At 38.6% G+C, this 144179-nt stretch overlaps 1 protein-coding gene across 6 annotated transcripts; it reads left to right on the top strand.

Annotated features, from left to right (window-relative positions):
• Positions 1-6817: 6817 nt before the first annotated feature.
• On the top strand, positions 6818-77004 carry Galc (galactosylceramidase). 6 transcript variants are annotated; one of them, XM_027931575.2, is made up of 17 exons: positions 6825-7033; positions 12774-12842; positions 13084-13147; positions 16145-16258; positions 27008-27147; positions 29170-29208; positions 33375-33505; positions 41951-42106; positions 44098-44222; positions 46404-46531; positions 63039-63128; positions 64005-64091; positions 66869-67019; positions 68040-68220; positions 72579-72742; positions 73925-74001; positions 76235-77004. In XM_027931575.2, the coding sequence occupies exons 1-17, from the start codon at positions 6839-6841 to the stop codon at positions 76382-76384; spliced, it is 2061 nt and encodes a 686-aa protein (XP_027787376.1). In that variant the 5' UTR covers positions 6825-6838; the 3' UTR covers positions 76385-77004. The 6 variants fall into 6 exon arrangements, 5 of the variants coding, with proteins under 5 accessions (XP_027787378.2, XP_027787376.1, XP_071463727.1 ...); XM_071607626.1 differs by having other exon boundaries at positions 6852-7044; XM_071607625.1 differs by lacking the exon at positions 6825-7033 and adding an exon at positions 10142-10525.
• The last annotated feature ends 67175 nt before the right edge of the window (positions 77005-144179 follow it).

Below are 144179 nucleotides of genomic sequence, written 5' to 3' on the forward strand. Positions count from 1 at the left end.
CTTATCTACGATCATGTTAGCCGTCGTCTGTCACCTGGTCTGTTGGTCAGGGTTCTGGTTTTTCATTGCAGAAAACAAATGAAGCAAAGGCTTCAGAAACAGGCTTATAAATAGGGTGAGAATCAAAGGCCAAAAGACAGCCAGGTTCCTGCCTAATCACTCAGGCTAAGATGGCACTACTGACTCCTCTGTGCTGGGCTCTTGCAGCCACCTCTGATGGAGCCTTTATGTCACTGCCCCCTCCAGACTCTGACATGACTCCAGGGTGATTTTCAACTGTGTTGTCAGGACCAGAGTCCAGTTGTGCTAGGGCAGTGGGACAGGTTGCTGAGATACCAAAGAAATACCCAGAGGAGGCACATGAGACACAAGGTTGATTGAAGAATGTTTATAGGGAAGGAACAGTGGTGACAGCCTGGACAGAGAGCACCTCTGTCCCTCATGGTGCTTCACCAAATAGCAGCTCCATCCCTTATAGTGCTATTCCCAAAAGTCCAGTGGTGACAGCCTGACAGATAGCGCTTCTGTACCTTATGGGACAAATATTGCTTCCATTTCTGATGACACCTTATCTAGTGGAGGTTGACTGCAAAACAGGTACTTCATCCCTAGTGCTCTCAATTCCATGTCATTTACCACAGGGAGAGGGGCTTTATGTTAGGCTATAGAAATGGTGACATCATGAGTTTACTTAGTTTGCTTTGTTCTTTGTATGAACAGCAATCTAAGGAGCAGCTGTCCTAGGGTGAGTACAAGAAAGCAGTTCCTACAGAGGACACTGGTTTACCCTATTTGCAGAATATGCAATAAAGAGAGTCAGAAAATGGAGTTTATCTGCACATTCTGTTCCTGGCCGGTTCTCTTAACTTGGCTAGGCTCTTGGAACCAGATAGGGGAGTTTCAGGAACATGGGGCTTTACTGTCCTCCCTTTTTTTAAGGATGACAATGTGTGCATATCTGGTCACCCTTCCAAGGTCAATGTTAAGGGTTCAAGGAACTCACTGAGGGAGCTTGGTCACTGTCAGAACCTGTGTTGCTGAGAGCAGCAAGAGGAAGGGTCTGGAGACTTTGCTCCTCAAAGAGGCAGAATTCTACCTCCTGCCAAGACCCTCATCATGGGGAATCAGTCTCATTGAATGTGGGTTTGGGTAATCATGGGCCAATAGAACAGAACAAAATAACACATAAAAATAACAAAACAAATACACCCAGACTCTCCCCCATAAATAAAATATGCAGACCCAATGCAAAAATAAAAATGATTCATTTTTCTGGGATTGTCTTAGTGTGGAAAGAGAAGTAAACATAAAAGTTATACTGTTGTTAAATTAGTATGTCATTTCAATAGCAGGTAATATGTGTTGGTCACTCTTCTAAGTGCTATATCACTGTAAAATTGGCTGAACTCCATATCAGTGCATTGCAATCATCATCTCTGCTTTATAGATGGGTAAATGAAAACTTAAAGAGGAAAACATCTTACCTATAAGCACTAGCTAGTAGGTGGTAGGAGAGTGATTTGAAGTCAAGCAGTCTAGAAATTCAGGACCAATGTTCTAAGCACTACACTTTGTCAAATTTTTTTTTTTTAATTTCTGTGCACTCTTAATATTCAGTAAGCAACATCTAATTTATTTCATTAGGAGGATTCTGTTCTCTAAAACACTTTTATTGCCATTATATAAAGTCCTGAGTTAACAGAACCCCTTCATATATTTTAGAGAGAAGCTGCTGAGCAGGGTGACCACATTAACAGTTGAGATCAAGAGACTTTTATTCAGAGTTGAAAAACCAGATCCACAGGAGATGCCACAGGATAGTTCATGAAAAGAAAATAATTCATATCATTTTATGGCCAGAGACTACTTTAAGAATTGTTTCCAATGACTTTACTGAGTATGCTACAGGTAGCACGTTGTTATCATACATTTTGTCCTCAGGAAGTACAAAGAGAAAAAAGCCTTGACCTCTGTCCTTGAATTTCTGACAGCCTACTTGAGATTTCTAGAAGTAAAGCCCTTTCCTTAAGTGATATGTCAATGAGTTTTTGTTAAAAGGCAAGATCTCTCCTCCTAAGAGATCATCTGATTTTTTTTTTCATATTTTTCCTTTAGAAAAACTAGATTTTTTTCAGTGACTGGTGTACCCTTGTGTACTCAGAAGAACTTCTGGTTTAAAAGAGAGGATGTCATTGTCACCAGGCCCATGTCTGTTTTGCTGTTTTGCTTGCCATTCAAGCTTCCTCAAGAACTAGTTGCTGGTGCAAGGAAAAAGGTGTCCTTGAAAGCCAATAAACCAAAGAAGATGGGAGCTTAACACCAACAAAGACAATTTTAGGGAATTGGGGTGTAAAGAATTTCATGAGGAGGAAAAGGAAGAGTGAGGATGGACATCCTGCTCACTGGGGTATTCATCATCTGTAGCCTGTTTTCTTCTTCTTCTTCTTGAGATAACAATTGACTTTCATCTCCTAGGCTGTTTCCTATAATTCTTTAGATAAACATATTATTTCCCTGCAAATTAATAATTCTTTTTCTTTTGACTCGGAATTGAATCCAGAGTTGCTTTACCACTGAGCCACATCCCCAATTCTTTTTATTTTTTGTTTTGAAACAGAGTCTCACTGAGTTGTGGAGGGTCTTGCTAAGCTGCTGAGGCTGGCCTTGAACTTCCGATTCTCTTGTCTCTGCCTCTTCCTGTGATTACAGGTGTCAGCTATTGTAACTGGCCACATTATTTCTCTTTAAATTAAAGAACAAGATAAGAAACCCTCTTCCCATGCTTTGAGGTTATCTGAAGGCTATCTGAAGATGATTAGATGCCTTGGGTTCTGTAAATCTAGATACTGATAGATAACTTTTACAACTTGTGTTTCTTCAGTCCGGTTTCCCAGAGATAGCTAAACTTGAAATTGATCACTGAGATACAAAAGGAATCTTTTATTGGAGAATGGGGGAAGACAGTGAAAGACAGTTGTTTTCTCTGGTAGGAGGCACTCAGTCAGAAGTATCAGCTACAGCCAAACTAGTGGGAAACTAATAATAAATGGCTCAGCTGTGGGACTTCAAAAAAGAGTGATTTTTAAAGTCTACTAAAGCAAGTGAAGCTAGAGTGTTTACTTAGGATTTGTTTCGATTATATCATTATTTTTAAACTCATTTGAGATGGAAGAAATGGGATTCTCCTCCCTTAAGTTTAACTCACTGATCCTGAACCCAGAGATGCAATGGGAACCAACCACATGCTATTCTCTTTATCTTTATTGAACATCCTAAGTGAAAAAAAAATTCAGCTTGTATTTATTTTTCAGCTTGTATTTATTGTTTCTTTGCTTAACGATCTTGCAACAGAAAAAGTTGCATTCTGCAGCCTCCTGATAAGGCTGATGACTCAAGAGATCCAGTGACAGAAGAAAGAGCTTTTAAAAAACAGATTTTCAACTCTAGGGGGCTGAGAGTTTGCAGATTGAGGATAGGAATAATGAAGGAGGGAGATAGGTCAGTAAAGGAAAGGAATATTCATGTCTTTTCTGGGAACAGGGGGAGATCTTCCAGGAACTCAGGGTCACCTCTTTTTGCTCCTTTTATGGTCTAGTGTTTCGGATCTTGGTGGATGGTAGGTGTCTTTAGTCCAAAAGTTAAGGCCACAAAGGAGACAGAAACAATATGAAAACAGAGATATCAAGCCTTTTTATCTTGTTCCAGATCCCTTATCAGACATCCTGCAGGCCCAAGTGAAGAGTGAGTGTTTTTAGCAAAAGTGGCCTTCAAGTCTTGAACAGCAACTGTTAAACCACACGGCAGAAGTGTTATCGGCAGACAACAAAGGTAGTGAGAGACAAATAATAAATTGCAAATACTGAATGGCTGTGTAACCTCCAAAATTAGTAATTTTTAAGTCAACTAAAATCAAGTAAAGCCAGAAAGTTTAGTCAGGGTTTTCCTCATAAATGGTCTCCTGGATATAGATTAGAAATTAGAAACAAACAATATTCTCTCTGGTAAGCAATTACTTCAGCATAGTAATTACTAGGAACCAGTGGTACTTCCTGTGGGGGGTAGGGGTACTTTTTCTGTTAGATGTTGCATCCTCTTCTGCAGATTTTAAATATTGCACAAATATTTGTGGCTTGTCCTCTAAGTACAAGGTGCAATGATGTGCTACAGGATGACATTTGCTGGGTACTGGTTTCAACTTTCTCATCTCATGTACATGGTATTTTCCTGTTTTCACCTTCAACTTACTCACTTTATCATGTGGTGCTTGTATGCTATATGCATATCACAGATATGAAACTTCTGGTTAGTAGGAAGTGTATCATTTACTTGATTTATCATCCATGACTTGCAACCATGGTTGTGAAGGATATGGAAAATAGGCCCCAAGGAACTTCCCCTACTGTATTTCCCTTCCTGCCCCACCCCGCCCTAGATGGGCTCATCACCAAAACTCCTCCTATGACCTGGACCTGCCTTCCAAAAGGGCCAACCAAAAGTAGCTAATTCCTTCCATGAGCTGGCTCTGCATAGGCCCTATAAAACCCAGACCCTTGTGGTGGCCTGCTGCCATCCCTCACCCCCCAAGATGTGCCCCTTCAGTGCTGAATAAAGCATCGCTGATCCATGAGGTCTCTTCCATTTTCTTATTCTTTTTGTATTCTCTTTCATGTGCTTTCAGGTTGCTCCAACTCATACTTAAAATTTTGGGGTAAAACACATGGGTCAGAGTGAGTTCTGCAAAGCTAAATCTATAAAAGTGGAGAATTACTGACTTTTATCAGAGAGTGGTGGTGGTGGTGGTGGTGGTGGTGAGGCAGAGTGTTCAGATATGTGTTGTGTGGGAAGAGGAAAAACTGAAGAAAATGAGCGGCTCATGAAGGACATGGGAAACAACATCCCCCAGGGAAAAAAGAGAAATAACCCCCAGGGAGAAAAGGAGGACAATGGGTCCCAGAAAGAAAAGGAAAACAATGGGCTCTGAACTTTCACAATTTGTTCTGCAACTATTTTCCTGACTGCCAAACCCACACATGCTGTTATAATTAAGTCTCTGATGATCAAGTCATATTAAACATTCTGCTATGATTAACTCTCACTAAACCCTATGAAAATCAGACTCCTGTTGTAAGCAGTTGCCATTTTCTCCCCTGAAAATGTGCCATTCCACTGCTTAACAAAGAAAGCTTGCTGATCCATTTTGGTTATTTCTGCTTTCAGTTCATACATGGGGGACCATATAACTTATTCAAACCAGGACACTTTTTTGAGGGTGAAAGGGTATTGCTGGTACTTATGCTGGGACTACAGAGAGAAACTGAAACTGTCTTTGGTAAATCAGACCTAGAATAATTTAAATAGAAAAAATGAACATAGCTATTGTTCAGTAAGAACCTAGGGATATCAGAGGGTCTGATGAAGTTGTATATGGGATTACCCAGATGGAGATTTGACTTCCTCATATAATTAATTGTGGTCCTGAAATTCAAATCTAGTTTGTGGGTAAATGGCAAAATAATTAGATTTCAAACAGGACTGTGCAAACAAAGTGTCCTTAAATCTTGTGTCTTCTTGAATTTGGTATCTTAGGGGCTTATTTGGGCACTAATAACCAATTTCATGCTTCTGCCAAGGGAGAGTCAGGGACAAGAAAACACTTCCTCTGCAGTCTTTCAGAGTATATTTAATTTGATCCAGTTGCAGGGTATCAGAGATACCAGGGCAACTTTGCACAATTGGCTTGGAGTCATTTCAACTAACAGTGGAAGATGGTTCACGATACTTTAAGTGAGACATTGGGTCCCGGGTGGGCCCAAGAATAAAATGGACAAAAGACAGATTTGCAGGGGAGAAGAATACGGTTTAAGTTTACATGGCACAGAAGACTTCAAAAGGAAATGCAGACTCAAAGAAGCAGGTTAGTCAATCACTTATATCCTGAATTGGACCCCAAACCAGTTAAGTTGTGAAATGTGATAAGGCAAAGGGGCATGGGCAATGGTGTTTAATTCAATAGAGAACTGATTAGGAAGATAAACGGTGTTTGCAAAGATTGCTGTTGGGTTTCAACTTCCTGTCCTTGTTATTATTTTTATAAAGATGACATCTTACACGAGAGAAGTTCATCTCCTGTTTGAAACAAACGAAGGTCAGAGTGATCTTGCACCTCCTGTTTTCTTTCAATTGCAAATAGTGAATATGCCAGAGCAGCATATTTTGGGATGACATATTCTTCAAGCCCAGGTTACTCCAGGGTAGTTACCAGAATGGAGAACCTTGTCAGCTAAAGTTTGCGAAAGTGTGGTGCATACTAGGAAGGTTTACTGAGTGTCTATTAACTGATCTCATTTGATCACACCCCCATGCCGTTGCTCTTCTCATCTCATCCAATATACAGAACAACTCGCGCTCCGAAAGCTAAGTGACTGGACCATGATGACAGCTGAACTGTGGCTTAGTTAGGGGTACAAACCCCTTGCAAACCTGGCCCTCTTGTTCTGCTACAGACTGGTACATGGTAGGTGCACCCCAAGTTGTTGGGGTATCCGTGGTAAGCCTACTCCTTGCCCTCTGCCTTTGGCAGGTTTTGGATATTATCCATCTTTCTTTCGCTAACATGCTCCATCAGGTGAGGCCCAAAGAGTAGTCGCGAAGTGATAGCACTTGAAGGCGGGTAAAGTTTAAAAAAAGACTCGCCCCGCCTTCCCTCAACACTATTGCGGCTGCGCGGGCGCGCCCTTACTCAAGATGTCCGGAGCCGCTTCAACAGCCTTTTGCCCTTTTCCATCATGGCGGCGGTCGGACCCGCCTCCCTGGGCACCCGTGTCATGTGACCCACACAATGGCTGAGACCCGGCACCGGGCTTCCCGGCAACGCCAAGCCAAAGTCATGACGGCCGCCGCGGGTTCGGCGGGCCGTGCCGCGGTGCCCCTGCTGCTGTGCGCGCTGCTGGCGCCCAGTGCCGCGTACGTGCTCGACGACTCCGCCGGGCTGGGCCGGGAGTTCGATGGCATCGGCGCCGTCAGCGGCGGCGGGGTGAGCGGCAGGTATCCGGGTGCGCGGGGAACGCCGGCGACCGCCGGGACTTGCCCCAGCCCACGAGCCTGGCGGCGCCGCCCTTCCATGGGAAGCCCCTCCGCGGGGGGCCCCGCTCCCCGCCGTTTGGCTGCGGCCGGGGGCGAACCGGTGCTCGGTTAAGATGAGCTCAGGGCCATTTAGGTTTCAGGAAGCGAGTCCCCGGAGGTCCAGCAGGTGTGACAGGTCTAGGCTCGAACCCTCAGCCTCCGCGCGGGCCAGGGCTGTCCTCGCCGCCAGAGCGACCGGGAGGGTCGCCCCGGGAAGGGCCACTTGGCGCCACCGGGAGTGCCCCCGCGGGAGGCGCCGGCGCCGGCTCTTCGTTTTGGGAGGCGGGGGAGGCGGAAGCCACGCGCCATTAGTGCAGGTTCTGGCGACCCCTTTCTGAGGGGCGAATGGGTTTTTATTTGGAGGCAGCACTGTTTACCCCAAAGCCTCGCGAGAAAGGTGCGCGGCCTCCAAGTGGCTGGGACCTTTTTCGTTTGCTCTGCTGGGAGGCTGCGCGGTCCACCGAGGTCTGGGGTTTGCTGTTGGCCCCGCCAGCCCCGCGGAGGGTCGCGGCCGAGTGCCCCAGCCCTCAAGGCCGGGCGCTCCCGCCTCGCTGAGGGGTATTTCTGGGTGTGAGCCGCAGGGAAATGTTGGCGCTTCGCGTTCAGGGTGCATAAGAATCACTGGGGGTGTGCTGTGAAAATGTGGATTCTGCCTTCCACATTCCAACTTTGTTGTTCTGGAACAAGGGGAGAATCCTGATTTTAACCAGTCCACCAGTTAATTTTCAGTAGAGGTGTTTGAGAGACAGTATTCCTAATTCAGAAATCTCAGGAGGAGATTTTAAGAAATTAATTTAAAATTTTAAATGCTGGTGAGGATGTGGGGTAAAAGGAATCCTTATACACTGTTGGTGGGGATGTAAATTAGTAAGCCACTATGGACATCAATGTAGAGGTTGGTCCTCAAAAAAATAAAAATAGAACTACCGTATGATCCATCCGTACTGCTCCTGGGTATAGACCCAGAGGGGTTGAAGCTAGCTTACTATTAGAGGTACCTGCACAATTCACAATAAACAAATCATGGAATCAGCCTCAGTGCCTGTCAACAGAATGGATAAAGAGGATGTGGTGTATATACACAATGGAGTATTATTTAGTCATAAAGAAGAACAAAAATCATGTTATTTGTAGGAAATGGATGGAACTGAAGATCATAATGATTAGCAAAATAAGCCCGACCCAGAAAGACAAGCCTCTCATGTTTCCAACCTCTTGTGAAATCTAGGAGGAAAAACAAACAACGCCCCCTACACAACAACAACAAAACGACATATGACATGAAAGTTGTAGGGAGCCTATTAGAGAAGAGGAAAGAGATTTGAAGAGTAAGTGAGGGTACTGGTGGGTGGTTTATAATCAAAATATGTTATTTTATGTGTGAATATGCCACAGTGAAACCCATCATTCTGTGTAACTTAAATACACCAATAAAGAATAATTTTAAATTTCACAGTAGTTTTAGAAAGACAACACCCTGTTCTCATATACCAGTAGCCAGTTTCCCCTGTTATTTTTATCCCATATTAGAACAGTTACCTTTGTCACCAACAATATTCATACATTTTTAAAGTCCATACTTCTAATAGATTTCCTTCATCTTCACCTAATACCCTTTTAGTTGGCTTGTTTTCTTAGTCTTCTCTTGGCTGCAGCAGTGGGATGAGTTATTTTTATGAGGGTATTCCATGAGATTTATTTCAAAGGAATCGGGAAAGCAATTGTAGGTTTGGGCATAATTGTGAATGGGCACAGCTGGTCATTTTTTAGTTCTCTGGACATGCCAGTAAGGTGACTTCTAAGCCTGGGAGCTTTCTTCAGTGAGATGATTTGTTCTTGGTGCCTAATAATATTTACTATACTATTTACTTACCCCATCACAAGCTCTTTGTAATCTTTGCCTCTTTTATTTGTAACTTGTGGACTCTTGGGACCCAGGCATTCAAGACTTTCCAATGCTGCCAAACCTTTGGATTATTTATTTATTTATTTTTGTGCTTTTATACCCTAGATCACATCTATGGCTCATTTTGTTTGAAAACGTTGAGGCTGAACTCTTAAACTTCTGATTTTGTTAGGTTGAGTCAGATGGGAATCACCATGTTTAAATTCAACTCAGAACAAGCTTGGATGCTTGCTTGCTGTGTGGGTGTCCCAGCCTGTAGAATGATCACAGATCTGACCTTCAGCTGGGGACAAATCATTTTCTTGAAATTCTACTTCTTCTTGGTTTTTGCACTTTTCAACGAGTCCTGATGCATATTTCAGAGAGAACCTGTGGGCTGATGAACTAATTGTTCTTCACTGTTAATCATTCTCCTTTTTTATTTTTCTCATCTTAACCTGAAATAGCCAATATTTCATAATGAGGCCCTGATTTCTCCTTCTGATACCTTCACTTATGATATTAAATTTAGTTTATAATCTTACTGAAAAATGGAAGTGTTTCGTTATATTATGTTTATTTAGCTCAGTTTAGAATTATTGAAATTGGAATCATTTCATAACCCAGAGTAAGAAACTCTGATAATCTATGAAATGTTCAAGTTATTAGTGTCCCTAAGTGTACAGTACATTACTCATCTTAGAAGGTCAATAAATAATGAATGTAAATGGTCGTACCACTGTATGTGCCTACCAGTTTAAGTATTTTTTTCCTGTGGAATCCTTGGTATCTGGCATGGTTTGAATGCTCTCATTTAATCTTAAGATCATATGGATGGCATTTTGGTGTAGTAGTTAAGAATGTGGGCTCAAGAAGGTTTTTGGGTCCATGCTGGAATCTGCCACTCTGTGGCCTTGGCAGGTTACTTCACTTCTCTTTGCTTCACTTTCTTTTCCTGGATTCCAGTGATACCTGCCTGATATGAGCATTGTGAGGATAGATAAAAAGTGCCTAGGATAACAGTCTGGCACATGGCTAATTTTGGTTAATATCAACTTTTAGGCATTAGGGTCGAGGAAGTTATTTCAAGCCTTGGAACCAAGGGATGTTTATCTCAAGGCTTCTTCCTGGTCTTGTGAACAGCTTCAAGCCTTATTCAGGCAGTGTGATCAGTGCTGCAATCTGGCTGGGCACAAATCATGAGCCACTCAAGCAGGAACAAACTTTATTTCCGAACTCACCCGAATGCTACCCACGCGGCCCTTCCAGGCACACCACACACCAACTGGAACTCCCTTCTCCGGAACTTCACCAACCAACTCCAGGAAATCCCACCAGAACTCCAAAGTAGCGGGCGCTCCAGGTGGACAGCAGGGGTTTATATACAATTGAATCAATCCAACATCATCTTAATGGCTCGCCTCTCAACCATTACTTCTGGCAAAATGCCAGGAGTCATCCCTGCTCCGCTGTGGCCCTCAACAGATCAGCCTTTTGGAAATATGTTATTGCTTGATGGTACATTTCATCATTTGGTTATCTTACCTTTGACTAATGCTTTTGCATTGCAATAGCATAATAATATGGTGTATTTGTCTAAGGCTGATACTTTCTGTTTAAGGGAAAGAGTGCATAGGGAGCAAAATAATCTCAAACAGCAAAATACACAGTTCTACTGGAATAATGCAAGGTATGAAAAATTGCTGACTAGAGTCAGGGATATGTTGGTGTGCCCTTTCGGTGTTCAATCATTTGAGAACCAATTTTGGCATTTGAGCCTTTGCTGTGTTGTGAGCTCTTTGAAAACAATATATTTAAAAATAAATTTGTGTATACAATGACTACCATTTATTGAGAGCTTCTGTGTGCTGGTAACTTTGCTAATTTTTTTAATGGACTATTTATTTTAGTCTTACAACAGTTGATGAATAATTACAATAATTTACTTACAGTCATATGGCTTGTAAATGATAGGACAAGGGTGCAAGCTCTGTTTGACTCAGAGCCTCCTACGTTCGGTTGACTGTACCAGTGCAGTAACAACACCAAAGCTATTAAGTAAATGTTAATTGAATAGCATAGGATGAGGATATCAACTTGGGTAACACAGACTGTGTCCTCAAGGAGTTTAGAGACAGCAAAGTAAAGCAGCGATTAGGTGCAGAGTTAGAAGAATTATGGTAGAGATATGGACCTTGTGCCAAGGGTGCCTGAGGAGAGGTACTTACACCAAATCTGTGGGGGAGAGACAGAATGTTAGCTGAAAGCAAAGGATGAATTGGAGTTTCCCCAATGAGGGTATACGGTGCATTTTGGGCAGTAAGAAAGGAAAAGATAGTTTGATGTGTCTGGATAGAAGATGTAAGATAGTGATTGGGGCAGAATGTTAGAATTAGGGTCCAAATAATGAAGAGATTTGAGTGTAAAACTGAATAGTTTTGAACTTGATCCTGAAAGCTGGTGGGAAGGGGGAGTTCTTAGCAAGTTTAAATAGAGTGGTTTCATGATTTAGGGAAGATGAATCTGATAATTGTATGAAGGGTAGAATACAGAGTTGCAGATGGGATGCTTGAGATCATTTATACTATTCTACTAAGTGAAGAGGGCTAGGTTAAGTGGTTATGGGAGTGTGGCAGGAAGAGTAGATTTAGGTGTCTGCAGATGGATGGGAAGTTTGATGAAATGCCGATCCCAGGTTTTTGTTATAGGAAGATGTTCTGCTGTAAGAAAGGAAATGTAGGAGAAGGGACAGATTTAGGACCAGTGCTATGTTTGGTCTGGATGTGTTGAGCTAATGAGATGGATCTTCAGTTCAGTGGCAGGGACTGGGGAGGTTCTGGGTGTGAAGAGAATAGATATGGGCCCTACTGAATGTCAGTGGTAGCACATATGTCAGTGGTAGCATATATGAAAAGATAGAATGTAAGTTTGAACCCCATAAAAGTTAGTTGTCTTGCCCCTGTTATATACCTGGAAGTTGTCAGCATTTTGAACCTAGATCTGTCCAGCTTCTAAGCCAGGTACATGCTCCTGTATCATGCAGAAAGTCCACCTCTTCTATTTCCTTTGCTTATATTGCCTCCTAAAGGATAGAGTTTGGGTCAGATACTGGTTTTGTGCTTTCTTTTTTTCAAGTGGTCTTCTGTCATGGTCTGGGTATGGCTGTATCTATCTATCTATCTATCTATATCTATATATATCTATATCCCTTGCACTTTCTGTATGTGTTCCATTCTTTCTTATGGCAAACTTGTGTGAGGTTTCTTTAATCTGTATGTCATGGGGAATCGTTGTGTGGTCATTTGTAATAGAGACAGATGAACTTCCGATGGATGAGGAAAGTAGTGCTTCCTTTCAACATTCTGCTTAAAATAGTTTGCTGCAAAATGTTGAAAGGCACAGCTATCTGAGGTTCATCCTACTCATTTAGCCCCAAGATATTGTTGACAAATGGTTTTAAGAGAGAAAGTCTGTTTCAAGATGTTTATGCTCATGGTTTTACCAGTAGCCTTAATAAGCTTACCTCCAGCCAACCCTTGTGTCTCAGCAGAAGAGAACCTTTTAGCTGTTGGGAAAATGACAGCCCTGCTTGTCCCATGACTGGCAAAGGCAGATCAAGCAAGTGACCTGGGAATGACTTTTCATAGTTCCATCTTGCCCACGAGCTAGCTAAGCAGGAGCATGCCAGGGGGCTTACGTGAGCATCATAGACAAGTGCATGGTTCAATTTATTTTATTTACATTTTTGGCTACATTTTTTTTTCAGGCAACCTCCCGACTTCTAATAAATTACTCAGAGCCCTATCGTTCTGAAATATTGGATTATCTATTTAAGGTAATGAAAAAATAATTATTTAATGGACTTGTGATGTTTTAAAAAGTGTTATGTTGAATTTCAGCCATAAAATTTATTAGTTTCACAATTCCAGGTTTTGAAAAAAATGGCAAATTACTTTTGGAATAAGCTGCTATTTGAAGTTGTGCTTTTCTCATCTGTAAACCGAAAGGTGTTACTAGTAATTGTCTTGAGGTTTCATATGATGAAGCAGTGTTAATACTGTTATTTCTTTCCACAGCCAAATTTTGGTGCCTCTTTGCATATTCTAAAAGTTGAAATAGGTGGTGATGGGCAAACAACAGGTAGGAGTATTTGGGAAATAGGATTCCCCCCCCCCCCCCCCGACATTTTAATTTTCTTTAACCTTATGGATTGAATTTGCCAACATTTTTGAGGTATTGTTGCTTAGTAGATTGTTTCTTATTTTTCCTTTTTTACTTGTAATTATTAAAAAATATAGAAATGTGAATTTTTCAAAATAGTACTTAGAGTTTAAATCGCTTATTTAGTTGAAATAATCAGTAGTAAACAAATCCATAATTTTCTAAAAGCTATATACACTAGAGGGAGCATAGGAACAGTTTACAATTTTATGGAGAAGTTCAAAAACAAAGATTTTAGATTTTGTATAGGATATGTAAGATGCAAGATGTTATTAACTTTAAAAATATATGGTAAAATATGCAATCTGTATTTTAGAGATACAGCTTTTTTTCCTTTTAAAAGCAAAACTCTTTTAAACCACTAGGTCTTCGATCTTCATGGTCACCATTTTTTTTGTATAGTACCTATTGTCAGTCAATAGCTTATAGGCCTCTGGTTTTCAGGAAGGAGGAAAAATTATTCTCTCAATGGTTAGGTATAGCTTTTTATTTAGGGGTCTGATTCCATTATATTTAACTTTTCCTGCTAATGATTTGAAAGTCATTTTTAAATCAGATGTCTCTGTGTGGTGGTGTTAGTGTTTATGCTGAAAGAAAAAACTTTAAGGTGAAACTAAAAGAAAAACCTCATAATGGAAACTTTTCCCAAGAATTTGTAAGAGGACCTCTATTTTATTGTCAAAACCTTTTAGGCAGAACTGATAGTGACTGGCCAACTTTATTTGCTGAAGCTAAATTAGAGGTTGAAATGTATAAGCAAGCAGTTCTTGTGAATTATGATGTTTGCCTTTAATGGGCCAGTGTCCTTCTTATAAGGCCCTACCTAACAAGGTACATCTTAAGCATGGGGACATATGAGGACTTTGATGTAAGTTACCTATCTCTGTGCTTGATGTTACCTCAACTAATGTGGACTCATTATTTTTTTTTGAAATTATTATTAATGATGTGAGGTATAAGAACTGGGGTTCAGGAGTATAGATGTTTATGTCCAAATTTGAGAGTCTGGAAGTTGAGGTAATGCAGATTTGAAGTTGGACATGGGGATTTGAAAATCTTAGATCAAAAACTTACCAGAATATAGTCCTAGGACTTTTTAGTTATGTGAAGTAATAATATTTGTCTTATGGCTGCATTCCTGTCTGAGAATCTCTTTTGTAGCCTCCAGTTTACTTATTTTTGGAAGTTACATCTAACTATTATTATTATTTAAAATGCCCAGGAATAGTTGTGTTTTGGCTTTGATTGTCTTTGCTAAGTGTTTAAGATGAAGCAAGTCATACTGACTTTTGTTTCTATCTATTGTTAACAGTCAGCTGAGTTTCCCTGGGAGTCCTCGGGGAACTTACAGCAGCTTCTCAGTTCTGCTAGTGCCATTTGCGCTAGGATGGGTCCAGGCCTTGCTTGACCATGTGGCTTCCCTTGGAAGCATCAGGGATGTCTCCCTTTTCTGATGACCCTCCTCTTCACAGCAAATGCACTGATTGGCTTTCTGTCCTCCACTGGTCTCATTAATCTCCCTGATCGGGAGGTTATGTGGCCCAGAGTTGCAAAGCTCTTTGGAGAAGTTCCCTATCCCCTGGATTCAGACTGACTCAGAGGGCAAGAGCCAAATATTGGTTTTCTTGGCCCTTTTAATTTAACTTTAATTTTAAAACTTAATCTTAAACATCCAGCAAATAAGTTTCAACAGCCTTATACTAAGAGTACTGGGCTTTAATGTCTATCTCTCTCTCCTGTAGGTGATAACTCCTTATCTTAAATTAACCCAGGTTGTGTGTTCTTAAATCAGTACCTCTGTAAAACATTAACAGGCAATCTTAAATCATTTATAAGAAAACTACAAAATAAAATTATCAAGAGTAAAAACATATTTAGTTCATGTAATAGCTACCTTTAATTTTGGCAGAGTTATACATTATAATCCCTTGTTTGAGATCCTAGTAATTGTGACAAAAACCAACTTTTGGACACAACTTTAAATGTACTGAAATCTGGCCTACTTCTTTCATAGTCACTTTCACATGTAGTGAGATGGGACAGAGCCTTATCTCAAGTAAGGCAGGGCTCTTCATAAATCTTAAGTACTGTAGTTCTGAAACTGATCTTTGCTTTTTAAACATCATTTTACAAAGCCTACATAAATTGTTGTCAAGTTCACATGAATATTAGCTAACAATATAATATCACACCTAAAACATGAATTAAAGAAAGGCTGAAAGCTGTGGTTTTATAATAATAACTTTACAGTGTTTAGGATAATGAAACAGGATGAAATAATATGCTTTGGTCATTGTGTTAGTGAGTTTTCCATTGCTGTGACAAAATATCTGAGGAAAAAAACTTAAAAGAGGAAAGATTAATTTTGGCCCATGGTTTCAGAGATCAGTCCTTGGTTGACTGACATTATTTTGGGCCTGGTGTGAGACAGATCATCATGGTTGAAGGGCTTGGCATAGGAAAGCTGCCCAGCTCACAACAGCCAGGAAGTAGAAAAAGAGGCAAGGAACAAGATATACCTATAAAGGGAGTGCCTTCAGTGACCTACTTTGTTCAACGAGGACCTGCTTTCTATAGTTTGTTTACATAACTTCTCAATAGTTCATTAAATGATGAACCATCAGCGGATTAATTCATTGACAAGGTCAGAGTTTTCATGTTCCAGTTCTTCCCCAAAGCCTACCTCTGAACATTGCTGCATTGGGGACCAAGCCCTTCATCATAGGAGGCTTTGGGGAACATTGCAGATCCAAACCTTAATAGCCATCCATCTTCAAGTTATTATATAAAATTATTCTTATTTGCCCAACTTCAGGATTAGAACTGGAGTACTACTTTTGTGAAGTATGTATGTGTAAATGACCCAGAAAGCACCATTTATAATGCATTTCCCCTTTCTTTTACTCTCCTATTCAGATGGTACTGAACCCTCCCATATGCATTATACACTAGATGAGAATTATTTCCGAGGATATGAGTGGTGGTTAATGAAGGAGGCTAAGAAGAGGAACCCTGATATTATACTTATAGGTAAGAAATGAAGTTTGCAGTGCTTCTGCTGTTTCTTCTCCTTTAACTATAGATCATGGTGGTACAGTCTGCTAATACTGAAACACTAATAATGTTAATATTACCAGTATGCTACTACCAGCAAAACGTGCCAGGAATGATCTTTCTCTGCCCTTGTGCATTACGTCAGATCTTTATAATGTCTCTGAAATAAGGTGTTACTCTTCTCATTTTATAGAAGAAGCAGTGGGGGTTTAAAGAGGTTGGGTCACTGACTCATGGTTGCAGATAGTAAATGGCAAAATCAGGTTTAGAACTTAATTCCATTTTTTTTCCTGTGATGATAAACTTACTTGACCAAATTTCTCATTAAAATTTGTAAAAGGGCAAATATTATTTACAAGATTATAAATTAAGCATAATACTAGATTCCATTTTTTAGAAGGGGTATATATAAGAGCATTTTAATTTGTTTTTAAACCTCAGAGATATGCAGATCATTCTTGAAGGGACCAAGGATACTGAGCAATCCAAACCTCAATTACTGCCCATTCTGGACACAGGTTCTTATTGTCAAGATCATTGGATAATTGCCCAAATGTTACTTCATAGTTCTGTTGCAATGCCTGCAGAACTTCTGAAGTATTTTAGGCTTCTAGAGTGGTGGAATATTTTCATTATTTGAAATGAATTTGGTATTTTGAAACAGGTTTACATTCAAATCAAGTTAAATGAAAAGATCTGTTTTAATATTAAATTTCAAATTATTTTAAAAAATAATTTTCTCCACAAATTAAAGGAAAAGAGCCTTATTTTCTAAATAAAATGAGCGAGGAATGAATGTGTTCTTTCAAATGGACTTTTGTGAGAGATCCCAGAGATGTTTTGAGCAATAAAAGCAACATTGAATTGAGCACATATCTCCCCACTGAGTTGTTTCCAAGGTCAAACCTCATTTGAATGTAGAAAATCTGGCATGCCAACAATGTCCCAACAAAAACTCACTCATGGTGGGACTTCAGTTTATATTTAGCATTTCACTGTTTTAAAATGTTCCAATATTTTAGTGTCATATTTTTAATGTAATGTACTTACTTTATAAAAGTAGCATTTTGTCATTTTGATTTTGTACCCCCATCTCCCCAAACTCCAGTGGTGAACTGTTAGGGTAGCTGGTGCAGATATCCCTGGGAGACACATCTCAGTGTCAAGCAAAGGTCTATTTACAGAGGCTTTCTGCCAGGCTGCCCTTCTGCAAGGCACTGCAGCCTGCTGAAAAAACTTATTAACTATATAGTCATGTACAATGAAGTAGTTAAAAAGTAACCCATCTGGTCCTGGGAATGTTACGTGGCGTCTTTGTTGTGGTTGGGTAGTTAGGAACTCTTTGAGGCAGGCTTAATGAGAAGGTCATTAAGAAGCCTTTGTGGGCTTCTTAAGATGGTGGATGCTGATTTTTAAAATGTTTCTTTGGCCTAAGGACCTAACCTGAACTAGATTGGTAATATATTTCATAGCTAAGGATCTTAACTGTTAAGCTTATTTTAAAATATTAGTAACCAAATTAGGATTTACACCTGTAATCAGTGCCTTTCTACCATTCTCAGTTTTTAACTTAATAATCAGGGTTACTGGAAGAATATGGACTTATTGATATACATCATTTAACAAAGATGTATTTTCCTATTGAGTCATTGGCATCTATATTGATATCAGGACAAACCAGTTTGCTAAATTTGGTTACCTGACGGGTTAATGTTTTAAATAGCCTTAAATTGTAAAAAGATGTACTTGTGAATGGGAAATTTGTTTTGTTTATCTGATGGGGTAGTTGAGTATATCTTTTTAGAACCCATGGATTTGACCTCAGAGAACAGAAATTTAACATTGAAATCCCAATGGAGAATGGAGATGTTAGGTTAAAATGTTGTACATGTCTCTTAGTGAGTGTCTTTGAGAGAGGTACATTTGTTGTTTGTTTTCATTTCATTTCTTGGAAAGAATATTTGGAATTATGGGATCTGACTCTAGAGGTCAATAAGAAATTACAGTGTCCATAGATTGGAAGGAATTTCAAGAATTTGTGGTATATAATGGTTCCTTTTGGTCAGCTCTGTAATGTCCTTTAGTCATGGAGGAAGAAATGTCTCTGGAGGAGGGTCCAAGGAGTTCCCAGAGAATGGGGGGGACTCAATCCAGGAGCAGCAGGGTTCTTGCCGTATGTGACGGAAAAGAATTTCAGCACGAGCCAGACATAGGCATAGACAGAGGATTATTTAGGAAGGTAGATACATACTCAAGAGAGAATGTGGACTATCTTGAGAGTGAGAAGCAGCCCAGACCTGGGGTAGGGATCCAGTATTTATAGAATGTCTGTATCAGAGACCAGACTGGAGGTGAGTCTAGGGGAGCTGCACAGTTTTGTACCAGTTTTCCTACACTTTTGAATTTCCCTCATTTTTCAAGGGCATGGGCCAAGTTTACAACTGTGTTTTCTGCATCTCAGTAGCTTGAGGGTGTTTCCATTAAGAGTCCATATTTCTCTCTCCTTATCCTAAATCCCTATCTCATTCTCCTGCTGAGACTTTGATCCCTAATCTTAAGGGTTGGTGAGGAATGAAAATCTGCCTCTTATGGCTGCTTCAGACTGGCAAGGGTTATGACCCTGCCTAGTCAGGGGTCAAAAATCTCACTCTGACTATTGTAAAGGAGATATATTGCTGGCTTTAATTGCAGGGATGGATTGATATTCTTGTGTTTCCATCCTATTAACATGGAATTGTAATCTGGAAGATACAAGCTTTATTAGTTTAAAAAGACCCAGACTTTTTGGTGCCTTTGATATCTATTTTGCCTCCACAGAGACACATAAATTTATCAACACAATCACAGGAAATCCTTTATTTTTACTTTTCTTTAAAACTCTCTTATAATCTTACATATCTTTTATAACTTACCCAGATCTTACTTAGTTTTGTATTATATCCCTTTGTTATTTGAGATCACAGTAATCTTTACAACAAAAATCTATCTTTTGAACACAACTTTAAATAAGCTTAAGTTTAGCCTACTTTGGAACCATCCTAATATAGAGGAAGGCGAGAGGTAGAGTCTTAACTCAGGTGAGGCTGGACTGTTGACAGATCTTAGGTGAATTGTTTTATTTCTGAAGCTGATCTTTGCCTCTTTCTTAAATATACTTTTACAGAGTTTTCATTGTTTCCTTAGTCTGTATGGAATATCAGCTGACACAATTCAACATTATATCTGAAACATGAATCAAATAAACTAAGAGAGCTTCTGAATCCTTTTTGTGGAAAAGTAGCAAACTATTTTCATGTTCCACATTGTCAGCCTTTAAACAAATCAAGATTTACTTATTACCTTCCAAAAACACATTTAAGTTCCCATCCCAGTGTAAAAGTAACACAAAATTTTATATGTCACTTATTGATAACAGGTTGTTTTTATCTAGTTATGAAACATAAAATGACATAAATAAATTCCCAGCCAAATTTATTTATTTTTTATATAAGTATGAAAGAAACTATTGCTACAGACAAAACTTTAGATTGGAGTAGATCAGCTTGATAAAGTGCTTGCCTAAGCTTTACATTTTAAAGGGCTTGTATACTTGGAGGACATGAATATATTTAGTACGCAAAGAAGCCAGTGTCAGTTACACAGATGTTCTTTTAAAGAAAAATTTAGAACTTATAATGTAGAGTAACTATAATCATAGGTCTGCATAGGCTAGCAACACAGACAAAAATCAAAGTACAACTTCAAAGCTCTCATGTGTTTAGGAAACAGTGTTGATGATCAGAAATAGACTTATTATCTGATGTATAAATGCACTTCATTTCTATAATACAAATGTTTACATAGCACTTAGATAAAGCTTGGACAAACATATTTAGTTCAATACCTAGAACTTTCTTATATCTCTTTCCTAGATGCTGACCCTTTCTTAAATTTACATTCTGAAACATTCTTTATGAAATTTGAAAATTTGATTTTTCCCCCAATTACCCCTTTTAATAAGATGAAAATTTGATTTTTTTCCTTCAATTACTCCTCTTATTATTTACAGCACTTTAATTGAAACAGCTGGAACTTTTTGTACTCTTTGCATATAGAATTATTCCTGTTAGAATTTTAACTCTTAGTATCCTTGCTTTCAATAAAGACCCAGAAACTAAATAATCTTAAACTCTTTTCATTTACCAATTTATAAACACATTTAATATAGTCAAATGTATATTACCTTTTAGAATTCAAGAAATCAAGAGTACTTGAATTTTTATTTAATGGTTGATGTCTCAGTATTTTAATTTTGCATATTAATCAGGTGTCTCCTCTTAACAGATACATTTATGAAGATTAATCCCATTGATGTTAGATCTGATTTACTCATTTTTTTTAACTGTAACTTTAAGCTACTCATGAAAACCAGGATATCAGTCAAGTGTAGTTAACAGTATAAGCCATCTTTTCCCTGCTGAAGAAAAATCTAGAAGCAATGGACATTACACTTCAAACATTTTATAGAAATCAAAATTCTATTGATTGCCTGACCACTTAGAAAAATGTATAAAGACATCTTTACTTTTATCTGTTTAACCAATTTGAATGGAACTTTTTCTTAAAGGTCTAAGTCATGTGGACTAAAAGGTATTTGGATCCATTACTTTAAAAAAAAATTTAATTTATGAGCAATAATGCCAATTCTGGTACCAAGTAAATGACACATAGACAAAGACACATGTATAGACACAGATACAATGCACAGGTGTGCATAAATATACGTGAAAACAGGAACAAAGATTTTTCAATTTTGAATAATTGACTTTTGAATAAAGACAGCAGGAAGAACATACAGAAGGCAACAAACAAACAAAACAACAAAAACCCTCTATAGTTAAAACAAAACAAGGCTAAACAGAACAATATATATTAATTTAGGCATGCAGGATCAAGTGTGAATTTACCACAAAAACTTATGAGCTCAAAAAAAAAAAAAGTACTGAAGAAAACAATGCATCGGTGATCACTCTAGTAAAGAGCACACAGAACATTTCTATCAGAACAGAGTGCACTTTTGGATCAGATTAGAGTCGGTCCGGATATCTGAAGAATGTAGGAGGCCATGTGTTCCTCAGGAAAAAGGTTCTTAAGGCAAAGAAGACTGGTACAGATGGGATCTTTTAATTTTTCTTCCCTGGAGAGAAGAGCAAACCCCATGGGAAGTAGGGAATCCCCTGACATTCGAGTCTTTCCTGTCAGGTTCCTGAAGCTGAGACTCTGATTTTGGGTAATATCTGCTCCATTATTCCCCAAACACAATGCAGAACTCTTAAGTGCCCCCAAAAGGTCCAGGACCTGGGGTAGCTGGCCTTTCCAGATCCCCTCCATCTTACTCTCCTGTCCTCTAGCATTTAGGAAGGAATTTACTGAGAGAGCAGAATACCAGAGTACAAGAAAAGAGAAAACAGTCTTTTATGTTCTGAATCTACAGCAGCTTAGATTTAAAAGTGAAACTTTCCTTCTCTGGTCTCCAACTGATTTGGGCATCTCTTATGTGGCTTACATATTAGATGGGTATCAGGTAGGCAGCGGAAGAGGAGGGAAAGCCGCTGTTTAGAGCATGGGAGGCAAAAAAAAAAAAAAAAAATCTCATACACAGGGCACTTTTGACCATTTTCCCCCTCTCCCTTTATAAAACCAGTCTCTTAAGGAGTGATGTTCATTTATGTTTCCCTTTGGAGACCATTTTTTTATTCCCCCAGATGGAAATCTCGCCAGGTTTGTTGTAGAAAATTATCAGGCATTTCCTTTTTCTCAACTGTGAATAGGTCATCCCCTGGTGTTACTTTTGAGGCTGAGGCTCCCGTCTGAACAAAACAAAACAAATCACGAATGAAAGTGAACAGAACATAGGCACCTATGCCTAGGAAACTGTCTTTAGCTAGGAGATGTCTCCCTGATCCTGGAGCATCTCGTGGTCACAGTTCCCTCCCTTCTTTTCATGACCTCTAGACTTAACTGCTGCCTTATCAGTATGGTCATAACTTCTGTTCTTCTTCAGGCCTGGCCAAGAAAAAGGTGCAAGCCTCTGGACTATCCACCCTTACCCTGTGACTTGTAACCTTGGGAGACCATGAAACCCTTAGATGCCTTTCTTGTAATAAATCCTGGTCTGTGTGTGTCCTAAACCTATCATTAGTTAATACTCTTTAGTGGTGGTGATGGGAAGAATTGGGCCTCATTCAGAATGGGGTATGCTAACTTCTCGATAACTATTTAATTTAAGGGAGGACATTTGCAGCTAACTGTGCCTTTACAATTTATCTTACATGTTCCCTTTGTCCTTTTGGGTCCTCATACTCACAGGACCACTTCTCAACTTGAAGTGGGAGGCAAGGCTGTTAGTCCTCTGGGTGATGTCCCTAATAGAGGAAGTAAATAGTTTGGCTCCTGAAGTAGGAGAGAAAAGGGAATAATTGACTCTAATTGAGTGAGGCAGAACTTCTGGCCTTTTTTCCTGCCAGATGAGGGGAATATAAAAGAAGAGGTGTCTTGTGAGAGTCTAGAAGGCAGCCTAATTTCAAAGTTAGAAGGGCTGTATCTTGGTAATCTCTCACAATGGATCCCTATCTAAGAGGTAGACACCAGGGACAGACGGACTTGGGGTAGAAGCATTTCTGAAGAGGGAGGAACTGCTCAGCTCATGCTCTGGGGATTAATGGGTCACCTCTTTCCCAAAGACCTCAGATTAGACTAACACTTTATCTTTGGACTCAAGATTCACTGAGTGAGGGTACCCTCCACCATCGGGCCAAGTCAGTCAGAAACAAAAGACAGACAGTAGTTAATATTTGGTACCCTTGAGAGCTATTGGTGTCAGACTTGGGACATGAGACCTTCGTGCACCTGAGTGTGGCCCCGTAAACTGCCTTTAATTGTCTCAAGCCTTCCTCTGTCCCATGCACCAACTTTCTCCCTCAGGAAACTGAAGCAAGTCAGGACCCCCATGCTCACATCTGGGTGAAGGGGGAGATCTGTATAGGAATGGCTGGGGCAAGGTCTGTCCTTCATGTTTGGACACTGAATCAGTGGTTCAAATGGCCACTTGTTCATCCATGAGGTGAATCCCTGTTAGCCGTCACTACTGTTGATTCTCCTTTTTAAAGAACCTGCTAAAGAGGAAGATCTTTCTCTTTTCTTTAGACTCAGTGAGTTGGAGAGTTAGCCCTTGAATACTTGCTTAAGATGAAAAACTTTGAATAATTAGCCAGTTTTTTAGACAGTTTGAGGGAAGTGGGAGACCTAGGTAATCAAATCTCAGTCCATTTTTCCCATTACAGAACAAGCCTCCATTCTCTAATTTATATTGGGACCCAATTATATTACAGAAAAAAAAAGGAAATTGATTTAAGTCCTCTGTCTTAAACTAACTTTAATTATTTAATATGCACCCAAGGGGTGAGTTCTCAGGGATGTATGCTAAATTACCCACAATCTCCAATGTGGCTTTCTGAAAAGAAAACAGCCTTGGGGTATTCTTTGAAAAGTCTCTAGCCAGAATCAGACATTTTTGTAGTATCTTTGGGATATACTCTATGTGTCCCCATTAGGATCAGACCTTCCAGTCTGTCCAACAATGTAGCCTCTGGGATACTCTTGAAGTCCCCAACCAGGATTGGACCTTTAAGTCTGTCCCAAATGATCAGTGGTACGAGCATGCTTGTTCCATTAGGCAGTGTTCAGGGTGATTGATAGCCCTTACCCAACCTCAAGAAAAGAAATAAGAAAAATCCTAAAAAAAAAAAATCTGTAAGATCTCGAGTAATCTAGGTACACTCAAGAATTTAAGATTTCTTCTTATTTTAAATAGTGAAGACACAAAAACCTTGTAGAGAGCTTAGAGGCACTTTGGGATAGGACAAAGTCAGGTAAGTTTTAATTAGAAATTTGTTCCTTAATTGGGATCCACTTTATGTTTTAAACCTAATCCTTATTGTCCTGCCAAATGCCGCTTACTTTAAAACTAACATTTTGTTTTTCTTTTTCTCCCCCTTCCTAATTAAGGAGGAAGTGTGATTAACTTTCCCATCCTAGGCTGAGTTATCCATGTAGTTCAATGACCATACAAATCAAGGAATGAAGAAATTTAGACTTTAGGGCTGGTTCCTGAGGGCCTAAGAAACTGTTGTCTCTCATGGCCACACACAAACCATGACTCTTTTCTTTTTTGGGTACCAGGGATTGAACTCAGGGGCACTTGACCACTGAGCCACATCCCCAGGCCGGTTTGTATTTAATTTAGAGACAGGGTCTCACTGAGTTGCTTAGTGTCTCGCCTTTGTTGAGGCCAGCTTTGAACTCTCAATCCTCCTTCCTCAGCCTCCTTAGCCTCTGGGATTACAGGTGTTTGCCTGGCAAACTGTGACTCTTGACAGGGTACAGCCTTGCATCTCCTTTTTACAAGCCCCCAGTTTCCCTGACGGTAAGAACTGTAGCCTCTAGGATAGGGACGTTTAGGTGGGGTGGGTAAGGGAGACTGTGAAGAGATGGTTTGGAAAGGGGATGAGGGAGGACTGACCACGAGGTGTGCCTTAGGATTTACAAGTTTTAGCTGAAATTTAGGGTTGGGAGATTATAGCAGAAGCTTAGAGTTAGATTGGCCACTGTGTGTATTGGGTCTGAACATGGTGATTAATAGATGCAGCTACCTTGACTGTCCTGTCAAGGCCAAGTCCCTCCAACATTGTGTCTTAGGTGAACCCTGCATTTGGCAAAACGAGGGGGTGCTCAAAATGCTGGGACACCAATCCTTCGTATGTGCCTTGAAGATGAGCACTTTATGTTCCCTCTGACCCAGGAATGGAGTATTTTGGCCTAAGGGACTCTCCTGTCTTCTGTGCTTTTATAGACAAGCATTTATCTTAAGGGAGAAAAGGGCTTTTGGCTTAGGAAAGGAGGAAGAGAAAGAATAAGAACATTACCTGTTCAGGTTTCTCAATGTCTGTGGGACTTATTTTTTTCCCCACTATACGGCATAAGAGAAAGAAAGAGCTTTAAAAAGGACCACTGAGCTCCTTCGTGGTTTTAGAGTTCAAAGACTCTTTTCAGATCCCTAGGATGGCGTCAGCTGCCACCTTATTGCTACCTTATTCCCACATGGCCTAGGGATTTTCCAGCCACCTAGGAAGGGGGACCCTTGGCAAATGAGGTGGATCAAGATTAGGCTCTCTGGTCTTTGAAAGTGGAAGAAGTAGAGAAAGAGAGAGAAAGGGAGAGGTGTTTATAGCTATAGGAACTAATGGAATAAGTCAGTCACGACAGAAAATATTTGATAATACTTAGCAATGTCAATGCTTCTGAAGCCCTACATCTGAGCACCAAGAGATATTATGGGAGAAGAGTTATCTCTGGAGAAGAGTGCAGGGAGTTCCTAATGGAGGGGGGGAACTCAGGACCAGAGAGGCTCTTGACATATGTGACAGAAAGAATTTCAGCACGAGCCACGCAAAGGCATAGACAGAGGTTTATTTAGGAGAGGAGAATGCGGGCTGTCTTGGGAGGATCCAATATTTATAGAAGGGCTGTATGGGGGGCCACACTGTAGGTGGATCCATGGTGGAGCTGTATAATTTCATGCCAGTTTTCTTATCCTTATATATTTCCCTCATTTCATAAGGACATGGGCCAAGGTCATAGACCAAGGGCATGGGCCAAAGTTTACAACTGTGATTTTTGTATCTCAATGTCCTGAGGGTGTTTCCCTTAACATTCCATATTTCTCTCTCCTTATCCTAAATCCCAGCCTCACTGTGGCTTAGCTGGGTGTTTTTATTGTTTTCAACAGTGCTGCCACTTGACCTCTCTGTTCTTCCTGGTGTGGCCACTCATCCCTAAAGCCAGTTGAAGACATGAGCAGTGGGAAGGCAGGAAAGGGGCTTCATTCAGCGTGGCCACACAGAGAGGAAGAACAGAGAGGTCAAGTGACCTAATATCCGTCTAAAGGAGATGACCAGAGCTTTGAGGCTTTAGAGAAAGGGGAATGAGGGCAAAGTATGGTGTTTGCTTAGCTGGCAAAGCAGTCAGTCTTGGTTAGCCAGGGTCTGGTTGGTCATGATCTCATGTCTGCAAGGTCCTGCTGGCTCTGGGCTTGAGGAGGTAATTTGGTTCCATGATGGGATGATTGCACCTGCTCCAGTGGGTAACCCTCATCATGGGGTAATTGGTCCTGCTTGGGGGGCAGTCTCATTATGGGATGGTCTGCCTGCGAGGCTTGCTGTTCTAAGATAGGTGCAGGAGAAAATGACTGGGGACAAAAGGACAAGTCAAAAAGGCAAGATGGAGTTAGTTCCTGCAGGTTTAAGGCAGTGACTGGAGACATATAGGTGTCATTCTTGGGGTTTAGATCAGGACAGTTGACAATCTCTTGATTATGAGGACGCTTAGTATTCTTGTCTTGGTACCTTCAGCCTTGACGGGGGAGGATCACTAGCTTTAAATGAACATTCTTTAAATGATTAACTTGTCTATGTGCAGAGCTGAGTGGGAATCTGACCCAGAGTGTAAGGCAGAAAGGAGACAGATACCAAATGAAGGCAGACATGCCAAGTTTTGTCGGCTTTAGTTACCACAGGACATTTGCAGGCTCAAGTGAAGCATCGGTGCTTTTAGCAAGAGAAGCCTGTAAGTCTCTGTTCCAGTGCCAGCGCTGTTCACCCTCGCCTTTAACCTCTCTTCTCTCTACAGGGTTGCCATGGTCCTTCCCTGGATGGCTGGGAAAAGGTTTCAACTGGCCTTATGTAAATCTGGAGCTGACTGCCTACTACATCGTGAGCTGGATTTTGGGTGCCAAGCGTTATCATGATTTGGACATTGATTATATTGGAGTTAGTAGTATATTTAAAATATTCATTTTTGAACATTTGTAATTTTTAAAAGTAATTTGATTCTGTAGCACTTTGTTGACTAACCATTTTGTGTCATGAGACTAATTTGTTCTTTTGGTGGTTGATAATAACACATTAACTACATGGATCTTTTATTACTCTTTTTTCCCCCCATTCAAATTCTTCCTACTTTTAAAAACTGTACTGAATGTATACCTTCTCTTAACTGTTTACAAAGTATTTTTTTTTTATGCCCACTAACTCAGCTTCTCCATCTTCCAAGCCTTTCGTAATTTTTCTAGTTCTTACCAATACTGTGTTTCCTGTATAGCTTCATAATTATTCTTTTTTAAAAAAAAAATTTTGTCAATGGACCTTTATTTTATCCCATAATTATTCTTATTTTATTGCATGAGTCTTTTGTTATTGTCCTTAACCAGGGATTGACAAACTTTCTTAAAGGGCCAGCACACAAGTGTTTCATGATTTGTAGGTCAAAATGCAGTATTAAAGATATTTTTATGGTAATTATGTATCTATTTAAAGTGTAACCACTTAAAAGTAGAAACCATTTTTAACTCTCAGACTCTACAAATACAGGTGGTAGCTAGATTTGGCAGGCAGGCTGAAATCTGCCTCTTCCTGTCCTAAACTTTACTTAACATCTTTTAATGATTAAAAAACTATAAAACACGATGTTGTAAAAAAAAAAAAAACCAAAACCACGATATTGTGTATCTCTAGAGCTAATCTGTTGGCAGACTGGAGGTGTGTCTCAGGTTGCATGGTACCCTGCATAGTTCATTCATATGCAGAGTAGATTTCCATAAGCATTTGCTTATTAATATGCCATCTACCAAAGGATGTTTTAAATTTTATGCAGTTATGACTTAGATTATCAGTAAGCATTTACCCAATTCCTGCTGTTGCAAAACTGTAAATATTCCAGGGATACCAAGATTAATAAATTCTTTAGTTCAGTGAGCAAGGGAGACACTGTAACACACAACTGCATGAGAATGAACAAAGGCTGTAGGAAGCCAGAAACACAGATGTACTTGTTTTTGCTAGCCTTTTCCAAATTACAACTGAAAGTTAGTCTGTATTTGAGAACTTAAATGTCAAGGCATTTTAACCCACAATGAGACAGAATGTAGGATTGGAACCAATAGCTTTCAATTATGTCACACTCATCTTTAGAAAATGTTTCTGGTAAATAGTGGGTGACTCACACTTGATAATCACATGCTATGGTGAGGAATTTCTTTGATAAGGAACTCTTTATAGTACCAGGACTGTAGGCTTTTCTCAGTTATTGTTCTGAACTGCAAAATAAAAGTCATAGAAGTTCTCTTTCATTGTTGAACCCCCATGCTTCATGATTCTAACCTAAGTGATTTGTGTGCGATTTTGTCCCTCCGTTTTCTTTTGGGATCTAGCACAACCTTGTGATTCTCTGTGTGCTTAAAATCTTTTCCTGTTATGATGTCCTAATTAATGAGTGACTTTCAGGTATGCCTGTAGGGATCTTGTCAGAATTATTACAGTACTCTTCACATCTGTTAGTTCTCCAGTGCCTGGTATAGTCCTGGCATACCTTGTACCATTAATATTTGGTGTGAACATACTTTTTATATACAGAGTTACGAAAAAATTGTGCTGTGAATGGATAATTATGATTGTAATGCCTTCCACTATTGTCATGTATGTAAGAAATTTTAAAAAATAAATAAATATTTATTTATTGAATATTGAATTAATGTATATTCCATCGTTGGGACCATCTGGAACAAATGGATTTTTGAAAAATAACCACCAAATATTTTGTTTTTAAGAATAATATGTGAGTTTAAAGGAGTTATATTGTCTTATAAATTTTTCTAAAATATATGGCAGCAGATTCTATAAGGTAGGAAAAAAGACTTATCAAATAAAATGAAAGTGTGAGAAGTAACATCTTAGCATCTACTTTCTGATACTTGAAAACTTTCAATTTAAACTTATTGGCTTTTTGTTTTATAGATTTGGAATGAAAGATCATTTGATAGCAATTATATTAAGGTATGTACAACTTTAATATCTTTTGATCTTTAAGTTATTTGTGAATTTCAGTGGTTCCATATACCTAGAAATTAGTAGGAAATTTATAGTAGAAACACATATTTATTTCAGCACGGTTTTTTATTTTGCTAATTGTGACATAAAATTAAAGTAAAATCTTAAGTATATAATCTTGATATTAAAGTATATGTAATTTTCTGTAATCTCTGAATTGTCTTTATCTGAAGAGTTGGGTGGGATTTTCCTATTTTAAATTTTATTAGTTTTGTGGGGTTGGGGGCATAGCTCAGACTAGAGTGCATATTTACATGCACAATCTTCAGGATCAACACAAAACAAAACACAACAAAAAAAATAGATAAGTTTTAGACCTATGACAAACATTATTAAAATAATTATGTCATTTTAGACCTTAAGGACTTAAGAAATTTAGCTTTTTCTTTTTATTATTGTTACATAATATGTAGCATATATTGTCATTCTTTTCTTTGAAATGCCTGTTATATTAGAGTGTATTATATATAGTATGTTTCCATTTGTGATTAGCAAAGAGGTAGCACCTAAAATTTGCAAACTGTTTTATTTTTGAGCAACTTTTTCTAATTATTTATTTCAGTTTAATTTTTATAAGCCCCCTGTGAGGCATACTATCATTTTTATTTTTCAGTAAAGAAAAAACTGAAAATAATAATTCTTGTCATAATAATAACTCCTGCCTTTTGCATAAAAGGTAGTTTCGCTTTTCAGGTTGAGCGAGTCTTAGGTTATTTTTCGGATTTATTTGTCTTGTCTATGTCACTTTTCCTTAAGAAATACAATTTTGTGGTAATACTTTATTTTAATTCTTAAAATTTTTATTTAATTTGGGTATTTAATATTTTTAAGCAGATAATTTCAATATGTTTATTTTGTTTATCATTCAATCCTTGAGTTAGCAAACATTTGTTTAATACCCAGTGTGTCAGGCATTGACCTGCCTGGAACACAGGGTAGGGAATATCCATTCTGCCCAAAGGAAGTCTGGGCAGTGGATAGACAGTCAGATAGAGACAACTAAAATATCAGTCTTAACTTCTTTAACAGAACAGTGCAATACAGGATTCTCAGGGGGCACCCAGAGATGACACCCTTCCCTGAGTTGATTAGGGAAGTCTAATAAGGAGGTGATATATAGTTAGAATCTTTTAAGATTTTAGGGACTGCTCAAGTTGAAGGTGGGGCACACATTTGCAAGGAGACAGAGTCTGAAACAAAAGAATGTGGGGAAGGAGCAAGTCTTGAAAGATGAATTAAATAAGAAAGGAGAAGCAGGGCACTGAGCCCAATCAGTACGCTAATGTGTTCACTAAATTGATGGCACATTTTAACTAATCTATAGATATAGGGTGGGAGAGAGGACTAGGTTTGATAATAACCATTGCAGCCAGAGCCAGGTAACTCAGTCAACTCCAGGCTACCAGCATTACCAGTAGGGTTGTGGGAGTGAGTAGGTTGGGTGTGGGAGATAGGGCAGTGGAGGTGCCATTGAAGTACAAGGCTTGTTAATTGAATGTCCTGACTGCTGAGTGCAGAGCTTGATGAAAGCAAGAGCACAGAGCAGAAGCCATTATCCCATGTGTAGCATAATGTCTCCCAAACAGGTGGACAGGATTGCTGTAGGATCATAACAGTGCAAAGTGCTGAGCTTTGCATCTAACCACATTTGACTTTTCAAAGCTTGCTTTCTTTTATTGTGATTATACATGTGTCTCTCTAGTTTTTATTTCATTTGTGAGAAGTATTAGAAGTATTAGAATCCGGTTTCCTTTTTCTTTTAAATCAATGATTTAGGACTGAAGTAGCTATTTTGTTGTTATTATTTTTTTACTTATTGCTATAATAATTATTATTTTAATTATTATTTTAATAATTATTATTAGTTTTTACACCACTGTATTCCAATTGAACTCACCTGATTTGGGAGACTAATTATTGGTCTCAGACTCATCATCAGTGTTATGAACAGTTTAGACTTCATTTCTTTTTCTTTTACTAGATTACCTGAAGGAAAATGTCTCAGAATATAGAAACTTTTAGCTTGTGCTTGTCAGTTTTTTTTTTTTTTCAGTAGGATTCTATTGGAATCTACATTTTTCTATTGGAATCTATTTCTATTGGAACTATTGCCTATAGTTCAATAAAGACAAATGAATATAGTGCTCAGGTTTGATAACCTTAATGAATTCCATATAGTATACATTAAGATGACTCCTGGAAAGAACGAGGATTTTTTTTTTTTTTTTTTGATGCTGGGGATTGAACTCAGGGTCTTGTACATGAGAGGCAAGCACTTTACTAACTGGGCTACATCCCCAGCCCGAGGATCTGGTTTTAAGAGTAGAAATAAATATAATAAAAGCAAGTTATATAAAGATGATAAGGGTACTACTTCTTTTAAATTTTATTTTTTGTTGTATAATTAAATTTATGATTTAGTCTGGTTTTCATGGTATTCTTAGGGTTTTAAAATTGTGTCTGGAAAATTTCATCAAGGATCTGGGGGTGGTAGAAAGAAATGAATTTGCAGTCTCTGGATCCTCCAGAACCTCATCCTTTTAATGTATCTTATAAATAAGCATTTTTTTTTAATGGAAAGTTTCTTCCCCCAAAACATTTGAAAATATGGTTGATGAAATTTTACAGAAAGAATACTGCTAATCATACTGACTTTGGGATGGAAATTTGTTTATAAATCATAGCTTATAGATTTGTATGTTTTGAAATGTTATTCAAATGTACTGTGTAAAAAAATAAGCAATCTGACTGATGATCATCTAGGAACAGGACTAGAAAAATGAGGTATATACATAGTGACAAATACAAATTCGACTAAGTTGCTCGCTCTCTTCTCTGTATGAATAAGAAAGGTTTTAGAGTGATGAAACTCAAGGCTGATCTCCTAATAGAGGCACAGGAATTCTCTGTCCTGCTGAATCTTGAGTTGGTCTCTTATCTACTACTAAGGATCTTGTGTTGCTTTCAGGGTTCCCTCAGATTCAACTGACCTTTGGATTGTCACTCCAGTTATCACCATATTTTCTAAAATAATTAGAGCTTTTATTATTTGCCTCCTAAAAGAGCATTATTAAATGGAAATTTCCTGAGTTCTGAAAAGTTAAAGGTGAAAAGAAAGCTTGCAAAATTATTTATGCTTGCTTATCGCAATTAATTCAACTGATACTATTGAGCTCCTGTATGCCAGACAGTTTGAAGTGTTTGGATGTATGGATAGCAGGGAGCTTGTTTGTATCCATCCATCAAGAGCTGCTTCTGCTGTTAAATCAGATTCTTCTGATCCTGGGTAAAATGGTGTCATCTCTGCTCCTGTCATACCTGTAGACAGTCCATATATTTTGTTATGTACCTACTTTTTGATGTTCTAGTTCACTGTGGTCGTTTTGGTGTCCTCTTGAGTGTGTCTGCACCTGCGGGTGAGGGCTCCATCTTGTGCTGCCTTGGGAGTCCTCATGGGCCCATGGATGGTTCCAAGCACCAGTGAAAGCACTCAATTTGTGCTTTGTGGGTTTATTTCCTGTTAAACTTTAGCTATTTTCTTTTAAATTTCGTATGTTTAAATTTATGTAGATTTTAAAATTTTCTGTCCTGTTTATAAATGTGAAAGACTTAATAGTAGGAATGGAATATTCCTTAGTTCCTCTAATATGGTACAAAATATTAGGAACTGTAATATTTCTAATAATGGCAGAATATTTAAAGACATTGAGAAAAGCTTAAAATAAGATGAGGTTAAAGCATTTTACTAAATGGTATGTATAATATGATCTCAATTTTATTATTAAGTCTGCACAGGAAAATTCCTGTAAGAAAGTATACCAAAATAATAATGGCTGTTTCTGGGTAGTATTATATTTTGGATTATTTTTGCTTTTATTCCCCACCTTCTACCCTCTAAGTTCTCTGATTAAACATAATTTTAAAGTCAGAGGGAAAACCCTGTAAAACATTTTGCCTCAGAAGGCACATTTCTTTTGAGAAATAATATATATTGAAATCATCATCCAGAATGCTGTTTTGAAGATATTTTAGCTATTTTGGTTATAATTCAATAGCAGAAAACTCATTTGTAACAATTAATTCCTGTGCTCTCTCTGTTTCTCTCTCAAAAGGTGTTGAGAAGGATGCTGAACGTTCAGGGTCTCCAGAAAGTCAAAATCATAGCAAGTGATAATCTCTGGGAGCCTATTTCTACTTCCATGCTGCTGGACTCTGCGCTCTGGAAGGTGATTGATGTGATAGGGTAAGGCACACTTTACTTTGAAAACTGGCATTTTCTTTCTTCTTGATCTGGGTATGGACTGTGTCTTTGTTTTTGTCTTCTCGTCCCTGTTTCATTTCTTTCTCAGAAGGTAACTCATAGTTCATAGCTTTCCCTTTGAAGTGTATGTACTCAGGGATCTTTCTATGACAAAGAAATGTTTGGTAATATTTAAATATGTGTTCTTATTTGGAGTAATGAAACAGGGCTTTATGTAGATAATGGCAGAGTAGTATTTAATTTTATAAATTTTAAAGGCAGTGTTGTGAAATTAGTTCCTAAGTCAGGTTTCTGTGGCTGGGAGTTTTTGCATGAACACTTGTAAATGATTTGGTGTGTTCACCAACTAACTTTTGTCACATGTCCTTAGTAGCATAGCTTTGATCCTATTCCTTAATCCATCTCTGCTTCAACTGTGGGCCCTGAGAGGTCAGGACTGGATTCTCCAGTGAATTTATATTTTATTCACCATTAGATTCTTATAAACATTTGAAAAAATTGAATATGTATATGTGTGGAACATGTTCTATTTTGAAATCTGTTTGATCTCTACATTTGCTTTTTTCCTTTCTCCTGTGGAGAATTTTGAAAGTACACAAAGAGCAGAATAATATAATGAATATTTATGCTCCTGTCACTGAGCCTGAAAAACTAAGAACCGCTGACTAGTTCTCCACTCATACTTACTCCTTTCTTCTTCCTCCTCACATTATTTTGAAACAAATCTCAGACATTTTATATTATTTTTTTCCATAAAAAATTTACCATGTATTTCTAAAGATATAAATTCTTTTATAAAAATATGATTATTACATAAAAATTTAAGCTTAATGATATTACCAGATGCCTGTTATCATTTCTTTACTGTTTTATTTGGTTGAAACTGGATTAATTTAAGATTCATACATTGTGATTTGTTGATATTTAAGCCTCTTTTAATCTTTAGGGATTTTTTTCTTTTAATTTATTTGTTGAAGAAACTATATTGTTAAGTTTCTCACTGTCTAGATTTTATTGATTATATCCTTGTAGTTTAATTTAACATGCTTATGTAACCCGTTTCTTATTGGAAATTGGTAGAGACATGATTACATTAGATTTAGGATTAATTTTGGGGGGTGACAAGAGAAGCAATGTATTTAAACATTTTATACATTGAAATTAGAATAAATGTAAATGGTTTAGTGTGCCTTTATTGTTATTACTTTCATAATAGCTCAAGTCTTAAGGGGAAACAAAGTTATACTGATCTGGAATATATTTGGTTAGGAAAAATATTTAAAATATAGGTTTCACTGTATAATGAAATTGGATGTCTGATTTATTTTGTTTTTATTGATACAGGCATTTTTAAAAAAAATTTATTCTAATTTGTTATATGTGATAGTGGAATGTATTACAATTCATATTACACATATACAGCACAATTTTTCATATCTCTGGTTGTATGCAAAGTATATTCACACCATTCATGTCTTCATACATGTACTTTGGCTAATGATGTCCATCTCATTCAACCATCATTTCTAACCCCATGCTCCCTCCCTTCCCCTCCCAACCCTTTGTCCTATCCAGAGTTCGTCTATTCCTCCCATCCTCCTCTCCCTACCCCACTATGAATCAGCCTTCATATATCGGAGAAAACATTTGGCATTTGTTTTTTGGGGGATTGATTAACTTCACTTAGCATTATATTCTCCAACTCCATCCATTTATCTGCAAATGCCATGATTTTATCTCTTTTATTGTAATATTCTATTGTATATATATACCACATTTTTTTTTATCCATTCATCTACTGAAGGGTATCTAGGTTGGTTCTACAATTTAGCTATTATGAATTGTGCTGCTATAAACATCTATGTGGCTGTGACCCTGTAGTATGCTGTTTTTAAGTCCTTTGGGTATAGGTCAAGGAGAGGGATACCTGGGTCAAATGGTGGTTCCATTCCCAGTTTTCCAAGGAATCTCCACAATGCTTTCCATATTGGCTGCACCAATTTGAAGTCCCACCAGCAGTGTATGAGTGTACCTCCCCCCCCCCGCCCGCATCCTCACCAACACTTATTGTTGTTTGTATGCATAATAGCTGCCATTCTGACGGGAGTGACATGAAATATTAGAGTAGTTTTGATTTGCATTTCTCTAATTGCTAGAGATGATGAACATTTTTTCATATATTTGTTGATTGATTGTATATCATCTTCTGAGAAGTGTCTGTTCAGATCCTTGGCCCATTTATTGATTGGGTTATTTGTTTTTCAGTGTTTAGCTTTTTGCTTTTTTTATATACCCTAGACATTAGTGCTCTATCTGAAGTGTGAGGGGTAAAAATTTGCTGCCAAGATGTAGGCTCTCTATTCACCTCACTGATAGTTTCTTTTGCTGAAAAGAAACTTTTTAGTTTGAATCCATACCATTTATTAATTCTTAATTTTAATTCTTGCACTATAGAAATCTTATTAAGGAGGGACTAACCTGATATGATGGAGATTTGGGCCTACTTTTTTTTCTATTAGACACAAGGTCTCTGGTTTAATTCCTCGGTCCTTGATCCATTTTGAGTTGAGTTTTTGTGCATGATGAGAGATGGGGGTTTAATTTCATTTTGTTGCATATGGATTTCCAGTTTTCCCAGCTTGTTGAAGAGGCTCTCTTTTCTCCAATGTATGTTTTTGGCACCTTTGTCTAATATAAGATAATTGTAATTTTGTGGGTTAGTCTCATTATCCTCTATTCTGTACCATTGGTCTGCCAGTCTATTTTGGTGCCAATACCATGCTGTTTTTGTTACTATTGCTCTGCAGTATAGTTTAAGGTCTGGTATAGTGATGCCACTTGTTTCACTCTTCTTGCTAAGGATTGCTTTAGCTATTCTGGGTCTCTTCTTTTTCCAGATGAATTTCATGATTACTTTTTCTATTTTCTTTTTTTTAATATTTATTTTTTAGTTGTACACAATACTTTTATTTTGTTTATTATTTTTATGTGATGCTGAGGATAGAACCTAGGGCCTCGCACATGCTAGGTGAGCGCTCTACCGCTGAGCCACAACCCCAGCCCTGCTTTTTCTATTTCTATGAGGAATGCCATTGGGATTTTGCTTGGAATTGCATTAAATCTGTATAGTGTTTTTGGTAGTGTGGTCATTTTGATAATGTTAATTCTTCCTATCCAAGAGCAAGGTAGATCTTTCCGTCTTCTAAGGTCTTTTTTGATTTCTCTCTTTAGGGTTCTGTAATTTTCATTGTATAGGTTTTTCACCTCCTTAGTTAAGTTGATTCCCAAGTATTTTTTTTTTTGAGGCTATTGTAAATTGTTTTCCTCACTTCCCTCTCAGGATTTGTCACTGATGTACAGAAATGCCTTTAGTTTATGGGTGTTGATTTTATATCCTGCTACTTTGATGAATTCATTTACTAGTTCTAGAAGTTTTCTGGTAGAACTTTTTGGGCGTTCTAGGTATAGAATCATATCATCAGCAAATAGTACTAATTTGAGTTCTTTTCCTATCCATGATATTGGCATTTTAATGCAGTAAATTTTCCTCTGAGCTTTAGCTTTATCATATTAATCTGTTTTGTTATCATTAAGCCCTAACTTTATTGCATTCTGGTCACATAATATCAAATAATTTACTTGACTGAAAAATATTTTTTCTCAAGAGATTCTTTTCGACTTAGTATACAGTTTGTATCAGGATACAGTGTTGAACATATAACCCACCCAGTTGATTATACTCTTTAGATGTTCTGTGTCTTAATTACATTGTACTCTTAAGCTATCCAGGGCTACCAGGAGAGAATCCTCTTGTTAGAGGAATTCTGTTTTTCCTTTTCATCCTATGCAGTTTGAACTTCATGAAGGTTGCTGCTTTGTTATTTGGTGTATAGATATTCACAAATGTTTTGTCTTTATGAATATCTTGCTTTTAAATTTTTTTTTTAGTTGTTGATGGACCTTTATTTAATTTATTTATTTACATGTGGCGCTGAGAATTGAACCTAGTGTCTCACACATGCCAGGCAAGCACTCTACTACTGAGCCCCAGCCCCAGCCCTGGGTATCTTCTTTATTAATACACCTGGTTGGTCTGTTTGGTTTCAGGAGGCGTGCTAGGGAGTTTCAGAAACTGGGCTAACACCAAGCTCTGCCTTGTCCAGAAGTTCTAATTTTCTTTCAATTCAGTGTAGGTACATTGCTCTGTCTTGGCAAACTATAAAGTCAGTTCATTGTGAGGGATCTTGTATTTATCATTCAAAGTTTGAAAAAATCATGCTGTGGAATGATTGGGAAATTTTACTTGATGGTGTTATATTTAAAAATTGTATTTTTAAAGAGCCTTCTAATTTTGTTGAACTAGCAATAGATCTGGACATTGGGAAAGGATCAAATTTTAGTATCAATTTTGTCCTTATTTATTTAGATCATTTAATAAATTGCTCAGGTTTTGACCGTAGTAACAATTTCATTATTTTATTAATGCAGTATGTGTCACTCATTCCTGTGCATGTTTTTTTTAATATTTATTTTTTAGTTGCAGTTGGATAAAATATCTTTAATTAATTAATTTATTTTTATGTGGTGCTGAGGAATGAACCCAGGGCCTTGCTCATGCTAGGCAAGTGCTCGTCCTCTGAGTGATAACCCCAGCCCCTCCTATGCATGTTTTTTTTTTTTTTTTAATAGCAAATTGTAAAATGTAGAAAACTGTAAATAGAATTAAAATTCACTCATGATCATTGGTCATAAGAAACATGATAGCTTATACTTTTAAGATTTAAAAAAATATATGCAAGTATATTTTGATCAGATTCATCAGGGATGTATTTTCTCAAATATAACTAAATTATATTAAATATAGTTAAAAATATTAAATAGAAAACTAGCTAAATATTTGGCTGAGGAGGCAAAGCTGAATATCACGATCATAGAATGAAGTTGTGGGATAAAAGAATAAGTCAGAATTGTGAAAATTTATTCAAGTTATATTTTTTAAAAAGTTGAAGAGCAGTTTATTATTTCATATTAATTATACAGAATAGTGGGTTTCATTGTCTCTTTATTGTACATATGTTATACATATTTTGATGATGTGCACCTGCCCATTACTCATCCTTTCCCTCTCACCCCTCCTCCTATCCCTTTCTTCTCTAATAGCGTCACAGTACACTCATGTTGTCCCTCCCACTCCAGATTATGAGAGAAAATATGATACTTTTTGAGTTTGGCTTGTTACATTTAACATGTTTCATCCTGTTTTATGCAAAGGACATGATTTTATTCTTTTTTATGATTGAATAATATTCCATTGTGTATGTATGCCACATTTTCTATTTATTCATCTATTGTTGGATACCTAGGGTGATTCTATGACTTAGCTATTGTGACTTGTACCACAATAAACTTGATATCTCTATAACATGCTTACTTTAATTCCTTTGGGTATATATCCAGGGGTAGTATACCTATATCTTATGGTAGTTCTAGTTTTAGTGTTTTGAGGAACTTCCATACTGATTTCCATAGTGGCTACACTAATTTACATTCCAGCCAGCAGTTTGTATAAGAGTTCCTTTTCCCCTGCATCCTCACCAGCATTTATTATTATTTGCATTTTTTGATGATTGCTCTTCTGACCAGGGTGAAGTGGAATCTCATTGTAATTTTGTTCTGCATTTTCCTTATGGCTAAAGATATTGAACATTTTTTCATCTAGTTATTGAATATTTGTACTTCTTTTGAAAAGTGTCTATTTAGTTCATTTGCCCATTTATTGACTGGATGTGTGTGTGTGTGTGTGTGTGTGTGTGTGTGTGTTTAGTTTTTGAGTTCATTATATATTCTGGGTATTTATTTTCTGTTGGAAGAATAGTTGGCCAAGATTTTTCTCCCATTCCATAAGTCGTTTGTACTCCTTTGTTTCCTTTACTGTGAAGACGATTTTTAATTTGATACCAGCCATTTGTCAGTTCTTGCTACTATTTCTGAGCTAATCGCACCTGGCTACCTCCTTATGCAACCACATATCTTTTGGTTTGAGTCAACCTCAGAAGCAGCTGGTACATGCCAAATGTCTCTAGTTTGCCTGTGACTTTATCTTAAAATGTTAACTCTTGTTTCCTTCTAGCAGTTTCAGATGTTATTCCTAGGTATTTGATCCATTTTGAGTTGGATTTTGTACAGGGTGGTAGGGATTAAGTTTCATTCTTTTACATAAGAATATTTGAGTTTCCCCAGCACTGTTTGTTAAAGAGATTGTCTTTCTCTAAGAAATGTTTTTGGCACCTTTATTAAGAATCAGGTGGCTGTAGCCATGTGGGTATATATCTGTGTCTTCTATTCCATTGAAATACTTGTCTGTTTTTAAAGCCTGTACCATGCTGTTTACAGTGGTTAGTGTATTTTGAAATTAGATATTGTGATACCCCCAACATTGTTCTTTTTGCTTAACATTGCTTTGGTTAATTTTTTTTTTTAATTTTTTAGTTGTAGTTGGATACAATACCGTTATTTTATTTATTTGTTTTTATGTGGTGCTTAGGATCAAACCCAGGGCCTCGAATGTGCTAGGCAAGCGCAACTGTGGTTATTTTTTTTTTCATAGAAATTTTAGGACTATTTTTTCTAGTTCTATGAAGAATACCCCTGGTGTTTTGAAAGGTATTGCATTGAATTTGAATATCACTTTCAGAAATAAGACCATTTGACAATATTAATTATACCCATCTATGAACATGGGAGGTATTTCCATCTTATAATGTCTTCTTCAATATCTTTCTGCAGTGTACTGTAACTTGAGTTGTAGTTGTCTTTCACTATCTTGGTTAGATTTATTCCTAGGGATTTTATTTTTTGGTGGGGGTACCAGGGATTGAACTCAGGGCCACTTGAACACTGAGCCACATCCCCAGCCCTGTTTTGTATTTTATTTAGAGACAGGGTCTCATTGAGTTGCTTAGTGGCTCGCTGTCGCTGAGTCTGGCTTTGAACTTGAGATCCTCCTGCCTCAGCCTCCCAAGCTGCCAGGATTACAGGCATGCATGACCGCACCTGGCTACCTCCTCATGCAACCACATACCTGTTGGTTTGAGTCAACCTCAGAAGCAGCTGGTACATGCCAAATGTCTCTAGTTTGCCATTTTATTGTCTCCTCAAAGATTAGTATTTTGATTTCTGAAATTTAACATAATTGTGCAAGGACATAATTTCTAAAACATGTCTTCACAATCATTCTTTTGATGTTATGAATACTGCTATGCCATACTATAAAGATTGGAATTCTGATATAATCTAATCTTTCTTATTCTGCTTATAATGGTGTTAATTTTTTTTTATAAATAATTGTTGACCTGAAAAGTATACACTCATATTTCCAGTTATTTAACTAACGTGCACTCTTATTGTATTGGCAATCGGTTTTCTGTTTTCTGTTACTGTTTCTTACTTATTTTTATTCATGTCATCAGTTGCTTCCACAGTCATCAGTATGGCAGTATTTTACTCCTGTAATAAGAAGTATGCATTTATGCTGCACCAGATTGACTCCCTTCAAATGCTGGAGTGAGGGAGGGATTCATTTCCTGGGCAGTTTCTCATTCTCTACACTATGGGTATTTTCACTCGACATTCCTTGTTGTGGAGGTCTGTCCTATGCATTTTATATGCTCTGTAGCATTTTTGGCCCAATTCATTGAGTGCTTGTATAGCAAATCTCCCCTGCCCAGGTGGGACAGTTGAAAAAATGTCTTAGATTTTGACAAATATCCACTTCAGGAACAAAATTACCCAGGTTGAGAACTGCAACAGCTCTGAGATAGTAACTTCTAACTTTGAAAATATAGTTTATTATTTTTATTTGAGAAAGAATTAACTATAGGGTTTTGTTTGTTTTTGTATTTTGCTTGGGAATAAATGGCATGCTGTCCTCCTTTCTAGACGCTAGGGGCAGCAGTAAGGAAGAGGGTGCTACTTTCTATAATGGACTCATTAGTCTTATTATTGGCCTCCTCCTTGCCTATTCCCTCCTACTGTCCCCAAGCTCTCTAGCTTCCTCTGGAAAGTTTGAATCCCATCTTTACCTCATTCTCCTCTTGGAGCACTCTAGGCCGTGTCCTCTTCCATCTCCATCTATCAACATATCCTGCTATTTTATGGTTTCCAGAATTTTCTCACCCATTAATGCGTTTTCTTTCTGTCATATGTGTGACTGTAGGTTTATCCCCACCCCTTTTTCTTTTTTGCTATCATTGTAAGAATATCTCGGGACAGAAATGTGGGAAGCAGATGCTTCTGTCATCTATCTGAAAGAAGCTGCCCAATTTTTAAAAATAGGGAGCCTTGGAGAAAACTTGTGTTTAATTCACTCAGAAATATTTTTAAATGCCAGATTCTGACCTTTACCCACTTTTGCCTTTTCTTTTCTAGGGCTCATTATCCTGGGACCCATACAGTTCGAGATGCACAGCTGACTCAGAAGAAGCTTTGGTCTTCTGAAGATTTTAGCACTTTAAACAGTGATGTGGGTGCTGGCTGTTGGGGTCGCATATTAAATCAAAATTATATCAACGGCTACATGACTTCGTAAGTTATTAAAAGCCTTTTAGGGTTTCTGTTACAGCAAATTTAGACAGTAAGTAGAAAAGAAGGATGATGGGCTTTCACAACGTAGATTCAGTGATTTTACCATTTGTGTTATTGGCTTCATCTATACCTGTACCTACAACTGATTTACATCTAATCTGTACCTGTTTTTCCATATTTGAATATAGTCTATATTAAGTAAAGTTGTGTTAATTGAGGTATAACATATATCGTAGGATTCATGCAGTTCTGTGATTTTTGATAAGCAACATATATTTTAAATTAACAGTTATGAAATAGATTATATATCATTATCATGACACCATACTCCTAAATACTTAATTGTCTTCAAAGCATAAGGATATTCTTTACGTGATTAGAATGTAATTTTCGTGCATATAAGCATTTGAAAATATTTCCAATACCCAGTCTACATTCAGATTTTCTTCACTATTATCTAAAATGTCATTTATCACTTTCTGTTTTCTTAAAGGAAGATCTAATTAAGCACCATGCTTTCCATGTAGAAGCTGTGGCCCTAAAGTCTCTCTTAATCTACAGTAGTTGTCTCTTTCACCATTTTTTTTTTTTAAATAGTCATCTTAAAAAAAAAAAAAAAACAGGCCATTTTTTTATAAGACTTTTATAAGACTAACTGCTTACAGTCTGCATGGTTGATTCCTCATGGGACATCTTAACTTGGGAACTGTTCATTTCTAATACACGCAAGAGGTTCTTAAGGGAGAACACAGCTTTACTTATTCCTAAAGGAAGCATTTCTTAATTGCTTTGATCATACTTTAATTATAATTAGATTCAAATTAGCCTTCTAAGACCATGAAAAATAGAACAAGGGCAAACCAACTTATATATTTTTGTTGACATACATTTGCATTTTTTGGATATCTTTTTGAAAAAAATAATGCTTATCATGGCCTGCTTGGTATTAAGATAAAACACATTTATGTCAGAGAATTTAGAAACTGAAGATATATACAAATCACCTATAATCTAACCATCCAGAAGTAACTGTACTTAAAAATATTGGTATATATCCTTTTATATTTTATTTACAGAAATATAATTTTAATACAAATTTGAGACCTTACTGTGTAATCTGTTAGGTGATATACTTTTCACTTAACATGCCACTATGAATTTCCTTTGATATTTAAGTATATTTCTATTTTATTTTGCATGCCTGTGTATATTCTGTTACAGAAAGCAGTATTTCCCAAACTTGCCTTGTCTTTATAAGCACCTGATAAGCACTCCTTTATGGAGTAAAGGAATTTTACTGACTGCTAGGCAGCTGCACATATTTAATCAAAGCAGATGCTAAAAGGAAGGCTCTAGGACTCTGTCCCCTCTATTCAGTGCCACAGGTGATTCTGCAAAATTGGGAAACACCAATGTAGAAAATATACCTCATTGAATATTTCCCTTTTCCCAGAAATGGAAGTTTCTATTCTAATTAATAGCTTTATACAAGCTGAAATGATATTTGTACACATGTATAATCCCAGTGACCTGGGATAGGAGAGCTGAGGCAGGAGGATCTCAAATTCAAGGCCAACCTCAGCAACTTAGTGAGATCCTGTCTCAAAATAGAAAATAAAAAGGGCTAGGAAGGTAGCCTAGTGGCAGAGTGCCTCTGAGTTCAAACCCCAGTACCACAGTGTAAAAAAGAAAAAGAAAATTCAATAAAAAGCTATATGACTACACCACTGTTTAGTAAAGAACTTGTATATCTCATAAACATTTGTATGTTTTTTATTATGTGTTTCTCCATTAGAAATGTTTACATGCATATAACAGTGGATTTTTCAAAATGTTAGTGCATTTAGGCAACTTATAGGTTTTTGGGTGGTCATTTTATTATGGTCATACATATATAATCATGATAAAAAGTTTTTACTTGAGGTTAATAGACATTTACATTTTCTCACAATTTATTTTGTTATTTCTTTTTTATCAAACAAATCCTTTAGCACAATCGCTTGGAATTTGGTGGCTAGTTACTATGAACAGTTGCCGTATGGGCGATGTGGATTGATGACTGCCCAGGAGCCATGGAGTGGACACTATGTGGTAGAATCTCCTATCTGGGTGACAGGTATGGTTTGGTATTTCTCACTACCTAAACACCTAGAGGAGATTATATAAACTGTGTGCTTGTCCATGTCTTAAGTGTGTATTTGTATTTTAAGTGAGATTAGCCAGTGTTTTATAAGAATAATTTTTGTAATGAGACACTTTCTATATTTCATAGATAATTATTCTAAAACCAGACCCTTAGTAAAAAAGAGTGGGAGAAGAGAAAGAAAGGAAGAGAAAGGAAGGTCGGGGGAGGAGAAGAAGAAGAAGGAGAAGGAGAAGACGGTGTGAGGGAGGGAAAGGGAAGAAGGAAGTGTGGTGGTGAAGACAGAAATAATCACCTGAGTCTAAAATCATGTTATGATAATTGCTAATAAGATGATATGTTTGTTCAGATTCATTCCAATTCAGAGCATCTCAAAGTCTTAAAATTAGTCTAGGAGACAGTTTTTCTTTTTACATAAATTATTTTGATTAGAATAGTATGCTAACAAAATTGAAGGTGATAAATAAAAAAGTTGGTTAAATAACAAGTTGGTTAACAAGGGCTGTATTTATTGAGTCATTAAATGAGTAAGTAAATATAAACATTGTATGAAATATCATGGCTTTAGATGGTTCCTTAAATCTACTGGTGGGTTTTATTAAAAGCTCATTTTCAGAAAAAATGCAATCATAATTCTCATAGACAAAAAAAGAGCACATGCTGAAGATTTTATGTTACTCTAATGATATGAAGGAACCAGGCAGATGTTAGAACCAGTTTAAAGGAAAAGTCAACAATTACAAATTTGTATGGAATAAAGGAATTTGAGATGAATTGTAGATGGAGACAAGTTGAGTTTTTCCAAGCCAGGAGGACATCAATTAAATCTGTCCCACACAGGACACGATTTATATTAGCTCAAAGACAGGGCTATAGATTGACCCATTCCCACTGAAACAAAGCTTTTTCTACAGTTTCATTCATTAGTCACAAGTAAAGTTGAGATCATGCAGACAAGGGATGGCATGGTTTCACTTTTTCATGAAGGGATATAAGCCTATTAATTATGAATGTAGTTCAAACAAAATGAGAAAGTCCATTTGATTCATATTGAATTTATTTATTTTTTGGGGTACTGGAGATTGAACTTAGGGGCACTCGACTACGCAGCCACATCCCCAGCCCTATTTTGTATTTTATTAGAGACAAGGTCTCACTGAGTTGCTCAGGGCCTTGTTAAATTGCTGAGGCTGACTTTGAACTTGCAATCCTCTTGCCTCCGCCTCCTGAGCCACTGGAATTACAAATGTGCGCCACCGCACCCGGCTCATATTAAATTTGTTTTTTCCAAACTTTTTTGTAAAAATATTAAACACTTATAACCATTTTGTTTTAAAATCATAGCCACAGTCATAGATAAGATGCTTTCAGAGGAAAAATATGAATTCAAAGTGAACTTGTTTTAATTTTAAACTTGTATTTTGGTGATTTTCTGTTTTAGTTGATGTACTTTCCTCAGGCAGATCTGTAATTAGGAAATTAATCATGTCATCATGACATCATTCTAAACTCCTTAACTTGTTCTTTGAAAACTACAGAAAAATTAAGTTGAATTTTCAGACTTAGAAATCTTAGTTGGCAAGTTTCTTACATGTTTAAATTCTTGAACCTACTTAGGAGACTGATATGCCCTTATTAATTTGAGACTGGGTTTTTTTTTTTTTTTTTTAACTGTGGACTTGGAATATTGCTTGCTTAATTCATTTTCAGAACCAGGTTTGGAAGTGACCAGTAAATACATATGTTGTGGAAACAAATTTGTTTGAAACCATACCGTTTTTGAAGTACCTTAATTTTCTTAATGACTGCCCCCTTCTTTTTGTAGTTAGGATGGGTTAAATAGAGATGAACAAAGTTTGGGAGGATTGACTTAACTTTGCTTTTGGGAAAAAAACCCAAACTAATAAATATTCTTGAATTGACAAGTTCTTTTATTTTTACCAGTTGTTCCATGAATCTTCTTGCAGCTACACCATTTAACTGAATTACTCATTTAAAACTTGAAATATTTAAAACTTGGAATGTAGTTTCCTTTAAAATAGAATGTAGCTGGTTAGAATCAATCAGACTCAAATTGGTAGGCAGACTTGTTAAAAGAAGCCTCATCATGACCATTTTCATCTCATTTGTACTTTTTTTTCTGCTTTTCTGCAGCTCATACCACTCAGTTTACTCAGCCAGGTTGGTATTACCTGAAGACAGTTGGACATTTAGAGAAAGGAGGAAGCTATGTAGCTCTGACTGACGGCTTTGGTAACCTCACCATCATCGTTGAAACTATGGTAATTTTTCCTTATTGATACTGGATTAACTCACTTTTTTACTTTTGGAAAAATAGGATAATGCAAAACTATACACCCTTAGTTTTTAATTTTCTGCATGCGTACACATAAACATGTAGACAGATGCCAAGGTCTTAGAGCTTTTCGTTTAAAAATTCTAGCCACAAGTGAGTTAAGAAAAGGCAGTATAACTCACTGGTCTGTGTAGTTGGTAGTTGGAGCTTGTCTTTCTGGCCGTGGGGTTCTGTAAGGTTACCGTCCACCAGTATTTGTTGGGGAGGACATCAACACCTTCCCTTGCCCTGATATGTAATCTCACAGAGGTTGTGGCTTTTTTCCATTTTCAGTCTCAGGAAGGTGCTTTTGGGGATATTGAGTCCATTGAGAGAAAGGGGCCTAGATTTCAAATGGCTGTAGTGGGAAGGAGAAAGGTCTGGCTGTGGTGAACAGAGGAATGGAGAAAGCAGGAACTGGAAGTGGGAAAAATCCAAGGACTCAGGGACCTGAATGGAAGACAAAGTGGCAAAAGGAGGAAGGGGGAGCAGGGCAAATGGAAAGTAGAGCTCTTATTAGTGCCAGTTTGGGAGCTTAGGCTTAAGGACATGGATAGAGTGTTGATGTAGTGTATAGTCCACAGGGGTTTGAAGAGGCTTTCAGTCGACCCATGGGAGAACCAGGATCCTATTGAGATAGGCCTTAAAAATATATATGTCTCCTATCGGTTTCTGAATGTCAGCCTACCCTGCTCTTAAAAAAATCAGAAAAATTTTTTCAAGTATTATATTGTCAGGTTTCAGCCAGGACAAATAGTAAATATTCCTGGCACTATTGATCTTTTTTATCCCAAAGCTACCAAGTGTTTTGAAATCAAAACAATAAATGTTTCAGCATTTACTGTGGAACAAAAAGGACTTCCCAACAGAAAGATGCAGCTCTCCCTAGTTATGGAGCCATTCCCAGAGAGCCAAATGAAAGACACAGGTATCCTCCCCGCCAGAGCTGGCAGCACTCAGTATGCTAACTACAAATGGGGTATAACACATATTTTGAATCAGCCATATTTTGGGGGCTCCTAACATGAAGTTGGGTGCCTGCACAAACAAAACTGGAAACTCAGATGCCACAGACAGGCAGAAAGTCAGGCTACGATCTTGGGGCATAAGTTGAGACAAACAAAAAAGCAGTATAGTTATCCCTGAGAGGAGAAGGATCTGTAACTAGAAGGGACCCCAAACCAAACTTACACAAGAGTAATAGATTAAACAAATGTTTTTCTCCTGCTAAGCTGAATTTGGAAAGGAGAGGACAAGAAGTGTTTTTTTTTTTTTTTTTTTTTTAACTTTCCTCTTACCCTGGTATGCTATAAGGAAATCCAGGAGAGCAGGCCTTGGCAAGAATTCTTACCTTTTTGCTAGATTTTTTTTTTTTTTTTTTGTCAGTTGTCCCAGGATCTCCTATGCAGGCTCTAGAACCAGTGGGCATCTCATTCTCTTCACCAGAAATTTTGTCTTCATAGCTAAGGAAGTTCTTTTCCTCTGGAACTTGTCAAATGAGGCTCTTATGACCTGCTTCAAGGGAGAAAAGCAGGGGAAAGTCAGAGAGTAACCTTCTTGCTTCTGCTATTTTCTCAAATTGTTTCCCCTAAAATGTTTTGGGAGTGAAAAAAATAGCATGATAGGGTAAGACTGCATGCTCCTGTTGCCCCATGGCCTGGAATTAAAGCGGCAGGAATACTGCTTCTCAGCGAGGCGCGTGACTGAGGGAATTCATTGAAATTCCATATTGGACAATCAGTTTCAGAGACCTAGAAAGTTTGGTATTTCAAAGAGAGGATAACAAAGGAGTATATGGAGCCACGCCAGTGGTGACAGTGTTGCCAGGTCACTGTAGAGGAAAGAGGTAACACAAGGGGAAAGAGAAACCGTGGCAAATTTAACTTGGAAACACCTATAGAATACAAGGACACTGTGAATTTAGCTGATTCAGAGGCTGCAGTGCAGTCTGGAGTACTAAAAAGTGTTCTAGGTTTCTCACCTTGTGAGGGGGGAGCTGATGTGGGAAGCCATCTTGTGAAATCACACTGGAGCTTGCTACTGTGAGAAGTAGGTATATCATAGCAAATATTGTTACCCTGTTCAGGTCAACACCTACCATGTGGCCTAGGGTGCACCTGGCAGAACATGACTGAAAAAGGCACAGAATTGTATCCAGGAGGATTCAGGTCATAGGTATGGAGGAAAGTGTAATTTACTTTCCCTTTGGGTCTGGTGGTTCCAACCAGCTGAAGAGGGTTGTGAAATCAAACAGGTGAATGTGATTATATTTAGGGACTATGTCTTAGAAGGCTGTAGTCATGGGTGCTTTAGTGCATGAGATCTACTGTGTTGATTATTCTGCCTTATGAGTAAAATTCATGACAGGTACTTGAGGTCCAGTTGCCTAGCATAGATGAGCATCTCCCTGGCCCTTGGGGGTCTAATCTGATGATCTAATCTCTTCGGCATAGATACTGCCTGACAAAGTTCTAAAATTCTGATCAGAGTTAGACCCCAATCAAGAGAACTTCCTATCTAGAACTCAGCATTAGCTGTGCCCCAGGAATGCATTGATTGTGTCTCTGGACAAAACTCCAATATATAGAACTTCCCATTCCATTCCATCTGACCTTGTACTGGTGAACAAGGAAGTTGAGAATCATTTCAGCCACCAGATTGGCAGGCAATGTAAAAGGAAAGGTTGAATAATCCATACTGCTTCTTCTATGGGGGTGAACAGCCCAAGAAGAAATAGTAAAAAGGTTAGTTTAACAAAGGTAGGGAATATCCATTCTTTACCACTGTTTTGACCAGTGGAGATAATTCTTTTCATTTTTTTATTAAGAATTTTTTGTTTGTTCTCATATAAATACACTCATATTTTCTTCTTAAATAATTTTTCCATTTGTTATTCTTCTGTTAGTGTTTTTCTACTTTTTTCTCCCTCTAATAAATTCTCTTTTCTTTATCTCTTTTGCTCTTTCTCCATTAGTTTCTTTCCCCCACTTCTTTCTTTTTTGGCTTTCACTTACTAACTTTGTTCTGTTTTCTCTCTTTTTTACCTTTTGAATATTTTAATCTTTCTTTGGCCATTCTATCCCATTTTCTTTTAATGAACTGTATTTTTACCATCAATTAAAAGTATCTAGTAATTTCTGCCCCCACTATTCCTGTTGTTGAGATTATTAGCATTGTGCATATGTTCTTGACAGCTGATGTTTGCTTCAATGCTATATCTAGTTTAATTGTCGTTTTTGCTGTTATTAATTTTTGACTCCCACCATTTTTGTGATGATTAATGTGTTGTAGATGTTGCTGGTATTTACTTTAATAATACTATATGTTATTGCCTGCTGTTTTTGCTGTCATTTATTCCCCCCGTGTCTGTGAAGTGCTGGTAATCTGGTGTGACACTATCACAGATAGTGATAGTAAATTCTATGCTACTGAGCTGTACCCCAAACCATTTAAGAGAGAGTGTACCTTGCTCTGCATACAATAAAACTTCACTCAAACTTCAGCCACACTGTACCATAAAGAATAGAGGAGATGATAAACCCAAGTGATGACCAGACCCCAGGTAGGAATGACTAGGAGTCTCTCAGGTTCCACTGTTATGTGGTCCGACAGTAACAGCAGAGAGAAATAACACAAAGACTGAGGACACTATACTGATAAGGGGCCTCAATATAGACTGAAAACATATAGAGTTGACAAGTCTAGGAGCACAGTCACAGAGGGTGTACCTCATGGTCCCTGCTGTATACAACACTGTTGTTTGACTTACTAGAAGGAGCCCAGTTATATTCAGTAATTCACAGCAGTCATCCCTGAATACTTGACCAAGAGAAGGCTGTTTCTGAAAAAGACCCCCACATAAAAGTAGAAGGGAAATTCATCCTAACATGCACAAATCATAACTTGGGAATATATGAGACATGAATAAACAAGGTAATATGATGCCTCCTAGGGTTCATAATTCACTAGAAACTGACTTCAAAGATATTGAAGGGATGAAATATAAGATAAAGAATTCAGTTTTCCAAGGAATCTCCATACTGCTTTCCAAATTGGCTGCACCAATTTGCAGTCCCACCAGCAAGTGTATAAGTGTACCTTTTTTCCCGCATCCTCGCCAGCACTTGTTGTTGTTTGTCTTCATAATAGCTGCCACTTTTACTAGAGTGAGGTGGTATCTTAGAGTAGTTTTAATTTGCATTTCTTTGATTGCTAGAGATGGTGAGCATTTTTTCGTATATTTGTTGATTGATTGTATATCCTCTTCTGAGAAGTGTCTGTTCAGTTCCTAGGTCCATTTATTGATTGGATTATTTGTTTTTTTGGTGCTTATCTTTTTGAGCTCTTTATATACCCTAGAAATTAGAGCTCTATCTGATGTGTGAGGGGTAAAAATTTGTTCCCAGGATGTAGGCTCTCTATTCACCTCACATATTATTTCTTTTGCTGAGAAAAAACTGTTTAGTTTGAATCCATCCCATTTGTTGATTCTTGGTTTTAATTCTTGTGCTATCGGCATCTTATTAAGGAAGTTGGGGCCTAGCCTCACGTGATGGAAATTAGGGCCTACTTTTTCGTCTATTAGATGCAGAGTCTCTGATTTAATCCCTAGATCCTTGATCCATTTTGAGTTAACTTTTGTGCATGGTGAGAGATAGGGATTTAATTTCATTTTGTTGCATATGGATTTCCAGTTTTCCCAGCACCATTTGTTGAAGATGCTGTCCTTTATCCAGTGCATGGAACCACTATTTGACCCAGCTATTCCTCTTCTCGGACTTTACCCGAAGAACCTACAAACAGCATATTACAGGGACACAGCCACATCAATGTTTATAGCAGCACAATTCACAATAGCTAAACTGTGGAGCCAACCTAGATGTCCTTCAGTGGACGAATGGATTAAAAACAGTGGCATTTATACACAATGGAATATTACTCAGCAATAAAAAGAATAAGATCATGGCATTTGCAGGGAAATGGATGACATTAGAGAAGATTATGCTAAGTGAAGTTAGTCAATCCCCAAAAAAACAAATGCCGAATGTCTTCTCTGATATAAGGGGGTGACTCAAAATGAGGTTGGGAGGGAGAGTAAGGGAGGAAGATTACCTCTAGATAGGGAATATGGGTGGGAGGGAAAAGGAGGGAGAAGGGGAATAGCATGGATGGTGAAAGGAGACCCTCATCATTATACAAAATACACGTATGAAGATATGAATTTGGTGTCAGCATACCTTATATATAATCAGAAATATGATAAATTATGATATAATGGTGTAGTAAGAATTGTAATGCAAAAATAAATAAATAAATTTAAAAAATAAATAAATAAAGATAAAGAATTCAGAAAAATGAATATTAAAAAAATCAATGAGTTATAAAAAATACAGAAAAATAACTGTATGTATTTAAGGAAATCATTACAGGATAAGAATGAAAAATTCAATCAGTAGATAATGAAAAAGCACCAAAGAAAAATCTTGGATATGAAATCCATAATGGATCAAATTAAAAAAATCAGTTGAAAGTCTGATTTTCAACTAATTTTTTTAATCAGTTGAAAGACAGAATCTTAAGAGCTTGAAAACAAATTGGCCAGCTTTGAATATTCAGACATTATTTAAAAAATAAGAAATTATGGTCAGAATATACTAGAACTCTGGGAAAATATTAAGAGATCAAACTTAAGAATCATGCTCATCAAGAATGGAAGAGAAATACAGGCTGATGGCATAGATAATCTTTTCAGTGAAAACAATATCAATAAATTTTTCTAAACTTTGGGAATGAGATGGACATAGATAAAAGGAGACATTTAGAACCCTGAATAGACAAGTTCAAGAAAGATCCTTTCTATCACACATTATAATTAAAATGCCAACTATAAGGATAGAAATTTTGAAAGCCTCAGAAGAGAAATGTAAGGTCACATTTAATAGTAAACCAATCAAAATAACATCCGATTTCCTAAAAGAGACCCTAAAATTTAGATAGGCTTGGGAATGACGAGTTCATGCCCATAAATACAAATGCTACAAATGAAACTGCTATATCCAGCAAAGCCATCCTTCAGAATTGAAAATGAAATAAAAATCTTCCAAGATAAGTATAAACTAAACAAATTTATGACTACTAAGCCAGTGCTGCAAAAGATATGTAAAGAAATCTTTTAATAAGAGAAAGAAAAATAGCACAGCTCAGGACAGGACAAAAATAGTTAAGCAAATGAGAATTAAGATCAAATTATACATTAGAAATTAATCAATATATCAGAAAATACACATTTTGCTACAATAACACTGAATGTAAATGGTCTCAACTCTTCAATTAAAAGACATAGACTGGCAGGTTGGGTTACAAAACAAGACTCATCTATGTGTTGCCTGCAAGAGATACACCTCTTAGGCAAAGACATCCATAGGCTAAAAGTGAAAGGATTAAAAATGATATTCTATGCAAATGGAGCCTGTTAGAAGCAGGAGTAGCTACTGTTATAACCAACAAGAGATATTTCAATCCAAAATTAATCAGAAGAGACAAGCTCACTTCATATTGGTAAAGGGAATAATCCAACAGAAAGGTATAGCAGTAGTAAATATTTGTGCCTCAAACATTAGTAGACCTAATGACATAAACACACCTCAATATAAAAGTTCAGGTAGATCTTAATAAAATAGTACAGGGTGGTTTCAACACACCCATCAATAAGTAGGTCCTCTAGACATAAAATCAGCAAGGATACCTCAAACCTAATAAATACTATAAATCAAACGGAATATTTTATCCCACAACAGCTAAATAAACTTTCTTCTCAACTGCTAATGGAACTTTATCCAAAATAGACTGTATTTTAGACCACAAAGCAAGTCTTAGTAAACACAAAAAGATTCATATAGTTTCTTGCATCTTATTAAATCATATAGAATGCAATTAGAAAATCAACAATAAGAAAAACTATGGCAGCTATGTAAACATGTGGAAATTTAACACTACTCTTTGAATGGCCATTGAAGACATCAGGGGAGAAATTAAAAAATTCTTAGAACCAAGTGAGTATAGAGCGATAAGATGCCAGAATCTCTGGGACAGTGTAAAGGTGATTCTAAGAAACAACTTTATAGCTGTGAAGGCCTACATAAAATAAAGATCCCAAATAAACAATTTAATGATGCATCTCAAGATCCTGAGAAAATAAGACCAAACTAACTTCAAAACTAGTAGAAGGAAGGAAATAATTAAGATCAGAGCCAAAATTAGTGAAGAGGGAGTTAAAAAAACCAAGAAGGATCAATATAATCAAGAGTTGGTTCTTTGAAAAGATAACGAGAGTTATAATCACTTTAGCCAAGAAATAGAAGACCCAAATTAATAAATTAAAGATGAAAAAGGAGATATCACCACAGATATCACTGAGATCTAGAGGATCATTATGGACTATTTTGAAAACTTACATTTCAATAAACTGGAACATCAGAAGAAAAGAATAAATTTCTAGACACATATGACCTACTAAAATGGAATCAAGAGGGTATGGAAAACCTAAAGAGGCAAATAGCAATCAATGGGATTGACGTAGTGTTAAAAGCTTTCCAACAAAGAGAGGTCCAAGACTAGATTGATTTTAGCTGGATTCTACAATATCTTTAAAGAAGAACTAAGTCAACACTCCTCAAATTATTCCATGAAATAGAAAGTCCAGAAACACTTCCAAAACCATGTTGTGAAGCCAGTGTCACACTGATACCAAAGCCAGATGACATATTAGAAACCCAAACTAGAGACCAATATCCCAAGTGAGCATAGATGTAAAAATTCTTAATAGGTTATTAGCAAATCATATTTAACAAGATTTTAAGAAGATTATACATTATAGGCAAAAGGGTCTCATTCCAGGGATGTGAAGATGGTTCAATATAGACATACCAACAAATATAATTCACTACATAAATAGTATAAGGAAAAAAATGCATATAATTATATTCATAGATGAAGAAAACTTCTTCAACAAAATTCAGCACCCATTCATTATAAAAACAGTGAAGGAATTAGGGACAGAAGGAACTTACTTCAGTATCATAAAGGCTACATACAACACTCCCAAAGCCAGCATCATAGTGGATAGGAAAAAACTGAAAGTATTTTCTCTAATATCAACAACAAGAAAAGGATCCCACTCTTACCACTTACATTCAGTGTACTACTTGAAATTTTAGTCAGAGCATTTATTCAGAAGAAGAAAATGAAAAGGATACAAATGGAAAAGGAAGAAGTCATATATGGTATGATCCTATCTTAAAAGATCCAAAGAGATCCATGAGAAGACTTCTCGAGCTAGTAAACATTTCAGCAAAGTAGCAGGACACAAAATAAACATACAAAACTGAATAGCTTTTATATATAAGAATAATGAATCAGCTGTAAAAAAAATAAAAAAAGTTTCATTGAGAACATTCTCAAAAAAGAAAAATAAAGATTCCTTGAAATAAACCTAAACCTAACTAAGAGAAATTTTCTACAATGAAAATTACCAAACACTGAAATTGAAGCAGACACTAGAAAATGGAAATTCCTCCCATGTTCATGGATGGGCAGAATTAATGTTGTTTAAATGGTCATATTTCCAAAAGTGATCTAAAAATTCAACACAAACCCCATCAAAAAACCCGGCAAATTCCTCACAGAAATATAAAAATGTCCTAAATTCATAGAAAGAATGTAAACCCAGGAAAAGTAAAACAATTCTGAGTAGTAAGAGCAATACTCAAGACATCGCCATGCCTAATTTCTAATTATACTATAGAAGTATAGTACTAAACCAGTAGGATATTGACATTAAAAACAGACTTTAGGCCAATGGACTCGAGGACACAGGGAAACCCACATAGTCCAGTCATTTGATTTTTGACAAGGGAACCAGCAACATCCCATGGAGGAAAGACAGCCTTTTAAACCAGTGGTCCTGGGAAAATTCAATATCCATATGTAGAAGAATGGAACTAGATCCAAATCCCTCACCCTGCACAAAAGTCTATTCAGAATGAATAAAAAAATTGGGGTTAGACTAGAGACTTTGCACTGCTGGAAGAAAACATAGGGACAGGCACTTACTTTCTCAATAGGACTCCTAAAGCTCTGGAAATAATATTAATAATTAATAAATGGGATGGCATCAAATTAAAAAGCTTTGCACAAAAAAGGAAACGATAGAGAACATGAAGAAATAGCCAACAGAATGGGAGAAAAATCTTTGCTACTTTTCTGACAGGGGATTCATATCTGGAAAAAACCCCCTAAATATCCCAATTAATAAATGGGCAAATGAACTAAACAGACACTTCTCAAAAGAAGAAATACAGATGGCCAACAAATACGTGAAAAAATGGTCAACATATTTAGTAACTGTGGAAGTGCACATCACCACTACACTGAGGGTTGCATCTCACTCCAATTAGAGCAGCAATCATCAAGAATACAAAAAATACCTGGGCGGGTGGCACACATCTGTAATCCCAGCGGCGGCTCAGGAGGTTGAGGCAGGAGGATCACGAGTTCAAAGTCAGCTTCAGCAAAAGCTAGGCACTAAGCAACTCAGTGAGACCCTGTCTCTAAATAAAATATGAAATAGGGCTGGGGATGTGGCTCAGTGGCCAAGTGCCCTGAATTTAATCCCCAGTACCACCCAAAAGAAATCAAAACCAAAACAAACAAACAACAGCTGGGTACAGTGGCACACACCAGCATCTCAGGAAGCTGAGGCAGGAGAATAATAAGTCCAAAACTAACATTTTCAACTTAAACTTAGCAAGGTCCTTAGAAACATAGCAAGACCCTGTCTGAATATATAAAATAAAAAAGACTGGGGATGTGGTTCAGTGGTTAAGCACCCCTGGATTCAATCCCCAGTACCAAAACAAACAAACAACCCTAAAAAATAGTTTAAATAGTGATTATTTGAGGGAAAAAATCAATCAACTTATACATTGTTGATTTGATTGTGAATTTGTCCAACCTCTATGGAGATTGATATGGAGGTTCTTCAAAAGACTGGGAATGGAGCCACCATATGACCCAGCTATACTACTCCTTGGTAAATTTCCAAAAGAATTAAAATCAGCATACTGTATTGATGCTCAAGTTTATAGCAGCATGATTCACAATAGCAGAATCATGGAACCACCCTAAGTGTCCATGAACAGGTGAATGAATAAAATAAATTTGGTATATATGCACAGTAGAGTTTTATTCAGCCATGAAGAAGAATGAAATTATCATTTACAGAAAATAGATGAAATTTGAGAACATTTTGTTAAGTGAAATAAGTCAAACTCAGAAAGTCACGGGTCATATGTTTTCTCTCATATGTGGAAACCAGAGATTTTAAAGGAGAAAAAGGGATGGGGAATCTGATGAAGATAGAAGGGAAACCATAGAATAGTGGAAGTGGATTAGGGAGAGGGAGGAGAGGGAAAAGGGAGGTATTGGGGAATAAATTGACCAAATTATGTTTTATGCATGTATGAATATGTCATAATGAACCTCACTATTGTGTATAATTATAATGCACCAATAAAAGAAATATTTTGGCATAACTTTTCCTGAACTCCATTATGCCTATTATGAAGAATGCTGCAATTAACATTTGTATAGAAGTTTTTCTGTGGACACGTGTTTTAGTTTTCTTGTGTGTATATAAAGGACTGGAATTGCTAGGTTAAATGATACTCTGTTTAACATTCTGAGAAACTACCAGATTATTTTCCAATGTCAACATACCATTTTACATTGCTACCAGCTGGTATATGAGCCATAGGATTTTTTTGTATCTTCATGAATCGTCATTGTCCATCTTTTTGGTAATATCCATCCTAGTGGCTAGGCAGTGATATGTTATTGCGTTTGATTTGTATTTTCTTTGTGACTAATGATGTTGGATATATTTTCATGTGCCTGTTGGCTTTTGTATATCTTTGGAGAAATGTCTATTTAAAGCCCATTGCCCATTTTTAATTTGGGTATCTGTGATTTTATTCTTTAGTTGTAGGAGTTCTGTTTCTAGAAGTCCCTTAACAGGTGCATAATATGCAAATATTTTCTCCCATTCTGTAAGTTGTCTTTCCCTTTCTAAATGTTGACTTTTGAAGAAAAAATATTTTAAATTGAAGTGAAATCCAATTTTTCCTTTTGTTTCTTTTGCTTTTGGTGGCATAGCTAAGAAATCAGTGCATAATCCAAGGTTATGAATATGCAAGATTTACGTCCATGTTATATTATAATATTGTTCTAGTTTTGAAATATTACATTTAGGTCTTTGATCCATTTTATTTCTTAATGTGGCATTTTACATATTTATCTAATTTCTTTTTTTTTTTTTTGTCTATGCACATCCAGTTGTCCCAGTACCATTTGTTAAAAAGACTGTTGTTCATGTTTTGAGTTGTCTGTCTTTGGCACCCTTGTTGAAAACCAGTTGACCATAAATTTGAGAGTTTATTTCTGAAATCTCAATGATATTTCATTTTCCTATATCTATCCTTGGGTGGGCACCATACTTCTTAATTACTGTAGTTCTTTGGTAAGTTTTAGAATCAGGAAGAATGAGTCCCCCAACTTTGTTCTCTTTCAGGATAGTCTGGCTATTCTAGCTCCCTTGCATTTCAAAGTGAATTTTAGGATCAGCTTGTCAATTTGAGGCTACCTAGACTTTTGTTGGGGATTTTGCTTCATCTGTAGATTAACTTGGGGAGTGTTGCCATTGTGACATGGTAGTCCATGAAGGTCTTTCTATTCATTATGTCTTATCTAATTTCTAGGATGTATTGTAGCTTCAGTGTATACATCTTATGCTTTTTTTGGTTAAAGTTGTTATTCCTGAGTATTTTTTATACTACTACAAATAAATTGTCTTAATTTCATTTTCAGATTTTTCATTGCTAGTGTATAGGGAAACATAATTGATTTTTAAATATTAGTCTTGTGACCCACAGGTTTGCTGTACTCATTTATTAGTCCTAAAAATTTTCAAGTAGGTTACTAGAGGATTTTCTGAGTATGCTGCCTGTAAATGAAGAGAGTTTTACTTCTTCCTTTCTTATCTAATTTGCCTTTTATTTCTTTTGCTTGTCTAATTGTCTCTGTTATGCTGTCTGTGGCTTTTGGGACAATCATGTCATTTTTGCCCTTATTCTCATAGTATGTTATGTTATTTTGACTGATTTTTGTATGTGGCACCACCCATACATTCCTCAGACAAATTCTATTTTGTCATTATGTATAACTCTTTTCTTATTTGTTGCTGGATTTGGTTTGTTAGTATTTCATTGAGGACTTTGTATCTCTATTCATAATTGAGATTGGTTCACAGTTTTATTATGATGTCTTTGGTTTTGGTATCAGGATAATACTGACCTCATAGGATGAAGTGTAAAATGTTCTGTTTTGAAGAATTTGTGAAGGATTGCTATTAATTATTTAAGTGTTTCAAAGGAACCCTCAGTAATGCATCCGGCCCTGGGACTTTCTTTCACAAAAGTTTTAGTTTATCATTTCAGTCTCTTTTTCTTGTTATGGTCTATCCAGATCTTATATTATTTCTTCAGTAGATTAGATAGATTTTGTTTTTATATTTGTCTCTTTAATCTATGTTACTTAATTTACTTGCAAGTAATTGTGCATAATATTCCCTTTTTAAAATTTTAGTGTGGTTGGTAAAAATAAAAATTCCCTTTTCCATTCCTGGTCTCACTAACCTGAGTCTTCTCCCTTTCTTCTTGCTTAGTCTGCCTAAAGGTTTAATGTTGTTCTTTATTTTCCAAGAAACAATTTTTGCTTTTATTGATTTTTCTCTGAAGGGTTTAATTTTGTTCTTCTTTTCAAAGAAACAACTTTTGCTTTTATTGATTTTTCGATGTTGTTTTCCTTATTTCAGTAATTTGTACTCTAGTGTTTAATATTTCTTCCCTTCAGTTTCCTGTGGATTTGGCTTGTTCACAGGAAACAGTTTAAACACTGAGTTTTAGTTAGTTTTTTTTTTTTTTTAATTGTTTCTGTGACAAAAGGACCCGACCAGAACAACTGTAGAGGAGGAAAAGTTTATTTATTTGAGGGCTCACAGTTTCAGAGGTCTCCAATCCACAGACAGCAGGCTCCATTCCTCCAGGCTGGAGGTAAGGCAGAACAACATGGCAGAAGAGTGTGGCAGAGGGAAGCAGCTCACAAGAAGATCAGAAAGTAGAGAGAGAGTGTGACGCCATTCACCAGATACAAATATATACCCCAAAGCCACACACCCAATGCCCACCTCCTCCAGCCATACCCAATGCCTCCAGTTACCATTCAGTTAATCCCATCAGGAGATTAGTTCACTGATCGGGTTCTGGCTTCTGTAACCCAATCATTTCTTCTCTGAACCTTCTTGCATTGTCTTTTGGAGGGCACCTCACATCCAAACCATGGCATACTGTTTAATGACTTCTGATTTAAACTGAGTTCTAGTGAGATAAAAAATTTTGTATTTCTTGAGGTGGAAGGAAGGTTAATGCTTTGAGTTTTTTTTTTTTTTTAATATAGGCATTTGCAATTATTACTTTCTCTATAAGCAGTACTTTAGTATATTCTTATTATATTAGTGTATTCTGAAGTTTTATGGTCTATTTACACTTTACTCATTTCAAAGTATTTTTCTAATTTTCCTTGTGATTTCTTCCTCAGCCCATTGGTTCTTTAGGAAGGTATTGTTTCATTTCCACATTTCTGTGAGTTTTGCCAGTTTTTTTATTATTGATTTTTCATTTCACTTTATTGTGATTGAAGAATAAATATACTTATTTCTTGTTTCATTGCCTGTCATTTGGTGTATCCTGAAGAATGTAGACTTGGGAAGAGTGTATGTTCAGTCTTGTGTGGAGTTCTATGTAGACGTTTCATAGGTCTGGTTAGTTTATGGCATTATTTAATTCTTCTATTTTCCCTGCTCTGTTATTAATAGTTACTAATTAAAATCTTCAACTGTAGTTGTTGTATTGTCTGTCTTCCTTCCCCTAGTCTGTCAGTTATTGTTTCATGTTATTTGGAGACTTTCTTCTTAGGTGCAAGTATGTTTCTAATTGCTGCATTTATCCAATGTCATACTCTATCCCTAGTTACAGTTTTCTTTTTTTAAACAATCTGTTTTGTCTGCTATCATTCTAGCTGTTATCATTTTGGCTTTCTTGTAGTTTGTTAATATAGTTTCCCCCTCTTTTTATTTTCAATCTACTTGTTTCTTTGAATCCAAAGTCTGTCTCCTTTCAACAGAACATACTTGGATCTCTCTTTTTTTCTATCTAGTCTGGACTTTCCATTGGATTGTGTTGGCCATTCACATTTAATGTTAATGTTGATGTACAGTTGGATTTACATCACCTTCTCAGTGTTTGCATTCTATATATCTCATTTTTGGTTCCTTGATTTCTCCTTTACTAAACACACACACACACACACACACACACACACACACACGCACACACACAAACATATTTGTATCAAATGAATATTTTTGGATGTAACATTTAAATTCCTTTAATGATTTTTTTCACTATATTTTTGTGTTATTTATTTAGTGATGGTTCTAGTGTACTATATACATCTTAACTTATCAGAATCACTTCAGATTTAAACTAATTGATCCAGTGAGATAAAGAAATATTATTCATAGGTTGTTCTCTTCCCTCCTCCTTTGCTTGATTTTTATTGTATCATTACTTACATTATAAACTTGGGAAGACATTATAAATTTTACTTCATATTTTTAATAAACTAAGAGAAGAAAGGTGAACAAGCATATGTTTATGGCTTTTGCTATATTTAGTTTTTAATTTATTATTTGGGTTCTTTTCATCTGTTTCTGTGTGTTTGAGTTGCCATCTGATGTCATTCTAGCTTTTTGTCCACTGGCTCCTTTGTGTTGTTAGTGCAATTAAACATTTCTTTTTATTGCAATCCCACCAATAAAATTATATATATTGTCTCATAAAGCGACTTTAAAATCAGTTATGAGAAGAAAGGATAGGTAATATGCATTTTTACTGTCTTTAAAATAATCATGATTACTAGTACATTTGTTTGTGGATTTGAAATACTGTTTTGGAGTCCCTTGCTTTCAGCTTGAAGCATTTCTTGTCGAGTTTTGTAAAAGCTGCATCAGCTGTCATCACAGTCTGTCAATTTTTGCTTACTTGAGAATGTCATTATTTTGCCTTTATATTTTTTGGGGGGGAGATAGTTTTGGTGGATATAGGATTCTTGGTTGACACTTTATTTGTCCTTGAGCACTTTGAACATGTCCTTCACTGTATCAATGGTAACCGTTAATCTTATTGAGCTTCCCTTGTAAATGGAGCCATTTTTTTCTTGCTGCTTCCAAGATTTTTTTTTCTTTGACTTTCAGCAGTCAAAGTTTTCCTAAGATGCATCTGTGTGTGGATCTCTTTGTATTTACTCTTGGAGTTTGTTGAAGTTCTTAGATAAGTAAACTAATTTAGTCAGACTTAGAAAGTTTTCATTTTGAGTATTTTTATTTTTTATTTGGCCCTTGAAGAAATTTGTTATTTAGTTTTTAAATATTTTAGAATTTTCCAGAGGTTTTTTTTTTTTTCTTGTTTATTTGTGATTTAATTCTGCTATGGTCACAAAATGTACTTTGTGTGACTTAAATCTTTTTAAATATATTGAGACTTCTTTTGTAAGTAGGAATATGGTGTACCTTGGTCAGTGTTCTGTGTGCACTTGAACAGAATATCCATTCTGCTTTTGCTGGATGGAGTGGTCTATAGATGTTAATCTGGAAGTTACCTGATAGTGTTGTTCATTTCTCCAGTAGTTGTACTAATTTTCTCTCTGATCATATATCAATTACTGAGCGTAGGTATTACAATGTCTAATTATAGTTGTAATTTTTTTTTTATTGTCTACAAAGGCAGGGACAGACTCTGGTACTGTAAGTGCGTTATAATTGTTGAATTCTCTAAAGCAGGAATTGTGTATTGTACATTTTTGATCCCAATTCATAGTAGTAACTCTTTAGTACATGAGGACAGCAGTGTGAGAACTGTGTGTCATATATATTTAGCTGATTTTACTTTGTATTTATATGTGATGTCTTTTTAGTGAAAACATCCAAACTTTTGATTTTTATTTGGTGTATTTTATTTGGAAAATATTTATAACAAAAAAACAATTTTAGTCTCTGGAATTTAGCTATGAATTTAGAGTTTGATTTAGTTGAAATCTCATTGATATTTGCTTTGATTGTATACACATAATGCACATTCATTAAGGTTACAATAGAAAAAATATTTTAAAGTATGAAATAAATTGTGTATGCTATTTTTTTTTAAATCTTGGGGCAGTAAATAACTCTACCTCAAATAGCTTGTATATCATTTGGATAACTTACATTTTTTTTATTCCCTCAGAGTCATAAACATTCTACATGTATACGGCCATTTCTTCCATATTATAATGTGTCACATCAATTGGCTACCTTTACTCTTAAGGGATCTTTTGTAAGTACATAAATGTGACTTTCACTTTGATTTTGATTTGAGAATGGATATATTCTATCACAGACCAGCAGTTCTTTAGTGAAGTCTTACATTATGAACTACTAACAATTTGCATATAAATATGTAACTGCTCTGATATCTTCTTTCACATGACTCCTTTTAATCAAACAGGACAGAAGCCAATAGGAGGTAAAGCTTTCTGTGGTTTTGAGGAACACTTAACAGAAGTCACTTTCAGGAAAATTGTTCTTCGTGATCTGAGAGTGATTGTATGGTCTGAGAAACGTTTAAGCATTGAGTATATTAAATACAAATAAACAAAACCAAACAAATAAGAAACCAGATTTTTGCTATTTCTACCTCTTATTAGATTTGAATTGAGAAAATGCAGTACTCTCTTTGAGATTTTTACACAGGTAAAATAATGAGGATTTTTTAAGCAAAGGCACTAAAATCTTTTAAAACATTGACCAAAATTCTTTAGTGTTTAAGGAAATAAAGTATTTATGTAAACAATGTTTTCCTATTTTTAAAAACATTATTGTTGGGGCTGGGGATGTGGCTCAAGCGTTAGTGCGCTCGCCTGGCATGCACGGGGCGCTGGGCTCGATCCTCAGCACCACATAAAAATAAAATAAAGATGCTGTGTCCACTGAAAACTAAAAAATAAATATTAAAAAAATTCTCTCTCTCTCTCTCTTAAAAAAAAACAAAAAACAAAACAAAACATTATTGTTTAGAATTTGAGATAGTTCTTTTGGTAGAGAGAAATAGTGTACATCATCATTGCTCTGTTCTTACTGGTACTGATTTTGGAAATTCTCCCAAAGTATGGGATGGATCACTGAACCATGCTTTCTTGTGTTTTCTCCCCAGAGTGATATACCAGAGCTACAAGTGTGGTATACCAAACTTGCAAAACCGTTGGAGAGAACTCTTTTTAAACAACTGGATTCTCTATGGGTAGTTTTAAAATAAATTCCTATATTTTGGGTATTGCAACAGTAAAGCAGTAAAAGGGAACAGAAAGTTGATGAAAAAGAGTTTTTAATTGATCATTGATTTTATAGCTGAAGCATAATGGAGATATAATTGCATCCTGATTTTTAAAATAGAAATCCTCTAAGGTATTATAGAAATTTTGTATATTTATGGGACTGTTTTGTTCTTAGATACTGGTTTGATTTGGTGGCTGGTGCCATTACCAACCTGGCTGCCCCAGTAAGAAATTCAAGTCTCACGTGAGGCTGTCTTTCCCACTCACCCTCTGTATCCCACTGGTGGTCAACTGTGGACCATTCTCTTATCCATGTGTTTTTGCTCCTCATTTCTTATTCTCTACTTCTGCTGCTGCCTGTTTCAGCTCCTCATTATCACTCTCCTGGATTTCAGAAACTACCTCCTGTTTTCCCAGCCTCCAGTATGACTCTCACCAGCCATCATCACCTGTGCCCGTGCTGTGTTTGCAGTGCAGGTCTGGTTTTTGGCAGCACTGTGTTTAGAATGTCCCAGCACTTTCTTTTTGTCAGTTCATATCCCTTAGCATAGCGCATGACCCTCGTACCTGCTCATGAGGTGGCAGACTGCTTTCTAGACGCTTGTCCTGTTAAACTGGCCTCTCTTCACAGACGAGACCTCTTCAATTTTTCAGAGCATGGCACACCCATTTACCTACCTCTGTGCTTTACATCTGTTCTTTTCTTCTTCTGGGATGGATTCTCTTCAGATCTTTGTCATCTTTCAAGACTCAGCTCAAGTGTCACTTCCCCTGAAACTTTTCTCTACCAGTCTTAGTGAATAGCCATTTGGCCTGTATGCTGCCCAGTTTAACAGTTTCCCCATTATAGTAGACGCCCGAGGATTGGGAAACTGCATTACTTCGCTTCAGCCCAGGGGCCTGCCTCAGTACCTAGCATGGAGGTTTCTCAGGAAAGGTTTCAACAAGTGAATTGGCTCAAGCAAGCACATTACTTCACCTAATTGACACAAATCTTCCTACTTTTTCTGATCATTCTTAATGTTCTGATAATTAGCTTGTCACTATTAATGATGAAACATCCATTACATAAAAAAATCTAAAACAGAACAGTCTCTACTTTCTGTATAACAAATTGCTAGAAAGAACATAACAAACCTGATTTTTTTTCCCAGGGGAAAAAGAATATTATTTCTGAGCCAGAATATAGCATTATATATTTTATAGATCTGACCATCAGTTTACTGTTAAAGCGAAGATACTTAAACTTCTTTAATTCCAAATAGGAAAAAAAAACCCAAAACTCTCCAAAGTCTCATAAAATGGGCATAAATTTAATGCTTACATTAATTGTGCAAGGGATTCTAATGTCTTCAGAGGTCTGCATTTAACACAGGACAGCTATGACATAGGGAGTGTTTGCTGTTAGTCACACACTAGGCTAAGTACTTTATAAACATCATCTGGTTTAGTTCTCAAAATATCTCTGTGAAGTATGTAGTTTTCCCCTTCATTTTGAAGGTGAGGGGGAAAAAATGTAGAGATTAAGTTGTCAAGATCATAAATGTGACATGAACCTAAACTTGAACATATAGGGCATAAATTTTCTTTCTTAATTGTTAAAGGTTTTCTGGGATTAATAGTTGAGTCAACAGTAATATTTTATGGATTTTTCTTTCTTAGTAAAATCCTAAAAGAAATAAACAGGCCTCTTAATTGCATGTATTAAATACATACACACTATAAAAAGCTTACAGTATGATGAAAAATAATAGGCCTATAGAATTGACTTGGGACAGTATGAAGTCTATTATAAAAAAGAAAAACTTTTACATTAATTATGAAAAAAACATACTTAATAGTTTTTCTTTTTTATAATAGACTTCATACTGTCCCAGACATTAAGCAAATAACTAGGGGGGAAAAAGTCTTAAAAATCAGGTAGACAAGAGAAGCTCACAGCAACACATGATCAGCAGGGAAATACATTTTAGGAACTAATATAAGGAAAAGAGTTCTATAGCTCTAATGTAAATAATGTAGCACAGTGACAGAATTCTGAGGGCTAACTAGAGTAAGTAGATCTGAAGCAACTGACGAGCAAAGAAAAAAACCCCACAAAAGCTGAGAAAAATAAGAGATAACAGTGATTTTTAAAAAATGAAAACACAGAAAGATCTATTAGTTTTGAAAGCAGGCAAAACACTAGTTCATGCCAGAGGTTATCTAGCAACTCCCAGTCTACTACCAGAAAGAGAGCTTAGGCTGCTGAGGTAGGAAACCTAAGTGGGAAAAAAATTCTCACATTCAAAGGAAAATAGATCAGGAAATTGGTGGAGGATAGGGCTTGATTAGCTTCACCAAGCAAGTTGTGAACAGATATATTGTCCTATATTGGTTAAATTCATTAATACAATTATGATAAGAATATAAATATTGCATTTCTGATAGTTGCAGGAGTGCTACCTATGGGGGGAAAAAAAAAAAAAGAATTGACTTGGGAATCATCTAATCCTTCTTCCCTCCACAAAGTAAAATGCTTTAATTTTTCTTTCTATAAATTATAATTAATATTATAAAGTCTTCTAAAATACTTGAGAAAAAAGGATCCCACGGACCTTGGTATTAATGTGTCTTTCACACGTGTTTAGGAAGTTCTAGCAGAAATGAATTGGGCTCTTCCTTAAACTTGGTTTTTAAAAAGCTGTTTTGTCCCAGAGATGAGCCATAGCCCCTGGCATTGACCCAGCAACATGTTTTTCAGCTCCTTGACAGTGGTGGCCGTTTCACCCTGGACCTGCAAGAGGATGAGCTGTTTACACTCACCACTCTCACCACAGGCCGCAAAGGCAGCCACCCACTGCCTCCCAAATCCCAGTCCTTCCCACTCTCTTATAAGGATGATTTCAATGTTGGTAAGTATTTTTCACTAAAAATTTCCTTGGCTTCTTTCTTTAGCAGGACTAGGTCAGTTTCTGTCTGTTAAACTACATGCATCATGGAATGACTATCACAAGCATATTTATCAAGCTTTTAAGTCTCTGTGTGGTGAAATGAGACCTAAGTTCTATGTTCCTGCAAGGCAAATCTTATCTGGATTTTTCAGTGCCAGAGAGGTTACTGTCAGAATGAAAGTTATAATTCTAAGTTGTTTTTAGTGGAACTTAAGATTTGTAACTCTGCCACTGCTCCCTTGACCATTAGTTGCTTGTGTGGCAGTTAGGACATATGAATGCCTGTCTTTTCATGGTGCTTGTGAACTGAGTGCTGCAGGGGGCAGTTAACTGTTCTTGATGATGAGTAATCCACATCATCATAAACCCTTTAGTTGTGTCTGGGAGTTGTATATTATAGCTGGTGTTTGGGAAGATCTGTCTTAAAACCATTAGAAAAGTTTCAGATTATAGGTGTATTAGGAGAACCATTTGAAAAAAAATAGTAAGAGAAATGGTTTTTGTGATTATATTCCTAGATCACTCAGTAAGCAACAAAATTTGTTAACTAATAAGTGGTGTTATACAGGATTATTGGCCTCATAGACAAAGTCAGGTGGCTTTGTAATCTGTTCTAAAAATTCTGTACCTATGTGAGAGTAAGAGGGAGGGTATTAGCATTACTAAAGAGAATTTAAACTTCTTGTTGGCTTCAGGACTGCTTGTTCCACCATTTGGAGACTTCTACCACTCACTAGCCCTCCTTGTTACCTGGTCTGTGTGATCTTTAGCCAACTGACTGTACTGCAGTCTCTAAACTACTTGAATAAGATAAAAATGGGTAAAAGTTGGATGATGTAAAAGTCAATCTCTTTGTTATATCTGAACGCCAAATTTTGGTTATCTGTATTATTATTTAGAAATTTTCAATAGTGTTTCAAAATGTACCATCAGATTCTGTAAGGTTTTTATACTAAACAGAATTTGTTGTGTTTTGAACAGATTACCCATTTTTTAGTGAACCTCCAAATTTTGCTGATCAGACTGGTGTATTTGAGTACTATACGAATATTGAAGACAAAGGAGAGCATCGCTACACGCTGCGCCAAGTTCTTAATCAGCGACCTATCACGTGGACGGCTGATGCTGCCAACACAATCAGCATTATAGGAGATTACCATTGGTATGTGAGATGCTTCAGAATGGACCCAGAATTACAAGGTCATTTCAGCCAGATCTACACTGAGGATGTCAAAGAGTTTTCAGTAGTCCTCCCTGCACAAGATCATAACAGATGTGTAATAATTTTTGAATATCATGGCACCCACTAATCAGCAAATTGTTTTGGTGTCTTCATGTTCCTCCTTCGTATTAGCCCAATTTAATACTGGTTATTTCAGGAGAAATTTGGTTTTAATATAAAAAGTGAAAAATTTGGACCCAATTGTAATTAATATTTACTTATATAGATTTTGTGGTTTTGTTTTGCTGGAATTGATTTGTTGATCTGGTGTTGCCACCTGCTGGATGAATAGTATACTTACACTTTCTTAGCCTTTGTGGAAAGTCTAATTACCTGCTTTAGGTGGTTCTTTTCTGTTTTTTTCCTATTTCTAGTAAATTCTTCTGTGGAAAAACAAATATGCATGCATGCATGCATGTATGCACATGAACACATGCATTCCAGATTTCAAGATAATAAATAGTAATGTCAAGCCATGAAACTTGGAAACTGGTCAGGGAAAAGAAGACTCTGAAAATTTCTTGAGTTGCTTATCGACAGAATGCTACAAAAAGTCTTTATCCCATTTGTATTGCGTCACTCCCAGTTATAAATCCCTATTCTAGAACCAAGCTCTGACGTAAGTCTAAGAAATTTTTAGTTATCTTGTCCCTGGAATCTTACAACGCTGTGGAAAATAGGTAGAATTCTTCCCTAATTTAGGATAACTTTGGTGGCTTGTTCTCTTATTTAACATACTATTTATCACATTGTCTCTGAGGTAGAAACTTTTAACTGGATTTTCTGAACATGTCCTTGGGGTTTGTTACTTTCTCATTTGTGGCTATGGTCTTATGATACAGGTGGATGGGTGTTTTAGTTAGCTTTTGTGTTGCTGGGATCAAAACACCTGACAAGAACAACTAAGAGGAAGAAAAGTTTATTTGTGGCCCACAGTTTCAGAGGTCACAGTCCAGAGGTGGCTGACTCCATATTCTCAAGAGCTGCCCATGGTGAGACAATACTTCATGGGGGAAGGGCCCAGGGGAAAAAAGCTGCTCTGTTTATGGCAGGTCAGGAAGCAGAGGAGTTGGGGAGGGTGGAAAGGGAAGGGGCCATAGGGAAGATGTACCCTTCAGGCACACCCCTGGGGACTTACCTCCTCCAGCCACACCCCACCTGGCTTCAGTTACCAAACTAGGATGGACTGATTAGGTCATAGTCCTCATAATCCATCTTATCTCTGAATATTCCTGTATTAACAGGAGCTTTTTGGGGACACCTCATATCTAGAGCATAACAGTGGGTTTAAGTGTAAAAGGCATGACCCATTGTTTTGATCATCAGGTTGGAAGTAAGCTATCTAGGAAACGTTTAACTTTTCTTTGTACTCCTGTTCCTTATAGAGACCTCTCTCTAAACTCAAACTATCATTTCTGGGTGAGTCTCCAGAAAAATTGAGAGGCCACTTGTAGTAGAATGATGAGATTTACTATCCAAAGATGACAACAACAAAAATCTCATATATTTAAAGATTTAATACCAAGTGGTAATAATCTTTGCTATGATCTATTATAGTGGATAAGGCAGTGGGGAAGAGATAGGTGGAGGAGAGTATGGAGACGGGGAAAGAGTTACAAAATCTGAAAGAAAAGGAACTAATGAATAGCAGTTATTTGAATCAGGAAAGGACTGTTTCCATCCTTCTCAACCCCTATTTTCAACAGGTTTCTCCACCACTTGGGAATGCACAGCAAATCTGCCTGCTCTCACATCACCTCCATACTTCTGTTCCTGACTTCCAAGATCCTTTATCATTTGTCTCTTCTGTTTATTCTGTTTTCCCCAATATTCCATCTTCTGTTTGAGGCAGCCAGATGGGCTTGGAGATGTACGCTGATCCCATGTTCCTTTCTGTCCTGTGTCTGCTGACTAAGGAAAGGAGGGAATGAAAACTTCTCAATAACAGGCACTTCCCACAACTACCTATGGCAGGGATGTCATCCTCTTGCCTTTTGAACTGAGGACCTGAGGCCCTGGAATGAGATTTACTAAGACAGACTCAGGCCTGGAGGTTCTGTTCAGTTCTGTTACCTGCACCTCACAGCCTCCTGTACTCTGTGTCTTCTCCCTGAGAGTGGGAGGGGAGATGAGTTTAGTTTTTCTGTAGATCTGTTTTAATATATCAGTTCTAGTTCTCAGGTGCTCAGTGCTGACAGTTCTTAAATTGTGTTTTTCAGTAGAACTTTCTCTTACAGATTTTGTTAAATACCAGCACAACAATTTGACAAAGGGGAGGCTCTTCTAAAGCTACTTAAGACTTTTCTGTCTTTAGTAAGCTGTCACTGGGATCTCAAGACAATCACAAAATTACCTTGCTTATAAACTATTCATTCCTTTGATCAAACTTGCTTAATATATTGGTATTTTTCCCCCTTCAGCACAACCTAGAGACTGTGGCTGTGGAAGAGTAAACTGCACCTTTATTCTATTTCATTCATTATATACAAAAGTAGCTGGCAAGTTCTGATGAAAGAATCACTTATTCTAGAATATGATGTGGAAAAAAAGAAAAAAGTTTCATTTTCTCTCATTCCATCTCTAAATAGAATAAGTTTATGAAACTGACAGTATCTGTTATACTTGCAAACTTCTGATAAGCCAGAAAAGAAGTTGGGGATGTACATGAGAGTGCCCGTCCTCAGAAGTTTCATGCTGGTGACAATCTATGGCAAGGAAAGCTTCTTCTAGTATCAGCATATATGAGATAGGGCTCAAATTACTTAGTGTCTGATCTTCCTGTAAAGCACTCCAGATAATTAACTGTGGGTCTTCCTGATTGTGTTCCCATTGTACACACTCCTTTTAAATATATTTTCCTTTATGTAGTAAAACTCCACAGTGCAAAATTCTCTTAAGAAACTCTGAGGAATATAAAAACCAGGTAATTCTAGATCCACCCCCCTCATTCCCAAATAGATTTCCTGGTATTCCTAGTCTTACTTTGGATTGTTAGCTTTCTTTCTTGGTTGCATGCAATTTTTTTCCCCTTCCCATTTGCAATTAGATACAGAGTAGGAAATAATTTTTTTCCAGAGATTATGTTGCTTTGGAGTGGTTGTATTGCTCCTAAAGGAGAGTGTTTACAAAGAAACCTGGAGGAGAGCTCATTGTCACAGCTCAGGTAGTCCTTGGCTGGCTGCATCTTTCCCCTTCTTTAATATACTCTTGGTAAAGAGTGAGCCTAGAATCAGGGTATAATTGCTTCTATATGAGCAGATGCTCTGTAGGGTAAAAATGGTAGTGGGATTGCTGTGGGATTCCTGGACCACAACAGCCTCCCCTGGGAAGTCATGCACATTCATGCACATTCAGAGGGCCTACCTCACACTTAGTGAATCAGATGCTATGGCAGTGGGGCCAAGGGGCTGAGCGTAATTGGTCTTCCAATACTGCTCAAGTTTGAGAAGCCCAGCAGCAGAGGCAACAGAGTTGATTCCATCTTTGCAGAGAAAGAATTTCATATCTTTCTTTAGGAGCTTTTAATTCTTCTTAGGTGTAAATGTGGAAATTGGCCACAAAGTAGCTTATGTTCTTCCCAGAGGCTCCCAGCATTGCTCTCATTGCTTCTCTTTGCTGATGGAAATTTGAATAAACCTTTTGTTCGATTGTGTAGAAACTGTTACTTAGTATTCATAGAAAAACGGCTTATTTCACTATTATAAGAATGGCAAGTTGTTTTATTATTGACAAAAATGTGATCTTTTAAATTTATTTTTAAATTGGTACATTATAGTTGTATAGAAAAGTGGAATTCATTGGGATATGTTCATACATGCACATGGCCTAGTCTGATCAGTTTCATTCTGCTCTTTCTCCCTTTTCCCATCTTCCCCCTCATTTTCATGAGATCCCCCACCTCGCCTTTTTATAATTCCTATTTCTCCCTAACTTCTGCATTTAAGAGAAAACATTTGACTTTCTGAATCTGACTTATTTTGCTCAGCATGATGTTCTACAGTTCTATCTGTTTACCAGCAAATGACATAATAAGAAATATGATCCCAAAGAGCTTAAGAATTGTAAATATTATTGTCCAATAACCCATTAATAGAAGCTATGAAATAACTTAAGTTTTGTAACACTTAAAACGATTATCAGTGAAGATTCTTGAAGCTCATCCAAGCTACAAACTCAGACTTAGCAAGTCATTTTTTGCTTCACTTAGAAGTTTGGAAGCATTTGATGTAAAATGGAATATTTGTACTGCATTAGGAAAGTCATGATTAAGCCTACTAATCAACATTTTCATTCTGCAGGAGCAATCTGACGATACAGTGTGACGTTTACATAGAAACCCTTAATAGGGGAGGTGTATTTATTGCAGGAAGAGTAAATAAAGGTGGTATTTTGATCAGAAGTGCCAGAGGAGTTTTTTTCTGGATTTTTTCAAATGGATCTTTCAGAGTTACTGGTGACCTAGGTAGGTGATTTTTTTTTAATAGCACGTGACTTGCTATGGGATGTTACTTTGAGCATCTGCTTGTTATTTGTGGGAGCAATAAAGAGCTCTACTGCAAAGTGCTGGTGCCTCTGATTGGGAAGAGATTGACCACACATGTAACAATAGCCAACAGTTCAGAGATGTAGTTATTGAATTTGTGTAGATGAGTAGCTCAATAAATGAAAAAATAAGCATGCAAAGGTTTTTAGGGTATAGAGTGAGCTGGGCTGTGATGATAGGATTTGTGTAAACTGGGGTGAGGTAGTGATGGGCGGGAGAGAATGCTGAGGACACCCTGTTCCCAAAAACAAGACGATGAAATGTTACTATTGTGCTTTTTAGAAATTAAGGAAAGGGATTCATCTGCTTAAAACTGACAAATACTACTTCCTAATTTACTTACTACTTGAAAACAGTGTGACTTTTCTCATTCTTCTTCAGAGCACTTGTCCTGCAGGGCACAGCATTTAACCCTGACTAGGTGCAGTAGGGACTGTTGAATTACAGCATGCCTGAGCTGGAAGATATCTCACTGATTTTCTAGAACAGAGAGCCAAAAAGTTGAATTGATTTTGCTGAAGTCTCAAAAAATAGTTAGTGGTAGAACTGGAATTAGGAATTTAACTTTGTATCTTCAGTACGCGTACCCACTGTTCTGTGTTTTAAACTGCCTGTTTGAGGTCTCATCCTGGCTTTTTCTCAGTCATTCAAATATGATAAATCCCAAAATTAACTCTTTCTTTTCTCCATGTTAATTCTAAGTGAATGCTATTACCAGATGAGCACTTTCACAGCTGGGAATCTTAGGGTCATCCCGGACAGTACTCCCTCTTATCCTCTGTATTCAGTCTAATCAATTATGAATGTACACTTGAATTAGATGCTAATTCATTATCCAACCGTTGGCTTCTAAGTTTGTCTGACTAGTTTGGTTGTGAGCAATTTAAACACATAGCTTATGGCCCATAACAGGATGTCATACATGCTTATGGAACATATGGCAAAATGACAGATGTTTTGTTTTAAATCAGTTGTAGAGCTAGAAATGAAGGGTCATAGTTCTGTATTATGGCTGGCCTTAGTGCCATGTAGATGCCACTGCATTATATGATTCTGTGATTTTAAAAATGTATCAATTAAGATAATCTTTTTGCATCACAGCTGGATGGATGACGTATACCACAGGAAGTGTTGAAGTTACAGCAAAAGTGTGGTATACACTCACATTAATAATTAAGGTAAGGATTGCTTATTTTAATTAAGAAAAATGACCTCATGCCTTTCTAGAATTTTCTGTTGTAAAACACATGGCAGAAAGTATGTTAAGTTTTGAAGAGTCATGGAAGCAGTAAACCACTCATCTCTGGAATGAAAATGATGTCAGTGTGACCACACAATGACTACAGCAACTGACTCTATAAGACCACTATTAAAAAAAAAAAATTTAAATTTTTTTCTGCTTCTTAAATTCTAATTGTTAAAATCAATAATTGAATTATTCTTCCAGTTTACTTGAACCAAGACTCTAATTGGAACTTATAGGTATAAGCAAAGTCATATAAATTTATTTTTGATGATTTAGAATAATTTGTTTTTCAACTATAAGCACAGTTTTGTAGAAGTTGGTTTCCATGGATTTTTGTTAGAGAAGATTCCAGAGTATTACAAAGGACATCTAAAAATAGTCATCAGAAATCACTGGCTGATAATGAGTTGTTGATTGACAGTGTTCCAAAGAGAAACTGCATAAAGAAATTCCTTTTATAACATGCTGTTCTCTCCCACGGTAGACCTCTCATAATTTTGTTTAGACTGTGATAGAAATTAATTATGAGATTCAAATAAGTTTTGAATAAGTTTGTTCTCTCTTCCCACCAATCACTAAAAATGACAGTTTTTCAAGCACTAACAATATGTGTTAAAGATCTGGTTTGAATGCAGTATAATTTATTTATGGGCTTGATGGGCATAACTTTGTTCTCAATTTTTACCTTTATGAGGGGGATCCTAAATGTGCTTTCTTGAGGTACACATATGGTACTGTTTAGTCACATATTTAGAAGTAGAATTACATTGTAGGTTTTCATAGCTATTGCCATATTGCTAGTTATACTATACCAAGTTTGGAACAATGATAATATGATTTTAAATATTTTTTCCAAACTAATCTGCATTTCTTCAATAATTAGGGAGATTGCACATCTTATTATGTTTATTGACTATTTGTATCTTCTTTTCTCTGAAGCTGCTTGACCACATCCTTTACTCATTTATTTTTATCTTTTTTGATGGATTTGTATGAATTTATTATAAATTTTGGATAGTAACCTATTATCTATTGGTCAGATGTATTCTTCTCTTTTTTATGTGTATTTGAATTTTGCTTATGATATTTTTGATGAATAAGTTTTAAAAGTTGATACTGTCAAATAGTTCACCTGTTAAAATGTTTTTCGGTATTCACTGCCGTGTAAGTGGCATAAGATGTTTAGTTAGCACTTTTAGAGCTGAAGATAACTACACAGGTGTGTAGTAATAGGAGTGTGGCTCTGAATTTGGAGTTGGATGACTTGGATTCAAGTCCAAGCTCTGCTGATAAACCTGTACAAGGCCCTGGGTTCAATTCTCAGCACTGAAAAAGAAAAAAAAAAAAAGACAAAAAACATATTTATTTTGGTTTTGGGCCTAGTGCTTTAGATATCCAGCCCATTACCTTTTGAGAGTAGCTGGTTTTAAATGTTTGGCTAAGGTTGGCATGCTCTGATATAGGTTCAGAATGTGCCACAATCATGACAATAAAGCCTATCATTTATTGTTCATGGTATCTAAGCACTGACCTGAGAAGAAAGGCAGCATCATGAGGAAAACACATTTTTTTTCCTTCTCTGTCAGTGATTGTACCCCACACCCTGCCCTATCATCACTTTAACTGATGGTTTTTCTACCTTAAGGGTACCCAGTTCCCTATGGCTTCTAGTGATATGCTATACATGGGGACAAAGCAATAAAACTCTTCTGGTTGGGTGAAAAGTCCCTAATGAAGACCTTAAATACATAATGAGGTAGGGACAGATGTTTTGGCTGCAGCACAGTCATACCTGAAGAACTGTGGCCTGTTAGCCATGGCATTTGCATTTGAAACTATTGTAAATAACAAAAGTTTTGCTAAAGCTTTATTAGAATGTTATGAAAAGGATTACATTTCTGTTTTTACCTTTGAGTGGAGTTCAAGGAAATACTGAGATATTCCATGTGCCTTGGTAACTATTTAAATAAGTAGTTTCTATTAGTTATTCCAGAAATTTTTCCCCATACTTCAAACTTCTGTTTAAACTCTAGGAATTGTGTATTGCAGTGGTTAATATTGAGAACAACATTTGCTTCACTAAGTATGTGGGCTCTATTTTATTAAGAAACAAACTTCAGAGATGATATCTATGTTTTCAAGGGATGCATTTCTCTCCACTCCAGGGTTCTTTGTCCTCTGGCATGTTGAATGGCAAGCCGCTGTGGACAAACATCCATGTGAATTATCCAAAGAATGGCTGGGCTGCGATTGGAACACACTCCTTTGAATTTGCACAATTTGACAACTTTCATGTAGAAGCCACAAGATCATAGAAGCTCAAGCACATCATGAAGCCTGTCTAGATTTTCTTTCATTTTAGTTTTGGTTCAGAGCCAATTCTTATTTTGATGGACCAGTACATGAGCCTTTGGAGGCTAACAATAATGAAGAGTAACTAGAAGAAAGATATATTTTTGCTTGATCCTGTTGAAAGATTTTCTTAGAACTAATCCCAAAGGAAAGATAAATGAATCTTTAATATTAGCTGGCATGTCTCTTAAAATTCAAACCATTCATTGGTCCTGTATTCAGGAGTGGTTAGGGTGGTTCAGGCCTTGAAACCTGTATCTTATTTGCAAGTGATGATGCAGGTGCCTGTGAATTGATCATCACTGAGATGTGTTTAGGAGTGCCATAGTGTGTCTAAGTAAGCTGATGTCCTCCTGGTGAGATGATGATGCTACAAGAGGAAGTCCAAGAATATAGAAGTGCTGCTCTTTGAAAACCACTTCAACATGTTATTCTTACACTCTAACAAGTACTTTTTTATATCTTCTTTTTTAAAATGATGCTTCTGAATTGCAGGATATGATGAATGGAATGGTTTGAAAAATGCCTCATTAGTAAACTACCTCTAAATCTATTTCTGCAATAATAAATATGAGCAGATTAACTGGTTTGTTTGCATTCTTTAATTCTTCCAATTTTAACTTGTAGTTCTTATAACCCTCTTGCTTCTTGGTGTACATTTTTCCAGGTGGCTGGAAAAAGAGAGAAGACCCAAGATAGCTAGTGCTGTAAGTGGGCCTAGAGAACGAGTTGTTCTTGTTTTCCTATGTGTCATTTCACTGTGCCTTTTGTGACCTGCTCTCATGTGAGTCTCTGGGAACCGACCAAAAGAACCTTGAATGATTCATCTTCTCTTGTGTGAAAGGAGACTTTTACTAGCTCACAGAATTGGGTCATCTCCTAATGATGTGGATGGTTAGATCACTTTTTCTTTTTTTTTTTTTAAAGTCCCAGTGCATTTATATGTAAGTATAGCTGAGCATGTTTCTCATTAGTATGATGTATATCTAAGCATTAGTATAGTTCTTAGAAGCAAATCAGTTATTATGAGGGCAAAGTAAGTTCTGGAATTCTTTCTAAGAAAAGAATTACTCATCGAACTGATTCTACTATTTAAACATTTTTAATGGTCTAACATAGGCAAAGCCACAATAAAATTTTGTATTACTTTTGATGACAAGAAGCTAATTACTAGAATAAATCAGATTAGAGAAAAATTTAAAATTAAAACAAAGTCTAAATGACTTCTAGTTCAAATTTCTAAATATTTTTAACAAACTAATATATATAGGTATACTTTATGTATGATAGAATGGTCCCATTTTAAGTGTATGGTTCAATGAGCTTTGATAAGTGGATCTCCCATGTAATGGGTACTCCAGTCAAGCTGTTGAATGTTGCCATCACCTCAGAAAGTTCTCCATTCCCCTCACTCCCAATTTCAAGCAGCCATTGGTGTGACTTCTGTTACTATTAATTAGATTTCTTTGCTCTAAAACCTGAAAGTGGCATTGTGTGCTGTGTACTCTTGTGACTGATCTCTTTCAGTCAGTATATAGAGACTTTTCCATATGGCATTTCAGTGATTGGCTCCATCTGAAGAGTATTCCATCATATGGATTGCTACATTTGTTTTCTCTTCCCAGTTTCCATTATTAAAGATAAAATTCCATCAGTATTTACATACAAGTCTTTGTGTGGACATATATTTTTATTTCTTCTGTGTGAATACTGAAGAGTAAAATTGATGGGTCTCATATTTTTTCAGACTATTTACATTCAGTACTATTATAAAGAGATGGTTATTAATTACTGCCATTTAAATTTATTTATGATGCTTTTAAAAATATTTGTTCTACTTAGTTATACATGATAGCAGAATGCATTTCAGTTCATTGTATACAAATAGAGCACAACATTTCAATTCTCTAGTTTTATACAAAGTAGAGTTGCACCATTCTTGCAGTCATATATGTACCCACCTCTTTCTGCTGTCTTTCCTACCCCATGCTCCTCCCCTCCCTACACTCCTCTTTGCCCAATCCAAAGTTTCTCCATTCTTCTCATCCCCTCCCCGCCCATTATGGATCAGCGTCCACTAATCAGAGAAGAGAAAACATTCTGCCTTTGTTTTTTTTGGGGATTGGCTTACTTTGCTTAGCATGATATTTGCCAACTCCATCTATTTACCTTCAAATGCCATAATTTTATTCTCTTTTAATTCTGAGTAATATTCCATTATGTATATATACCATAGTTTCTTTATCTAGTTTGTTTCCACAGTTTAGCTATTGTGAATTGAGCTGCTATAAACATTGATGTGGCTGCATCACTGTAACATGCTGATTTTTAAGTCCTTTGGGTATAGAGGAGTGGGGGTTAGCTGAGTCAAGGTTCCATTCTAAGTTTTCTAAGGAATCTCTATACTGCTTTCCAAAGTGATTACACCAATTTGCAGTCCCATCAGCAATGTAGGAGTGTACCTTTTCCCCCAAATCCTTGCCAACACTTATTATTCCTTGTATTCTTGATAACTGCCATTCTGACTGGCGTGAGATAAAATTTCTTTAATTACTAGAGATGTTGAACTTTTTTTTTTTTAATATTTGTTGATCACTTGTATATCTTCTTCTGAGAAGTGTTTGTTCAGTTCCATAGCCCATTTATTTATTGGGTTGGTTTTTTTTTTGGTATTAAGTTTTTTGAGTTCTTTATATATCCTGGAGATTAGTGCTCTATCTGATGTGCATGTGATAAAGATATTCTCCCACTCTTTAGGCTCTCCCTTCACATCATTGATTGTTTTTTTTTTGCTGAGAAGAAGCTTTTTAGTTTGAATCCATCCTATTTATTGGTTCTTATAAAAAAATTTTTAAATTTTTTTAATTAGTTATATATGACAGTAGAATGCATTTATGCACTTTGATATATCATACATAGATGGGATATAATTTCTCATTTTTCTGACTGTATGTATTGCAGAATCATATTGGTCATGCAGTCACATATATACACAAAGTGATAATGTCTGTTTCATTCTACTATCTTTCTTATCCCCACATCCCCTCTCCTTCTCTCCCATCACTAAGGTACCTAATCTAAGGTACCTCTACCTAATCTAAGGTAATGCTATTCTTCCCCAGTGCCCCGCCCCCCCCCCCCCCCACCTTATTGTGAATTAGTATCTGCATATTAGAGAAAACATTCGGCCTTTCTTGTGATTTAGGAGTCTTGTTAAGGAAGTTGGGGACTAATCCAACATGATGAAGATTTGGGCCTACTTTTTCTTCCATTAGGCACAGAGTCTCTGGTCTAATTCTCAGGTCCTTAATCCACTTTGAGTTGAGTTTTGTGCGAGGTGAGAGATATGGGTTTAATTTTATTTTTCTGCATATGGCTTTCCAATTTTTTTTCCCAGCACCATTTGTTGAAGAGGCTTTTTTCCAATGTATGTTTTTGGCACCTTTGTCTAGTATGAGATAACTGTATTTATGTGGGTTTGTCTCTGTGTCTTCTATTTTGTACCATTAGTCTACATGTCTATTTTGATGCCAATACCATGCCATTTTTGTTACTGTTGCTCTGTAGTATGGTTTAAGGTCTGATATTGTAATGCCTCCTGCTTCATTTTTCTTGCTAAGGATTGCTTTGGCTATTCTGGGTCTCTTATTTTTCCACATGAATTTCATGATTGCTTTTTCTAGGTCTATGAAGAATGTCATTAAGACTTTAATAGGAGTTGCATTAAATCTGTATAACAGTTTTGGTAGTATGGCCATTTTGACAATATTAATTTTGCCTATCCAAGAGCATGGGAGATCTTTCCATCTTCTAAGGTCTTCTTCAATTTCTTTCTTTAGTGTTTTGTAGTTTTCATTGTGGAGGTCTTTCACTTCTTTTGTTAGATTGATTCCCAAGTATTTTATCTTTTTTGAGGCTATTTTGAATAAGTTAGTTTTCCTAATGGGTCTTATATAATATATGCTTAATTTTGTAAGAATCTACCAAACTATTTTTTTAAATGATTGTGCGATTTTGCATTCCTATCAACGTTTGAGAGTTCTCATTATTCCATAATTCTTATCAGTGCTTCATGTTATCTGTCATTCTTTTTGATTGAACTTAATTGTGGATGAATAGTTTGTACATTTTTTTTCTGATGACTAAAGATATAGAGTGTCTTTTCATGGGCTTATTGGCCATTTATATATTTTGTTTTATGAAATATCTGTCCAAATAGTTTGCTCATTTGAAGAGTTTTAAGAGCCTTTTCTATATTCCAAAGGCAAATTTTTTAAATCAGTATATTGCAAATTATTTTTTCTTTCTGCAAAGAGCCTGATGAAACTTGTTAAGTTCACTTAAATTATAGGTCAACTTGGGGAAAACTGATATCTGAAAAATATGCAACCTTTCATTCCTGAGCAGTTATATCTCTTCATGCATTTAGGTTTCTGTAACTTCAGCAATTTGAGTAGTTGCCAGTGTACAGGTCTTAAATTTATCTTCAAAAATTTTGTTTTTGATGCTGTTGTAAACATGTGTTTTTATTTCCTTTTTCAGTTCTTTATTTGCTCATCTTTAGAAATACAGCCAATTTTTTGTATATTGACCTACATATATTCTTGCTGCCTTGCTAAGTTTACTAATAGTTCTAGATTTTGTTTTTATTTTTTCCATACACTCTTGGATTTTCCACACTATATGTCTTCTGTGAATACAGATGGCTTTACTTTTACTTTGCAGCATGCCTGCTCTATTCTGATGTCTTTGCCTTGGCACTAGCTAGGACTTCAGATACAGTGCTGAGAAGGGTGGGCATCTGTGTCCTTGCTTTGTTCCTGATCTTAGGAAGAGTGTCTTTCACCACTAAATGTGATGTTCTAGGTTTTTTGTTTTTTGAGAGCTCTACTTTGCCTAGCAAAAATTTCCTTCTCTTTGCAGTTTGCTAAGATTTTTATTATGAATAGGCATTGAATATGTTAGAACATTTTCTACATTTTATGAGAAAGTTGATTTTTCTCCTTTATTCTATTAATGTGTTATATCATATTGTTTGATTTCCAAATGTTAAAGAAACTTTACACTCCTGTCCAAGTGGGGTTTATTTCTGTTTATAGATTGGTGAATTCCATTTGCCAGTATCTGGCTGAGAGTGTTTGTGTCTATACCCATGTGGAATATTGGCCTAGTTTTATTTTCTTGTAACGTCTTTGGTCTTCCAACAGTTTGGAAATATTCCTTCTTGTTTTATTTTTTGAAAGAATTTGTGAGGTTCTTAAAACTTGGACTTCATCATTATCAGTCAGGATCTAGTCAGGAGACAGAAACCACACCAGGAAGGATTCAGTATAAAGAATGGTAACTAATAACTGGGGATTTACTTCTAAGGATTAAAAAGAGCTCTAAAGAAGGCAGGAATAGCAACTGTAGTGACCCGCTACTTCCTTGGTTGGGGTGGAGTAAAAAGGGACAAATTTGGAAGAGGTCAAGGTTGAGGTTTGATTTCATTCGATTAGCTGTGACCCTGGGGTGGCCTAGAAGTTTGCTGAGATGCTTCATGCTGTGGCTGGCAAGCAGGAAACTGCTTTCTGGGGTATGTTTGAGACTCTGAGAGGTTGACTCCTGTGGTGGTGTTGACACTCACTAGGCAGCTACTGTTTAGGTTCTGATGGAAGTTTCTGGGAAACACATGCAGAGTGTTGGTGAAAATACCTGGAGGGTAAGTGCCTCTGGTTGTCCCAGCTATCCCTGGAAGGGCTGGCTCACTGGGTATCTGCTAGCAGCCACACTGTATGTCACAGGAGCAAGAAGGAAAAAGCACACTAGGGCAAGGAAGATCAGCTCCTTCCCCTGCAGTGTCCCTCCAGTGACCTGTATTGACAAAGGTCAAGTGTGCCATGTTTATAGACCCAGCTCCAGTATCAGAAAGCAGGTCAAAAACAGTGGATTGAGGCTGAGCAGCCTTAAAACCAGGGCTCCTCTAGTTTCTCAAGTCAGTTTTAAGTCTGTTTTGGAAGTTTGTGTCTTTCAAGGAATTTGTCCATTTCATCTAAATTGTTTAATTTATTGTATTAAAGTTGTTTATTTTTTGTCATTTTAATATTTAATGTATTCCTAATATAGCCAATTTGTCCTTTCTTTCTTTTTATCTTGATTGGTCTAGTTTGTGTTTTATCAATTTTATTTATTTTCTAAGGAATCAGCTTTTGGTTTCTTAGATTTTTTTCTTTTGCTTCTTTGTTTGCTATTTCATCAAATGCTGCTTATACCTTTATACTTATTCTACTTTTGGATAAAGTTCACTCTTCTTACAGCTCTTTAAGGTATAAGCTTAGGTCTTCAATTGTTGAATCTTTTAAATTTTTAATATAAGCATTTAATAAAAATTTTTCTGATCTCTTTTACCTTATATGTTTTATGTTAATGTTTATTCCATTCAAAATGCTTTCTAATTTATTTTATAATTTTTTGACCTTTGTGTTAATTAGAAGTGTGAGAATTTCCAAATATTTAAAGATTTTTCAGATATCTTTTTGTCATTAATTGTGTTGTGATCAGAGAATATGCTGTTTCATTTTAGCTATTTTATATGTAGTTAGACTTCTTCAATAACCCAATTTATCTTAGTTGACACACCTTTAAAATAGTTAGCTTTCTTCAGTGATTGGCTGTGGAGTTTTACAAATATAAATTAGGTCACATTGTTTGACAGAATTGTAAAGACTTCTCTGTACTTACTGGTTTACTGTCTACTTGTTCTATCAATTACTGATAAAAAGCTATTAGAATTGCAAGGCATTGTGGTACACACCTGTAATCCAAGCTATTCGGGAGGCCAAAACAGGAGGCTTTCAAGATCAAGGCTTGCTTGGGCAGTTTACAAACAGAAACAAAGCCAAACAAATAAAAATCTACAAAAACTATTGTGTGTTCTGTTTTCCCTTTTAGTCTGATGGATTAATTCTTTGGGGGCTGTCTAGCTCTATAGCTTGTTCTTAAGGCATGGGATTCCCTGGGAGTCAATGAGTCTTCTCTGCTCCACTTGTTTAGACTTTGAACATCTTCCAGCCCTGTGAGAATTATGGTAGTAATTCAGCTATTAGGTCCCCATTACCTGTTCTTCTCCTGGTCATTCTTTGGTTGGTTCACAGGGTTTCACAATACGAATAAGTAGCTTACTCTAGAACCCAAAAGGCAAATAGCATCCCTTGGAGATTTCTGGATCTTTTTCTGCATAGCTTCCTCTCTCAGGTGCTTTGCACGGCAAGTTTCAAGCTCCTTAAATCTTCTTGAATGCTGATTTTTATCTGCACAGTGTTATAATATCCTTAAGCTCTGAATTTTACCTTCCTGTGTTGGGATCTAATAAATTCCCCCAGACAGAAACTGAGGATGAAAGGAATCACCTCCTCTCTCTCTCTTCTTTTGGAGATCATCTAATAATAAATAACACCTGCACAAGCACCGTGATGAGAGTTTTGAACTTGGGTCCTAAGATATGGATTGAATGCTGGCTTCACTACTTATTTATCTGACTTTAGTTGAATCACTAAAGCTCCAGATTGAAGCTGCTACTTCTAGAAAAAGAAGAAATTATGCTAGATGATCACTGAGACACCTTCCACCTCTAACTCTGTAAGGCTAATATGCAAATACAGTGACTTTTATATTTGCATTTCATCCAACTCTTTAGGTCAGTGTTGCTTGCCTGAAGAGGTATTTTTTAAAATTTTAGTTTAATTAATTAATTAATTGATTGATTAATTAATTTTTTTTTGTGCTGAATGAACCCAGGGCCTTGCACATGCTAGGCAAGTGCCCTACCACTGAGCTATACCTCCAGCTTTGCCCCTCACCTTTTTAAATCAATGAGGTCTGTCACTTATTGTTTCTTCTTCCCATAGATGATTGTAAATTGCCTTATAGCATTTCATCCTAGCACAATGGCTTCATCACATAAAATCATTTTGCAAATGGATTTTATTTTATGGTAATATTGTTATGCCTTATGGAAGATTCCATTTTTTCTAGATATGTGACCTGCTTAAAAAGAACTCTCTTTTATCACTCTCACAGATCTACTGGTGATATTTTAAACTATTATGGGGTTCAACCATTGTGATATGGTAGACTGGAATTTTCAAGAGGTAGAAGGTTTCATTCATACAGTAATATGTTGGGATTTCCTTCTAGACCTATTATCCTGATAAACATTTGTTTATTTGTCCATGGACACTTGGTATATTTCTAGGTTATTAGGGATGGGGTTCAAATGGAGTTGGACAATTAGTGTTTAATGAATTTAGAGTTTCAGTTTTCCAAGACCAAAGTGTTCTAGAGTTGATAGTGCGTACTTAACACTGCTGAACCTGTATACTTAAGAATGGGTAAAATGGAAGATTTTATGTGAAGTGTATTTACTAAAACTTAGGAAAAAAAAGAGGAAGAAGACATTACAGTTTATTTATGTATGTATTTATTTATTTTTTCGTAGGTGGGTTCTTCTAACCCTTTAGTTTTCTTTTATCTTGTGTCAATATTTTTCACTCACTTGAAATACAGCCGGTTTTTCTTTGTGTGATAGAAGTATTCTAATTTGATCATATTATTCTGAAAACAGCTTCCCTGCCTATTTTAAGTCCATGGGTAATTTGAAATTGTTCTAAAATGCTTCCTTCTCCTCCATCTTTTCCTATTCCTTCTTTTCCTCCTCCTCTGTCCTCTCCTTCCTTCTTCAATAAAATCAAACTTGATGGTCCTTGGAATTGATAATTGCTATTCATCTAGGAAAATGCAAATAATTTGACAGATTGTGGAGGATTGTTGAACAAGAAATTTAAAGTAACCTTTTTGTTTTTCAACAGGATATTTATAGTTTTCACATTTGCTGTTGGGTGGGCATTGTAGAATTAAGTGATTTGGAAATTTATACTGAAGAGTTTATTCCTTTTTGCATCTGCTTAACAGTTTGTACTAATTAATGCTTTTGAATTGTGTGATATATATTTAACACAATGTGGGTAGTGTTAACTTCATGCTGAAGATTTTATATGTGGTCCCATGTGCTTTGGGCATTAGCATAGACATTGGCATCAATTACTTTGCTGCAGGGAATTTACTACTCTGGTAAACAGGCTTTCAGCCATTCAACTGGAGACCCTCTTAGACACAAGCAGACAGTGAAGCCCTTTTATGTATATAAATGATGCCATAATTCACCTCTGAATTGTTAGCTCCTCAATGAGGGGCACCCAGAGCTCTATTCCAGGTAGGGGTGCATAGTTTCTGGATCTGTAGACTCACAAGGGTTCTTTGCTGCTTGTGCTACAATCTGATGGGGTGGGAACATGGTCAGAAGCTTTCAAATGGGAAGCTTCGGGGTGTATGTCCCATCCTGCCTCCTTCCAATTGCTCTGGAGACTCCATCTACGTGCAGGCCTCTTCCCTAGGTGGAACTGCTAACAATTCCAGAATAATTCAAGAATTTGCTGTAAGACTGAGTGAGTTCAAGGTAGTTTCTCAGGGGTAGCCATCCCCACAAACCCCTTATAGGCCCAGGCTGCACACCTTCTAGAAATCTTTTTATATTCACTCTGGCACAGATTTATAGAGATGGTGATTATCTTTGCAAATGATTAAAATTTTCAAATAAAAGAGGCTGTGGTTACACAAAATTACATATAAGAGTTTGTAAGGGGAAAGGGGAAAAAAAAGAAGAGAGAGAATTGAATAACAGCAGATGGGGTAGAGAGGGAAGATGAGAGGGAAGGGGAGGGGGGATAGTAGGGGATAGGAAAGGTAGCAGAATACAACAGTCACTAATATGGCATTATGTAAAAATGTGGATGTGTAACCGATGTGATTCTGCAACTTGTATTTGGGGTAAAACTGGGAGTTCATAACCCACTTGAATCAAATGCATAAAAGATGATATGTCATGAGCTTTGTAATGTTTTGAACAACCAATAAAAAAAATAAATAAAAGAGGCTGTGGTAGTTAATTTTATATGTCAAGTTGGCTAGGTCATGGTACACATCTATTTGGCCAAACGTTTTTCTAGAGGTTTTTTGAAGGTGTTTGTTTAGATGAGATTAACATTTAAATCAGTAGATTTTGCATATGAGGGTTGGCCTCATCTAATCCCTTGAAGACTTTAATAGAAAAAAATCAACCTCTCCAAGCAAGAAAGAATTATGCACTCAGTCTTTGGATGGTGTTTGGATGTGGGGTGTCCTCAAAAACTAATGTGTGAGACAATGCAAGAACATTCAGAGGTGAAATCATTGGGTTATGAGAGTCTTCACCTAATCTGTGCATTAATCCACTGATATGGATTAAGTGGTAACTATAGACAGAGTGTGGCTAGAGGAGCAAGGTCACTGGGATTGTACCTTTGGGGTTTATATTTTTTTCCCTGGTGAGTAGAGATTTTTCTCGGCTTCCTGATGGCTGTGTCCTGAACTGTTTTCTTCCTCTATGCCCTTCCACCATTATGTTTTGCCTGACCTCAGACTTAAAGCAACAGAGTGAGCCATCTATGGATTGTGACCTTTGAAACCATGAGCGCCAAATAAACATTTCCTCCTCTAAAATTGTTCTTATTAGATCTTTTAATTATAGTGATGAATAAGCTGAAGAAAACAGATGGTCACTGGAGTTCTTACTGTTGGCCTACCCTGCAGAGTATGGTCTTACCAAGAATCCACTGTTGCCAAGCCAAACCCTTAAAGTAAATCAATCAGTCAATCTTCCCCTCTCCTGCCTCTTCCCTCTCCCCCTCTCCTCTCATTCACCCTCCTCCTCTATCTCCTTCTGTACACACATCACACACAGACCCTATTGGTTCTGTTTCTGTGGATATAACCCTGATGAGTACAGATCCCTTTAACCAAGAAGTGCATCTTAAATCCTTAGATGCAGGTAGACAGTTCTTATATTTGGAATACTGCATTACATTTTCTAATAAAGTATAATTTTTTTTTAGAGTATAGGAATTTTTGTTCATTTTTTATATAGGTTAGAAGAATACATGGGAAATCTTCACTGATCATAAACATTTTTTCAATGAGAAGCTTCCTTGTAGTCTAACTATGATGGCATTTTTTTTCACTAGAGGGGTAAAAAGTGTAAGAACCCTTGAAAATTTTATGGCTCCCTGGGTAATGGTGATATATATTTAACAAAATATATTGTTAAATATTAGCTTTCTAAAATTCTTCTTTGGTATGTTTCAGGAGCATTTTACTTTCAATATCTTTTGTTTATTGCTTTGCATTAGGGAAAGAAAGGACTTGACCCTTTCCCTTGAAGGAAACGGGCTGGAATGGCCAATTTATATGTCATTGACCAAAAGATAGCAAAATTCTTGGCAGGGAGTCACAGGGGAGACTAGGAAACACAGCTTTTTAGCTAGATGTATAAGCACTTCAAAATAACCTAGGAGTCAGTTACTAAGTAGGAAGGGGAAATGGATATTGGAGTAGGTGACTAGAAGCCTTTGCCACAGAGTACCTATTTTTGTTAATATTTAAAATTTCAATTGGTAGAAGGGCATTTTGCATAGTACTTTTTTTTTTGTTTTAATTAAAGCTGAGCTGAAGTATCATTGTTTTTAGGGAATAAACAATACCCATTTAGGGGTAGGGATGTAGTTCTGTGGTAGAGTGCTTGACTAGCTTGCACAAGACCCTGAGTCCCCAGTGCTACATAAAACAAAACAAAACAAAACAAAACAAAAAACATTGCAAAAATCTAAACAAAACCCACCAAGAGCACATTTACAATTATCAAAAAGTGTTAGGGTGGGCATGGATCTTGGTTGATCTACTCACTATACACACACACACCCACACACACACCCACACACACATATATATATACACACACATGTATACATATATATGTGTATATATATACATACCCTGAATATTTCAAGTTTAGTTGAAAAAGTTCATCCATCCCTTCAGTGCTACATTATATTATTTCTTTTCTTGAAGCCTAACTGTACAAATAACCTGCCATTTGGCAATCCCCATGCACAAGTAAAACCTTGCAAATTCTTGGCGTACCACTCACACTATTTATTTTTAGCAACAAATGAATCGTTCCCTTTCTTACAATCTTGAAATAATAACAGTGGCATTTCTTGAGCATTAGTTTGTAAGCTCCATGGAAGTCGGGATGAAGTTTGACTTCATGTACCACTATATCTGTAGTGCTTAGCATAGCCCCCGATGCTTCATATATAATGCAAAAAATAAATAGCTGTTGGTTGAGTAAATGTAGTGTTTATGAGGTGGCAGACATAGTGTTAAGCACTCGTCATGAATTATCTCATTTTATCCTCGTAACAGCCCCATGAGATAATGTTTGAAACTAAGCTTTGAAAACATGCCCAAAGATACAAATAGTGAGTGTTGAGACTCCTTCCTGAATTATGAGGGAAGCTGAAGGTTGGGGGCTTGCCATAGATTATCATATGATATGAATAAAATTACTCATAGACTCATAGATTAAGCATAAGGAATTTTAAAAGCCTGACTAGTTGAAAAGCTATCTAGCATGAAAGGTAAGTTGACTAGGCTTACAAAAAAAAAAAAAAATTTGAAACACTGACCTGTTAATTTAGCTAAAAATATGTGGCTAATTTTGGGGGAGTGGGCTGGACCTGATTGGTAAATAGTTATTCAATAATGCTCTCACCCTCTTTGTCTGATTAGGTTAAGCCTCTCAGAATCCAATCACCTCACCTCTAAACCTCGTGTTGTCTCACACATGAGCTTTTGGGGACACCTAATATCTAAACCATATCAGAGGGCATAGAGCAGGGAATAAGGTGAGTAGGACAAATATTACGGCCACCTGCAAATTTATGTGTCATCTAGGGCCAGTTTCGTGCTACCACAGCAGAACTGAGTAGTCACAGTAGGGATCCTCTGGCTGGCAAAGCCAAAAATATTTACATTCTTGTCCTTCACAAAAAAATGTTTGCCAATCCCCAGCATAGAATGAAGTCCACATTCAAGAGGCTGTGGAGGGCATTTACAAATCAGTGGGTCTATTGATGATGCCACTTGTCTTATTCTGCCACACATACAAGTCACAAATGATAAGTAATAGTCATAAGATAAAATATAGCTTTTGTAAACTTGTGAAGAACAAGTTTTTTTTTTTTCTAGGCATGCCATAAAGTATAAACTATAAAGAAAGAGTTTTCAAATATGACCACAAATAAAATTTTATTAAAGTGTCGGGGAGCACCAAAAACAGTACCAAAAGACAAATGACAAACTTGGGAAAATATTCCTAGGATGTGCTTGGCATGGTTAACGTTTGCTGGTCAGACCTCAGTTACAGATATAGAATGCACTCTGGCTCTTGAATCAGGGAGGGATTTAATGTAAGGTATAGGTGCTTCTAAATTGTTGGAAGGGTCAAGAGAAGAGCTTCCAAAGCTAGCCTGCCAAGGTATCTGGTACTCTCTTCTGCCCAGGAGGCTGCTGAGAAAGCTGCTGTCTCATTGCTGGCCACTGTATCACATGGTCACAGCTATAATCCAAGGATTAGGAAGCTGTGACTAGAACTGTTGGCTGATGAGCCTCACTAAGCCCACTGACTCCAGAGCCACCCCAGTGCCTGTGATTCATGGGCTCACTCCTTTCCTTTTTCACTGCTCCCTGCCAGTATGTCCAGGGGGTGGAACAGTATCACATTTGGATTCTTAGCTGCAAGAGAGTCTGGAAAATGTGTTTGGCTTTCTTGGATCAGGAAGAGATTAGAGCAGGTCCTGAAAGAAGCACAATCTACTGCCCATAATTATGCATACTGTCATGTACATAAGAGAGTTCTGAAAAGTGAACCAGGCAAAGATGAGCACCTTAGTTTAAAAAACAGGCAAACAATAAAGCAACGCATAAGAAGAAAATCAAAAGGTCCATAAAAGGGAAAAGCTGAAATTGCTAAATAACAAGTGTGGTATTGTCAAAGATGTGGGAGATGCAGCACTTTTATACCAGCGTGAAGTCAGATAATCTTTGTAAAGGGCTGAGAAAACCCTCTGTTTACCAATCCTATTGCAAGGAGTGTCTGCAAGTAAGGAGATAGCCTCATGAGATTAACAAGTAGTATCTCCAAGCATGGCTATCAGAGTGTTGCTTGTAATTGCAAAGCATTGCAAGCGATTGAACTGTCCATCCAAAAGGGACTGAATAAATGAATGGGATTACATTTACACCACAGAGCACCGTACTGCCTTTGAAAGACTGGCATTTGGCATTGCAGTGACAGGCTTTCGAACAAGAGTACTTGGATTTGAATCTCAATTCTACCACTTACTGTGAAATCTTGGGACTAAATCTTCCCATGCATCCTTTTTGGTATTTGTAAAATACAGACGAAACAGTAAAATAGGAATAATAACAGATAACTAACTTGGCTGGGTTTTTTTGAGAGTTAAACGAATTAATATAATACCTCTTGTTTAGCTTGTACACATCAATGGTAAAGGCAACAACAGAATTTGCCAGAGTGTTTACTTTGTTTTGCACTATGCTGTATTTGTGTATGTATAAATGCATGTTTATAATGTTCCATGTCATGTTTTAAGTAAAACTAAGGAAAACTTACTTAAAAAACAAAAGGGCAGGATTTAAGTTCCCTCTTTTTATGATTCTGATAGAGTAAGCCGCAGCCCACTACTGGCAGACTGGCTCCCAGGTCCCTGAGGGAAGCTGAAACTGTTAGCCAAGCTTGGACACTCACTGTGCACCAGCAGGGAGCTGGGGCTCCCAGCAGGAGTCAGGCTCCAGCTTCAATCACCATGGCAACCACAGCGGAACATTAAATAAGGAGTTCTGAAGGGAGAAATACTCCTCCTGGACAAAAAAATAAGAAGCTTTTAATTTAAAATTTTTTTTAAAGCAATTCTCTTTCCTCCATCACCAGAGCTCCAAAGCAAGCTCTCCAGTCCTTTGTCTGTAGATCCAAACAACAAATCATTGATTTGGCTTTTTCCAGACACAGTCCTCTTTGACAGACATATCTTCTTTCGATGATCTGTAGACATCATTATTTATTAAATATCTTGAAAATGAGGCATGCAAATGAGCGGTGCCTTCTTCAGATTAGAATCAGTACATCTTTGAGTTATTGGGAAGTCGCTTTTTCCGCAGCTCTGACTAGTGATGGTTTTGTTCCCACCTGAATCTTCTAGAGACAGGTGCCCCTGTTCATGCATAGACATGTCTTCATTGTAGGAGAGTTATGATAATTAGATGTGAATTTTTTTTAAAGCCCACAAATCTGCCTTTATTTATTTATTTCAAAACTGGAAATCGAACCTACGGGTCTTCTATCACTGAATTGTATCCTTAGCCCTATTTTTGATTTTTTAAAAAAATTTGAAGCGGGCTCTCACTAGGTTACTTAGACTGGCCTCGAACTTTTGTAATCCTCCTACTTCAGCCTCCCAAGTCACTGGGATCATGAGCATGTGCCAACACACCTGGCACAAATCTGCCTTTCATGAACTTCAGCCAGCTAAGTCTAGTTCTAGATCAGAATTAAGAATGCTCAACCCTTTTCCTATTTCTCAGCCCTTCACATAGATAAAGACCACTTTCATGGACCATTTCAGGAGTGGCACTTATGTATAACCTCTGATAGGGTATGTTAGGAGTCCTTAGATGCTGGGGTGTCCAGAGAAATAAACTCATCTGCTTGATAGTGTTGCTTGAAAAACTGATGTAGTTTCTTTTCTCCTTCCCCTAGTTACTCTTCAAAAGCAGGGCAAGTGGTAAGCCTTTGAGTTTCCTGGTTTTCTCAAGAAAGTTGCTTGCTGTTGCTGTTCATTCTGCTATGGTGTGAGGGCTTATTTTCAGATCCATCTCCTCCTTAAACTAACAGTCACCTAGCGGGGAGGAGTAGGGTGCTATCCATACCTGATCCCAAATACCTACTCTACTTTGGGACTTGATAAATATTGAATATCTGACATAATTGGTACAGAGGACAGGGAGACAAGGTCCCTTGTGTCTGTTATCTCTGACATTAGCTTCTTGATTTATTAGTTGTTAGTGTCTTAGTCAATTCGAGCTGCTATCACAAAATACCATAGCCTAGGCAGCTTAAACAACAGATATTTATTTCTCACAGTTCTGGAGGCTGGAAGTCCAAATTCAAGGTGCAGGCAGATCTTGTGTCCGGAGAGAAATCTCTTCCTGGCTTAGGGACTGCCACCTTCTTGTTGTCTTCACAAAGTGGAGAGAGGCAGGCAGCTCTCTGGCTTCTCTCTTATAACAGTGCTAATCCCATCATGGGGCACCTCCCAGATTCTGTCACAGGGGCAGGATTAGAGAATGGAATTTGGAGGTGAGGGGAATTTATTCCATAGCAGTGAGTGTGTGGTTCAGCTATTGATAGATCCAAGTAGTTCTCTTTTACTGAGATGTCACAGAACTTTGAGATCTTCAGCCACAGGCAGAGTGACTGTACCCACCCTTTCAATGCAAAATTTTAAAATTTTGATGATCTCACCCATTTTAGTTTTGAGCTGTTAAAATGATGTAACAGATGTGGAGTGGGATCATCTGGTCCTAGAATTGCCTGCAGAGTCCCATAACTGACACTCAAAAGTAGTTAGCACCCCGTCTCTGATTTCAGAGAACTGTTAGCACTTGGTGACTGGCCCCTCTCTGTATGGCTTTATGAGACACACCCTGATTCTGCTGAATCAGTTCTCCAAGGAGAGAAGAGGGCTGATGGCGAGAAGCAACCTCTTTGGGGGAAGGGGAGGCTCCCACATCCATAAAGGGTGTCTGAACCATTCCTCTCTCCACCTGTTTGGGAACTAGTTGATGGTCACATGTTGTCTCCTCTACCCAAGATCTGATGCTTCTGAAGTGTGGAGACAGGAAATAAAGAGAGAAGTTGAAGCCCAAAGACCCCCTAGTGAAGCATGGGAGTGGCAGGGCCACAGCATCCTGTGATTCCAGTTGATGCCCTATACGGGGTTTCCTTAAAAGGGAGTTGGAGTTGCTTACTGGAAAAGGGATCCCTGAAGTCCCCTCCAGGGAACCTTGAGGAAGTAGGAAAGGTCAAACCCAGCAGGATTTCTATGATGGGAACTGTGCAGCCAGGAGTCTCTGAAGATCACACTCTGTCACAAGAATCCACAAATGTGTTCCTAAGAGTCCATTCTTAATCCTATTACATAGAGGGACTCATGTTTAGGCAGGGTAGACAGAGAAACAGGCAACCAACAGAAAATGGCAGGCAGCTTGGCCACCAGCCACTTTCCAGGTGGGCACCTGGACCACTTCTCTCCATCCTTCTGCCCCAATACTGCAGTAGTAGAAAATGGAAAGAGAGGCAGAGAGGCTGTGTAGGAGTATCAGGGCCCAAGTTTATCTGCCTTAGAGGGAGAGTTAAAATGAAGACAGGCCTTTAAGAACTATCATGATACTACTTTCCTTATTGAAAGTGACCAAGGCATGATGGAACTGGCTGTTACAAAATATTACAAAAATACTCTTCTCTCCAGCTGGGAGGAGTTTGCATACTAGATTCTTTGGCACAGGGTGGTAATTGGGGAACATAAGACCATTCTATGTTTACATCACCAGGGAGACCACCATGCATCACCTTCTGTGGAAGTTTGTAAACAGCCCAGAGGCATATCCTCATGGGAGCCTGCTGGGAGGCTGGGTCACTGTTATGGTTTAGGTATGAGGTGTCCCCCTTGAACATCTGCAGCGTTCCTGTTTTCATGGCGTTGACATTCTAGAAGGGATTGGCGTCTCTTTCTGTACATGGCTTTGCAGGCTGTACCGGCTCTGCTGCAACTACTCAACTCTGCTCTTGTAGCACTAGAGCAGCTATGGCCACCTGTGCCTGCATGGCATAAGACAAAACGTTTGCATTGGACCCTTGTTAAAACCCACAAGATAGATTTTATTTAAGTTTCTGTAGTAGGAGAGAGGGACTTCAGCATAGAACCACTCAGCTCTGAATAGAGCAGTCCCAGGGGCGTAGGGAAGGAAAAATGACTAAGCAGAACTTATGAGGTATGGAGGAAAGGGAGATACTTGCTAAACTCACCTAACAGAATTTTTGCTAAAGGCAGATCAAAGACTTAGACCTCAAGGGTGGGAAATGGGAATTTGAATGATATCAAAGGTGAGGGTATTCTTACTAAACTGGCTTAGTAGGATTCTTGCTGAAATTGGGCTCCACAGGTTAGAAGAGGCCCGGTTGAGAAGAAATGATTTGATTCGACTCCCAGGAGATGAGGCTGCAGAAGAAGCACACGGCAGAAGGCATGAGAACTCAAAAGTTGGGAGGTGACTCCAGTGGTCCAGAGACCTAGGAAGGTGCCAAGTGCCAGGACAGTAGTGATGAATGAGGTAGTAAGAAGTGGTTGCATCCTAGATAGATTTAGAAGGTAGAACCAATAAGCTGTGCCGATGGTCCAGCTATCAGGCATAGGAGGAAGAGCAAAGTTCAAGGATGACTCAGATTTAAGCTGTAGCTGGAAGAATGACCTTTCCATCTACTGACACTATCAATAGTGAAGGGAGCAGATTTAAGGCAGAAGACCAAGAATTCTATTTGGCTCTTGTTAAATTTGAGATCAGATACCCAGATGAAGATGCTGAGTAGGTGATTGGATACACTGATCTGAGATTAAGTGAGATCCTATGCCACAAATACTAGGGTCATTGATATATTTGTGGATAGTTGTTGAGGAATGGACAAGATCAGCCCATGAGTCAGAACTGACTCCATGCACTGAGCCCTGGTATGCTCCAGTGTTTGGAGGGTATGGCGAGGAGGCAGTCACCATGGACACAAATGATCAGGATGTTAGGACAGAGGCAAGAGAGAACAGGGTCAGGGAAGAGGGTGTGTGGTGTCCAGTGCTGCTGGTGGGGTGACCGGATGAGGGCTGAGAACACCGCCATCTCCCTACATTCTGGGCTTTCTGTGATGAGCAGCTAGAGCTGAGATTGTCACTCATGTCCCGCGTGGGCAACGGAATCAGGGTTACCCCGTGTGAATTGGGCAGGCAACGAAAAGACCACAACAAACACAAAATTTGGGGGTCAGGATGGCTCTGAGACCTCAGGGGTCAGCTCCATGCTGAGCAATAGTGCAAGCACACCTGAAACCCCCCTATTTACTGGGGAGAAGATATTCGATAGAATATTCCACCCAAATAAGGCAAGGGGTAGGGTTTCAAAGGGTGGAGTCTTGTTTAGGGAGGTCTTGTGGTCAGCAGATTGATTGACATCTTGGCAAGTCACACCCATCTCAGGTGCTGCATGGGAGAGCAAGAGGCACATTTTGTGTCGCACAGCCCAATCAGCACGCAATGCCAGACCAGTCCCCTTATCTGCTCAAACGCGCACAGCTCACACATACAGCCTGTGGACTTGCGAGCTAAGCAGGAGTGCCCTCGGAGTTTCCTTTGGGAATGTGCATTTCATCTTCCCCTGCTGTCCTCTGCTGCTGCTTTCGGGGAGCTCCCAGGCCATCACTCTTTCCACATCTTGTTGTCACTAGATAAGTTACATTTCCTTCATGACTTGGCAGGGAAATCGTACCTTCCAAATTGCTCATGATCCTTGGCTAAGCTGCTCCCTTTGTAAAGATGAAACCAACAGAGTTAGAGAATGATTTCTGGGACCAACAGGAAAATCTTCTAATAAAAATACAGGCACATCACAGACCTGCACACTGGCTCTCTTCACCCACTGCCCCTTTTTCCTGTTCCCTGGGGCAAGATGGATGGGATTCTGAAATCTCATCAAGTTAGCATTTCCCCTCTTGTGGGGTAAAAACGCAGCTACCCTGAGAAGTATAGGACACGCAGTCTGGCTTTCACATGGAGACAGAAACAGAGGGCTGGTCCTTCACAAGTGAGGGAGTGCCTATGCTGACGGGCAAATGTGGAGGAAGCAGGAGGTGGGTGGAGGCAAGGCGAGCTGACCAAAGCAGACAATGGCGGTGGAGTGACAGGGGCCTCCCTGGGCATCATCGTTACTATCTGTACCCCAGAATCAGCCCGGTGTTTAAGGTCACAGATCCAAGAAATTGGTCCCCTTCTTCCTCTCCCCTGTTTTGGCCCTGTAAAAATGACACCTGGCACCCTGAGCTTGCTTAGCTGACAACTTTGTTCTATTTTTTTCCTACTCTGTTCAATTTGGGTGTTTGGCATGGCAGACTGAGGTTTGAAAGTGATGCTCCAGCTGTCCCCTCTGTGCCCACTCCTACTGAATTATCTTGAAATCCCGCCTGCTTGGCAAGGCTTCCTTCAGTTCCTGCTAAGCAGAATCTTCAGCAAGTCTCTGTTGTGACATGGAATCATGCACTTGGCACCTTCCCGCCAACACTCTTCTTGTGTTATTGAACAGCTGTCCTCTAAGCTTCAGATCTTGTGGTTGGTGGACGACCAGCTGTCCCTGAATGGAGCTGAGAGCCACAGAATCTATGGGGCCTCTCAACGGGCTGGGTTTTAAGCCAAGGAATATACAGGACCCCTGTGCTTAACATAGCTCTGGCCAGCAAAGTCCTTTATACTAGTGGGGTACCCATAAAGATGGAATGGTCTTAAAATCATTTAACGATTATTTTTGTTCCTGGGACTTATCAAATTCAGGATACAGCATTTCTTTATTGTCCTGGCTACCAGGTATCAAAGTCACGAAGAAGTCGGTGGTAGAGGGATGTATTATTTTAACATCTGCTTCCGAGAAGGCAGCTAATTTAGGAGAGTATCTTAACAGATCATCTGGGGATGGAGCAGGGAGCACTGAGGACTTTCAGGAGTTAGGACAACCAAAGGAGTTTCAAAATTGCTATGCATAGGATGTGGAGGCTCAGGAACGAGGAAAGAAAGGAACTGGAGTGGCGGCCAGTGCCTCTGTTGGTGGCAAGTAGAGCAAAGGAGTGTTGTGCACAGAGAGGACAGATGCTCAATTTGAAGTGGCTGCATTTTACTGAAGTAGCTCTGGTTTTTAAAAGTCTTTAATTAATGTTAAATCTTTAGTTAAATCCCCTTCTTCCTCTCTGCACAAAAATACACACCTGTAAGTGGTGTGTGTGAGTGCATGTGTGCATGGATGTTTGCATGGACATGTGAATGTGTGTGTATCTGTGCATGTGTGTGTGTGTGTGAGAAAGGGAAACCCACAGAGAAAGTGAGAAACAGAAAGAAACAAGGAGAATGGTTTGTAGATGGAAGAACTTAAATTCCTCAGGACGGTTGCCGCAGTGCAAAACAGGGTTGCAATGAGGTAATCCAGAAACAGGAAACTCAGCAGAAGCAGGATTCTGAATCAGAGGTGCTGGAAAGGTATGGACCCACTGGCATATTGTGGACGATCGATGAGAAATGGGAGCCAGACACAGTGGTGCACATCTGTAATTTACAGCGATTCAGGAGCCTGAGGCGAGAGGATCACAAGTTCAAGACCAGCCTCAGCAACTTAGTGAGGCCCTAAGCAACTTAGCAAGATCCTGTCTCAGAACAAAAATGAAAAAAAAGGGGTTTAGTGCCTTTTTGTTAAACCCCTGATTTGGGGGGGGGGGTGTGGAGAAATGGGAATCACAGCCAATCTTACATAAATTGTAAGCTGCAGGGTGATAAGAGCAACAATTTTGGAGGTTCCATTAAGTCTTGGTAAAATATAGATGCCCAAGACCTATAAATATAACCGAGCCAACAAGGCAAATAATCTGGATTGTTCCTTCACTTTCATGTTCCTCTCCAATTGTCACTGTGTGACAACTTTCCATCACCCCCTAAGGCACTCTTGCTTAAATTTTGGCAAAGAGGTGTCAGAGGTGAGGGTGTAGGTTTCTGCACTGGCTTGGGATGTTGCACCTGCCAATGGGATTTTCACTCAGGGCATTGAAAAAATTCAATAAAAGCAACTTGGTTTACATAGAACTGCTAGGATACCAGTTGTGTCAGATAAATTGTATTTTCATGCAAAGTTCCAAAGGGACAAATGGCGAAACTTGTACATCATTTTCTTGAGGTCTTCTGTGGCTTTGGAGCAGTGACTCAATCTTGCAATACCCCCAGTACTCTTTGGGGAATCAACATCACCCTTCCCTGGCCCACTGTGGTAGGTAGATAGCATCATTAAGATGCATCTCCCACAGAGGGTGAGCCATCAAATACTAATAGGATCAGGCATATATTAGGGAGGAATCATATAAATTGATTTCCAGAGTAAAATAAATGCAGCACAAATTTAAAATTCACAACGAAGCTACCACAACTATTTAAGATGTAGTAAAAATCCATTTTAATAAGTATCACATAGTTTACCTGTAGCCTATTACATGCATTTTAGAGACAGGCAGAGTGAAAAGCAGAATTTGGTTTTAAGTCTTTTCACTAACATAAAATCATCCAAATGAAGTATGGGCCTGCTTGCCCTATTAAAGGATATAGAAAATTGTACCAAACTTTTATGTTACTGGTACCACTCATGTGCTTGACTGCGATAGGAATGAATTCTATATAGTCTATGTCAAAATTCTCCCAAGGGCATTGAAGGCCAAACAGACATTCCACCTCCCCACCATCCTCAGCTTTTGTCTCTTGTTAGCTTTCTGATGTTGGACAAATTGCTTAACTTCCCTGGGCTGTGGGTTCCTTCAGTGTTTGTAAAAGTATGTAGGCTAATTAATCCTCTGAGTACTATTATTCAGGTAAAAGAAGATAATGCATACTAAGTACTTAGCTTTATTCTGGCAGGTACTAAATACTCAGTAAATGATACCTATTATTTATAAGCTTGTAGGATTTAATTCAGCATTTTTATTTTTAGGGTCAAAAGTTACATTTATTTTAACCATTTGAGGTGAAAATTTTAAATAGATAACTTATGCTCTATCTGCCTGTTAAGCTGAATTTTATTTGTCATAACAACTATTATAATGATATAAAGGAAGTAAAAAATAATCCATCCAATTCTGATGAACTAATACAACTTCTATTTTCCTCTTTTAGTCCTTGATCAATATGTAGGTGCATTTTGATATCACTGTAATTTGTGTACCTAGATAGCATTATTTTATAGATATTTTTTATTTTTTATTTTTTTGGTGTAGTGCTGTGGACTGAACAGAGCCCTGCACATGTTGGGTAAATGCTTGACCACTGAACTACATCCTCAGCCCCTGTAATTAATTTTACATGGTCTCCATAATTGTAATTTCTGGTGGGCATCTAACATTTGGCTGAGTTTGTGGACCATAATTTTTTAAAATCTTTTAAGAATGTTTATTTTTGTGCTTTATTTTTTGGATCATAATCTAACAGTCCTTTTTTTGGTTGTTTTGGTAGCCTCTGTTTTTACACACACTGTGGTGGTGAATCTTTTGTAGGGGGATTAAGGGGTTATAGATTTGGAGAACTCCATTTGCTTCCAGCTCTGGTGGGGGCTTTGTAGCTGAGGTGTTTGGGGTTGGACGACTGGAGCTTGTGTCTTGGAGAACCAGCCCCAGTGGGGGTGGGGATGGGGGTCCCAAGGGAAAGGATGCTAGGACAGCTACACAAACCTGGCTCAAGCTTTATGGAGTCAGGTGGAGGGGACTTGGAGGTTCTCTTTCTGCATTGCCCTGCTTAGTTCCCCGGAAAGGGAAACACATGTCAAGGGGGACAGCAGTTCCTCCCAGCAAGGGAGGAAGAGGAGTAGACACTTATGTTTGCAACCTGTGCTTCTGCCATGTTATAACTGTGGGCTCATTTAATCTTATAAAGTACTTTTAGCCCTCTGAAGCCACTCATGTCCCATTTAAACAGGTGGGGAATGTGTAGAGATGTGGAACAAGTGGCTCAGGTCAACAGTTCACAGTTCATTGGGGTCTCATCTAGCTCCTCGGAACTCTCCTGAGTGGAAGGAAGTGGAACCTTCTGGGATGCTCATCTGGATGCCTCTGGGAGTCTTGCTCCAGGGAAGGGCTAGTTCTGCATTATGATTAAAACCTTTCCTGCTGAGTACCCAGAGAAACAGATAAGATGGGAGCCCATGGCTAAGTGAAGCTGCTTTTATTGCAGGCAGTGTTTCCAGGAAGGGGGACACCTCTAAGAGCACAGCAACCTGGTGTGTGCATGTAAAATGATTCTACCTTTCAGGACCCTGGATAGCCCACAGAAAATGGACTTTTTAGCAGTTTTCTGGAATCCATCTTTGATGCCATTCTCAAGCAATGACTGAGTCCACCAGATTGTTCTGATGAAAACTGTTTGGGACCTGAGTGGTTCTAATTAATATGAAGTGTCATAAGATGTATAGGTTAATTGAAGCAATGAGAAGTCAGCATTTTGGGGGCCTATCACATTGGTAAATGCATATACATGAAAATATTTATATGTGACAGGTAATATATAAAATGATACATTTTGCTTTTATGTGTTCTGTTTACCTATATTGTCTATTATTATCTGTTTAAAAATATAAAAGGGTACACATATATATGTATAGGATGTTAATTACTGGGCTTTTTGTAGTAGTAAGAAATTGGAAATTAAATGTTAATGAGATTGGGATAAGTAAAGACGTTATGCATACCCATATCATAAAGTTGATCCTTTTAAAAAAATCATGCTTGCAAAGAACATTTAATGAGAGGGGAAAATGCTCATAATATAATATTAAGGTTTTAAAAGGCAGTATATTAAATAGTTACCCAGTCTCTTAGTCTTTCTCCGCTTACAGGTTCATGAGGTGAGTACTATGTTTACAAAGAAAATAAAAGTATAAGAAACAATTGCAAATAAATGAATCAAAATATAAAAATGGAAATGATGGTTAATTTGGGCGGTTACATGCTTTTTTATTCTTTATGTAAAGTTCATACAGTTTCTTCAGTGAAAGTGGAAAATACACATAGAAAAATATTTGTGCATGTGAAGGAAGTAGAGGAAAACCACTTTATCTAGATTTCCTCAAATTATTCCAATTTCTAATTTCTGCCCTGTTGTCAGATTATGTAAATTGATTTTGGCTTGGGAAATAAGGTGCTGTAGGAATTTGAGGAAGAGTCAAGAGTTTTCTGAAACAGGTGCTGTAGTTTGGATGTTGAATATCCTCCAAAAGCCCATATGTAAAGGCTCGGTCCCCAGGATGATGACATTGGCAGATGCCATTGACTTTTAAGAAGTGAGCCCTTGTGGGAGGTCCTGGGGTCATTGGCAATGTGTCTTTAAAGGGGAAGTGGGACCCAGTCTCTTAGTCTTTCTCCGCTTACATGTTCACGAGGTGAGGACTTGCTCTGACAGGCATTCCCACTGTGATGTGGCACCCTTGCCAGAAGGCCAAGCCAATGGACTACCCAATCTTGAACATGAACCTCCAAAATCATAAGCAAAAATAAGCATGTGTTTCCTTCATATGTAGTCTAGGTCAGCTTTTTGTTCACTACAGTAATGAAGAGCTGATGAATCCAGTAGGTTTCAAACAAGAGCTGGCAGGTGAATTGCTCTACAAAATTACAGTCCATGTTGGTCAAATGGATAACCTCGGATAGCCAACAGATAGTGGAGAAAGAACTGTTAATCTCCTGGTCTGATGTGGCCATCTGTGGCCTCTGGGAATAGGACTGTGCATGGTATAAAGGAGCATGGGCCTAAGTTCAAATTCACATCCAAAGTTACCTATGTTGAACTAACCTGATGAAATCTCAACATCATTGTAAAACGTCCGCCTCCTAAGGTTGCAGTGAAGTTAATGATATAATGGTGTAAAAGTGGTAGCAAGCAGTCTTGTTTACATAGAGCATGAAATAAGCCGTATCCAGCTATTGATCTTTCCTGGTTTATGTCTTTGCCTGTCAAATCAAGGACTTGGAATAGATGATCTCTAAATTCCCTTTTCTCTTTAAAACATCTATGGTACTTAAAAAGCCTTTAGCAAGGAGAATTTAATATTCCCTTTAGCTTTTATTTTTCCTCCTTTGGCGAAGAATGAGTTATTGCAGCACATGCACACACATTAAGGAACTAAATAATGTTTTTTAAATTTGCCAGTGGGAGTAGCGGGGCTTAAAGGAAACTAGAAGAGGGTCACAGTTCTCAAGGTGAGGGATGGGGAAGGATGAGGTGACTGGGTCCAGGTGATTTGCTCTTCTGCCCTTTCTGGAAAGCTTTATTTCATTTTTCAAGGGCTTTGAGTTTTATTTTCTCTAGAGTGTGGTCCTCAAGCTTTATTGCAAATTACAATCACCTGGACAGCTCTAAGATAATCCCCAATGTCCCAGCAGCACCACAGATTTGGCATTTTCCAAACTTTTCTGATGATTTCAAGGTGCATCCCAAGATCCATGCTTCAGAGTGTACAGAGTTTCCGAAGCATTTGTGAACCCCATGTGTCAACTCCCCAGCCAGCGGGTAGAAGCAACCCTTCTTTCCAAGTCTGTCCAGATAGAAGAGAGGCTTGATAGCAACCGTGGAGCGTAAAAAGCAGTTGTCTTTATGTTTGTCATCCTGGCAAAGTACTCTCCTTATTCACAGGGGGATCAAACTTACGCATGGTATATCCAGGTGCTTTTGAAGAAGGTATTTTAAGCATTATCTGATGCCCGTGCTCGTTTAGAAGGAGGAGAAACCGAAACTCAGAGACAGGAGGTGACCCAGTCAGCCTCTGAGCTGAGAAAGGAGGCAGATCCTGCTCTCTCCTTCACCACCTCTGCCCTACCTGGTGCAACCTCCATATTGCACTGATGCAGGTGGAGGGGCAGAGTAGGTCCTTTTCCAAATAGACCATGTTTGTCACACAGCGTTGGTCACAATTGTCTAGGGACTACAACAAAAAGAAAAAAGAAAGGGAAGTGACCTGTCGGTGCTTCTTTTAGAGTCTAGTTCCTCAAAGACTCACCACAGAGCTAAACAAAAAGAGTAGGCTGTGTCTGGTGTGGTGGCACTTCTTTCTAGGGGGACACATTTTCTCGTATGAGAACCTTCTCATTTTTAGGCAAAAGCAGAAAACCAAATTCTATTTCAGCTGTCTGTGACTGACGCTTTTGAAAAATACCTTTTGGCTAATACAGGAGGGAGGGATAGTGTGGGAAATACTCTTAACTATGCTCAGAAAAAAATCTACCGAGGGTGTTCCTAAAATGAGTCCCCTAAATTAAAGAAAAAGAGAATTCTGATTTCTGGGGAGAACCGCAGTACTACAGGATCTCCACTAGATGGCAGCATGACCACAGGTAAAATATCATGGGTTTCACAGCAGGAAAGGGGATTTATCTTATTGAACACTGGTTGGAACTCAAAAGGTTTTATGGCTATGGATCTACTATTAAAGCATTCTAAACCATCAGGGGTGTGTGTGTGTGTGTGTGTGTGTGTGTGTGTGTGTGTATACGCGCGCGCGCACATGTGCACATACCAAGAATGAGAGGAGTACAGAACTAATAGAAAAGACTTATTGTGTGGAGTGGCATACCGGGATTCTTACTGTAATTCTTACTACCATTTAAAAAAATCATATATGATTTAAGCTGGTTTAAACAAGCAGGTTTAATGTTATGGTTAAAAGTCCTTTTTTGACTACCACCACCTCTGCTTGGCCAATCTCTGTTCTTGCCTGGCTCACTCCATTCTTCAAAAGGCAGGGACTGCCTGTTAAATGACTGCGGTGGAAAGCAGGCCACTGTTATGATCCTACTAATTACTGCTCTATCATGATTTTCACTTAGTTGTCAGATGTGGGAGATTTCTTTTTCTACTATAATTTCATATTAGCTACAACTCCAGTTTTGACATTTCAGGACTGCAATATGTTCAACAATTACGTTTCCATTGCCAGGTCACGTGTGTGCTATCAGCCATACAGAGCAAGACATGTATGGAGGATCCACAGTAGTGGAATTCATACGATTACTTAAAGTATGTACTTCAGTTAGAAGCCAGCTTTATTTTTGACAAATTATTTTAAGATCAAGATACTTACTCTATTGATCATGGAAAACTTTTTTTGGAAAACACAGGTGATTGGGGAAAGAACAAAAATTTTGGACTAATGAGCACCAGCAGTGACTTACTTAAGGATTATTAGAAAATCAATGCCACATGTGTTTGTGGGGGGCAAGGGCCCCCCTGCAGATGTCTGCTATTGTCACCATCTGTCATGTTTAGGACACATCCATGCAGCCAAGACAGAGTAAGTTAGAGATATGTTGACAATCAGTCTGGTTAATTTAGTTAGTTAAAGAAATGAACACACACAGGTGTCAACTAACTAACAGCACAAGTCACTGAGCTAAGTATGGCAAAATTATTCTTTTCTCTTTTAAGCACTTTGTGGTTGCTCAAACGTGCTCAGTGTGTCACATGTGAGTTTCAGAACCTTATGCTTAATACAGGAAGCATCCAGTTCCTGTTCACATAGTTGGTTCGTAAAGAGAGAAGGCAGAAGTGGAACGATACAACATGTATCAAGTACACCCAGGAGGTACCCAGAGAATTGCTACGTTACTATGGCTACTATTTACCAGAAGCCTGGTCACTGGTACCCCAACATAGTAGTCTTACACCAAGCTCTTTGCAGTTCATTAATTTCCGACTTGAGGTCTCCAGACGCTTTTCAAACGCCCACCCGTGTGTCTTTGCTCCACTTGGGTTTTACAGTGAGGGGTGGGAGGAGGGGAGCTCCTTGTGGATCTGGGGTCCGCAGGATCTTAAACCAAACCAGCAGCGTTGCTGGGCAGAGTGTCAATTAAGCAACAGGCATTTTTCAAGGATGAAATGTGAAGAGGCTACACCTTATGCTACCAGCCTGGAAAAGATGGTTCTTGCTGCAGTGAGCGTGGTTGGAGAGCCATGCTCATTTACAACCCGCCAAGGGACGCTGTCAGGGTCGCCGTGACTGCTACAGATCGCTGAAATGTTAGAGGGGAAAGCTGTTGCCCGCAGCCTTAGCAAAAGCGCTGTTTCCAACAACAACGAAAGCAACCAGACAAACAGAAAGAGAAAACTGCAAAAGAATAAGAAACAGCAGAAAGATGGGAAAGCGTGAGTCCAGGCGGAGGAAAGGCGCAAGGTTTCCAGGGTCCGAATCTCCCATCAAGAAGCCAACGCGGGTAGAAAGCGCAGCCGGCGCCTGGTCACATTTGCTAAGTGGTTCTGATGACTGACTTTTCAACTGAGTTCTGTAGGGAGCAAAGGAGGGGTGTGAGAAAAAGCCATTTTCCCAGTGGGAGTATAAAATCCCTTGGCCTAATGAAATGCTTTTTTCTGGTTTAGAGATAACAACCCGCTTTTGGGTTTAATGCTTAATATTGATTCTTCGTGTATTTTTTTTTTTAAATAGAAGTTTTGATGACATTCAGTTAATTGTATTTTATTGGACTGGGAGATTGTCTTTTTTAATATTCTCTAAACCTCCACACTCATCGTTCCTTTTCCCTTCTATCAATAGTTTAACTTTGATGGATGGTTTTGTGGCAGTTAAAAAAATAAATAAATTCAAAACTCTCTCTACCTTTTTGATCCCCTTCCAGTCGGAAAAATTGCAAACATGCTGAAAAAGCCAAGTGCCTTTTAAGCAGTAAGATGCTGAAATACAGTCATTAAATCCTGATGGGTTTTTCATTCTACATCCCATGATTTTAAGGAGAAGCACTTTCTGAGATGGTTGGATAAATGCAAAATTAAAAAAAAATCATAATAGGGTGGATGCCAGGGCCCAAGAAGCTTTGCAATCTTCTGTAGGGTGCTGAGTTTATTTACAAACACTTTAAGAACTCCTGAGTGCCTAGAGTCGCAAAAGAGGGCCCAGGTACAAAACATGGCAGGTGCCAGGGAGTCAATGTTTTGTAACTGGTGATAGGGTCTGTTGTGTCTTCTATATTTTTTATGCCCACGGTGTTTTATTTAGTGAAAGCATTATCTTGACAGAACTGCTTTGCTGTTGGGTAATAAATGGAATTATTTCTTGAGATAAAGGTTCTCATAAAAGAATTTGACCGAGAAGATTCTGGTTTATAGAAACTGTAATCTTCATTGAATGACTGGTGGTGGGCATGGAAAGAGGAATTAAATTTAAAATTGCTTAAAGGACAAAATGGTTCTGATTGATTTAAGCCCAATGCACTAAAGGATCATAAAATAAAAGGTAATACAATATTATGGTACAAGTAGCTCTGCCATTGGATTTTCAAGATTTGTATTTTGGTTCTTGTTTTGCTTAGAAGCCATATGTCCTTGGGTAAATCTCTTAACTTCTCCAAACTTCAGTTTTTCTATCTGTAAAATTGGGTCTTCTGAGGCCTTCTAATAGGCTAGGATAAGAACTTTACATGTGTTACAACTTAACCATTTCAAGAACCTTATGAGGCAAATGCTAGTATTATGATTATTCCTGTAACTCAGATGGAGAAATCGAGGCACACAGAAAGTTGATAACTTTCCTGAGTCATTGAAAGGGGCAGAATTTGGACACAGACATCCAATGTTAGGAAAATGTTGCATACCTACTACTTATGTAGAACCATCCCGGAGAGAGAATCCTTGGTTTGCTTGATTGATTGTGCTGTGAATTAGATGAGTTAATATGTATAAAAATCATTCTGTGAAAAACTCATGTGCAAATGTAAGGTGGGCTTGGTTTTCACTTTATACCATCAGCTTCCTGCTATGGTTGCAATGACAGACTTCAAGAGTCATGTTGAACTATAATCCCTAGTTGGTGGTTTTAAGAAGTGGTGCCTGTTTTGGGCAAGTGTTGAGAGCTCCGCCCTCATGATTGGATTAGTGTCTTATGAAAGAGTTGCTAGGAACAAGCTTAGACCCTTTGGGCCCTTCTGTGCTTTCTGCCTCACGAGTGAACAGGGTTCAAAGAGTCACCTTGGAAGTAGAGTCCAGACTTTCACCAGACACTGAACCTGTCGGTACATAGGTCTTGGACTTCCCAGCCCTCAGAACCATGAGAAGTAATATCTATTGCTTTCTAATTAGCTCGCCTCCTGTATTTATTACAGCAACATAGACTCAGACATTTCCTTACTGATGGCTGTGGAGAGTGCCTACCCAAGACTGGAGTGCAGCGCTATGTGGCTGCTCCAAAAAGTGGGGTATTCGTTTTCTAGGGCTTCTGTAACAAAGGAGCACAAGTGAAGTTTAGAACAAATGAATTGTATTGTCTCAGTTCTAGAGACCAGGAGTTTGAAATCCAGGTACTGGCAGGACCACACTCCCTCTGAGGGTCCAGCATCTGTTTCCAATCTCTTCCCTAACTTCTGGCAGCCTCAGGCATTCCTTGGCTTATAGATGACCATCTTCTCCCTGTGTCTCTTCACATTGCCTTCTCTCTATGCATGCAGCTTCTAATTTGCCCTCTTTGATAAGGATGCCAATTATATTGGATGAAGGCCCACCCTAATGACCTCCACCTGATCATCTGCAAACTCTATTTCCAAATAGGATCATGTTTATAGATATTGGGGATTAGTACTTCAATTTTGGTGGTGGTGGTGGGGCAATATTCAACCCACAACAGGGGGCAAACACAAGGAGGAAATTTAGGGCCAGAATTCAAATCCAGTCCCTACTGTTTATTAATGGAAAGTATTATTTTCCTATTGCAGCTGTAACAAGTTACATTTAGTAGCCTAAAACAACACAAATTTATCATCTTATAGTTCTAAAGGTCAGAGTCTGAAATGTTTCCAACTAGGCTGAAATCAAGGTGTCAGCAATGATGTGCTCCTGTGGAGATCTTAAGGGAGAGAGGCTTTTCTTTTTTACTACTTCTAGAGGCCAACTGCGTTCCGTGGCTCATCACTCCTTCCCCCACCTTCAGAGCCAAGGGGGTGGCATCTTCAGATCTCTCTCTGAGTTCAATTCTAGCCTTCTGCCTGGCTGTTTCATCTTTTAAGAATCCCTGTGATTACATTGGGCCCACCTGGATAACACAGAAACATCTCCCCATGTCGATCCTGAACTTAACCACCTTCTGCAAAGTCTTTTTGCCATGTAAGGTAATATATTAAGGTTCCAAGGATTTGGACATGGACATCTGTGGGGGGGGGATTTTTCTGCCTACACTCACGACTGTCCTAAATTCCTTTAGAGAGGTGAATGAGGAACCTTTTTGGTTTTATTTAAACAGTACTGTTAAGAAGTTTAGGAGAAGTCATTTTGGGAGGGCTCTCAGCCTAGCACCTAGCATGGAGCAATAGCTCACTACATGTTATGGGTTTATATTACCATTTTCATCCATGTCATGTTTTAGCAGAAAGGTTTCTTTTGAAATCCTTTTAAGCAGTGGGATACCTATGCAATTATTTCTGATGTTCGTATGAACCCAAGGCAAAGCATCCATGTTCTGCCTTCTGAGCAGTTGGTGGGACCATATGTTCTCGCTGGACAAGGAGGAGGTGGGTGGCTTGAATATCCTTTGCATTGCCCACATTTTAGTTTGTTTCACTATTTGATCAAGTGCCCTTACTAGAGATCATGCTCTGGAAAACAGCCAATTTAATTTGGAGGTCTTCATACAGTTAAGTACTCCATTTTTAGGCACCTTAATGTTTAAGAGATTTTAATAGCTACTGCAACACTTACTCTATCACCTTTCAATCCCCAGTCTCAATTTAAATCTTTTTAGAGTGTTCAGTGCATCTTATATGAGCAGTCTAAAGCTTTACCAATAGAATGCGATAATAAAAATTATTGTTTTTTTATAACTATAATAACAATATAAATAATTGAAGAATACTTTGTAGTTTCACAAAAGACTTTCTCATAGACTATCAAATAAATGGCAGATTTGAAGGTTATACAAGCATTCTAGTGTGTAGAGCCTCTGACCCTGGCCTTGAAATCTGACCGATCTGCTTTCTAATTCTTCCATTGTCCCTGCCTATGAACACCGTGAACCAAGGCAAGTCACGGACCCTCCTGGATCCCCGTGTATTAAATGAGGCAAACATCACGATTTCCCGGTAGGGTTGTAGCGAGGATTCAATGCCCACCAAGTACCCACTGTAGTGCTGGATGCCTCTCAGTGACCCATAAATATTGTTGCCCGTATTATCATTGCTACTATTCTTGTAAAGAATAAAACAAAGGTCTTCGTGGCCAATTTCAGCTGTGTACTCAAGTTCAAAGAAGCAAGGTACAGAACCACAGGCAAAGCTCACAAGGCCGGTGAGCACAGGCTTGGGTACTGACTCACCCCGCACCATTCATCTTGGGCCTTGGATGGGTTCAAAGGTGGAGGAGAGTGGATGATGAGATGAAGCAACATGGAGGGAGTTGCTGGCATATGGTGAGTCTCTCCCACAGGTAGAGCGGGGGGGGGGGGGGGGGGGGCATTTCACCTCAGCTCCAGAGAGAGGGTTGTCAGAAATCTGCCCAGAATCTATTATCCTCCCCTCCCTCCCTCCCTCCCTCCTTCTCTCCTTCCCTACCTACCTACCCACCTTTCTTCCCTCTTTTCTCCCTCCCTTCCTTTCTTCCCTTCTTTCTTTCTTCATCTACCTTATCTACCTATCTCTGGCTGCTTGGTGGAGGTCATAGACCAGCACGTGACTCATCTCCTGAGATCCGATTGTGAGAGCCAGACCGATGGCTGCTAAGGGAATGGAGTAGAGGAGAGATTCCTGCTGCCTGGGGTGGGCATGCTCCAGGGTTTCTGTAGGCAAAGAGATGCACCCTGTGGAGCAGAGATCTGGGAACCAGGCTTCCGAGAGAGCCATCAAGCCCGCTTAGATCCTGACCAGGACAGCTGGCAGCAGGTGGGGAGGCGCCCACCCAGGGGGGATGGGTTCTGGATTTCCAGGGGCTGAGGAGGGATCCTCATGTCGGCCAGAAGAGAGGGGTGGGTGGGAGCTTCATGGAAGGCTCCAAAGAAGAGAGCCTGAAGGCCACGTGGTGTGCCTCTGTGAAATGAGACTTCTTTTCTTCTCGTTCCCCTCACATTCTGATCCAGAAGGGTCATGACCATGGTCCTTAAGTCTGTGCAAGGTGGAGCGAGCAGTCAGACAGCGCCCTCTCCTGGGCAGAGAGCCAGCCTCCTCTGGAGGACGGGGAAGGGAGAGGCGGGAAGAGTGAGGAACAGTTCTATTTATTCCTTTGGACAGGAGATTTGAATTATTGAATTATATTTCCTTCAGTTATTTGAAAGTGTCCAGCCGACTTAGGAAACTTGCCCTATGTCTGAGCTCAGGGTTTTTCTTACCAGCCTTGTGGGACAAACTGGAAAGGTCTATGAGAGAGAGAGAGAGCCCTGACATTCCCCCTTGGTCACTTTAGGGTTATGCTTGCACATCGGAGTGATGGTCTCACCATTTATCACAGCAACCCAGAGGGGAAGGTGTTACTGTGAGGAGTCATGACCACTCTCTAGATGAATTCATCCAAGCTCAGGGGGGTAAGGGGTTTTGCAAAATCCCAGAGTGGTAGCAAACCTTGAACCCTAGTTTCCTGACTCTTCTTGCTCCACCCAAACATAGAGCAGCAACAGCATGGCCAGAAGTGGTAATGGAACTAAAATGCATGAGGGCCCCAGAACCCAAAGCATATTCTCAGAAAGTTCTGGATTTCTCGACAGGAGCCTTTCAGTGGGCTTACAAGTTGATACTCTTCCAGTTGCCCACATATATTGAAATAGGTGGTGTTATCGTTTGGATCTGAAATGGCCCCCTAAAGGCATGTGTTGAAGGCTTGGTCCCTGGCCTGTGGTACTTGAGATAGTGGAATCTTTGGGAGCTGTGCCCTTGAAAAGGGTATCTGGATTCTGGCCCTCCTCTCTCTTTTTTGCTTCTAGCTGCCATGAGATAAGCAGCTTTCTTCACCCTATGCTCCTGATATGATGTTCTGCATGACCACAGGCCCAAAGTAACATGGCCAGTTGACCATAAACTGAAATTTCTGAAACCTTTCATTGCTTCAAGTTGATTTATTTCAGGCATTTTGTCACAGCAATGGAAAACTGACCGACACAGATTGTTTTGTGGTAAAACCCAGACAAAGCCCATTCTTTTTCCTTTTAGCACAAATATGACTTATGGGACTTTAGTTGGGAGAAGAGTCTTTCTGCTATACTATCTTTTTTAGGGAAGAGCATGCCATAGGCTTTTTACTGTTTTAGAGCAAATACCTTGATTTTATTGCTTTGAGGATCAGGCCACTTTAAGTGGAATTATCTAGCGGAGAACCGAGATTGTGAAGATAAAAACTGCCACAGAATATTGTAGGTGACATTCCCTACGGGGGCTTAAAGACCCTACTGAGGCTCACCTGAAGTGAATATTCTTTCATTTTTCATAGAGACAAATTGGCTTGACCAAGTGTGGCTACATCTGTGTGCTCAGTGCTGTCACCATGAGCTCTGTGTTTCTTTTCCTATTGGATGCTCATGACATTCCTACACCAGGTAGCTCTTTTACCTAGAAATACTGCTTGCTTGTGTGGACATGGAAGGGACTTGCCCTTAATACCTTACATGAGTTAGGAATGTTTCTGCACCAGGAAAAGGAATAAAAAGAGACTCTCCCCCTCATGTTGAATCTGTTTCCTGGTCATGCCCACTGTGTGTCCACCCCAGTGCCACCCCTGAGTGTCAAGAAGCAGTACCAGTTTAGAGGGCCATTCAGGTAGTCATTCCTTTAGCCAACGGCTGGAAGCAGTCACTGTCAAAAAAGCTAAATAGTACATTTCACAGTCTGGATAGCAACCAAAAGAAAATAAAAACAAAACCTCTAACCCATCGTCGGCCTGTCTGTCTCTCTCTTTCTATGTCCTGAGGCTTCCATCTCACTGAAATAACAAAACTGAATTAAAGGTCACAGCCTATTAGGGAGTCATCTCTGATTTTGGCAGGTCCTAAAACAGAAACCTTGTCACAGCAAGGGCAAATGAAGAAAAGGAAATGTTTAGTTCAGAAGCAAATGAGGGAGCCGGGAAAGAACCGTTGGATGGAAGAAGAGAAAACTTGTTCTCTGTGACTCCAGAGGACAGAGCCAGGCAAGGGGGATTGAGGCTTTATGCAAACACTCTTGTGCTCATTAAAATAGACAGCTATTGAGCTCAGGGTGTCTCATACTTAGAAGCTACTGTGCTCACTGCAGACCATCACAAAATTTGCCAAGTAGTTCTCTTAGGGCCTGTGGCCTTTTCTTTATATCTGTCCATAAAGCTAATAATTAATTGTTGCCATAGTGAGTCATGAGGAATTGAGCATGGGATGGAATGGTCTTGTGGATGACACTTTTTTTTCTAGAGGGGGCAAGATTGGAGCTTGATACTATTTTCTCCTCTTAGTGCAGAAGGGCGAGTAGGTTTCAGATGAGACTGCTCTTGGTTGCAGCCTGGCCAGGCCGCTTGTAAGCTGAGTGACTATAGACAAATAATTTAAACTCCATAAACTGTAGTTCTTTTATTTGCACAATGCAAAAATAAATATCACCAGTCTCCTAGGCTAGTTGTCGCGCCTGGGTACCTGATGATAATAATAATAGACAAATATAAAAAAGCAATCTCAAAAGGCACTATATATTTGTTTCAAGTTCACTGTGCTAAGGAAATATGAATACAAGTAAACAGTACATTCCATAAGACAATATGTAGTTCCAATTACAGGTTCACATACCTAGACTTTTTAAAGGAGGGATTTGATCTCAGGCACTGGCAGTTCTGAGTTTTGCTGTTAACTTGGGCTCTTTGAGTATGTTTATGTAGCTCTCTGCTAGCACACACTGGCAGACATGGTAGTATATCTTGTCTAAGAAAAAAACTATTTGATCTATTTTTGTATGTTAAATTCAGTGTAATTATTTTTTGATCCAAGTTGGGTTTGCATCCACGTTTGGCTGCTTCATTAGCTTTATGACTTTGAACAAATTACTTAACCTTTTTAAACCTGTTTGCTCACCTATAAAGAGAGAATTATGAGGATTAAATTGAATGAAATTATACATGGAAGAGCTTAATGGTGATAGGTTTTCAAAAACCGATAGCTATTTTTTTTTCCCTATAATTATTCATTATCCAATTTCAGCTATTGACTGCCTGGGTTATGAGGCATGCACACTTCTTAGATGCAAACTTGGAGAACCACTGTGTCAACAGTAACCACAAGTGTGTTCTGGTCTGTATAAGGTTCCTTTCACTGAAGTAACTCATTACCACAAACTTGTTGGTGGCTCCGTACAGATAGAGTCTCGTAGAGTGCTGGGGCCTGAATCCTAAAGTTGGTCCTATTTGACTGAATCCAAGATGTTGGCAGGGCTGGTTCCCTGTGGAGGGTCTAGGGGTAAATCCATGTCCTTGTCTTTGTCATCTCCTGGAGCCCACATTGCTTAGCTGGTGACGCTTCCTCCCATTTCTTCAACTTTTCACTTTCATCAGAATACCCTGAGTTCTGTAGCTGGGTCTCCCTCTCCTTCCCTCTCATAGGGGCCACTTGTGATTACATTTAGGACCACCTGGATAATCCAAGGTAATCCACATACCCACAAAGTCCCTTCTGCTGCATGAGGTAACAGGTTCTGGGGATTAGGGTGTGGACTTCGTGGAGGGGCCATTATTGAGCCTACCACATGGTCTGTTTTGGGAGATAGATACGTTTGTTTGAATTGAGTAAGCCAAGGCCAGGGCCAGGCCTTGTCAGCTGGGGTGGAGTGTGATTCCTGTATTGACTGGAAGCTTTTTTTTTTTTTTTTTGAGGAACAAACTGTGAGCAACTGGAATCTGTGATTTTGAGTGGAAGGTGATGGGTAAAATTGTATCACTCCAGAATGAGAGTACTTCTCTTGGTCTCTCTGCTCCATGTTGGAATGTTTCATCTCAGCTAGGCAAGTCTTGTGTCTATAAGTGTATTCTCTCGGGATTCTGTTCCATCTAATTTTCCCTAATTCATAGGATGACTGAGACCTTCTCCTACTCTGTGGGGATTCTCTCATTCTGCTGTCATTCCCTTCTTTTGCACTCTAGCTTCAAACTGGCAGGTCCCTGAGATTTCTATAGTGCTTTTATGCCAGCACTGTTCTGAACATTTTATTGATGTTGATGTTAACCCATTTAATATTTAAAACATATTATTATGGATGCATCCCCATTTTGCAGATGAGGGGCCTGAGATATTGAATGAAGCACCCTTGTCAAAGTATCAAGTGAATGTTCAATGTATATCAGGCTTCAGAGTCCACATTTTAAATCACTATGTTATACGTCTTTGCAGGAAGTTCTCAACATAGGGTCATTATTATTATCATTCTAGACCCCAGAAATAAATATTTGGAAAACCACATTCTCCAGTTCTGCTCTTCATTCCTTCTGTTTCTCTCAGAAGAAAAGAAAACGAAGAAGGAAAGAAAAGGTAAAGAATGCAAGAGAAGTTCTTGTGGACTTGGTATAGAAGTCACATCCCTGGATGAGCAACGTGGGTGTGGGTGCCTCAACATGCAAGCAATTAGAGGATTTTGCAGTCCAGCATTTTAGCCAGTGTCAAGCAGATGCTGACAAATTTCAGACAAACATCATAAAATGGTGATTAGACTGAAAAGAATCTGAATGGTAAAACACGTAGAGTTTTAAGTTTATAGATTTATGGTTATTCTGTGCACTTATATAATATATAAAAATCCAGTCTTAAATCTGGAGCAGTGTCATGAATTTGTAAAATGAGGGAGAGGGTAGAATGGCAAGGAGTAATCATGCCCAGGTGACTAAGCACAGTGGCCTCTCCACTGGCAGAACCTCTGCTGCTCCCAGCGGGTGATAGAAAGTACAAAATGTACACTACATGATGGTTTAGAATCCATTTGGTTTGGGAGTTTATTAGCTATCTAACTTTGGCCAAGTATACTTATCTATTCTTGTCTTAGTTTCTTAGGAGAGATGGGCATAATAAATTGTACCTACCTTATAGGGTTATTGTGTTTCTTTCAAGGGTACTAATCCCATCCTGAGGGCCTCACTTTTATGACCCCATTGAAAGCTAATTACTTACCAGAGACTTTACCTCCCAATACCATCAACCTGGGGGGCTAGGAGTTCAGCATATTAATTTGAGGGAGCTACTAACATTCATAGCATAATATTAGTAAATATAAAAATTAAGAGGATTGTTTTGGATTATGGTAAATGCCATGAAGAAAATGTTTTGTTAGAATGGACTTGCCTTCATCACATATACCAAGAGCAGGAGATGAAATTTGAGAGTAGGAGATGAAATTTGGAAAATGGACAGGGACAAGAATGTGAATGATTGTTAGTTAACTTTTCATTGCTAGTGATCAACATACCCCCCAAGAACAACTTAAAGGAGGAAAAGTTTATTTTAGGCTCGCAGTTTCAGAAGTTTAGTCCTTAGTTTTTTTTTTTTTTGGAATGATTCATTTCTAAAGTATTTATTTTATGCTAGACATATGCTAACCACCCTGTATACACCTTTGATAGAAAGCTAAACTGGAAATTTCAAGAGAGGGAAGAAATAGACTATAGGTATGAAATTCCAAAGGAGACATCAGACCAGATACAGATTTTTAAGAGATTAGATGGAATGAGGATGATATAAAAGAACCGGAGAGTGAATTTACGAATAGGATTTCTTTGAAGAGAGCTGCTTCCAAATCTCTCCTTTTTCCTCCAATGATGGCTTCATGGGACCACGTGGAGGGTAGATTGCATGCTCTGGCATTTTGGGGGCACATTGAGACTGGGCCTAAGTTGAGAAAGTGGGAAGGAGGGATGCCCGGGAAGACCAAGGGAGGGGATAGTAGGGAAGCAGCTCAAAGGTACGTGAATGTGGACCAGAGGTGCCCACTGTGGTTGGATTGTTGGTTCTGGGGCCATATTAGAGGGACTCTGCCCAAGAAGACCGTCTAGAGGAATCATATTCTTTAAGAAATGAATCCTGGCTTGGGGAGGGGAGAAGATTTAAAGTGAAGTCAAATTTGCTGGAACTGAATTTTCCAATTTCTGAGTTGAGACTCATTTGACATGTGATTGGAGGATGTATTACTCTCTGAGGACCCTGTGTCATGGGCTGTGCTTCAGAGAGAGACTTAGGGCAAAGCCAAATCTCCCCTTAGTGAAGACATTTTAAAGGAAGTGTTGAGTTTTGATTAGAAACCCTGAACCACTCCAACATTACTGGTTCTGTAGTATTTTATTTGGCCCTCTAAGAGGTGGTCATAGTCTCAACCCTGTCATAGGATCGAGGAGGTTAGGGCTTGAAGAGTTTCTACTCATCAGCCTGAAGTCACAACACCAGTCACGAGTAGAACAGGTTGAAACCTGGAGCTTCTCTTAGCTACCACATCATGGTGCTGCAGAAACAATAAAGGACTCCATTGGCCAGGCTGATGCTGAACTCAGGGAGCTGGCTCATGGGTGGTGGGTTCTGATTTTTTATTTAAAGAACAAGGATGTTGGCCAATGTGCCAAGCCTAATTCCCCTCTCTCTCAATATTGGACAAATTGAAAAGTTCCTCAGCAAGAAGAGAAGCTTTGGTCTTCCATGGCTCCTGGCACTGTCTTTAGTGCATCCCAGGAGGGCAGAGCAGGGCCTATCCCTTTCCTGCGTCTGGGTTTCCTGTAGGTTCAGACCAGTCCCGTGGGCTGATTATACACCAAGGCCTTCAACCTGTGTCCAATTTGCTGAGTTTTGCAGGGCTGGGGTCAGTTCTGAAGGCTGCAGAGCCAAGCTAGAGAGGTGAGAAATGAGATTTTCAGAGGGCTCTCAGGTGTCCTGAAACACAGCCTCACACCCTCTCCCACTTCTCCTGGTTCCTTTCTTGGGTAGCATCCTGAAAGCGGCTTCACAGGTGTGTGCCTCCGCCTTCAGTCCAAAGCCATTGTTAAACACCCATTGTTAGGATCGGGGCTATTAGATAAATAAAATACTGCTGTATGCTCAAGCGCGGCCTTTACAGCATTATATTAAAACAATAAATCAAGTTTCACAGACTCAGCGTTTGAGCCAGCTTTTATTGCATTATTCCATTCTCTCCATTATCCAGCTTTAAAATCCCTCCTCCTGCATTTATGATTTTGAAACATTACATCAGTTATGTCCCCACGGCACTTTAATCTAATTCAACACTTTAAGGGGTAGGTAAGTGTTTAGGACACTGGGCCAGGCTCTGATCATTTTATGAAACTGTTGTTTTATGGAAGAACATTACCTTTATGACCAGATTCTATGGTGTGTTTGGTGGGGCGGGGGTGGGGGGCAATCTGGTTACAATTACAAACAGTGTTTTTTAAGGGCTGTAGTAGAAAGTGCAGCCATTTGAAGATGAGATACAGCTTCCTCCATCGCTCGTCCATATTGGTGCAAGATGCTGAAAGGGAGCAGGTCTGTGCCTCAGCCTGGGCTTCTCCTGGGTTAGGTGTTGGCGCAGGTGGTTCCAATGGAAAGACCTGACGTGACTCTGTGCCCAGGATGGATGGGAGTCATTCACAGCACCGTCATCACCTCTGTCGAAGGACAGCCTTTATGGTCTGGCCAAGGCAGTTTGTTAAATTCACCCCAAATGAACTGGATGCCATTAAACTTTTAGAGTAGTGGGTGCTTTCCTACAAGATGGAAGGTTAGACTCTTGAAGGAGGAATGCCCCCTGCAGCCAAGCTCCTCCTTCTTGCAGACAAGCAATAGGTGTCTGGCTCCATCCACCCTCAAGCACCTGCCAAAATTCATGTGTGTAGTTTCTCAATAGCCAATTCTTCCATTTCACTTGTATTGGAGGGCAGGGAGATGGTGTGCAGATCAAACTATTTTTAAACAATAACTCAAACCGTGTCAGTCAGGTACTGTTTAAAATTCAAGTGGCCTGTCTTTCATATACCATAAGCCTTTGGGAAGCTGATAAATGTCAAAGAAATGTCAAATTATTTATGTATTTATTGGGTCCACAGTGCATTTCTGAGGAAGCCTGGTGGGCCTTGGTCATCGCAGGCTTTGAAATCATCAACAGAACAGGTGCCATAAATACATCAAATGAATTTCAGCCTTACCTTCTGCACAATCAACTGTCCAGTACTAAAGTGTGCAAAGTATGTCTTTTCTAGGGCTTTGCTGGATGGTTCTTTTATTTCTGGTGTATAAAATGGGTGGGTGGGCATGTCTCAATGATCAGCAGAGGCCCAAGTATGGATGCTCTCTGGTGTTCCGGCCCTCTTTGTGGAAACCATTGAATACTACACAGCACTGAGCTTCCTGGGATTTTTAGCAATTGCTTGTTGGGTAAAGGAAAGTAAGTTACAGCAGGAAGTTGGGTGCCCTGAAAAAACCTAAAGAGCTGACTGTTGGTAGACAGCACTAACAAGGACTTTCCAAGACCACCCAACCCCGACCTAGGACGGCACAGTGATTCTTTCTCTTCTCCTTGCATAGACAGATCTCTGAGGGACTCAAACTTTCTCAGTAAGCATGGCTCTGTCTTTTAGGGCTGACCTGAATGGAATATGCAGGCAGCCAGTTTGACGATGGGTCTTTCTTTTCTTTATTAAAAAAAGTGAAAGTGTCACACTTCTCATTAAAGAAAATACCAATGATAAGGGAAATAAATTATTTTCCTTTTTGATACCCTATTCTACAGCTATTCTCTCAAACAACCTGAATTCTTAGCCAGATTTTTTTTTTCTTGTTTTAACCTTTGGAAGCCAACATTAACAGAGCACCTACTCTGTGACTGGTACTGTATGCGAAATTAATCCCCATTTAATTAGTGAGGAAATTGATGTCGAGATTTTCCCAAGTAACCTAGGTTGGAAGTGCTAAGGCAGATGTTTAAAGTCTGGTTTTCCTGTCCCTCTCACCTGCTTCTCAAGATCTTTGCTTGTCACCTCAGGGTAGGGTGGGGGACTCCCAGGACATGCTTACTCCTGATTTGGGGAGCTTTCTGAGCACATATAAATGTTTGGGTAATTTATTCACCTCTGAGCCTCACCTAGAGGTGGAATCACGCCAGACACTCTCAAGCCACACCCACCATTTATCCATTTCCTTCTCAAAGGAAACCGAATGCCAGTCTCTTCTGCTGCACCAGTTATGGGGGACAGAGAGGTTCATCATCAAGCAATGCAGTTCAGGGCAGAAAGGATGGAGAATGAAATGAAGCGTAGCTACCAACAGTGATCCTATGCTATTTTCTTGCCCACGACCCGCACAGGCAGTGGAATTTGGGTTTCCTCTGTGTGAAGGGGGCTGGCTGTGAAATAAAAGCTAAGAAAGAAAATGGCAAAGAAACTACGGGACACAGGAAGTAATTTTAGAAAGCAGGTGTGGGAATGGCTCTCCTATCTTAGGGTTCGAGCTTCCACAATGGAAAGAGAGCAAGAGTCTGCACTTGCTTTATTTATTTATTTATTCACTTTGATTTTTTTAATTACTTTTTAAAAGTTATATATGACAGAAGAATGCACTACAATTCTTATTACACAAACAGAGCACAATTTTTCATATCTCTGGTTGGATACAAAGTATATTCACACCAGTTTGGGTCTTCATACATACTTTGGATCATGATGTCCATTCCACCATCCTCACTAATCCCCTGCCCCTCCCTTCCCCTCCCACTCCTCTGCCTTATCTAGAGTTTGTCTATTCCTCCAATGCTCCCCCTCCCCACCCAACTATGATTCAGTCAACTTGTATCAGAGAAAACATTCAGCATTTGTTTTTTGGGGATTGGCTAACTTCATTTAGCATTATCTTCTCCAACGCCATCCATTTACCTGCAAATGCCATGATTTTATTCTCTTTTATTGCTAAGCAATATTCCATTGTGTATATATGCCACATTTTTTTTATCCATTCATCTACTGCAGGGCACCTAGGTTGGTTTCACAGTTTAGCTATTGTGAATTGCGCTGCTATAAACATTGATGTGGCTGTGGCCATGTAGTATGCTGTTTTTAAGTCCTTATCTACCTTGCTCTTGGTTTAGGCAGAATTAATATTATCAAAATAACAATACTACCAAAAGCACTATACAGATTCAAAGCAATTCTGATTAAAATCCCAATGGCATTCCTCATAGAAATAGAAAAAGCAATCACGGAATTCATCTGGAAAAATAAGAGACCCGGAATAGCTAAAGCAATCCTTAGCAAGAAAAGTAAGCAGGTAGCATCGCTATACCAGACCTTAAACTACACTACAGAGCAATAGTAACAAAAACAGCATGGTGTTGGCACCAAAACAGACTGGTAGACCAATGGTACAGAATAGAGGACACAGAGACTAACTCACAAAATACAATTATCTTATATTAGACAAAGGTGCTAAAAATATGCATTGGAGAAAAGATAGCCTCTTCAACAAATGGTGCTGGGAAAATTGGAAATCCATATGTAACAAAATGAGATTAAACCCCTATCTTTCACAATGCACAAAACTCAACTCAAAATGGATCAAGGACCTAGGAATACAACCAGAGACCCTGCGTGTAATAGAAGAAAAAGTAGGCCCTAATCTCCACCATGTGGGATTAGGCCCTATGTTCTTTAGTAAGACTCCTTTTGCGCAAGAATTAAAATCAAGAATCAATAAATGGGATAGACTCAAACTAAAAAATTTCTTCTCAGCAAAAGAAATAATCAGTGAGGTGAATAGAGAGCCTACATCTTAGGAGCATATCTTTACCCCTCACACATCAGATAGGGTATATAAAGAACTCAAAAAACTAAGCACCAAAAAAACAAATAACCCAATCAATAAATGGGCCAAGTACCTGAGCAGACACTTCTCAGAAGATGATGTACAATCAATTAATAAATATATGAAAAAGTGTTCATCATCACTAGCAATTAGAGAAATGCAAATCAAAACTACTCTAAGATTTCATCTCACTCCAGTCAGAATGGCAGCTATTATGAATAAAAACAAGTGTTGGTGAGGAGGTGGGGGAAAAGGCACACTCACACACTGCTGGTGGGGCTGCAAATTGGTGCAGTATGGAGATTCCTTGGAAAATTTGAGATGGAACCACCATTTGACCCAGCTATCCCTCTTCTTGGTCTATATCCACACTTGCTTTATTTATATGGGGGAAGCATCACAGGTTTTCCATGGGATGTTCTTCACCAAATAAGGTAGGAGGCGGGCTGTCCAGTTTCTAAAAGTTACACCCAACTGTGGAGCTACCAGAGCGGTCTCTCTAGCTGAGCAAAGACAGAGGTCATATGCATTGTGCAATCTATTGAGTGGGAGGAGCCACAAAATAGTATGCAACGCCAAACCTAAATTTCCCTCACTCAAGACCAAGTGAAGACTCAAATAATTCACGAGTGGCATCCCACACTATTAATCTGAAGCTTTTTCAGAAAAGAGTCTTGAATGAAAGATGGCTGCCTATACAGGAAAAGTCAGCAGGCACAGTGATGTGGAAGAGAAAGACGGTCACAGACTGTATGTAACATGCATTAAAAGATCTCAAAAGAGTTTCTTTCGACTCTCTTCAATAATTGAAAGCGGGGTGGGGGGGGAGGCAGACCTCAAAACTACACATGAATGAACTCACATTTGTGGAAGGACTTCAGAACTTTAGAAATAAATCTTTGGAAGAAGATTTTATCAACCAACTGGTATTATTAGGACAACTCTTCATTTCCCATTTGACAAATCTCCCTGATGTGTCCTCTCTCCCTTGAGCCTATCAGGAAAGAGTTTTGCACTTGAATTAACCTGCATAGCACTCCTCAGACTCCTGTCTAGCCAGATCTATTCAGGTCTGTGAGGCATTTACTTAAAGTTCTTCTGGAATATTCCTCCCTTCCTGGCTGCCATTGACGACACTAAAGGGAGCATCTCTCATTGTGGAAGACTAGGGAGGTTTTCAAGCCTCTTCACTGGGATTACAGTAATGGAAAAAACCAAACCAAACCAAACCAATCCAAAAAGCAACAAGAGATCAAATGCACAATGAAGTTGTTGGACAAATCTTGCCTTTCTCCTACTTAGAAGAACCTTAATAATTTGAATGTCATTAATGTAGACTCTTCTCCAAGTCTGTCATAGAAGCCTGAAACATTACCTTCATTAATAGCAAAACCTGGACTGCAGGAAACGTGCTCGACCTCCCTTGAGAACACATTATTTGAAAGTCCATTTGGCATTTATTTCTATATCAGTAATCGATGTGCAGATTAATAATCATTTAAATCTGATGACTAGAGCAGGTCCAGAAGGAAATTGACTTGCTTATTTGTGGTATTCCATTTTGGCTAAAATATGTAGCTGTACTTCATAGGCTTGTATATCTTTGAATATCCAATAAGTCACGATTTATTTCTCTACGACTTGAGCAGAATCAATCTAATGAGATTTTTCTGTATTTCAGTGTTGACAGTTTTCTTTTTATATGTTTAAATTTTACATTCAGGAATTTTATTCTCTACAACAAATTACACAGGACTTTCAAAAATGTTAATAAATGGTAACTATACAAAGGTTTGGCAAGGGGAAGTGGAGATATTTTGAGGCTTATTTTTTTTAACCTCGGCTGGCATTACAGGTACGATGATTAATTTTCTTTTTTCTTTTCCTCATATTTTGTAATATGTTTAATAATAATAACAAACTCATACAAATATTTTCAGAAAGTAGGAAAACAAGGCAATATTTCCTGATTCATTTCATGATACAGAATAATTTTGATACAAACCTTGACAAATTTTAGAATGGAAAACTTAGGCCAATGTTACTCATGAAGATAGATGTAAAGTATTAATATACATATAAATATGTTATATATATGTATATATAATATTACTGTTTTCATTTTTTTAAATTTATTTTTTATTAGTTCTAATCAATTATACATGACAGCAGAAAGCTTTTTGATTCATTGTACACAAATGGAGCACAACTTTTCATTTCTCTGGCTGTACCTGATGTAGAATCACATCACACTGCAGTCATATGTGTACCTAGGGTAATGATATTCACCTCATACCACCATCTTTCCTAACCCCGTGATTCCTCCCTTTCCCTCGGTGGGGGGTGCAGGGGGCAATGATTAATTTTATGAGTCCAATTTGACTGGGCTTTAATGCCCAGATATTTGGCCCAACATTATTCTGTATGTATCTGTGAAGGTATTATTATTTTTTTTGAGGGGAAATAAGTTAGATTGGTGGGTTTTGAATTAAGCTGATTATCCTCTATATTGTGGATGAACCTGGCCCAATCAATTGAAGACTTTAATGGAACAAAGACTGACCTCTCCTTGCAAGAAGAAATTTTTATTTTTATTTTTTAATTGCTTTTATTTTTTAAATACATGACAGTGGAATGCATCACAATTCTTATTACACATATAGAGCACAATTTTTCATATCTCTGTTTGTATATAAAGTGTGTTCACACCAATTCATGTCTTTATACATGTACTTTGGATAATGATGTCCGTCACATTCCACCATCCTTGTTAACCCCCTGCCCCCTCCCTTCCCCTCCCACTCCTCTGCCTTATCTAGAATTTATCTATTCCTCCCATGCTCCCTCTCCCTACCCCACTATGAGTCAGTCACCTTATATCTGAGAAAACATTTGCCATTTTTTTTTGGGGATTGGCTAACTTCAGTTAGCATTATTTTCTCTAATGTCATCCATTTACCTTCAAATGCCATGATTTTATTCTCTTTTATTGCTGAGTAATATTCCATTGTGTAAATATGCCACATTTTTAAAATCCATACATTTACTGAGGGGCATCTAGGTTGGTTCCACAATTTAGCTATTGTGAATTGTGCTGCTATAAACATTGATGTGGCTGTGTCCCTGTACTATGCTGTTTTTAAGTCCTTTGGGTATAGACCGAGGAGAAGGATAGCTGGGTCAAATGGCGGTTCCATTCCCAGTTTTCCAAGGAAGCAAGAAGGAATTTAACTATGGGGGGGCCTTTGAACTCAAGCTCACCTCTTTCCTGTGTTTTAACCTGCTGGCTACCCTACAGATGTTGATCTTATGTCTTCACAATTGTGTGAATCAATTTCTTTAAGATAAAACTCTTTCTCTCTCTGTATCTCCAACACTTTCTTTATCTCCTTCTCTAAACTCATCTCTATCTCCTTGGTTCTATTTCTCTGGAAAACCCTGATTAGGACAATAGGCTTCTCCAAGTGTTGACTGTTTAATACCACACCTAGCACTCTGCCTGACACATTTTAGAAACTGGTTCTTTAAAGCTGTCTGAATACTTTTAGGTCTGATGCAGAATGACATCGAATATAGTTTATTTACCTCTCTTTTCAGTTTGCAGTTAGCATGGTACAGAATTTAGCACAATTGCAACAGATAGTAAACATTTGCAAGAATTTCACAGAACAACCGGACAAGAGAGGGCATAGTAGTCCATGGCTTAAAATCAGAGAGAAAATAAACTTTTATGTTTTGGCAGGATTCTGTTCATAGAAACATTTTTAGGCAGTTTCTAAATGTCAGGCTTAAAGTAGCACATGTGAAAAGCAGAAGAGAATTGGCCTATTGAATTTAAATAGGAGAAAATGTTAATTTTTTTTATGTGTTAAAGGGAACTTTGAAGTATTTAAACGAGCACAATTGGCCTCTACTACATAATTCGGATAATAAGAGCTGGTTCCTGTGCGAAAAAGACCTGATAAAATGTATAGAATTAATTTGATTAAATAACATTTTTTTCCTTCAAGTAAGTGGATATAGGAAACCATAAAAAAATTGGAAATATAGAAAATAGGGTGGACATCACTTTCAAAAGGTGACTGTTATCGACATCATTTTGAAATATTTTCTTTCAATGTATCTTTCCCTGGCATTTGGTTTTTACATTATTATATTACATTGCAATACTCAACATATTTTGTATCAATCTTTTTTCTCTTTATCTAAAATGAGTGTTTATTGAAAATTTATGAAAGTGTGACAAAGTTGTCCAGGAAGAGCTAACATTTCCAGAAATCAGAACCAAGCATGGTAAAAATTGAGAAAGAAAATATGTTATTATGGTTAGAACATGTTTTCCTCCCTGATAGGCTGTTAGTGCCTTCATGAGTGTCTCTGGTCTATAAAACCATTATGGCAGTTCAAAGATGGTTCAGGAGGGTTGTCAAGTACCCCAGATCTGGAGCCAGAGTGCCTGGTTCATATCTCAGCTCTGCCTGCCACTCACCCCTGGAGGAAATTTGGGCAGACATTGTTTTCTGTGAAGTGGGGATTAAGGAACTTCCTCTTTGATGGGACTATGGCAAGGATAACCCAAAACATGGAAAAAATACCGTAGCAATGATAAACTCTCAATCTATGAAAGAAATTATTGGATGACATGGGACTACTTCTGAAACCACATTACTAATTTAACTTGTAATGACAATAACCCCCTAATGAGTGAGTGTCATGTATGAAGTTTGTTATGTAAATATGCTAGTACTATATCTGTTGATTACAACAGTTCTGTGATAGAGGCCATTCCCATTTTGTAGGTAAGGAAACAAAGCCTTGGGGGAAATTCCATAGCTTTCCCAAAGCCCCCAAGATGATAAGTGGAAAAGCTAAGTCACCAGGTTTTTAGGAACTCCCTGTGGCGTTTAAAATGAGTGTCTCCTGTCTCACTGTTTGGCTGTGGGTGTAGCTGCAGCTGGAGAAAGAAGTAGTTGGGAGAAGGAAAGGAGGATTTTAAAGAGGATGTCATGGTCTACAGGGGGTCTGCAAATGCACATGAAGAATGGGAGTTCTTTTGGAATCTTTTAGTGGCAGCACTTACCCGTTCAGCCCTGCTACTCTGAGACTAGAGTATGTGAGTTAACAACTTTTGATCGCTGCGTTCAACTTCTTTTTTTGTTAAAAAACAACATCAACGGGCAAGGAGAATATCTGTTCCCCATGAGGAATTGTAGAAAAGGATGACACACATTTTCCTTCTGCAGTTTTCTGTGGGAAATAAGTCATTGCATCTGAGAACGGAGGCTGAGAATACCAGTCTGCTCTTATGTATGATTATGTCATCTGCAAACTGCTTTTGAAAGAAACACCCAAGGTAATTCATCAAGGAAACAGCTTTTGACTCTATTCTTTTCCCTGGGGTTTATGAAACCTTAGCAGGTGGCATTTTGCTATCGAGCATGACAAGCTAGTGAAATTGCCATAGCTAGCTAGCAATATGGAGGGGCAAGATGGTGTTGCTTCGTTCATAGAGAAAGAAGCTAACATATATTAGGCCTTTTGAATGTCCTGAGTCCTGGGCTAGGGGCTCTAATTTATGTCTAATTTCACACACTTCGAATTTGTCATAGCAGTCATTAATCCACTCAGCTATGATTTATCAAGAGCCCACCAGTGAGCAGATACTCTGTTAAAGGGTTTACAAGGTAAACACATAAAGCTAGTGAGGAAAACAGACAAGTAGGTGCCCACTTAACTGGGTCATGCTGAGAAGGTTCAGAGTACTGTGAATATAGAGGGTAGAAACCCCTTACCTAAGAGGAGTGTCATCCCTTAAGATTTTACAGTTGAAAAAATTTTACTGTCATGAAAATGATTGTGGTATTAAGTAATGAGGCCAGGATTCTGCATTTTCCAGAGGATTTCCAATGAATCCATCGAAAAGCCTCTATTTTCTGTCTTTCTCATGATCGTGTGCGGTTTGCCTCATCTGGCCCCAAGTCTGAAATGTGACCTTGTCTTCTTGTATCCTGTGCATTTTCCTCTCCAGCCCTCTGCTTCTACTCATCACCCCTTCGCAGTGACCTCCTCTTTAGGGCTGAAGACAGAATAAGAAGAATTGAAGTAGCAGAGATAACCCTTAACATAAAACAGAGAGCAGAACCGCTCTTCACAGATCTCCAGCCACTCTTGTCTGCCTGTAAGCTCCAGCAATGGGAAAACTCGGCCTCTGACTCTCCTCGCATCAGGTTTCACAGGGAGCCACAGTGGTTCAGTGCAGAAAAATATTTCCTACCTAAGTGGTTTGAAAGAGAATGTAGATCAGGGGGTCTACAAACATTTTCTGAAATGGGCCAAATAGCAAATATATTGAGCTTTATGGGTATTACAGTCTTGATTCCCTCTACTTTCCCTGTTACTGTAGAACAAAAGCCACCCAGACAATTCCTAAGCCAGTGGGTGTGGCTTGTGTACCAATGAAACTTTACTTTAGGACACTGCGATTTGAATTTCATATAATTTTCACTTGTCATTTATATGTTATAGAATAATACTCTTCTGACATTTTTTCCAACAGTTTTTAAAGCGTGAAAGCTGTTCTTTGTTCTTGGGCCACATGTGAACCGTTGGTGGGTTGGAGTTAGCCTGGAACCGTGGCTTCCTGATCCCTGCTGAAGAGCAGTGTATAAAAGCTCAGGCTCAGGATTAAACCTGCATTCAAGTGCAAGTTCTGCCCACCTCTGAACCTCAGCCTCTACCTTGGTCCTGGTTATGAATATCCCAAGCTCTTTCCCCAAACAGGTCTTTAATACTCTGTTCTTATGATTGCTTGTTTGGAATGGTCTTTCCTCTGAACTTTGGGTTAGGGGATATTTTTCATTGTTCAAGTCTTAGCCTGAAGTGGTCATCCTCTATCTCAGTACTCACTACCCATTGCTTTGCTTTATTTTCCTCATAGCACTTATTAAATTTGAAATATATATTATTCATTTAGTTTGTAAGGGTAAAAGAAATTGAAGTTAAAGCGTAAAAGTTAAAGGGTAAAAGACGGGGTGTTGTAAAGTTTCTAAGCTGCAAGGTCTGAGTTAAAATGTAAAGGATTAGGTATTGTTAGGTTCCTATGCTACCTGCAAAACCTGAAATTTCTGTAGCTGTTAAGACAATGCTTGGAACTTCCCAGTAAATATTTCCCCTGACTATTTGGTTGTTTAATAAAGGCTCTGTGTGGTCGCACGTAGGCATTGCAGGGCCTGGACCAATCAGTTTAAATGTAACCCCCTCCTTAGGAGAATGACCTATCACTCCAGCCTGACCTGTTCCCGCCAATGAATGAACTAATCATGTTTAGGAGTTGTTGTTCAATTTTCCCGTGCCTCATGATGATTTGTTCTGATGTATACAAAGCCCTCCGCCCTCCCCAAAAAGTGTACTTAAGCAGTGCTCAGCCCCTGCTCGGGGCTCTGGGCTGCTTTCCCTTCCTGAGTGGGCACGGAGCCCCAGCATGCTGGTTCAATAAATCCCCCTTCTGCCAATTGCATGAGTGGTCACTTGGTGGTCTCTTTCTCCGACGTTTCGCAGGACCCTTACAAGTTGTTTATTTATTTATGGTCTACCTTGCCCATGAGAATAAGCTTCATGAAAGTTGCAAGTTTTTTAAAACTTTATTTACCATTATGTATTTAGGTCCTAGAATAGTGTTTAGGTAGGTGCTCAATAAACATATTTGAACAAATAAAGTATAAGGACAGATGGTTCTATGTAATACATCACAGGACTTCTAAATCATAGAATTCTGATGAGGATTAAAATATATATATATATTATTTATTTTTGTGCCAAATATATACATATATGTATGTATATATTTGGCACAAAAATAAAAGGTCAGAGCTCATTTTGTTACTGAAATTGTTAACATATATTAACAGAGGGGGAATTAATAAATAATAAAATCAAAATGTGATATGTCAAGTCATGTCAGTTATTACAACAGATTTTTGTGATCTTAGCATTGGGAAGAAATGTAGCAATGAGTTAACAAAATGAAGTGCCCTTTGCTTTTGTACACCCTCAGTTTTTGCACATAAAGAAACTGGGTTCTAGGAGAGCTTAGGAAACTTGTTTGAAGACCCAAGATTTTGAGAGCATTGTGACAGCACCATCTGTCTATCTATCCATGCATCATATATAACTAATTTATATGTTTTAGCAAGCAGGGGGGAAGGTGTATACTAGTTTTCTATTGCTGTGTAACAAATTACCACAAGCACAGAGGTTTAAAACAATACTAATTTGTTTTCCCACGGTCTTAGGTTAGAAGTTCATCATGGCTCATTCTCTGCTCAGCATTGGGGTGTCTCAAGGTGGCTACAATCTCCTCAGAGCCTCTGGGAAGAATCTGCTTCTGAGCTCAGTCAGGTGGTTGGTAGAATTCAGTTCCTTGTGACTAAGGATGGAAGTCCCCATTTCCTGTTGTCAGCTAGAGCTCTTAGCTACTAGAAACTGCCCGCAGTTCCTCATCATGGGCCTTCTCACAGGCCTGCCCGCATCATGACAGCTGGCAGAAGGTTTCTTTAAAATGAATCTTCATCACACATTGAATTACTTTTCATTCTCCTGCTATCAACTAGAGAAAGCACCCTGATAATTATTAGGTTGGGTGGACCTTGATAATCCCCCTTTTGATTAATCCAAAGGAACTGATTGGTAACTTTAATTGCATTTGCACGAATACCTTCTGTGATATATATGTAATTATATAATGTATGTAATGTAACAATAATAATAGTAATGGTAATAATGATAATAATTCTAATAATGTAATATAGTCATGGGAGGGATATCTCTTCATATTCACAGGTTTCGTCCACATGCAGGGGAAAAGAGATTATTGCCATGGGAGTTATTTTACACTTCTACCTACCATGCTTTTTGTAGTGCCTTTGTTTTTTATTTATTTATATTTTTGCTTGATCTCCATTTCTGTTTTGTCCCTTGATTTTCTGGAGTCTTTCTATATTTTTAATTAAATCTCTGCAGCAGATAAGTTTGGGGAACATAGAACAATTCTAATCAGAGTCCTGCTGCTGATACCATTGATGAATGTCCTTGACTTTGAATCCACCACCATCTTCACAGAGAGCCTCACTTTCCAATAGGGTGCTCCAGGCAATGATGGAGTTCAGCTAGTGACTAATGATGAGCTACTTTGGCTTGATTCAAACTCTCTGTTGGCCTTGTTCAAACTTTTTAGAACCGCTATAGTCTGTGAGATTGGTGGCCCGAACGAGGATTAAAGCCTTCACTAAAGTGATCTGGAGGGACCACTTGGGCTAGAAGCTCCCTTGTACAGGTGATGATGTAGCTACCTAAAGCATGAAGAGCAAAATGCCTACAAAGACAGAGTGCCGTTGCTAAGTTGGCTTGATGCCCTGAACACAGATGAAAAATTGAAGGCTATTAACTAAAAGTTAAAGATGAAGTGTGAGAGTCAGAAGGCCTCCTTAATACTTTACAAAGGGTCCTTTATCTACTGCCTGGAAGCAGTGGACAGCGCTGCACAGTAGACTGACCAAAGTCATCAGGAATGAGCTGGTGAGATGGGCACCAACATCACTAAGAAGTTCAGTAGTGCATCCTGGGTAGGCCAGGGATGCTGAAGCTCTGTTAATCCCCATGGGGATGATGGAGCCCATAAGTAATAGAAGTCCGGGGATAGCACTTCACTCCTGGGAGCTGGAAGGTCACAATTCTCATCACAAGCTCAGAGGGGCAGCTTTCACAGAGCTGTGGAGGTGGTAAATACAATGTGGCATTCCCAGGACAAAATATGTGAACAGCCATCGAGGAAGCTGCCAACATCAACAGCAGCAACAGAAAAATGGCAGAAATGGAGATGCAGGAGGATGAGGGTATCCACTTGGGAAAAAGTTCTAGGCCTTTGCCAGGTTCTAAGATTTGAGTCAATTTTTAGATCCAGAATCTTTTGACCATGGTAATTATGTTCCTTTCTTAAAGGAGCCTGGAGCTGGAGCTGTTTCCGTGGATGAGCATAAATGGGAATGGAGAATAACCAGATACTTTGAGCACAACTAGACATTGGGTTTGAGTTGACATTGCCAACCAGAGACCACAAACATCAGGTTAGCTCCCTGTTACAGTAAGAATTAAAGAGATCTGAGTAATAAATGATGTCCTGGATAAAGTCTGGCTCACAGGGGCTCCATAGGCTCCACAGACCCCCTCCGTGGTCATTTTCCCGTGCTTTCTCTGAGCTGACCTTGGCCAATGCCTGAGCAGGGTCACACATGCAGTCCCACTTCTATAAGAGGTGGGACTCTTCTGATGGGAAACTTGGGCTCAAGAACTCCCCGACAGGCTAATGGGACCTTACTTAGACTGTATGGAAGTTGAAGGCATTTCACCTAAATTTCTTCCTTTCTTCTCCAAATGGGTCTAACCTTCCTTGGGGTTTGTCAGCTCTCCCAGTTGCTACCTACTCCTTTTCCATTTTACCTTACTGACTTTTCCTCCAGTGGATCTCCTGAATGGCCAATCCCATTTTACATTTTCTTGAAGAATGCAAATTATCACGATAGGAGATGCAGATTATTTATGCACATGGCTGAACACTTTGGAGTCTTGTCCTAAAAGACATAGGGAAAATCACTTGTCCCTTCCATTAATGCAAGAAGCAAAGTGAAATGTGTTCACTCTGTGGTCATGCTGGGAGATGATAAAACGTTCTGTATTTTTGCAGCTCGCCCAAGGGTTTGAGCCTTCTCTTCAGCTGTGTTGGTTTTGCCATAGAAGGTCCCTCAGTATCTAGGAATATCATCTCTTTACATAGGTACTTCTTTTTGAAGGTATAACAAATCAAATACCATTCCCAGGGACTCAACATTGATCTGCTTCTTTCCGAGACAATTTAAGGTCCTTCTTTCTCCTTCTGACAATGTAATGACAAGTGCAGAGTTCATAAACTAGTTTATAAAGAGACTGGCTCCAATCCTTGCTTCAAATGATTTTTCCAATGTCAGAATATAGAGCTGTTATTACCTGGGCCACTAGTTTGGCTCTTACCACTATGCTGTCTTGTGATAGCTATCAAACTCTGCTGTTTGGAGGTTTTTTCCCCTTAATTTTTAAAAGGAGTCACAAAGAAAAGGTTAAGAGAGAGAGAGAGCCTGCAGAGTTAGAATGACATTCATGTGTTTTGGGAGGACACAGACTCTGATACCTGCTCAAAGGTGACAAGCCGGGTACTCTCTTTGATAATGTCTATGTGCATCAATTTCTTATCTGGAAAAAGAAATAATAATGCTGTATATTTAGGATAAATCATTTTTGTAGACTCCCTTTGGTGGGGCTCCATTTGTGATGGAGCCCTAAAATAATAATGATCAGGGAGCAGGACTTTCCTGCTAAAACCAGGGGGCCACAAGATCAAAATGGCTGGCAAGGCCTGAGGGACAGCTAAGGGGCAGGTGCTAAATAAATGGCAGCTAACATTTAAACTCTGAAATGTAAGATTCTACAGTAAGTCCCTATAGGGCATGTTCTTCAGGATTCAGTGTGCCAAGGACAGGACTTGAATTAGTAAGTGCTCAAAATAATCAAAACCAATGAATAGATGGCAGGATGTTGAGATGAAGTCTACATAGCAGCTCTGGAAAGATAAGAAGCCACCAGTGTAAGAGTATATCTTAGTTGTCGTCTTCTTGAATCTGTAGTCTTTTTTTTTTTTTTCCAAAGCATGAACAAAGACACGAGGAGGAGTGGCCTTGAAAGGAAACCTTTTGGATGCTCATTCATTTAGCAAGCATTTATTTGGCACCGTATAACTGTTAGCCTCTGCTTGGTGGTAAGATGTGGAAGCAGAAAAAAGGATTAATTCATGTCTTCAAGGAGCCATCAGTTCAGAAATGGAAGAAAACCTTGACAGGTTACTAAGGAACCTACTCAGACTTAGGGAGGGGTTGGCACAGAAGACTCCTGAAAGGAAGTACCTCCTGGGGTTGGTCTGTGAGTTAGTGAGGGGGAGATGGCTTTTTTCCGCAGCACACAGGCTCATGGTTATGAAAGAGCCAGTCATTGAGGGGATCAGGGCATTCGTCATAAGTTATGCATCAGTAAAAGTACTGTCCCTCAAATGAAGGAGAAAATGTGGCAGAAAATGTAGCTTGGGCATGAATAGGATTACTTTCACCCACAAAGTCTTAGATAAATTCTTAGCTTGGAACTGTGTCCTAATGGAGTAGGATTTTGCACACTCAAATGGCCAAGGCAATAATGAGCTCTTGGGGGAGTGGAACCGATGTCTTTGAAATAACTTTTAGGGACACGATTTATCTTCAGAGACCCTTATACAATAGTAGAGATATATGGAAGTAGTTGTTAAAAAATAAGAGCCCTCAGCCCTCAAAGGCGTTGATAGGTAGTATGGGGTTCATTTTCCCCTGGGTCATGGGTTACATTCCTCAGATCGCAGCAGACAGATGGCCATTTAGTTTCTCTGGCCAGTCTGCACTATAGCCTTTGCTAACTCTTCAGGGAATGCTTTCTCCTGAAGGTGTCCCTCCTTGCAGTCACTCCTGGGCCATTCCAGTACTCTGATTTCTGTATTTACCAACTTATCTTCAGGAATGAGCTCCATTTTTCTGTCCTGCCTGACCTGTATTAAGAAAACCATGAATGAGTTTCACCCTGGGCTTAGAGTGGGCATGTCCTTTACTTTCCTAGTCAGCCACCCGCCCTCTCCCACCTCCTCTTGTGTACCCTCTGTGGCTAGAATATCTTTCTTTCTTTCTTTCTTAATTCATCCTCATCTCCATTTGCATGAGTTGTTTTTATTTACCCTATAATCATCTTCTCCACCAGTTAATACACTCTTCTTTATTTATTTTTTCCCTATTCAGTGGGTAATGTGGTTTCAATGTGCTGTCATTCATCTAAAGACTGTTATTAAGTAGCACAGTGACAGTGTTACTTTTCTGAGGTGGCCTGCTCTATTCCCTGAGAAGGTTCCTACTGGGTTCCAGAGGCCTTGCCTTTATCCTACCTAGTTGCCAGGCCCTTGGGTCACAGGGAGTCTAAGTGACATAAATCCGAGCTCTCTTAAAGTTATACAAACACAAGCTCTCCTTCTGCTGCTTTATGTGTGCTTGGATGTGCTATGTGTCTGTCCTCTCTTCTAATCTTTATCTGATTCATGAGTAATAACTTGAAGAGAGTCAAGGCTGCTGAGCTCCAGGGCCTGAAAACTTTATTTTCTAGGTCATTTTTGGTGTGCTTGGGATAAAATGGCCAAGCCAACTGATTGATAATCAAAATACATTTCTTTTCACCGCTACACTTTTGCCTGGAGTTTGAATTACAGTCATATATAAACCTGCGGCCGCCACAGACCATATTGTGAGCTCATCACTGAGACTCTTAGACTTGTTTCATCTATTTGTTTCCCTGAGAGTTTTATTTTTAACATCTTTTAATATCCAAAACAATACATGTGAGCGATGTAAAATTATAAAACATAGACAATTAAAAAGAAAATAAAGTGTACCTTTAATCTCACCAGAGATGGTGTTTTATCTGTAATTTTTGATATATACATGAGAACACATAATAATGTGGTGTGTGTGAATTACACACTTTATTACAAAATTAGAATCAATATATTGAATTATATAACATGCTTATGTGATGAACGTCTTTTCATGGCAATGCATAATTGAGTTTTAGTAGATAAATAGTATCTCATTATGTCAATGATATGTTCTATCATTGGTTTCTTGTTCTCAGTCATCTAGTTTATCTCAAACTTTTCATTATATACAAAAAATAGAGACAAATCTTTATGCAGTCTTTATTTTTCCCTAACAAACTATTCCAGATGGAATTATGAGTCCATAAGACATTTTAGAGGTTTTAAAAACATACTACCAAATTGCTACCCCATATTCCCCACTGCCCCAGATAGTTATTAGTGTATCCTGAGACTTTTTGAGTACATAGGAATTTTAGGGCCCAGAGACAGATCTGGATATGCTCTTGGGAAGAGAGATAGCAGGTGTCTGGGAGGCTGAAGTCTGAGTTTATCTCTGTGATAGCAGGTAGACCACAGCAGTACCATTCTGTAGCTCACAGATACTGCCTAGAAGCAAAACTCTACCATTCTTTTGAGCTCACCTCGACTCTGGGCCCATGATTCCTTTCCTGTTGCTTCTTTCTTTCCCCACAGTCTTTATTTTACTGTACTTAGACCTTGACTTGTCCTGTATGTTCTAGTGTTAGTGCTACAGATTGGACGTGAGATGTCCTCCAAAGCTCCTGAGTGAATGTGGGAATGTTTGGAGGTGAAATGATCAGATGATGAGAGCTGTAACCTGAACAGTTCATTCCAGTTTGCATGGACTGAGTGGGTGGTAATTGTGGCAGGTGGGGTGTGGCTGGTGGAGGTGGGTCAGCGGGAGCATGCCCTGGAAGGGTTCATCTTCCCCGCTCCCCTCACCTTTCTGTTTTCTGACTGCCATGAGTGGAACAGTGCTCCTCTGCCACGCCTTCCGCCATGATGCTCTACTTCACGTTGGGCCCACAGTCATGGAGTTGGCCTACCATGGATGAATCCTCAGAAACTGGGAGCCAAAATCAACTTTTCCTGCTCTAAGTTGTATTTTGGTCACAGCAACACAAAGCTGACGAACACAGATTCTATGCTGTCTCTTTTAGTCTTTGCACTTAATGTGTGTTGAGACTGCTTCTCCACTCTGAATCTCTCCAAGCAGGAGAATATTTCGGGTTCTTCCGTCAGCTCAACCTTGCCTGGTACCTGACAGTATATACAATAGGTGATAAATACCTACTGACCCAATTCACAAGTCAAACCAGACCACAGCCTAATCCTGTAGTTATTGTTTCCTGGGAATTTCTAAGAAGTTGCATAAATTGTAGAAAATAATGACATGGACGGGAAGGGTGTTTTCTTCACAATTTCTAGAAAATACAAACATGTGCTGTGCTGGGGAGCCTCTTTCTAAACCTTCAGAGAAATGCATCATATTCTTTATTATCCCCTCAAGGAGTCATGGAGCTTGCTATTTTCAAGCTGTGTTACATGGAAAATCGAAGCCTAAATCAAGTTTGCCTCTTGTTTTTGCTCAGTTCCAATCTCTTGATTTGATTTCCCAAGTCAAAATTAGTAGAAGGAAGGAGGCTTGCATACTGTGTATGAGCGGAGACAGACGGCTGTTTACCAGGGTAACTGATGAGCAAGGGGGGCTTGCCTTCTTCCCAGGTCTGCTTTCCCCTCCCAGCTTAGATTACTCTCCTCACAGCTTCTGGGCAAGCTACAGCCATTCCCTGACTTTAATGCTGATCCCAGATCACTTGGAATCCTGTTCTAGTGCTTCTCTTTATCTTCTCTAACAACAAATTTCTTCTGTCTCCTTAGTCTCCGTGTTGATGGGTTGTATTGAGAAGATAAGAGTTGTGGGTGATAATAAAGGATATAGTTAAATTGTGGTGGTGGTTTTGATTTGATCCAGTACCAGTATCTTGAGTCACATATATAGAGAGGCTGAAGCGTGTACACATGCCTTCTCCACAGTGGTGATTGCCCCAGAGGCCAAGCATTGTGCAAACAGGTAGGAATAGACTAGAAAAAGGAGCATGGCTGACTCCCCAGTCAGCCTTTGGGATCAAGCGATTGACCAAGGTTTGTGATTTATTAGTTGGGAACAGCCACACTCAAGCGCTTAGCATTGATGGATATTTTTCTCATTACATTTCAAATATAGAAAATGGTCCTTTCTGAATGAGGAATCTGGGGGCATTTTAGTCATTAGTCATGTGAAACTTTCTTTCTCTCCTGGTGTTACAGAAAGAAAAAAAAAATGACAAGAACTAAACTACATTCCTGACTCTGAATTGCTTCTATAGAGAACAAAATGAAATGCTTAAGTTCAGTAACTCTATTAGCCTGGTGGTGGCTTTTTTTTCTATTCCTATTTTAGTAACCTTGCTGTATTCAAATCTTTAATTATATGGGAACTAAGAATACTTGAGTGCCTGCTGTGCTGGGTACATATGTCTACATATTAACTCTCCAATGGGTCCCTGTGGCACCTATAATAGAATCCAACTTCCTATCATGGTTCAAGGGAGGTGTTCAATTAGTGTTTGATTGTGGAACTGAATGGGGGTAAACAATAAAACCTTAAGTGCAAATGAATGCACAGATATTCAGAAAACCTGAACAGCTGATTCAACTATAGATATGTCAGTGTCAGTTAGATACACTTAGTATTTGTCTCTTGAGGTGGCTGGGTTGCAACCTTGGCCTAACCAGTGGCTACGCTCAGAAGCCATGTTCATCCAGTTGGATAGTCTGCCTAAACCCATTATCCTCCTGTTCTGATCTGAGGGGGTGCATCAGACTGCACATCTCCAGGGATTTTCAGTTAACCTGCAAAGTTTCCAGTCGCACTGAGTCTTGGATATTTGGCTGCTTATGCAAATGAGCTCACATTAAGTTTCTCCGCACTAATTTAAATTGCTTTATCAAGGTTCCTTAGGGCTTCTATTATAAAAGTTATAGTTTCAGAGGTAGTGGTAATAGTTATGATAACTTTAATAGTTTGTAATAGTTTGTAGATGCAATAATGGTGTCTACAGACTGGGCCTTACACTCTTCCTCATTATTTCATTTAATCCCCTGAAAAACACAGGTGGTGTGAGCTATTTTCTTATTTCAGATAAGGAAATCAATGCTTATAGAGGATAAGGGACAGTATGCTGCAAAGTCTGAACTTGATGTGGAATTTTAGCTTCATATTCTAGTACCTTCCTTATTCTGGGACAGCGTAGGAAGCCGGCAAATGTCAAGTTTCGGAACGCAGATCTATTTACTAAGAGCTGGTAGCAAATGCTAAGGTCTTTGAAGAGAAGTATGTCTTTGTGTTGTCTGAGGAATAAACTTCTCCCTGCTAGAGGAACTTGGAGTCATTAAAATCTCAAAGAATATAAAAAGGGAAAAATGCCTTTGAAACACACAGGTGCATGCAGGTGTACACACACACACACACACACACACACACATACGAGCATCACCTCTTAAAGACACAGCCAAAAGAAAATGATTTAAACATGAAAACATTGTTTTAATGTTTGTAGAATGATGAGAAATTTACCCTGCCTTCTGAAATAGGGTATACTAAATTAGTCCCCAACTTTTATAAGGGTAGGGATTGTGTTTATTTTATTCGAATTGCCTCCTTGGTACCTAGCTCTGTACTTGGAACAGAATAAGTGCTCTATAAACACCTGATTGGATGAATCAGTGAATAAACCAAAAGTCACATCTAAATAGAACATAATGGAGTTTAACACAGGATAGCTGGTTTTTGGAGGTGATCTCATTTCAAGTCAGTGGAGAGTCTGTTGCTGGTTCATTCCACACCTTTTCTTTGCTTTGGAGAAACTCATCACTCTGCCCTGGATGTTCATAGGAGCACCCAGTTAGCCATAAATCCACTGATGGTAAACTCAGCTGAAACAGAGTCAAATTTCATCTCAACTCCATCTGATTTGTGTAGCCACGGCACCTTGGTTTATTTTTCTAAGGAAAAGGAAACGTATCGCTGGATGAAAACCCACTAATTTAAATACACTGTCAAGTATGGGTTTTCCATAAACTAGGTAAGCAGCCCAGCCTATCTGTTTGGCTTTTAATTCTGAAATTTATTAGATCTTTCTAGCCAATTGCAGATATAAGCTCATTCTTAATTGTTTCATTTTTATTCTTACTCCAAACAGTAAATCTTAATGGCTGTGCTTCCAACATTAGGAGGGAATATGGTAACTATAGGAAAGTGTTCAAAACGCATTAAATTAGCAACAATATAATAATGTTTACAAGCTGTTCGTAAGAACTCATTTTGACTTTCAAAGAGTAATTGTGTGGAGACATTTATTAAAGGGACCCTCCAGATGGACACATCTTCCCCATCTCAATTTATGGTCATAACATGTTTTCTTTGTCCATCTCTGAGTTGTGAAAATTCCATCTTTCCACTTTAATTATTGAACTGGTTGAGAATGTACTCTGTTGTTTGGCAGTATTATCAACACACTCTGTTTGTTTATGGCACTTTGAGAAAGCCATTTTAATAAGGTCAGATTTGCAATTTAAATGAACTTTAATATTTCTTGCAAAGTCTGGGGCTGCTTATTTATGCGAGGGGTGAACACGGTGGAAATTTATGGTTTAAAAATATGTTCTCCTGTTTTTCTTTTCCAAATGGTGCATCTCAGGTGATAAACGCTTTCAACTATATTTATATATATTTTTTTCTTTAGAAAAGGGCAGAAAATCCAAATCAGTGAAATAATTCTCGACTCCAAATGGGGTTGTTAATACTAAATTTTTCGGCTTTTCCCATTAAAATCTCTACCCCAAACACCTATTGTATGCATTCGTGAATAAATAAGGTTCAGTCAAAGGGGGTGAACCCTTTGTTTGCTATTCTCTGTGTGTCACACAAACAAACAAGCAGAGCAGAGCAGAAAAGAAGAGAGCAGAGCAAAAATTATTCCCTGAATTCAGCAAGTGACCACTTATTGAATTTATTTAATTACATTTGATGGGCAGGAACATAGGTGAAGAACAGGAGCCTGAACATTGACCTTTGAGAAGGATCTGTGACCAAAAGTGACAGGCAGATTACTTCACATTGTTTCTCTGCCATTCAATTATGGGGCCGGGGGTGGGGGGGGGCGTGGCTTTATATAAATTCCTCTGTTAATTTGTTGAGAAACTGTTTCCTGATTGGAGTGAGGAGAGGCAGAGGAGCACAGCTCTTCTTTCCCTGGCTTGAACTCTGCTGCACCCTTAATGTTGGAAATGCATCGAAGGTTCCCACTAGGGTTAGAGGATCTGGACAGGACTTAAGTAGCAGAAGCTTGAATGTATTTGACCACATTGGATTAGGATGACTTGTGCATGTTTTTAAAAAGTTTTTTCTTCAATTCTAGAAAATTCAGTGTCACTTTCATCCTGTCTTTACTTTCTTTTTCCATAAATATATTAAGTGAAGATTAGAGGGTTTCAATTTGCTATATATTTGAACCTCTTGTTCACATAAGAGAATACGTTTATAATGTAAGTTCTCAGTTTCCTTTAAGATACCAATATATCTGCGGAGACAAAATTTCACCAATACCTAAATCTCAATGAAATGATATTCCCTTTTATTCTTCCCTCTGATTCTTTCCCCCCTCTCTGCCTTCCTTCCTTCCTTCCTGCCTGCCTGCCTGCCTTCCTTCCTTCCTTCCTTCCTGTTACTACATCCGGTTCTTTGTGAAAGGCCCATGCTCTTTTGAGCTAAGTTAACAACTCTCAGGCTTCCATCTTGTCTCTCTTGTCCCTGCAAAGCCCAGCCTCATGGAAGAGTAGCCTCAATTCCATGTACATTTTCTTACCTCACGTGTATCCCCACCCTCGTCCATTGCTGGCACTTTGCTGAGACTCTTTCTGCTATGGTTAGCCAGAATCTCTCTCCATTGGAAGACCTGGCTTTGTTTGACTCCTCCTGAGAGTAGATCCTGTTTCCCTCTTCCTCCTTACCTGTGCCTCTTGTGACACCTTGGTCTCACTCATGGACTGGTGGCTCTTCCTGCTAAGTGCCATTCAACAGCAAAGAAACTTGAAATATTTCTTGAGTGCTCCAGGGCCCTCTGACCCTCTCCTGTGTGCTTTCCGTGGTGACCTCACTTATGCTTGAGGCTTCAGCTTTACACGATAGAGGAGAGGTTTCCTGCTGGTGGGACAATGTTTCCTATAGTTCCTGCCTCCATGAAAGTCTCCCAAATCCCTTCACCCAAATCAGAAACTTGAATTTACCCACATGCAATTCATAAGTTATCAATTTTTAGCTCTGAACGCCTCTCAAATGTATCCCTCTCTTACTATCCTCCTGTGCTTGTCTTAGACCTAGTCATTTATTTTTATCTAGATTTCTTTCTGACTCAGGCCTCTACGCTCAGCACCATCTGGCAGGCTACATATAGAGAGAAATTTCTAAAACATTAACATGGCCTTGTGACTTTTCTGCTTCAAATATCCATTGTTCCCCTTTCCCTCCGCAAATCTTTTGGGTATCAAGTCCAAATTCCTTTGTCTATCTTTTTATTATAACTTTATTTTAAAATATCATCATCGCTGGGCAAGGTGGCGCACAACTGTAATCCCAGCGGCTTGGGAGGCTGAGACAGGAGGATTGCGAATTCAAAGCTAGCCTCAGCAAAAGCAAGGTGCTAAGCAGTTCATTGAGGCCCTGTCTCTAAATAAAATACAAAAATAGAGCTGGGGATGTGGATCAGTGGTTGAGTGTCGCTGAATTCAATTTCCAGTATCCCGCCACCTCCAAATATCATTGTCAAAGAACATACAAAGAACATGGTTTGGATGATATTGATTCTTTGGAATTCATATATATTCATTGTTAGAGTCTGTAAACAAGCCAGGATGACGCCTGAAAAATGTTAAGGTCTGTAAACAAGTCTGGATGGCGCCTGGCAAAATGCCAGAGGGAGTGGTTTGTGAAGTAACGCCAGCGAGCCATTAAGTGTGGAGATTTCTTATTGGTTGACTGATGATCTAGTTTATGCTAATTGAGATAAGCTGTGTGGAATGTATAAATACCTCTGTTGTCCTACAATAAACGGCTCCTACTCCTGCTGTGTGAACGTACACAAGTTATTCGTCACCCCCCGGTTGTTTTGCCCAGCCATCCGGGCTGCGGCAATTCATGATGTATATGAAATGACACACACACACACACACACACACACACACACACACTCCCTATCCCCTAGGAAATACAAATATACTAGTTAGGCCAAATGTACCCCACTCTGTCCAAATGACTGATGGTCATTACTCAGACCCTTTTGAGACATTATTAAATTTCCAATGAAATAAATGTCACCATTACAAACAGGAAGCTGGAGTCGATTCCTGGGGGTGGGAGCATCTTGGGACCTAGACATGTCCTAGTATTTTGGGACCACCTCCATGGACCCCATGTATGTTCTTGGGGAGGACTATTGCATGTTAGTCGCACCTGGTAGAGAGTGGCCAGAGTACTCCTAGGGGATGGGGTCAAGGGGACTAGGTTCTCCTGAGGGTTGGGGGTCTCCCTGTCGGATAGCTTTGGTCTTGTAGTTAAAACCAGCTATATCAAATCAGCTCTGGATACACAATCCCACACATCCAACTCAGGAGTGCCCCAGAGCCCTGCCAAGAAAGGTTTCCATTGCAGGATGCCTTTCCATCATCCACAAAATGGAAAGACCTCTTTCAGAGCTTGCTGAGGCACTCAGAGCAGCACATAGAACTGGAAAATGGTTTTCATCCAAGTCCCTCTAGGAAGGGAATTCTGTGGTAGCAAGATGATATGGGGTTCCTTCTTGAGTTGGGGGAGGCTTCTGCAGGGGCAGGTATGGAGAGGGGGAAGGAGCCTCTGAGGTCAGCAGGGACACCCCTGAGCACCATCTACTGGTGTTTTTGGAGAAGGACATGCAGGAGAAGGTCCAGGAGCAGGTTTAGCCCTGATGCTTGCTGATGTCCCAGCAGGTCTAGAGGTGAGCCCACATACTGGAGCCCTTGGCAAAGGTGCCACTGCTGTGGGAGTGTTGGAAGGGCTGCTCACCAGTGTGGGTGCCCATGTGGCCCTGCAGCAGCCAGAGCCTGAAGAGAGTGTTCCTGCAGGTTCCACAGACACAGGGCAGCATGTGGCTTTGGAAGTGCATCTTGAGGGCACTCAGGCAAAGATATTCCTTGTTTTAGTCTTTGCAGTTAAAGGTCTTGCCAGACAAGGGGGCTGTAGACACAGAGAGCTCAGCCAGCTGTATGGGCAGTTGACAGAAGCCTGGGAAGTCTGCATGGGCTTCAATCTCCAGGGACGACACCTAGATAGAGAAGGACCAAGAAACCCGAGAGGGAGAGCTGAGGGTGGGGCCTTTCTGACCTGGTTGGACAGGAAGGTCAGATCAAGCTGCCTTCACACTCTCCTGCCACTGAAGGGAACCCCCCAATCAGCTGGACTTGGGATGCCAGAGAGAGTCTCAGATGAGCTTAGGCAGAGGCTGTCAGGCAGATCTATCAGGAGGTGCAGGCTGCCAGCAGGTGGGCCTGGGCATAGGGCTGCTGAAAGTTCAGCTCTAAAGAAATGTTTAGCCAAGCGTGGTGGGCCATTCCTATATTCCCAGGAACTCAGGAGGCTGAGGCAGGAGTATTGCCAGTTTGAGGCCAGGGTGGCCAATTTAGTGAAATCATGTCTCAAAAAATAAAAGGGGCCTGGGGATGTAGCCTGGTGGTTAGCGTGCTCTGGGTTCAATACCCAGTATGGAAGGAAGGAAGGAAGGAAGGAAGGAGGGAAGGAAGCAAAGTCGGTCAGTCTGCTGCTTGCTACAATTGCACTCCTGCCATGGTTTCTCCAGATGGTGCTGAGCTGTGCTCCAAGGCATGTGCCACCTTGACGCTGTGTGGAGATTCCTTTTTGTGGAATTGTATTGAAAAACTTTTCTTTTTTTTTTTTTCTTTAAATCAGATCAATATATGTTTGTACAGAATAATTTTCTCTAATTGTTTTTATTGATCAAGATAAGAACTTACTTTGATTTTTCAATCTGGGAACTTAAACTTTTCTTTAGTACTGAACAGTCTGGTGCTGTGTTCCTCCTGTTTTTATTGTCTCCTTTTGTAAATACTGTTAGATGCATGTTTCATGCAATTCACTGCACAGGTGCACCTCTTGTTCATACAGTCTGTCTCTTCACATGCTTTGTGCATCCATGGTGGTTTCTTTGGCAATGCCTTCTACTTCATTAATCTGCTGTTTAATTGCATTAAACATTGCATCTTCTATTTTAGTGACTGTGTTTTTTATTTTTGCAATCTTCTTGGATTCTATTAAAAATCCAATTATTTAAAAACTTAGTGCTCTATTCTGATATTAGCGATTCTTTCTTTAGTTCTCTTTAATGATTTTGAACATACCAAGTTTTAGGATTTAGGTGTTGTTGACATTTCTAGTCATCGGAATGCTGATTCTACTATTGGCTACAACCACTGATTCTGCTGAAGGGTTGTATGTGTCTTAAGAT

The sequence above is a fragment of the Marmota flaviventris genome, chromosome 2 (assembly GCF_047511675.1).
Source record: "Marmota flaviventris isolate mMarFla1 chromosome 2, mMarFla1.hap1, whole genome shotgun sequence".
NCBI classification, from domain to species: domain Eukaryota; kingdom Metazoa; phylum Chordata; class Mammalia; order Rodentia; family Sciuridae; genus Marmota; species Marmota flaviventris.

Excerpts from the sequence above, each read along its gene's own strand:
- Galc (XM_027931575.2), top strand. The coding sequence starts at position 6,839 with ATGGCTGAGACCCGGCACCGGGCTTCCCGGCAACGCCAAGCCAAAGTC. Across the intron at positions 12,843-13,083 it reads TATTGGATTATCTATTTAAG|CCAAATTTTGGTGCCTCTTT; the intron begins GTAATGAAAAAA and ends TTCTTTCCACAG. Across the intron at positions 42,107-44,097 it reads ATCAACGGCTACATGACTTC|CACAATCGCTTGGAATTTGG; the intron begins GTAAGTTATTAA and ends CAAATCCTTTAG.